This window comes from Dipteris shenzhenensis, chromosome 19, assembly GCF_047967505.1.
Source record: "Dipteris shenzhenensis isolate YYH24624 ecotype China chromosome 19, Dip_SZ_1.0, whole genome shotgun sequence".
Taxonomy (NCBI): domain Eukaryota; kingdom Viridiplantae; phylum Streptophyta; class Polypodiopsida; order Gleicheniales; family Dipteridaceae; genus Dipteris; species Dipteris shenzhenensis.
Genome location: NC_141614.1, coordinates 11,418,617 through 11,562,795, shown reverse-complemented (window position 1 = coordinate 11,562,795; position 144,179 = coordinate 11,418,617). Strand labels below are relative to the sequence as shown.

Genomic DNA, 144,179 nt, shown 5'->3' with positions numbered 1-144,179 from the left:
TAAAACCATCCCCCTATCTTGAACTGCTAGTCACCCTATTTAGACCACACCACATGCATTCAATAACGATAGCCCTAATAATCTGCCTTGCCATCCACGAATCGTCATTCATGCCCCCCTTGTTTCCTAGAAGCGCAACCTTCCATCTTAGCATAAAATAGATCTGCATTCCGCTAAACATCAAATTGACCTTTTCCACAGTGGAAGAGTAGCAAGGCATTCCCACAACATATGCTTTATACTCTCCTCCCTTGATTTACAGAAAACTTAGAATGGTGAGATTTTCAGGCTCCACTTGGACACCCTACTTTTCATAGATGGTTTGCCAATCAGTACTTTCCAAAGGAGCAGATTATACCTAAATGAGGGTGTAGCATCTTAAACTCTATCCAATTTTCTCGTCTAGCCATTTAGTTTATCTATGGAAGCATCCTTTTTTGACTTTCTACAAATATCTACTACTATCCATCCTCTCATGGCATATCCATGTCTTTTAGTGTGCATTTACTATGATCTTTACCGACAACATTCACAAAGCCCTCAAATTACCTCTTTCTACACAAACTTGATTACTAGGCCAATCACTCCTCATATTAGTTGAGAGCCACTGCACTAACATTCTTTGAGCATTAGTCAATCCATACTACCTGGTAATAACAGCTTCTTTGTTCATCCACCTTCGTCCCCTTGGATCCCATATGCTTCTGAATGTAATCAATCCTTTTGCACATATTTTTGTTAAGTGACTAACTGCAATCACAACAGGTTTGAGCAGACCTTTGTAGCCCATTCTGAGAGCCAGATTGATCATTAAGAGAAGCATTGCCTTGCAATTGACCACTTCCCATCCAGCTAATATCCACAAATGAGAGTTTCCATCTAACAACGATCTTACTGAGTGTTTCACACTATGGGATTTAGACTTCATACTTGCAAAGCACTATGTCTTCCCACGGTGCATTGACTCTCCAAGGTCCATTCATCTCAATCAAGTGTCTAGCATATTGCCCATGGCTGATTACGATGGAGCATAAGAAGCCAATTAGCAATCAATATCCTGCATTTTTAAACCAACCCTTCCAACCCAAGTCCACCCTCATTCTTTTTAGCCACCATATAACTCCAATCAATGGCATGCCACTGATCCCTCCATACAAAATTTATTATAATCCACTGAAGAAAATCAGAATATAGAGATCACATAAACAAAGATGGACATCAGCATGTGCTTAGCAACAACAATCCGGCTAGCAACTAATAACTTAGCACTCTCCCAAGCTGCAAACTTTCTCCTCAAAAACTACCAAGAAATTCTTTATTTTCTCCTCCCTTCCCAACAAGAACACTAGTGTTATTGTTAGTAGAAAATTGAGCTTATAAAGAAGATCCATCTGGCAATGTCAACCCCCCTAATGCATTGTTGATTCTAGTAGTAGTCCAACTGGTAAAGTAGAGGCTCTATGATGACAATGGCAAAAACAAAAGGAGCCAAAGGGCAACCTTGCCTAATAGACCTTTCAATGACAACCTAGCATAAGCATTAGAGAACAAAATTGCAGATGGTAACAATAATAAAGCTCCATCTAACTCTGTCATACACTTTTTCAAGATCCAAATTCAAAAGAAAAAATTTCTCATTGTGGAGTACAACATAATCAATAGCAAGAATCACATTAAAAACTGCATCCTAGATATTTCTCCCAATAGCAAGAATCACACTTAAGACTGCATCCTAGATATTTCTCCCAAATACAAATCCATACTATTTGGCATGTATGATTCTACTGAGTATGAGCTTTACCCTATTGCCATGGATTTTTCCATTACTTTTTATACATAGTTCAACATAATAAGTGGCCTCCAATGCCTAGGCAAAGATCTATTCTGACCTTTAGGGATTAACTTCACTGTCCCAATGTTCAAACTTCTTAGCATGTAACCCCTCAAAAAACAATGATTTATCAAATTGGTCATGCCATTGCCACACACTTGCCTAAAGTGTTGATAAAATTCGATGGGGATCCCATATGGACCAAAGGATTTTCCCCTGGCCATTGAAAAAATCATATATTTAATTTTGTCCCATGAAAAAGGCCTCTACAAGAGAGTAGCTTCATGAGGCATAATGATTCTCTACATCTTACTAAGGAAAGCATCTACCCTCACTCTATATTCTGGTACAAATGGAGGGACTATTCCTGTTATATTCAACAAATACTTCACAAACACATCAACAAACATGTCTTCCTGCACAATTCTTACTACTTCATTGTTTATTACCGAAGATATATCTTCATGTAGTCTCTTTTGCTTAATAGCATTAAAGAAGAAGGCAGTTGACCTATCCCCATCCTACAAACATTTCATGCCTAACTGTATTTTGAGGGCAACATATCTAGAGTGTTATATGGATCTCATTAAGAAGTAGATAGCACTCTTCAATTTCATGGGGAAGTTCACGATGAATTGATTTATTCATAAGCCCCTTGCTTAATTAAGTATTCATAATCATATTCACATATACTTTCTTATGACGGGATAGTATTTCATGATGTAAGTATGCATATGGCAAGCTCACATGTACATAGTAATTGAAACACAATCATCATGTCTTTCTTAAGATAATAGCTCAATGTTAAAATGGCTTACCATGTCTAGAAGGAAATATTTCATAAATGGAGTTTAATTGCAAGTATAGAAGAACATTCATAAAATACATGCAAAAAAGTTAATTAATCATGGTGCATGATATGGGGCCGACTCCACGCCCGAGGGGACTCTATTTGATTTGCCAAGGATACATCTTTTTGGAGCCCTTGATCAACCAGCACCATTAATTGTTGTCATCTAGTAGGATACTCATGAATTCTTCATAATCTTGCACAATTTCTCATTTCATTGTCTATGTCTCGTGATTCCTAAGGTAGAAGCACACCAAGGGAAAGAACCACAACAAGAACTTCCGCAACATCTAGATGCTCATCTAAACCTCAAGGTACTTTCAACACATATAACATGAGTATTACATGAAAACATAACGGAAATCTTATCCTTTATTGAAGAGATTAAACTTCTTTTTCTACCTCTAAAAGAGAGGAAAAGTATCTCAATGAAAAGAAATTGCAAGGGAATTATTTCTTCAAACAAGTTCTTCATCACAACATAACTTGCAATACTGAAGATAGAGTAAAAATGCAAGAAAACACACAATAATCCCTTGTATCCTAAGGAAGACAAAATGCAAAAGTTGTGTTCATGCATTTCTCATGCCCAAGGCATGGAAAGAATGGAGAGAGAGAGAGAGAGAGAGAGAGAGAGAGAGAGAGAGAGAGAGAGAGAGCGAGAGAGAGAGAGAGAGAGAGAGAGAGAGGGGAGGGAGGGAGGGAGAATAACTAGGGAGAGGATAATTTAAGTAAGGATCTTTCCTTCACGTTTAGATGCTTGCTAAGCTCTAAAAGTACTTGTAGCATGTAGTTTTCATGGTGAATAAGGGGCCACCCATGAGTAAGGGGTTGTAGGGGACATATGCAATTGTGGAGACCCATAGAAATGGAAAGGAACAGGGACCTACAAGTGTAGGAGGGGGGAAATGATTTGGCAACATTTAGGTGCATTGGCATGGGTGGAGTGTCCTCCAAGTCAATGGGGTTTACCTTCTTTTATTAGTGAAATTTGGTTGGAAACTAACTTAGTTAGCTAGTGCACATGGTTTTTGTGACCATGGTTTGGGAACATAGTTTTGTAAAACCATGGTTTTGGGGCAACTAAACTAGCTTGATAACATCCCAAATGGTAAATCAGTATTAGTTAACATAATAATATACAAAGGTAAAAAAGGTATCTTGTGCCCCTCATCCCCTTTCAATTGTGTGCACTATCACACATACTTGGAGGGGCAATTGTGCACCAAGAAGATCAAGACAGCACGCTCTAGGGGAGAGGGACAACAAGGATGTGCAAGGGATATGTAATGGCGATGGTGATGGCGTTTAGGAGAAAGAGGTAAGAGGGCTATAAAATAATGTAGTGTAGACAACAATAGCTATTGGATTAGAGAGGGGAGCTGATGGAAATATAATGCAAAGTGTTGAAGGTGACTATCATACTCTCTTTGGAGGGTTGGAAATCTACATGCAAATATGGATATGGTGACAATGATGGCCATAGCTGAGGTTGGTGAGTTTGAAAGATATCATTTGGTTGATTAGTAGTAGAGGAGGCATAGCCATAGATGAAAATGGAGCTTGGTCAAAGTTGTAAAAGGTGGACGTGATCCATTGCATGGCATCAATTTGCTAGTTCTTAGGGAATTAGTTGATAAGCATATATGTTGATAAGGCTGCCACTCTAGTGTTGTCAACCAATTTGATGTGGTAAGGAGAGGTAGAACTATAGTATTTTAAATCAACATATTTCATGGTCTTCTCTCCCATGACATTAATTGATGCATCTCCATCAATGGAAACATTAGAAATTACTTAACCATCAATGATTATATCAACCATAGGCACACCATCACCAACATCTATGTCTACCTCTTGAGAAACTAGCATGGCACCTTCCTTCTTTTTCTTCTTTGACACCCTTTGTGCTTGCTAGCTTTCCCATTCTGTTTGTAGTTTTGTCGATAAAGCAAGTAGCTGGACAAAGGTGAAACAAGGCTTCTCTTATTTAAGGTCTAACAAAAAGTATTTTCTTTTTAATAACAAGTAATTGCTTCCAATGCCTTCTCCTAAAGGATAGTTTGGCTGGCTAATTTTCTCTTAGATGCCTTGTTTTTCAACTACGTCTTGATTTCCCTCATCTACTTCTTCATTGCTCCTTCTTCTTTTTCTTTCCCACACCCCTGTTTAGCCATGATTAGCTCCCTTTCCCCTTCCCCTAAACGGGCTTCTATTAATGCTATTCTCTATTAAGGCTATTCTTTTTCTTCTTTCTTCTTTGATATTATCTACCAATGCACTATGCCATACACACCTCAATAGAATGGTGTTGTTGAGAAGAAAAATAGAACTGTCATGGAGATGTCAAGGTGCATGTTGAAGAACCAAGGTGTGCCCAATTTTTTAGTTGGAGGCCATCATGGGTGCAACATACACATTGAATGATGCCCCACAAAAGTCCTACAGATTGTGACTTTGCATGAATCTTGGTATGGCAAGAAGCCTTCAGCTCCACACCTTGAGTGTTTGGATGCTTGGAATATGCACCAGTGCTAGAGCAACATAGAACAAAGCTTGAGAACAAACTATAAATACATTTTTGTGGGGTACAATTTAGAAATTAAAGTGTAGAATTTCTACTAACCTAGCCACTAGGCATATTATAATTAGTAGAGATGCTGTACTTACAAAGAACTCAGTTCAACCTTTGCTATCGTTGCATAAAATAGCATGAAATCTATAGACAGGATGTGTGTAGCTCCTTGATGCCCTTGTACGATATGAGTCAACCAGATGTGTAGATTTGAGATTCACATTAGGGTGCTTAAATGTTGCCCATAGTGGTAGAATAGCAAATATTTTGGGAAAAAATCATCCTCATAGAGATGAGCCAATTGTGGAGGATATGGTAAATCAAGAAGTGACATAAATCCATGAAATGTCCAAAAGAAGGCACAAATGGTTGTTAGATACATTAACTTACAAGGCATGTTTAGCATCTCATCATGCATTAGGATTACTTAATGATTATCCTTTTGAGATTGCATGAAGTGAGAAGGAGCCACTCTCCTTTGAAGATGCAAAGGAAGATAGAATTTAGATGGCTGCTATGCAAAGTGGAATATGATTCCATCTTGCACAATCATACATGGCAAGAACATATGGTGTAGAATAAAGAAAGCTATATATGGTCTTATGTAGACACCTAGAACATACGGTGTGTAGACTAAAGAATGCTATACATTTTTTTAAGTAGACACCTAGAGCATAGTATGAGAAGATACACGGTCATTTGGTTGCAAATGGCTTCTACCAACAGTTCGACTAGAGGTTCTCGAGGACTCTGGAAGCCAATTTCCATATTTGTAGAGATAGGTATGAGGTTTAGTATTGAGGATCAAGGGGCCCATTCGATCAAACTTTATACCAGCAAGTTGTGGGTTGTTTGCTTTATTTATGCAACACAAGGCTACACATATAGTATGGGATATCATAGTTGAGTAGATTTATGTATAGCCCAGGGTGTAAGCATTGAGACAAGATATGAAGTAGATGTTTTGCTATTTGCAGGGTACTTATCACCTTGATTTCTTCTATCTTAGGGGGTGTAAGTAGTGACAAGATATGAAGTAGATGTTTCGCTATTTGAAGGGTACTTATCTCCTTGATTTCTTCCAGGCTAGGGGGTGTAATCCATAGTTGCATGCTTTTTGTGACTTAAATTGGCGTGGTTCTTTTGAAATATGAGTATCCACTTCTACTTTTTTCCTCTTCATGGGTAGTTGATGCATTTCATGGTTGATTAAGAAGCAACCTTTAGTGCCACTTCTAGTTGTAAGGCTAAATACAAGAAAACATTCACAACTCTCATTGATTGTATATATCTTAGAGATGGTTATATGCTAATTTAGGTATGGGACATTACCTCTATCTGCATTGACAACTAGAGTGCTTTGGCATGTTGTCTTTTAGGATCGCACAAAACACATTGAGGTACTCTATTGTTATGTCAGGGAGATATTTTTAATAAAGAGATCAGCATGATCGATGTGGCTACACACAATATATGTGGTGGATATGTTCACCAACGCATTGCCTCATGAAAATTTTAAAGGCTTTGGCAAGCTTTTAAATTTTCTATTGGTGATTAATGTTATGTTTAAATTCAATCCACTCTATTGAAATCCCATGAAAAATGAACGAGCAACCCTACTTGTGATGTGCCCTTCTACTAATCATTGAAATTTGCCTTATTTTTAAGCTCTACATGGCCTTGCAATTGGTGGCCTTGTTGGCTTTGATCCACTAGCTTTAGCTTCCACCTAGATTGTCTTCTTTCCACGCTTAAGTGTTTGATCATTTTGGTCTATATCCACATATAACTAAAAGACATGAACTCTAGCTACCTTAAAACTTTATCCTTGATTTCATTCCATGCTCATGAAAATTGATGACCACATATAAGCATTGAACTCCTTTGACATCTCCCCCAATTTGTACGAAGAGTATCAACTTTGCATCCAGATAAATTTTTAGTCATCGAGACAAATTTTGAAAGTGCATAATTCCTTAGATTTTTCTTTCATTGGATATACCCATGTGAACTTGGAATTATCATCAATAAAAGTCACAAAGTAGAGGTACGCCCCAATAGATGGTTTTTGCATCAGGACTGCATACATTACAGTTAATGAGCTATAATTTTCTAATAGCTCCTACTGATCCATCTTTTGGTAATGATGCCTGATATAATTTCCCTCGGATACACCCTTTGTAGACATGATAAGTAGGAGCAAGTATTTGTGGCATCTCAAACACCATATCATGTCTATTAGATGCAACAAGCTACAAAAATGTAGATAGCCAAATTAGGCATGCCAAAGATATGCATCTGTCATTTTTAAAGTAGTAGCAATTGACAAAAGCATCATGTACAAATTTCTCATACTGATCCAGCCTATCTAGGCCATTGTATAATGTACCTAAAGTGATAATGATGTCCCCATCCCTAATGTCATAAACCGTGCATTTGTCATTCAACAAACTTAATAACTAGGCCAGAAATGGCTAAAACTAATAGAAGGTTCTTCTTAAGTCTAGGTACCCATAGAACATCAAAAAGTGTAAGTGTCCCACCATTAGTTGTTTACACAATCCTCATGACTACAAGGTGCATTCTGCACATGCATGCACGCATGCATGCTTTTTTTTGGGTGAAATCCATCAGAGGACAACATCGCAGATATGTTTACAAAGGCACTTCCTCATCCCAAGTTCGAAGTCTTCCGACAGGCTTTAAACTTGGTTCCCTTTGTTACATGATCTGACATTCCTTGTACATTCATAGGTGGCTATATCCTTTTGGATGAACATGTGCCACCATGACCAGAAACTACCAAGTATTCTGAGACGTTTCCAGAGTACTTCAGCCCATCCCATGGAGGGGGGTTTGTAGGCCATCTTCTGGTGGTTCTAGTGATGCCCTATAGGCCATGGTATGTGCCTTGTAGGCATAAGTGTAGGCACTTATAGTGTTAGTGCCTTCTAGGTCACATAGGACACTTAGTCCTATGTGACACCTAGGACACTTAGTCCTAGGTCTAGGTACAAGTACTTTGTACTTGTGTGTTTTCAAGTTATCTAAGTTTTTTGACGTGACTACCTATTAGTCTTGTACCTGTCAGTCTTATACCTGCACTCTCTCTCTCTCTCTTTGTCTTGGACCTTCAGGAAATGACACAAGCTCTTCATAAATGGGGTGAAATCTGAAACTAGGAGGAGGGAATCCTCACATGGCCATGGTTAAAAAAGTGAACACCTAAGCAAAGGGTTGAGCAAGGGGTTCAAGAGACAAGATGAGGATGCAATTAGATGGATTAAGGAGTAGGGGAAAGGAGGGGTGGCTTGGGGACTTTGTAATTGGGTGCCTTTAGGTGGAAGGTGTCATGAAGGATTGGTGGTGTTGATGGTTCCAACCCAATGCATGTGGGTCTAAGCTTACAACAAAGAAAGGTAGATTGCTTGAATGAGGATAAATAGAGTTTGTTGGTTGTAGATCCTATTGCTCAACATGCAAGGTAAATGTTGTAGTTGGAGAAGATCCAATGTCACCTACCAAAATTTTTCTTTGTGAGGGTACAATTGGCAATTCTTGTCTTATAATGTCATATTTCTAACTATCTATTTTTTTTTATATTTCTAACTATCTATCTTTTTTTATGTTGCCCTTTGAATTGAGGGCAATCCTAGTCTCACAAATATCATCTTTTTAACTATCTAATATATTTTCATCGCCCTCCAAAGCAAGGGTACCAGTGTGCAATCTTTGTCTCACAATTTCATCTTTCTAACTACTGAGCACCCCCTAGGTGGTTTTCTAAAAGATGCTAGTCGATCACAGTGGCAAAGGTGATCACAAGGTATAGAAGATTTGTATTTTTAAATGTGGAGCCTCCACGTCTGGCACTTATGAATTTCTCTTTGTACTTGAACTTTTAAGATTAAATTTCTCGAAGAATGACTTGTAACTTGGGCATCTTGGTTTCTATGCAAAGCACTTGTCAAAGCCTAATGTGTAGTGCTTGATTTTGGAGAACTCTTAGACGTGGATGTAATTGACGATATTGAAATCGAAGTAGACTATGAAACAGTGTTCACTTTTTGGGCCCCATGGCACAATAACACCAACATTCATGTGATCGTAGTTATTTTAGAGGTTGTACTGATTTTAACTTTCGTTCCAAAAGTAGTAATCTTTGTCAATGATAAATAACAAAAGCACTCCCCCTGATATTTACAAGGAGGATCAGATCGTATGGACCTTGTGTCACGTCTCATCTCTAAAATTACCTACTTCTATTTCTAAAATATTGAACTATGAAATTGAGATTCTATTTCAACCCCCATAGAAATTTCCCCTATTGTACACTATAAAATTTGAAACTCTCAGACTTAACACTTCGGGGTTATCCTTCCATAATTCCCATGGTAAACATGCAAACTCGTACAATTTGATCTTCTTTAGCCATGCCTTATTCAATATCAGATTCAGAAATACCTTAGATTGTTGAAACACTGGCGGACTATCTACCATTTGCTGCTTCTTTGGTGGCTTATCAAATTCTCTCTCTGAATCTTTTGAACCATTTTGCAGGTCAACTTATGGCACCTTCACCTCCATCATCATCTGCTTACTACATCGCATCGGTGCCGCCTTCGACTTTGGAGCCATCTGGTCATCACTGGCTGCTACCGACATCAAATCAAGCTCAAAAAAAGATCTTGGTAGCTCCCCTTTGTTGTGAAGATCAACACCCACAATGGACATCCTCCAATAGATATTAGCTTGAAAAATACTTTGAACAAAGGTCACAACACACTGATATTGTAAGGGACAAAAACAGCTCAACTCCACACATGTTAACTTGAACTGAAGTGAATTCTTATAATGACAAGGTGTTACCGAGACAGTAATCGAGTTGGGCGAATTGACCATACCGACCATCGCATCAGTCTCTAGCCTTGGGCATGTAAAATCACCTCCGGCATGCTTGAAATGTCACCAAGAATACGGACATCAATGCTAATGCACTCGGAACTTTGGAACTTCGAAACATGCATCAAAACTTTGCATTTGGATCCCGTGTCGCTTTGGAACTTCAGATCTACAAACAGTCACTGCATACAACCTTGCCACCATATTCTACACCACTGAGACCTCTACCACAACCTACAAAGAAAGTGTTGGAGCATGATATGGTTTTAACCAGTACTATGACTGCATTCCCATACATATCCTCAAATTTGAATGTTCCCTCTCCCAAGACCCCAACAATCTTATAAGGACCATCATATCTTAACTTCAGTTTGCCGGGATGAGGGCCCAGATTAGACTTGAACATCAACACTAGATCTGCCTTTCGGAACACCTTAAATTGATATTCCTATTGACCCATGCTTTCCTCTGCCTCTGGATCACATCCGATATGTATGAACTAACAACGTGATCTTCTTCCAACTTTAACAACTACTAAATCCTATGATTAACTGACTCCTCTAGAGATAATCTACATTCAGCTTCTATTCGAAGACTTGGTACAATGAAATCCATCGGGACTATAGCTTCACACTAGACGAAATGGTGCTATTCTATTAGTTACCTTGTATGCTGTCCGAAATGCCCACAATGCCGAATGTAACTTCTAGTCAATCGGTTCTATTCTCTGAAAATGTTCTCATGTCTTATTTGAATTTTCAGCTTGACCATTAGCTTGTGGATAATACGTAGTTGATTTCTTATACACAATCATATGTAATCTTGTTAGCTTCTTCATCACTTTATTCATAAAATGAACTCCCTGATCAGATACTATCTCAATTGAACAACCAAATATAGCCATAATATTATAATAGAGGAACTTACACTACTACACACGGGCCCTATTCCGATGCTTAAGCACCAATGTTTAGAGCGTGTGGGGCACTAATCGTCGGTAAGTGAAGCAGGATTAGTCAAGTGTTGCTATATAGTGACTCTAGGCAAGTGTCACTATATAGCGACATTTATATAGAGTTGCTATATAGTGTAGCAACATTGAGATAGTTTCCTATAGCAACATTTTACAGAGAGTGTTTTTTCCCATACCGACCTTTAAAGATGGTTTTTCCCAATGACAAATTTTTTTTCCTTTTCACACATGTTTAATCCTTTGAGATAACAAAAGTACAAGAGCATGTACATCAAGTTTGAATCTCATATATTCATGTCTAAGTTTGAGATGAAAAAAATCAATGAAGAGCATTTACATCAACGGCGCCAAGTCTAGCATGCCAAACAAGTCTATCTCCATCTCCAATTGTCACCTCTTCACTTCCTACTGCTTTTGAACTGAGTGACAAAGATATTTATCATTGAGAAAGGGACATACTGTGATAATCAATAGGCTCAAGCATTGGCCAAGAATCTAGTATATCACTCCAGGACAAAGCACTTATGCCTATCTGGCGGCTGCGGAGCAAGGGGAGAAAGTGTCATGGGCCACGTTATTGTACATGAAGCTGCTGTTGGAGATTTTCAGGAAACAAGCTGAAATTCCAAATCAATTTTCAAGGATTGCTCCTTATGTGATAGCTCTATTCAATCATGTTACTCCAAAAAAGGAGCAGACTTCATCTCGCAAGGAGAAAGGAAAGTAGCTGTTTAGGGATGGATGACATTGTCAGGGACACGATTGATGATTTGGTGCAAGCAAGATATACTTATCAACAATCGATTGAGATGGTGACAGGTAAGCCACTATTCTCGGCTCTGTGGAATACACCGATTGTTAGCAAGGAAAAGGTGCTTCATAAGGATCACTCAGTCATAAAGTCAAAGATTTCAATAAGGAAGGGAGCAGTCATGGATTTAAAGAAAAAATTGGCTATGTCTCAAGAACAGAATGTAGATGGTGCAAATGAAGTGGACACACTAGTTGTTAGTAAGAACTCTTTGTCTAATGTTTTATATGAGCAATTTAATCATGCAATTGAAATTTTACGACGTTATGGGAGTCAGATGCAGGTAGCTTAGTGACAAGCTGCAACTGATGTTTTTGGTTTGCAAGAAGAAAATTGCAGGTTGCTGCAACAAGTCCAAGAGGGTACTAAGATGCAAAAGGTCAAGCAAGACCTAACACAATTACAAAAAAGCTTTCAGGCTTATAAAGAACAGAAAGAAAGTGATCAGCAGAAGTTGATGTAGCAGATAGAAAAGTAGCAAGCATGTTTACCTATTGTCACTAAGTGGTTAAAAGAAATGCAAGATCAATTTTTTTATGTTTTAGTGGTGGTATCTAAATGGAACACAAAGCTACAAACTAATAATTTGTGGTTACAGGAAAGGCTAGATTCATTGAAAATTTTGGAGCATCAGTTAAAGGAGATTTCAGATGAAACTGAGGTGGAAGAAGTGTTTAGTCAGCAAAATACAGTGGAGAGTCTAAAGACTGAATTGGTGGTGATATCTCAAGGTGCTTGGGATAACTTAAAAAAATACTACTTATTTTAGCTCAACGGCCTTATGAAGCTTTTGCTTCAGAGGAGTATACAGCAAGTACATTGAAAGATAAAGTTCAAGAACAAGAAAATATGATTCAAGAGTTACAACAACAACTATTGCAGTTTCAGGAGAAGTCCCAAACGACATCAGCAACAATTCAGAGTCCTAATCCAGTCGAGATTTTTTCTAAACTGTTGTCTGTGCAAGTACCCAAAGACATTGCACCAGAAACAAGTGATCAACGGAGCGGTCAAGTGAAGTTGAAAGGAGAATTTTAAGAGGATTCCGTGCAACTAGAAGAGGTGCTTCAAGCCTTTAAGGTTGTCCATGATTTAATTGAACGAGGAAATGAGGGTGCATTGTTGTTCACTCGTCGTTTTGAGGAGAAACTGTGCAGAATATACAGGAGCAGTTTAAAGAACAAGTCGAAGACTAGCTTAAAAATCAGTTCATAAGAGTTCAACATGAAGATCATAATGCTAATCATGAACTGAATCTACTCTACTGTGGCTCCAATTTCCTAGAGTCGAGCAAGGGAGGAAGAGGAAGGAGAGCGTGAGTGGTTAGGTAACATAGGCAACCTATGAGGCAGGGAGATGCTAAGCAAAGCAGTGAGGGAGGGAGAGGGATAGAGCAATTGAGAGTCAAAAGAAGAGGCTGAGTGGTGAGAAAGAGAGGAGGAGGGAGCGGCGGCTGAGTAGTGAGGGAGAGTCTACTTATGAGGGGAGGAGGTCGAGAGGAAGGGGCAGAGATTGAGAGGTGCTGTAGTGTGAGGTGACATAGGGAGAAGAGTATTTTCAAGGGAGTTGATTAGCCATAGCTTAATTTTTCAGACCCCATTTAGCTTATAATTTCAGCTTGCACAAGGCGGTAAATTAATTCTATCTATTTTTTTATTTTCTTATCAAAGGGTGGACATACTTAAGGTCGCGACCAGTAGTAGTACCCAAATGCAAAGTGGCCATGACCTAAATAAGACTTGCATGAACTTGAATGTCACCCAAAATTTGTGGAGGTGTCGAGCACCAACTTCAAGATGTAGCCCAAACTAGAGATACCTCCAAGAATGGTGGTTTCTTGCTATATGAGCTAGAAATAAGTGGCATCAAAATTTGAAGAAAATCAGTGTGAGCATCAATTGAAAAGTTGCAACCAACAGAGCTAGAAGGAGTTGAGCCAATGGGCATGAGATAGTCAAGCTGAAGTAACCCTGAGCTCTGATACCAATTTTTTGAGTGTAGAAACAAGTACATGTATAGTCATAAATCAAGAAACAATGTATATTGGATAGGGTAGAGAGAGGGACTACTAGTCACCTTACAAGATACTCAAGTACAAAGATACATTGCACACCATAGTCACATGGACTATGCTAGCTAAGCACAAAATTGGCTGGGGTAGAGGATCTCCATCAACAAAGTAAAAAGGGCCTTGGCCTAGGTCCTACATGATCACCCAATACTCCTAACAAAATAGTCCTACAAGCTCTTACTCAATTTTTCCAATGCCCTCTTTTCTTAGACATTTCATCCATTGCACATAATTTTCTTTTATGCAAGCGTGCGCCCACTAGAGTTCATTCATGTATAGTGTTTTATTTATAACTTTGAAATCTCCTCATTTAAAGCTGCATTTTGCATTTGAAGTTGAAGGGTTTCCATGGTGCTCTCTACCATGTGAGCAATTAGTGTTTTGACTTTCTTTGTACTTCATGATTCTCTTTTTGAAGACCAGTATCCCTCTTTCCTTCTCGATCATCATGATATGTAATGATGATTCCAAGACTCTAAGTAATCCTTGTATCTCTTTTAAAAACCAAAGATTGTAGTGGCCACAAAGGACATTATCCTCACATTATCTCCATGAGCTTGTAACCATTTATCATATCCTAACAATATCTTCTCACTTTTACACAAAAACTTTACAAAACTAGTCAACCCATGGAAGAGATTGGAGCATGTGAAGAGATTGGATCTAAAGGATATATCTTTCCATCATCTTATATCCAATGTTTTCTCCCTGCATTTCAAAGATTTGAAATCGCTTTCAATTGCTAAAGAGTATCAATTCTTCTTTAGAAAGGGAGCATTATCAACATGAATATGAAAACGAATGTCCACTTTTCACTTACTCCCATCATCCACTCTATTTGTAGAAAAGTTTCACCTAATATAAATATATCAATAACATCAACTGCTATGAAACATTTCAAAATCTATTTTGCATAAATTCACATAAAAAATAATAGAAACGAAGGGAACATATGTTCAAAATGTAGATGAAACTCTGTCCCCTCTCTATTAACCTACCAAGAGATTATAATATTTGTACGAAATCGACATCAAAAGTGAGTATTAAATTTAAAGCTCCTCATTGTCACTTTATTTTACGAATGGAATGACTAAGTACCTCATTCTCCATAAAACAAGCTTGTACATCGACAAAATCAAGCAAAACTTGTTTGAATTATAATAAAAATGAATGCATATATGAAAATTAAGACAAGAAGTGTGAAAGCAATCAAAATATCTTTGAAGGGCAAAAAGATGAATGAAAAAAAGATAGATTTTCATGCTCTAGATAAGCCTAATCTTCCTCTTTTAAATAATCTGATTCAAGTGTGTCCTCCTATACCTAGAGGCATGCTAAATAATGTTCCTTATAGTCATATTGATTGTGCCAAAAACTCAAAAGAAGATCCTCAAAGACCTTTTGAAACTTCATCAAACATTTTAACATAGAGGGAAATAGAGATGAGGGAAGAAATGAGCTTTTCATAGGTACTCTTAAAAAGCAAGTAGGTCACTCTTGAAATTTTTTAAAAGAATGAAAATGGAGAAGAAGGGAACTCATAGCAAAGATAAAGAATGGTGAGATGATGATGGGAAATTCCACCCAAATATGAGGGGGATAAAGAAAGAAGGTCCCCACTCAAAAAAAATAAGAGATTTTAAATTAGGGTTCTAGAGAGGAGGAGGTGAATGGGTCCCCAAAAGTGTGAGAGAGGAAAGGGGAAACATGGGAGATGGAAGGAAGGGAGAAGTTGAATCAAAGGGTTTATTTCAAGGGATTTGGTTTGGTTGAGAATTTAGTTTGCAAGTTTAGTTACACTTCAAAAACGTTGAGGGCACAAATGGGAGAGTTGCATCAAGATTTGAACCATTGGAATTGAAAACTAGAACCGTCACATCCTAGCCTCTATAAGCCAATTTCATATTCACATCTATTCAACTTATCATGCCATATCTCCATAGGGATTCTCTTATAGACCCCTATTTTAGTCCAAAATTTGTACTGGTCTCTTTGAATGCAAGCAAGGCCCTATAAAGACCCTCTCCCAATGCACTAAAAGTTGAAATCTTGGGGCATCTATGCAAACACTTTATTAGGACAAAATGGGTTTACAAATTGAATATAAAATTTTATGGTAGCAAAAGGGCATAGAATATGATGAAACCTTTGCTACCAATTCTAGAATGACCATATCAAGTGTGTTATTTTGATGACTACTCATCATGGTTAGAAAGTACATTAGTTGGATAGGAAAAAGTCCTTTATGAATGGGGACTTATAGAAGGAAGTGTATATAGGTCATCCCATTGATATGATGCTTGGATGGGAAGGTAAAGTAAGCTACATAAGTCTCAAACAAACAATAAATGCTTGTTATTATGAGGATACACAAACAATAAATGCTTGTTATCATGTGGATGATTTCTCATAGGCACCAATGAGGATAGAATTTTAATTCAAGGATAATACTTGATTTTGTGTGTTGTTGGTGGGCACCCTGTCCCCTCACTCATAAAGGGGACTATTGTCCATTGTGCGGTTTAGGCCATGTATGTGTCAGAGGATAGTTGGGGGCACATTACACATAGACACACGAGTGCACACATTCATGCACATGCACATGCACACACACAAGCATGCACATGTACGTGCATGTGCATGTGTGCACCCACACACACACTTCCCCTTGCTCCACTTTCTGAGGATAAAGGATCAATAACTAAGGAAGCACACATAGAGGGATATGTGATACTTTGATCAATTCCATGTTGCATTCTATACATTCAATAAATCTTTTGCTAAAAATGAAACTATAATAGCAAGCTTGGCTAATTATAAAAAGGGAGTTGTTATTTAATTCCCATAAGCCCTTAGGGGAATTAAATTTTTTAGACTCATTTATAATTTAACCATAAATAGTTGTAGGAATTATTTATGTAGCTCAAAAATTATAGTTATTTATTTGGCTGTATTATTTGGCATCCCTCCTTCTTCACTATGTAACAACAAGGCATAGTGCAATTGTCCCAAGCCTCCCATGCTCTTTCCAATTCATTTTCTGGTAAAAATTCTTTCAAGCAGGCTTGTTCAAACTCAGTCCAATATCTAGGAATTCTATCATTTTCTTAGAGGCTCATCCACCATTTATAAGCCTTGTTTCCAAGGGAAAGACTTGCTTCCATGACTTGATTTTTAGGAGGGGTATTCCTGAGTCAATGGAAGTCTTGCCACTTTTGCAACAACGTATTAATCGCATCTTTATTGCGCCTCTTTTCTTCCCCATTGAAAATTGACAATTTCAAGTCCTTAAGAATGTTAGAGGTTTCTCTAAGTCGAGAGGTAGACCTCTCAACTTGATTATGAGGAGTTGGTGATTTTTTCATAGGAGTTATCGATTGAGAATCGGCTAACTTGGTTATGGCTTCAACTAGGATTTTCAATGTATCACTAATAGTTCTAACTGTGTTTCCATATTTTGTGTTCAAGTTTCAAGTTTAGTGAATTCCGTATACGGAATTCCATAATCACCGTAGTCTCTGTCCTCCATTTCCACGTTATCCTCCTGAATTTCATTTTGTATCTCCTCATGTATTTCCTCTCCAACAATAGCTTTTCCCTTTCTAGCCCTTTCCTCGCTCTCCCAAACTATTTCGTCCCTTTCTGGAGTTGTCATTTTTAAATGCGAGTTTTCCATATTTTTATAAAGCAGAAAGCGGGATTTCAAAGTTTGAGATTGAGGGAAACAGAAGAAGCAGGATCGAAAGGATCGTGAATTAAAAGAAAGCAAGAAGTCGTTGGTCGAAGAAAGTGTGAAGATGAATCCAAGGCCATCGAGCAAATTCCAAGGAAGTGGCAATCATATTTTTCTCTCGATAAAGCTTTCTGCTTTATAAAAATTTAGAAAACTTGCATTTCAAAATGTCAACTCCAGAAAGGAACGAAATAGTTAGGGAGAGTGAGGAAAGGGCTAGAAAGGGAAAAGCTATAGCTTGAGAGGAAATACATAATGAAATTCAGGAGGATAATGTGGAAATGGAGGACATAGACTACGGTGATTATGGAATTCCATATACAGAATTCACTAAACTTGAAATCTCGAACACAAAATATGGAAACACAATTAGGAACTATTAGTAATACATTGAAAATCCTAGCTAAATCCATAACCAAGTTAGCTGATTCTCAATAGGTAACTCCTACGAAAAAATCATCGACGACTCCTACTCAAGTTGAGAGGCCTACCTCTCGACTTAGAGAAACCTCTAACATTCTTAAGGACTTGAAACCGCCAATTTTCAATGGGGAAAAGGAGCGCAATAAAGATGCGATTAATATGTTCTTGCAAGACTTCCATCGACTCAGGAATACCCCTCCTAAAAATCAATCCTCACTTCTGTGAAATATGGAAAGCAATTAGAAATAGGAATCCAACTAATTGAGATGCTTTCACTGAGGAGTCGCATGGAAATGGCGACATACCACAGGTTGGTGATAAAGGACTCAAGTGGAAAAAATATACTATTGAGGATGGCTACCTGCTCTACAAGGGTAGAGTATGTGTCTCGGATAATAATAACATTAGGCACCAAATTCTATTTGAATGTCATGATAGTCCGAGTACCGGAAACCCGCGAATTCAGAAGACATATAAGCTTTTGAAAAGGCAATTCTTTTGGCCTAGAATAGGTAAGGACATCCAAGATTATGTATTAAAGTGCCAAAAATGCTAGGTCAATAAGACTGAATGCCTTAAGGTAGGAGGTCTCCCACACCCATTAGAGATTCCATCTGGCAAATGGGAAAGCATCTCATTGTGGGATTACCTAGGACACAGAGGGGGCACAACTCTGTGTGGGTAATTGTGGTTCGGTTGACTAAGATGGCTCATTTTATTCCTATCAATGAAGATGTTAAAACTCTAGAATTAGCCAGGCTATTTAAGGAGCATATTTATAGATTGTATGGGCTACCAACTGGTATTGTTAGTGATCGGGATAGCAAATTTAACAGCCATTTTTGGAGGGCTGTGTTTATGAGGTTAGAAACTTCATTGAATATGAGCACCACGGATCATTTATAGAGTGATGGTCAAACTGAAAGGGTCAATCAGATCATTGAGGATATGCTTCGAGCATATGTAAGTAAACAACAAACTAATTGGCAATAGTATTTGCCCATATTAGAATTTGCATATATTTCGCTACAGGTTTCAGTCCATTCATGATGATGTATGGATTTCAACCAAGAGCCCCAATGGCAGTGGAAATCTAAAAAGAGAAAGTTCAAGCGGCCAAAGCGAATTAAATGCTTGAGTTAGCTAAAGATAGCATAAGAAGGGCTCAGGATAGAGCATGAAGTTATGCAAACCCCCACTGTAGAAGGTTGGAGTTTGAAGTAAATGAGAATGTCTACCTCAAGGTACCTGAATCTCTAGAGTCTCTAAAGATAGGTAAATGTCTGAAGTTGTCTCCTAGGTATTGTGGACAATTCACAATACTTGAGAGAATTGGAGAACTTGCCTACAAATTAGCCTTACCTGAGGGATGTAGAGTACATCCAGTTTTTCATGTTAGTAGGCTAAAAAGAAAGTTAGAAGATGATGATAATCTCATTGGAAATGAAGTCCTAGTTAAACTCATTGAACCTCCATCTTTACCACACGAACGAGAAAGAATTTTAGATAGGCAAGAAAAAGAACAAGACGTACAATTTGGCAAGAATGTCTGGTTAAGTGGAAAGATAAACATGAAGAGAGTTCAACATGGGGAAGAGTAATAAAGGAGGTTTCCCAATTTTGTTTTTGAGGACATAAACCATTCTTAAGGGGAAGGGAATGTTACGTCAGCAATAATCACGGAAGTCCGAGGATTAGTTATGGTGAAGTGGGAAACTAGAGGGCTCGACAACACTTGCAATAGAATGGAGTGCAATGTGAAAGCCAAAGGGGGGCATAGGATTACTAAGGCCCATTATGGACACATGGCACTCGAGTAGGTTACAAGTGGCAAGTGCCGGGCTTGGTGGGAGGATTCCAAAGGGAGCATGAGAAAAGTCGAGAAAAAGAGACAACCTCATAATGAAGGGATCCGTGGTGGCAAGGTGGTTTGTCGAGGAGAGCCTCCTTTGTTGTCGAAGACATATCATTGGTATCAAGCATGTATACCGCAAGTTAGCAATGCATTGCCCATTACAATCACCTTAGACAAGCGCGGGAGGCTTTGAAGGACATCCAAAGTCAGCATCTTCGAAAGCAGCAGTAATTTCAATTTCAAGGTCTTGCCCAAATGGGTTACCCTACTCTGACCCCACTCTGATAAAGGCGGTTCCAGATGCTTATAACCAAGGCATGCTAGTGGTTTTTAATGTAGATGCAGATCTGCCAGTAGATTAACTCCGAGCAATTAACTCTGAGCAGTATTTCAAAAATATGATAAGTGATGTTTTTTCCTGATGTCTTTCATAAGTATGATACCTATGTGTTCAGTTAGCTTTTTGTTGCATTTGTGAATAATGTCGTTATCCTTTGATCAAATCTATGAAAGTAAGGCACTGCTTGTGTCAAGCAGAGCACACTCTCTCATCATTGTCCATCTTATTTCAGAGGCATCTTTACATGTCTCTCGTTTGTTGTCTATTCGGGAATGAATATTTAGGTAGAAAAGATTTCATTTTTTTAAGGATGGGTCCATAATTCGTGCAATGTGTCATCTTAGTGGTGGCTCGACTATTGGATGGATTAATCAGATGAAGGTAGAATTTGACAAGGTTAAGAACAATGTGGAGACTATACTACCCCCTAAAAGCTTGTCCCCCCAGTAAAAGCTTTGAAGCTTCTAGCATGAGAAACACAGACCTCATCCTTGAGGTGAGGAGCATACCCTCCAAGTTTAATCATGAACGTATCTCAAATGTATCCTCCAAGTTATGGCTTTGAGTCCCAATGATCAACCTAGTAATTGATGTCTGAAGTACTAATAAAAGCTAGGATTTGTAAGTCCTTTGTCAAATTTGAATTTTAGCATTATTCAATAATAACAGTTAGCATGTTTTAATATGCTTTCTGTTTTGAATATACTTTTCATATTTACAGAAAGTGAAAGACATCTATGTGACTTGTGTGTGCAAGAGATTGCTTAATATGTTAATATCTTATCCATTCGCGAGAACTTATTCTCAGTGCTAATATTTTCAATGATAAAAAATTCAATTCCCAAGGAAGGGCATATTACCTTGAATTATAATTGTTTGGGAAAAGAAGTGCACCGCCTCCTCGCCCACACTATATGTGGTTACAATAATTATATTATGTATTAATTGCTCATTCTTACAAAAGTACTTATTTTCACTCTAAATTCTTACAACATTCCTCTCTTTTGATGCATGTTCTTGATGCGAGGGAGCAAGGAAAACCAAGTTCGATGCCAGATCGAAGGATGTCAACGCTTTTATTCATATGGTTGTACTCCATGTCAGACTATTATATAGACTGCAACAAGTATGAATTATGAGCTCTTCTAAGAATCAACTCATTCATGTATTCATTGGACTTCAATTTCCAAAAGGCACAAATGATATTTGGACATCACCAAGTTGGTAATAAATCACCACCCCTGACATTTCCAACAAACCCTGTGTCATGTCTCATGTCCATATTTTTTTCCTCTTTTTTTTTCTTTTAAAAATTGATAAGATAGTAGGATTCAAGTTTATTTTTGAGTTAGTAGTTACATGCTCCACGACAAAAAGGCTGCCTACCGCAAGTCTAGTTGCCTCGATAGGAGGGACGGGCCTGAACACTGACACAAAATATATTTGTGTTTAGCCCATGAAGGCCGTGTACTCCATGGCCAACTCCTCTAGCTGCTAGATGATTGGCCAATCCTATGTCCTCCAACCGCTACACTAAGCACTCCACAGTGTGAACCAAAACATCAAGGAGCAATCCTCTAATCCTCCATGGGCAAGCTACAAGTGTGTGTGCATGTGTCAAATTTGAGTCATTTTGCTTGGTTTATGGCCTTGCTTTCTTTGAGAGCTCCTATGTTGGGCGACTAACATTGCTTGGTAGCTTAGCTCAGTATGTTTGCCGTTTGTGAATCTGCTTTGTCTATGATGTTCATTGAAGTAGTAGGTGTTGTCGTTGAGCCGTTTGTGCCGTTGTTGTACATCCGTAGCTGTTGTAGATGTCTCCCTGTTGCTTTTGTAAAGACTCGATTTTGAGTCGAATTGCATCAGCTGCTTGTTGGCCTTGATTGAGTAGCGATCAACCATTTTGACATCATAGGTACTTCATTTGTACTTGTAGGCATCCATCAATGCTTGTCGCATTCTTGAGTCTTTTCGTCAAGTTGTAGCTTGTAGATTCTATAGGTAGTGTGTTGCGGTAGAGTAGTAGGATCTATTGCGGTAGAGGAGTAGGATCTGTTGTTTAAGTCCACAGATGCCGCAGAGCCAAAGATGAGGCTTGAAGAAATAAATCAAGACTTCCACCGACCGTTAGAAAACCATAAATCACTCAACATAAGGTAAAACTTTAGAAAATCACAAATGAAGAACCTTACAACAGTTAAGAAACTCATAAACACAGTCTCTCTCAAAAGAGGATAACATAAGCTTCCAATGATGAAATCGAAAGTTTTTTAATCGTAGACCATGTAGAAAGAAAGAAAGAAAGAAAGTTTATTAAAGTCTTCGGAAGACCGATGGGTCTATGAGACTGTGAAAATCCTGATACAACGAGTTGTGGTAGTGGAGCTACTAAACGAGCATCCATACCAATGCAAAATGCAAAAAATGCAAAAATGCAGAATGGGAGTACTAAGTCCTAAGTATAACATAGTCATGTCGATGGTCGACTATATATCAATCTCAGCATCATCATCAATATCATCATCATCCCCAGCAACAGCAAGATATCAGGATGGATGAGGCAGTGGAGGCATGAAGTCGGCAATAGAGTGCTGCCGGCCACTCAGAGGTGCGGTCCTGGCACGTCTCCTGGTCATAGCTCTACGTCTAACAAGGGCTACTGTAACCCCCGTCGGTCGGGCTCTGACTCTAAACAAGGAGGGGATGTCTCCAAGTGTGATCTGTGTGTCGACCCTCTGTTTGAGCTGTCGGGTCACGGGCTCTGAATCACAATCATGTCGAGACCTCGTCTTGTTGGGGTCCATGTGATCTAGCTGAAAGAACTCCGTGATAGAGCTCTGAGAGGGATCAACCGAGGAAGAAGTATGCTCATGTCTCTATGCTCAGAGTATCCTCTCGCGGTGTCTAAGTGCCTCATGAATAAAACCTGTTAAACACCGTTGGTCTGGGTAGGAGAGGAAATGGGCTAAAATCCCATAACTATCCCTGAAGAGGCAGTGGAAACGTCCTCGGATCTCATAGTACACAGGACACCTGAAGATGAAATGCTCCTGTCTCAACCTCCTGCATGCCACATAGTGTGCATATGCGCCGCTCCCTGGGTAGTCGCTCTGCTCTGCCGCTCTCGATGCGAAGTCTGTGTGAAGAGACCCGGAACTGCCCAAGAGAGATCCTCATCGAGTGGGGTAGGTGAATCTGTGTGTATCCTGGTGGGTCAATGAAACCCTCCACTGTGATATGTAAGAAGTAATCTCTATAGAAGCTAAGCTTCACTGGGAGTTCACTCGGTTCCAACCAGGTCCGAAAAGTGTGTAGCTGTAGTAGATCCTAACGGATAACCTGGTTGACCTCGTGTGATAAGAGAGGAGAGAACGGAGCATCCATGCTATACTGAAAGGGAGGTAGTCTATCCATGTGGAGCCCCAGTCGCTCAAACCATCTCTCTGTACGTGCATACCAGTACCTCTGATCTCCTCCTGCTGCAAGTGCCATAGAAGAGGATAGAGCTATCCACGGTAGCCTGCTACGCCCCGAGGTATAATCCCCATATTCCCTAACTCGGTATAAATATGTGATGATCTGAAATGCAGCGTCTAGCTGTAAAGGGGATGACCCAAACTCAACCTGAATAATCTAGTGAGGAACAGATGACTTACCATGAATCATCCGTGATAGCATGAGAACCTGTAGCCGCTCCACATGGGCCCACTCTATATCCGACAAGTCTGGTCCCCAACAAGGATTCTCGTACATCCCTGCTGGGCGAGCCAAGGAGTCAAAAAGCAACCCCTTGGTGCGTGGATCATGAAAGTGTGAGCGGAAGCACTGCCTCTCTAGCCTGGCCAATGAGGCATACCCTCTACTCAAGCGTGCCTGCATCACGGGTCTCATAGTGAAGCTCGGTCCGGAGAAGATAACCCCAAGATAAGTGTATGATAAAACTATCTCAACAGATGACCCCGCAAATGTGAACTGCTCCTGACGCATGATGGCTCGAGATGTATTGAAGATCATGACCTTGGTTTTACCCAGGTTGACCTTCAAATCATGAGACTCACAAAAGGATTATAGTACGTCTAGGTGTCTCTGAAGCCCCTCTACTGAGAAAGACAAGAGAGCCATGTCATCTACATAGAGCAAAATCTGGATCAACTGCCCGCAAGAGAGCAACCTATACCCCCCTGTGTCTGCATCACTATCTCAAGCTCGTCAATGTAGAGGCCAAACAAGGTAGGCGACAAAGGACACCCTTGTTTGACCCCGATGGTACTCATGATCTCGTCTGTCCACCCGGATCTTGCCCAAACTTTGCCAGAAACTCTCTCGTAAAGTGCCATGACAGCCCAAATGATCTCCTGGTCATAACCCAAGTCCTATAGGCGCTATATGAGGCGGGCTCTCGGGACTGTGTCAAATACCTTGCGAAAATCCACAAAGTAACAATAAACCCTCTGCTTCCGTGACCTCGCCTCCTCGATGATACATTTGAGCGTGAGAATGTGGTCCATGGTTCCATGATCACGCCGAAATCCGACCTGTCCTGCTGCTCTAAGTCCTCGACACTCTGCAAGTCTGCTAGCCTCGGAGTCAAGTACTGATGCATAAATCTTAGACATGACATGTCCAATCATAATGGTCCTGTAGTTCTCTAGGCTCGTGGGATCCCCTGCCTTGTGGATGGATGAGATAGTGTTAATAATCCAAGTGTGTGGAAATCCCAAACGGCTTCATTAAAAAGCTTTGCTAAGATCGGGGCTAGGAGGTTAATCCCATATGCAATGAACTCAGTGCATAGTCCCTCATGATCCTTCGCTCGATCATTATGAAGTTTCATTATGGCATCCTTTACTCCTCCTCTAGTGAAGAGGATGCAGGATGTGGGACGAGGCATGTGTGAGAGGCTAGGGACTGACTGATTTGGGATGTCATAAAGTGTGCGTGCATAATCAAACCAGATCTGGGTGTCAGTGAGTGGCGGAGGGGACCGTCCTAGAAATCTCTGCCAGAAGTCCTTAGAGTTGTTACTAAACAAAATGTTCAGTAGGTCCTCCTCACTTCGACGAACGAAGTCTAGTTTCTTCCTCTGTACCAGTCTGCGGTATTCACATAGCATATCTGGTGTACTCGAAAGACTGTTTTTTGTTTTGAATCTGAGTTGACGACGTAAGGCCTTACACTCATCATCGTACCAACTATTACAGGGTACGGTTCCACGGAGTGGTAGGAAGATGGAGCAGGTGGTGTGAGAAAAAGCGTGAATGACAGCCTCGTGTAGTGAGCGGGTGACAAGGGCAGCACGATCCTCTAAAAGGGGTATGAAGTCAATATAAGCGAGAAGTATGTACAGACGGCCAGAGTAAGAAGGTGAGTGATCCCGATCAAAGTGTATATCGTGGTAGGTGGAGTAAGCACTGAGTGGGGTGGAAGGTGCTATGCGAAGGGAGATGAAGATGCGAAAGAAAAGATATGTATGATCAGCCCCTGGAGGGAGAGGTGCTACAGTGAAGTCAGTAATGCGAGATGTGAAGACAGGGAATCCCATGATGTAATCAACAACACTGGAGCCCTCCCCATGTGGAAAGCATGTGAAACCACCTGAAGCGAGCCATTTGTCAAGACCATTATAGATAATGAGATCATGTATCCTGCCTAGGTCTAATAGGGCCTGCCCATAAGATGAGAATGGACCTCGCCTATCAGCCGAAACCCGTAGCATACCTGCCTCCTCAAGGTCAACATCTGCCAGTAGAGTGGAATTATCTCTGAAATTAAGAAGTGGTACCTGACGGGCCCTTGTCCTCGCGTTGAAGTCCCCCACTAGAAGGACTTCTCCGCGGCTAGAAAAGTCAACGATGGACTGATAAAGGGCAGCAAATAGGGATGTCTAATCATCACCTCGAATATCTCTGGCAAAGTGGGAGGTCTCCGGAGAGAAGTAGCAAACTGTGACAAACAGATCTTGGCTGTCCATGTGTCGTATCCGGATCCAAAGAAATCTGGAATGTGTATCTCTCTGCTCTACTGAAATGATCCCCTGAAGTATGGATCTGAAAAGGACTGCAACTCCACCTGAACCTCGAACTCCTCCTGTACCCCTCGTCTCATCTTTGTAGGCAGACTCCCATGTATATCCGCTGACTATTGGAAGAGGGCGCTCTGGACTCTTATGTGTCTCTGTATAGAAGACTATGTCGTGGCCTGTATAGGATTCCAAGAGTTTCCTTGGTTCTAACCATAAGGTACCATTACAGTTCCAAATCGTGCAAGACAGGGTCTCGGATATTTGAGTCTCATAGACCCCGCTTCCCTATGTAGGGGAGGGGGCAGGTGTTCTACGGGGGTCTGTAAGAAGTCGTCCCTCTCGTACCACTGCCCACTTCCCCTCCTTCCGAGCCTGATCCCGCTGCTGCAGCAAAGAGCTTAAAAAAAATGAAGCCGCCTCAAGGAGAGGGCTTCTTGCCTTGATGGAAGCAAGGGCTTGTGCCTTGACGATACCATAGTGGAAATTCGCGGGGAGAGAGTGGGGTCCACAAGAGAGCTGACTATACACTGTTGTATTGAACGTAACGATGAATATATATACGAGTCCAAAATTTCGGCATTTCAAAAACTCGAATACTTCTATTTCTTGACATATTTGTCCATGGTCACATGCAGCCCATTGATACCCTAGTCTTAAGGAGAAGAAGCATCAATATAATGTGTATTGACTCCACTCATAAACGAATACTAGAAGGACACTTACTTGATGTCTTAATTTTAAAATGGCTTTTCCCTTTTGTTCCTACTTAGAAAACTCCTGTCATTACGTTGGTATTTCCGTCGCCATTTCGAAAACATATCCAACGTTGGACGTTTCTAGGTTGGAAATATTTCCTGCAACTTAGAATATATATAAACATATTTGTCTATACATAAATACATATATGCATATATGTATGCATGCATGCCTACATGCGTGTGCGTAAGGGCATGTGTAACATACATAATATAGGATGATTACCAAATATTTCATACGTGATAAAATGATGATACCTCTAATAGAATATTCTGAGGATCATTTTAGTAGTGAAATAGATCATCACGGATATACTCTGGCATGAACATTGAAGGTCCAATCACATGCCAATGTTTCATACCGACCATGGCACCTCCACACAGGACCATGAAGGAAGCTCTTGACCACTGCTATTTATCTACAGATCAGTCTCCAAATGACTGGAGGCTGAATACCACACAAGAAGCAATATTTAGTTCTCAGGCTTAAATAAAAATCGCCAACACAAGAGGTCTGCCGATTTTCTCAAGCAGAGCGCCCATTTTCAATGCCTCTAGGCCACAGAAGCTTTCTTTTCTTGACAAGGGCCAATGGTACAACTCTGCGTGAACTGCCAGGCCCTGTTCAATCAAATATACAAAACTGCTCAGTACGTGTTGGTGTGCTCTTTGTAAAACCACCTTAGGTGCCTGGTAGAACTGCACAAATATTTTGGCATCAATCTGCGAGCTCCACTCTTATATATCACAACCGATTTAAAGTCTGCTTAACTTTTGTTTATCTCAAAATCAGGACGGCCTAGTAAAGGTCTCCCCTGATGTGCACTTCAGTTACTTGAGCTTCAAGACTTGAATGCATAAGAGCCATTGCAATGGAGATAGATTACAAATCTCTGAAAACAATAACCCTCGTTCAGCATAAAAGCATGAAGGTATCAGGCATTGAAAGAACCAGTCAAGGAATCCTTTTTCTAATTGTGATTTCCTTTAGAACAAAATTCTCGTTCAGAACTAAATATTCAATTCAGAGCTCCAATTCATTAAAACTATTGCAATGTCCATGGCTACACATTCCTCATTAATGAAGCGAGCATTGAAAATCTTGCAGATCGAGGGACTGTACTGGAAGAGTATCTTTCAGGAGAAAATCTGTATCCATCAGAAGGGCCACGTCAACTGCGAATGTGTACAAACTGGTGTCAGTCTGTCAAGAAACACTGGCTACATAATATTCATTCGCTTTGGTATACATATTTTAGCTCTCCCCACTATCTCAGCAGAAGCCTCCTTCGCAGCTTCTAAAATTGCCCCCTACACACAGAATAGATGTCACATATTTGAGCATTATCTAGAATCTTTGCTCATGACATGAGTTCAAAACCATAAAGGCAGGCAGAGATACTCACCAACATGTAAAGTGTTTATAAAATGGATTCAATTAATTAAAATCTTACAGTTGCAACAAATGAAATTGACGATATATTAGCGTAGACTACCTCGTCAACAGTCAATATTCGCTGCCCTCGCATAACCCACTGGCCATCACACATTACTGAGTCTATATTTTCTGTCCGCATGCAGTACACCAAACTTGCAATCCTGGAAAAGCACAGAACCTTAGTAAACAAACAATACTGGGATTTGCACGGAGTCTTGCAACAATTCAAACTCTTTCCTCATGAAAGTACAAATGCATAAAGTTATATGTTTCCTGTGACTAGCATCATTGAAATGATTCAGATGTCACCTGGGATTCTACAAGTACTTGCTCATGTACGCCATTAATGCGTAATGTCACTTTAATGCGGCAAGAAGTTGACAGGAACATGAAGACTTACGGGTCATGAACAGGAGTCATTGTCCAGGAGTTTGGATTTATTACCACCAAGTCTGCCTGCAACATACATTATAATCCATGTTAGTTTTCCCCTGAAAACCAGCTACATATGCAGGATGTGTTTGCAAGTATTATTTTATTTAATAATGAAAAATGCAGTTCTAATGTTAAGAAGGAGACAATGCCATAGAGGAATGTACCCAGTGTTTAAGTGTTGTGAATGCAAAGATTACCTTCTTTCCAACCTCCAGAGACCCAATATCTCTCTCCTGCAGTACAGCTTCTGCTCCAGCTGTGGTTGCCATCTTTAAAATGCACTCAGCTGGTAGAGCAGTGGGATCAGTAGTCCCTTTTGTAAAAACCATCTTGCCTTTATGAATAAGAGAGGCCAGATACATCTCGTCCACTGTAGCATGAGATGAAATGCTGATATATTATCAGGATTGTAACGCAGGCTTATTTCCTAGTAGAAAAAGGCTTTAAATGAGCATAAGGACCTCAAAAGGAGAAAGGGAGAAATTGATTTAAAGATATTTTCAACACAGAATCTTAAACACCAGAGTCCCTATATCATGATGAAAATTCTATTAAGAACCAGATGAAATAGGCAACATAGTCAAGATGATAAATGAAAATAGTTTTTCAGTTTTGAGAATAAAGAAGTGACAACAAACTGGTTCCTCCAGGTGATTGGGATGAGGTGGAAGTGGATAGCCAGGGAGGCCTGCCTATCATTGGATGTGATCACCAAAATGGTGATGGAGGTAGAAGCCTAACTGGAGGAAACTCCCCCTCGACTGATAATGATGGGAGGGTTTCCCACAGTTTGAGGCAAGTGGGGGACAAAACCCTTGATGTACGCTCCAACTCACTTGGCTCGTCCTTTGCATAGTCAAAGATGCCATGGGAAGTTAGGTGATGATGAAGCATGAGTAAAAGGTGCTGCTAAAATTGCCGAATGGAAACCAATGATTGCTTGAATCCAAACAGTAGAGAAATAGAGGTGGACTCTGTAGGGAATGAGCTTCCCTTCAACTTACCCTCTACCACCAAATCTAGCCCAGCAGAGGTATCTAAGCCTGATGTGCCTCCAGTTACGAGATTGCATGAGTTGACTCCCAGTCGCCTCAGATACGCTTCCACTTCTTTACATGATGATGGAGAGCTCCACTTTCCCAGAATCAAATGGGGCAAGGAGTTTAGCTCCTAGCTCCTAGCTAAACTTTCCTCCATGGAGAGCTCCACTTTCCCAGAATCAAATGGGGCAAGGAGTTTAGCTCCTAGCTCCTAGCTAAACTTTCCTCCTCTCCCAAATAAGAAAGATAGCAGCCATGGAGGAGAACCCGGAACGAGTTGCACCGAAGAGGAGGTGGCAGTACATCCAGGAGCCAGAGAGAGCCTTTTAGAGGAGATGCTTCAAAGAGTGTGATGCCTCTTACTTGAAGGTTGTTTAGGATTTTTAAGGGAGGACTTTTCACCCCCCTTTCACACGTAGTTATTCTAACACTCCCCGTAACGAGCAAAAAGAAAGACCCGCCTTTGCCAATTTTAGAGGGTACCACTCATCCCCCCTTGACACATGAGACTTTCAAAGAGATGCAAGGGACCTTCTTGGAAGCAAAGAATCAAATTCAACGCAACAAGATACCCAAATGGCCACATTGGACAAGAAGCTGGAAAAGGAAACAATGAGACAATTGTTGAAGCCCAAGAAGCTTCTAAAAGACAGACCAAAGCGCATGTATCACAAAGTCCCTCTGACTCTGCCAACAATACAAGAGGAGTCTCCTTAGGACCACATGAGGAGCAGACGGACACTTCAGAGGCAGCCCATAGACAACACGTGACTCCAGAAGCGACCCCAACACAATTAAAGGCAGACCAGACGAGAAGACCAATCTATCAAGGTGGAGCTGGACCACCAGACAATCTATCAACATTTGAACAAGAGAGTGATGACTCCTTGGATGAGGAAAGCACTTATCCAAAAGGTAAGGTAGCTGCCTATTTAGATGAGGATAGACTTGAAAAATTAATTGATTGGCTGTCTTCGCAAGCACTCATTGGATTTCTCCCAGGTCCTAGACATCCAGTTTCCTTTCTAGAAAATTGGTTTTGGACGAATTGGATTAGAAAAGGGCCAATGGTTAGTAGTGTAAGATTTCTAAGGAAGGGGTTTTATTTCTCTCTCTTTGAAAAGGACAAAATGGCCTTTAACGCCCTTCATCATGGCTTATGGACCATGAGAAACCGAGTACTGGTCTCATGACTTCATCCCAGACAAACCAAGGTTCACCTTTATCCTAGACTCCAGTATGGGTTGAACTCCCTGACCTCCCTTTCTCATTAGTGAATCAGGCAGCCAATCTTTGTAGAAGCCCGGGTCAGGTTGTTGGAGTTGAGAATGAACAATTCATCAATCCCAAAGGTCAACCACAGGTCTATGTTAAGTTAGATGTGGCAGAGGAGCTCCCAGATACTTTAGTAATAGTTAACTGGAATGGGAGTGTTTATAGAGAGCAACCTTTGGTTTATGAAAAATTGCCTAATTCATGTTTCCTTTGTGGGCTGTCCATGCATACTGTTACGCACTGTCCCTTGAAGAGGAATAGGTCCAAATCTGTTAAGGAGCCTACCCATAAACCACCTAAGACTAAGTGGGCAGCCAAAGAGAATCAGATTCAGCGGAAACAGAAAGCTCCTATTAAAATGACAGAGGTAGTCAGAGAAACCAAACCTCAACCTTTGAAGGATAATAATTCCATTCCTCTGGTAACAAATAATGCATATGATGCTTTGATAGAGACCAAGAAACTAAAAAATGGATCCAAGAAAATGAGATGAAAGAGGATGAGTTTAAACATGGATTGTCCAAGGAATTTAAAAATGAAGTCAATTAACAAGATGCCAGCATGAGTGAATCAGAGGCTGGTGAATCAAAAGAACTTCCTGTACACACTCCAATGGTAGAGAAGGATTTCTCTTTGCAGAGCAAGCCTCAAGCAACATTTCAAGACAATCGAAGAATTTCCCAAGTAAAGGGCCAGCGAGTCCCCCCCAAGAGCCCAGCGCCCAAGGCTAAAAAGGGGCAAAGTAAAAATGGTTAAGTAGCCCGATTACTTTTCTCACACTAAATGTATGTGGACTTACTGACCCATCTAGAAGTCAGTAACTAGCTAGCTGACTGAAGGAGAATTCTCTCTCCTCAACTTTTCTTGCTTTGCAAGAAGTTAAAGTTACTGAGGACACATTGGAGAATAGGCTTAAGACAGTTGATAAAAGGAAGGGTGTGTGTTTTTTACCTCTCATGAGGAAGGCAGGGGAGGTATTGCTCTTGGGGTACTCTAATAAAATTTCTTTCTTTCTTTTCTTTCTCACTATTAAGCAAGGATTTCAAACTTCAAACAGGATAGAAATCACAGATGGGTGTCTATAAAATGCAGGATAAGAAATGCTTCTTTTTCTATAGCTTCGGTTTAGATTCCTACAGGGGTACAAGCAAGAAGGTTGACTTGGGAGTCCCTAAATGATCTAGGCATAACTGTGTTCTGTTAGGGGATTTTAACATGGTTGAATACACCTCTTCTATTTGCAATAGTAGCAGACGCTTTGGGGTGGTTAATCAAGATCAAGTTGACAAGGATGCTCTCAAAGGGATTGAACCACCTTCAGGAAAGCACTTGGTTAACCAACAGTTTGCAAATGACACCAATCTCATTATGAGAAACACTCCACTTCACATAGAGAATGCCTTTATATGTTTAGGCATTTTTTGTCTTGCCTCAAGATCAAAAGTTAACCATTCTAAAACAGGTTATGTAGTACTGTCAGGAAAAGATCAGGTTCAACTAAGACAAAAGGGTTGTAAATTTTTTTTGCAGGGATAAATCTTCAGACTTTTGGGCATACCCATGGGTTTCAAGGTCAATATAAAAGAAAGGTGGGAGTGGTTTCTCAACAGACTAAGGAGTAAGCTTGATAGATGGGGCAAATCTGGAAGGACGAAGGGTAGTCCTCAACCATTGTATCTACCCTATTTCCATCTTTTCTCTGTCTTGTTGGTGCCCATCTGGGCTAGAAAATTTTATCAGAATCTGCAGCTCTTTCTTGTGGGGGGGGGGGCAGTGATACTAGGAAAAGAATTTCCAAGGTAAGGTGGTCTTTCTGCACCAGGCCAAAAGAGGAAGAAGGACTGGGTGTGGCCAATCTCCAGCAAGCACCTTTCAAATTAGTAGCCACGTGGATTATAAAAGCTATAACTTTATTGTTGCAGGAACAAAACCGTGCTAATTGGAATGCCTCTGCTTCAGGTGATCAGGCTTTTGTTACCATCATAAGGGTAATATGAAAACAGCAAGGCCTTGTGGGAAAATACATGCATAATTGTGGTAGTACTTCGGATGTCAACAAGAATGCAGAAAAGAAAAAGAAGAGATCCAACTACTGCAGGAGATCAAGTCATGAAGAAAAGACAAAGAAGAGATGCAATTATTACAGGAAATCAGGTCATGCAAAAAACAAAAAGAAGAGCTGCAAATATTGCAGGAAACCAGGTCATGATATCTTTAAATGCCAAAAGTGCATAGAATTATAGAAGAAGAAGCAGTCTAGTCTGGCAGTTACTGATGCTTAATCTTCCCACGAGAAGGATGAATCAAACAATGTTACTCACCATGACTGGGCAATTTGTGGTTACATACCAGTACAATCCTTCTATTCGTGATTCATGCATGGCAATTTCTGGTGCATTCAACACCTGAAATTCTGACAGTAGTGGTGCTTCTAAGCACATTACTTCTTGCAAGAAGTTGTTTCTTTCTTTGCGTGATGCACTGAAGGGGGGCACTATGACTTGTACCAATAATCGTATGCCTTGAAGGCATTGGTCAAGTTGAGCTCATTGCAACATCAGGTAAGCTTGTCTCTCTACATGATATTCTGTATGTTCTAGGAATAAAAACGAATCTCATATCCATTTCAGCCATTGCTACATCACTGCAATGCCATCTATGATTTCAGAAATGGTAGTACCGTTGCTATCACTGGAACATTGACTCGGGGTCTATCTAGACTTGATGCCTATGATAGAGAGACACACACTGCAACCCTTGAAGTAGAGGATTCTGTGTAGCAGATACTCTTTTGATGCATGAGCGTTTTGGGCATTTGAATTATGGCAGCCTGGTTAGGTTGCATTCACAGGATATGATTGTTGTTCTCCCAAAATGCATACGTTGTCTAAACATGTTTGTGAGGGACGTCTTTCCCTAAATATGGGAGTGTTAATGCATCCAGATATGGGGTTTTACAGTGGTGGATGATATGGAGTTGACACATCACATATTAAGATAACCCATTATACTCTGCTTCCTAGGCCTCCCCAAGCCATCTTGCCCTTCATTGGGGATTGTCTCACACTAGCCTCCACTGCCTCGAATTCCTTGGGTTGCCCCATTGGAGAGGGTTTGGAATGAAGTAGAAGGCAAGAAAAAAGAGTGGCAAAGAGCGCCAAACGATGTGCCCCACACAAACTACAGGTGAGGATAAGACCTTAGGCTACGCCCTCCCCGCTAGATGAGCATATAGTTGAGGCTCCTTGCAAACTCTTGGCCTCTCCAAAGAGGGAGCAGTTCTTAGAGCTCCCTTCAAGCGGTTTGCAACAAGATCCTGTGTTAGATCCCCCATCAAAGGTTCAGTTGGCTTCAAGGTGCGTCCCAATGGTTTCTTCTCAGTTTACCCCGCTTCCTCCTCTTCTCTTTCTACTCCCTCCCCCCCTCCTCCACCTCTCAAGCCAATTATTACTCTTGTCAATCATCCCTCCGCCATACCCCCCTTGAGTTTCCCTCTCAAACTCAGGTCCCACTGTAGCATCCCCCCGCCCCGCGGTCCCCCCTTGACCCCCCTCTTTCTCAACGTCCACTGACCCCAAAACCTTTGGTCTCACCCTCTCCAAATTTTTGCCAATCCTCTTCTCACGGATCAAACCAAATTTTCAGCTTCCAAGACAAAAGCCTGGTCTCCCCTAGAGTTTTGGCACTAAGGACAATGAAAGTACACGGAGGTTCCTAAGGAATAACATATTGGAGGTTTCAATGTAGTTTTCGCAACCCTTGAAAGGGGATACCATTGGAGTGCTAGGGAACCCCTCTTGTCCTTTTTGAGTCTTTAATTTTGCTTCCACGAGAGAGGAGCATGAACTTCCATTGTCTTTGACCTTACAATGAAGGTCTCGACGATGGAGATGCTTGAGAATTGGATGGGGCAGCAAGCTTGGGAGCTGTGGCTAGCATACCACCACAATGCTACTTTCCAGGATGCTTTTCCTAGAGACAGTCTGATGTGAAATGGCAATGATGCAGATGTGCAATGGCAATGATCCATATGGACACGAGTGAGAAGCTCCCTCACGTTTCTCCTTGGGCAATAGATCAATTTGCTAGCAGACTAGGATTCTCAGCTTCCCTTTTTCTGCATTGGGCCCTCGGGGTGGATTTGGAGCCAGTGATGCCCTAAGTGCTTTACCGCTCGGATTTGAAGTACTTGTAGGAACACTTCGAGGGCGACCACTTACTCCTGCGAGATCTTTTAGTCTTCTTTGTTGGTGGGTCTGCCATCTTAGCATCTGAGGGCTCTGAGAAGGACACCTTCTTCTTGGGGCGGCCCGGTCCATGGTTTGGAGAGGGGTCCGAGGTGGTACGACTTCTTTTCCCGAGGTCAAGGATCTCTACGTCAGAATTCTCGGAATAAAATGATAGTCGTCCATCAATACAACCCGGAATAAAATGATAGTGGTTTTGAATATGCTTCATGCGAGCATGAAACACCAGGTTGTGAGCAATGGTGATGCATGACTGACTATCACAGAATATAGATGTGAGAACATCCTCTTGTGAGTGATGAAGATCATACATGAGTTTCCTCAACCATATGCACGCTGGAGTGGCGGCAACTACTGCCTTGTACTCCGCTTCACTGGATGAGAGTGAGTTCTGGGTTGTTTCTTACTTTGCTATGAGATAGAAATATTGCCCATAAAGAAACTATACCCAAACGTTGAGCGTCTGCCATCACAATCTCCTGCCTAATCTGAATCAGTAAAACTATAGAGATGTACATCATCACCTATAACATAATGCAAAGCAATGTTTTGATCTTGGCATCCAATTTGTTTTGTTATCAACTGCTTATATTCTTGAAAGAAATATAACACTTCAGACTTTCTTTGCATCAAGAATACACATGCAAAGCGTGAGAAGTCATCAATGAATGCCACAAAATATCTCTTGCCCCCATGTGTGGCATAGAAGTGCAAGTTTCTTTGTAGCCCATACTACTCCATCCAAGGAGAGTAAATCTCACATCTCTGTCTGACACTATGGATCTAGGCAATCCATGCAGACGAAATATATGTCTAATGAACAAATCCGCTACTTGCGGGGCGCGAACAGACTCTCTAGTCGGAATGAAGTGAGCCATCTTGGTTAGACGATCAACCACCACAAGGATAGAATCATATACTCCTTGCGTCGTAGGCAGCCCTACAATAAAGTCCATGGAAATGCTCTCCCACTTACTTAGTGGTATCTCCAAGGGCTATAGAAGTCCGGGTGGCTTCACCCGCTCGGCCTTACTTACCTGACACGAGAAACACTGTGTCACGCATTCATGAATATGCTTTTTCATCTTTGGCCAAAAGAAATCTCGCTTCACGAGATCATATGTCTTCTCGACTCCTAGATGTCCCGCACACGGGCTATCATGGCACTGTCGAATGACTCTCTGCCTGAGATCATTCTGACTAGGTACTACAACCTTGCCATTTCTAACTAGCATACCATCCCTTATGGTATATCTTGCATAAGTTTGGCCTTTTCTGGATGCCAGGTCATCCTTTTCATTTTCCCCGGGTTTTAACACATGAGCCTTAGGCCATAAGCTCTGGACAAACTCGTCCACTTTTTGAGTTTCTCTAATCTCGGTCATTAGAGCACTCTCTAATACCGTGAAACTCACGTTGTGCATAATGCGAGACAACGCATCAACAACCTTATTGTCTTTTCCTCTTTGGTACCGAATCGTTAAATTAAACTCCTGCATGAGCTCTGTCCACCTAACTTGGCGGCCCCTCAAGTCAGGCTGTTTACAAAAATGTTTCAGAGTATCATGATCCACATCCATATAAAACTCTGAACCATACAAATAATGCCTCCATGTTTTCAGAGCATGGATAACCGCATACAACTCCAATTCATGAGTTGGCCAATTCCTTTGAGAGGGAGAAAGCTTCTTGCTTTCAAAGGCTACTGGCCTTCCCTCCTGAAGAAGGACTGCTCCTACCGCAATGCCACTTGCATCGGTTTCTAGGAACAACGGTTTCTGGGGATCAACTATTTTTAACACCGGTCCTGTGACCACAGCTTGTTTTATGGTGTTAAAACTTTCTTGTTGATTCTGTCCCCAAATAAAAGGTACTTTATCTGAGGTCAGATCAGTCAATGGCGATACTATTCCGGAATACCCTTTAATATCCCTTCTATAAAACTAGACAAATCCCAAGAATGATCACAACGCGGTCAGACTCTGAGGGATTGGCCAAGTTAGTATCGCAGCCACTTTCTTCGGATCCATTTCTACCCCCTATGGAGTAATTATGAATCCTAAATATTCAAGCCTAACCATACACAGTACAGTTTTCCTTTTATTTACATAAAGACTAGCTTTCCTCAAAGTACTGAACACTACTCTTAAGTGTTCACGATGCTCAGTAATACTTTTACTGAATATCAGGATATCGTCAATAAAATGTACTACGAACTTTCCGATATACGGACGTAGTAGATCGTTCATAAGCATGACGAAGGTCGCTGGAGCATTGGTAAGTCCGAAGGGCATTACCAAAAACTCATAATGACCAAACCTGCTTCTGAAAGCGGTTTTATGCACATCCTCGGCTCTAATCTGGATTTGATGGTAGCCACACTTAAGATCAATCTTACTGAAAATCACGGCTCCATATAATGCATCTAGCAAATCATCAATCCGAGGCATCGGATACCTGTGCTTAACAGTGATATTATTCAATGCTCTGTAATCTATACAGAGGTGAAACGTATCATCCTTTTTCTTCTTTAATATCACTGGCGAAGCAAAAGGTGAGAAACTTGGTTGAATCTGCCCCAACTTGAGGTATTCTTCCAGTTGTCTACGCACCTCCGCCTCTTCAGTAAAACTCATTCTATAGGGAGGTCTATTTACGGGTTCTGCCCCCGGGATCAGTTCTATCTTATGCTGAACTTTCCGCTCTGGAGGTAACCCATAAGGTAGTTCATCCCTAAAACATTCAGAGAACTCCTCTGTTATAAGATTAGCCAGCTTGGCCATCTCACCACTTTGCGCAACATCAGTGCTAGCCGAAGAATCATCAACCGGCTCTATCGATGCTGTGCAAAGGAATAAAAACTCTACTCGAGCTTTTCGGATTTCCATCACGGAAACCAACGGTCCCTGAGGTATATCTTTCTCACCTCGCAAGACATAAAGCACATCATTCATCTTGAATTGATATACGTGCTTTTTCCAAATGGCTGGATTCTTCTTAGAATGCCACGCCATACCCAGGGCTATATCTGCATGAGCAAGCTTGGTCATTTCAAAATCAAGCTTCTCAGCATAGTCCTGAATATGAAGCTCCAACTGGGTAACCCTTTGGTCCCATACTTCAGTTGAACTTCCATCTGCCATCCTGACTGTATACGCATAGTCAGATGGACTTGTCTTTAATTTCAGCCTCTTCACGAGCTTGGAGTTAATCACATTGTGAGTTGACGCCGAGTCAAACAACACAATGACATCATGATTGGCCACTTGCCCTTTCATTTTAATTAACTCCGTATCATTAAAGGCTGTATACCCCGTTGCTACGGGCTTAGATAGGATGTTATCAAGTGCACTCGTCACTAGCTTAGCAACAGACACACATAATAAACAAGGTACTGACCTCTGAGAAGATCCCGCTAGCTGAATCTGCATCTCTTCCGCTCTCGGACTTCCCTCCATCTCCACGTCGCACTCTGAGATCACCATCTCAGCCATCCGACGATCTTTGTTACGTGGACAATCCTTCCACTGATGAGGCTGAAGGCAACCAAAACATAAGCCTTCTCTCCTCGCTTTTTCCCTTTGTTCTGGGTTCAAGGGAGACTTAGACCAAGCCCGGGCTGCCATTCGGGTTACTTTCCTTTTCACTCCAATGGTGGTACTTGGTTTAGGAGTTTCAGCCGGTCTCGCCTGCTTGGCTTGACCACTCGGCTGTGAACCACTCCCTCTACTAGCCCACTTCTTCTTAAACCCAGCTTTCTTCGGATACCCATACTGGGTTCCGACCTGTGCAAACCCACTTGGCTTGCTGCCCTTGGCATCCTCATAGTTCAGGGCTATAGCTATTGCATCATCTAACGTGTTCGCGTACTTAGCCCGAACTTTCATTTTTATTCGATCATTCAATCCAAATATGAAATCTTTCACTTGGATTGATTGAGGCAGGGGTTCGTCAACCTTCATTACACTCTCTCGAAACTTATCAGTGTATTCTGCCACTGATAAATTTCTTTGACGAAGGTTCCTATATTGATCCCAAGCTCGGGATGCTTCGTCAGGAGGTAAGAAGTGTTTCTTGAACTCTCTTTTAAACCCCTCCCAGGTAGTGGATGCTATACCATCTTTTTGTTGTTTAATCCACCACCGGTCCGCTGCCTCACTAAACATGTGGGTGGCCTCGCGGATCTTTTTGATGTCATTTCTGATTTCACAAATGGCGAACGCCTCGTCCCATTTGTGTAACCAGGTCTCAATGACATCGGAGCTACGGTCGTTCATCCGACCAGAATACTTTTCCGGTCTGTAATTGGCAATATTTGGCACTTTAGCCTTCCTAGGCTCGACCGTATGGACACTAGACCCGGTTCCATTGGAGCCTTTCCCTTCTCCTCTCGAGAAGGTCTGGCAGACATACTATGTATCGCTCTCCTAAGTTCGGACTGCCCTGCATTGGCCTGTAATTGCTGCGCTAACAACTGTTGCAAGGCATCCTCCAGCAATGCAATCCTGCCAGCTAAAGTATGAGCTACTGGGCGCGATCCCTGCTAGGTCGGCCGGACTCCTGATTCACCAGGGTCCCTCCTGGAAGCCCCTTCTTCTGCCTCCATTCCGTTCAATGGGTGTTTTGTTTGGTTTTTTTTTTTTTTTTTTAATTTAAATTTAAAATAACACCACTAGAAAACTGTATTTACAAGCTGACACAATTCAGTGTACTAACAGTCTGGCACAATTCAGTGTACTGACACTCTAACACAATTCCCTATACTAGGGAATACCTGCAATCCCACATGCACACTGACTAGGCATTTAATACATGCATAACCCAAATAGCGCTTTTCCCTATACTAGGGAAGCTCCTGCAACTAACTCTGACTGAAGCACACAGGCATATCCTCAAGCATAATCTGTCCTTGCTATAGCATCATGAACTGCAACCTCTGCTACAACCACAAAAGTCTAAACTGCTTCTGACAAAACAGGAATAACGAAAACCAAAAGGGAAAATAGATAAAGTGCTCCCTGGAAACTCCCCGCAATTCGAGTCCCCGCAGCTTGCAACCTGCACGTACGGCCTGCTCTCAGATCTTGATCGTCAACCTGTCGCCTGGCCTCATAGTCTCACAAGTCATCCGTAATCTCTGACTGTATATGCGCCAAGAAAGCATTCGACAGCTATTACCAACAACTCTCCACGGGCTTCTCTATACACCGAATAGCCTTCAGCAAGGTCACCTCGACACAACAGCGACACCTTCTACCAACGACCAGCGAGTTGCAGTCAGTCAGGTAACATGTCGAAGGCGAATCGCTTAATTATCAAACCACTAACAATCCTTTTTTTTTTTCCTTTCCCGTCGACCGTCCTTGCAGGACCCTGATCACCTAACGAACACATCGTTCGTCATCAAGTGTGCGCTGTCTATGCGTCGCCCGTCGAACCACCACGCTGTCCCCAGGCCCAACTGTTCGTTAATTAAGTCCGTCGCATGGAGGCCTCCGTTAAGGTAGTCCAGCGCCCACCAGTGCGTAGGCCAATTGTCCGTCAGCGCCTTACGGGATCCCCAGGTGACCGCTTACGTGCACCTAGACCTCTGCGATTCTGCGTCAACTTCGCCGAATTATCGAAGGTCTCATCCTTTTGATCTGGTCAGCCACCAAGTACTGATGTTGAAGAACCATCCAGGAACCTTCCACTCCAACACAGCTTCACCGCCTGCGTATCCTACTCCTACGCTCTACGACCTGCTTGCGTAGGCCAGCGCCAATCAATTTGACGCTCATGTCCGTCGACTCGCCACCTATATGAGCCTACAAGCTCATGAACACGACCTTTCTTCTGCACGTCACGTATCCCTTGATCTCTCCACCAGCTCTGATACCAATTGTAAAGCTCTCCTTCCTAATTCTCTACTTCAATCACGGAAGCAGCACCATGAATCACCTCCCAGCCATATCTCACTGAGGCTGACAAGCAGACAGAGATCTTCGTTCAAAAATCAACGTGAATCATTCCCTTCTCTTCTCTCTCTAGCCTCAACAAGCCCCAATTCCCTAGATAGATCTAGATGCCACGTGTCATCCATATAGGGCCTTCCTAATGCAACATTTCACCCCTCTCTTGGGATGCATTAAATCCTTTGCCCCTAGGCACAATCCTTTGCACTAGGCCCTTGGCCTTAGATCTACCTAGACTGGTGCTATCAGCCCTCACCTAGGACCTTGACATTAAATCCCTCCCGATCATTTACATGAAGCGCAAACACATATATTACAGAGATAGATCCTTTAAGGGAAATGTCAACTGATTCTTCCGAGGTCATGCTACCTCAGCTAGAGCGTAACACATAAGATGGTTGAACATCATCTGATGCTCTGGCAACATTTACCTTGCCTTTCTTGAGTAAATAAGCATACTTTTTCTGACATTGAGAAGAACTATGGCCGGGCAACCAACAATAATGACAATTACCTTTAAAAGGTTTTGTATCAGAAGAAACCTTGGCTGGGTTTTGAGGCATTTAGCCCCTTTGGCTGCCATTTACAAGGCACCTTTTGTGGCTGCTATTGTGAAGGCTTGGCTGGCTTATGATGCATTTTCTTCCCCTTTCCTTTGTCTTGGACAGCATAAGCCTGTTCAAAAGCATCTAACCCTCTCGCAAAGTTGCGCATTCGCTGCTCTTCTTGCACTAACAGCCCTACCATATCAACAAAAGATACATGTGCAATGCGTAGTGTAATATTCAATGAGGTAACAAGTGTGTGATAGCAGGAGGCAAGACTATTCAGTGTGACAGAAACCATTTTCTTATCCCCAATGCTCTCATCAATAGCTGCAAATTGATCGTGATATGCTCAAGAATGGTCTGATTGTCCTGCAGTTTTTTAACTCCTTGAGTTGAGTTTCCAAGGAGAACAATCTGGCCTGATTCTTGACATTGTACATACAAGCAAGTTTATCCCAAGCATCCTTTGCCAATATACATGATTTCAGATTTTGCATCACCAATTTCTTGACTGAATTCACTATCACTGACATAGCTTGTCCATTGCGCTTGTCAAAAAATTTCTACTCCTTTGATGAAGTGAGAGTTGTAGTAGTAGATGTAGATGACATAGGAGTTGCAGGTATGTCAAGGGGACGAGTCGCTTCCCCTGTCACTATTTCCCAAAGGCCTTTACCAATTAAAATATGCTTGACCATGAATGCCCATATGGCATAATTTGTCCCATCCAATTTGTCAAGTTCTGAAAAATGAAAGGAATTATCATGTGACATGATTGTGGAGAGACCTGCAAATAGAAAATCCTATACCCAGCTACTAGGCAGGCCAAATATCTGCACAGATTAAAACAATTTACAACATTTGTCCTCCAACAGTTGTGTGATGCCAATACTTCTCCTGTTTCAATTACAATGGCAGAGAGATCAAGCAATAAATCAAAACAAGCTCTCAAAGTTGATATGTAGATTGGTGCAGATTCTTCTGCTAGCAAGTGACCGATCTCTGCAAACTTTGGATGATGGTAATGTAGAATGTAGACATAGACAGTGTACAGAGCAAGATCTCCCACCCACTCAAAGGTGGCACAGTCCGATTGGATCTCCTTCTCGAACATTTCTTAGTCACAAATCGTTGGCTTGCTTAAGCATACGACCAGAAAGGTGCCTATAACATCACTTGTGATGTTTCTTCCATGCTCAACGTCGCTTGTGACTAGAAAAGACATACAACGTCGCTTGTGACATTTCTTCCATGCTCACTTGCGCACAACTGAAAGTTCGTCACCTGTGTCACCTATGAACACCCCATCATTTGACCAATACGAGATGTATTTGACAAGCCTGCAACCAGACAAATCACACAATCTTTGAACACTTTGAGCATCGATTGAACATTACATTCTTTTGAAGTGACTGAACATTATGTTCTTTTGAAGCGAAGCTTGCAAGACTCTATTCGTCTCTTCACTTGTTCTGAGGCAAAGCTTACGAGACTGTGTGCACATTTTCCTTCCTTGTGTGGGTTGTCTTCTCCAAGAAATGAGTTCTCCTCCCACGTCAAATGCAAGCAGCCTCCACAGAGAGGGTTTCGTCACATACGCCAACAGATGATTCAAGTAGCGCCTTGCATGAATTGATGAAGAAGCAACGCTTGGGTAGTGCGACTCCGCTCGTTCTTGCTTGAACTTCCTTCCACCACACTGGCTCAAAGACACAGAGAAGACGACAAGTGCTACAGAGGCTGAGCCTCGCACCAAAACAGGAATGCACGCTGAACTTCTCCACACTTGCAATCTCAACAAATCCAAGCACTCGACCCTCAGCAACCTCGCTCTAATGCCATATCTAGGAACACGAAGTGAGGGAGAGAGCTGGATAGCAGCATCAACATACTTTTTTTTTTTTGTAAAACCAAGATACTTATGTTATAAAACATTCATTTACATCCAGGCAGCGCTCAAAATAGAGCTACAGCCCTATCCATCAGAAACAGTAAAAGAAAAGTTGAATACAAGAAACATCCAAATCTTCCTCATGTAAGGCATCATATAAAGACTGCCTTAATGAGGCTCTGAAAAACTCATAAGGATGCTGAAGAGGAGAATTCAGATATGCTTGGATGCGCTGCAGCCAGAGGGTCCATAAGGCCCAGTATTTGATCCAGTGGAAGAAGAGAGAATACTATGACAAAGAAGCTGATAGTTTGCCATACATCCAGAAAAACCTGTAGAACCTGTGTGCTGGAAATCTGAGAGATAAAAAATAGGAGATTCTATCTAGAAGGTCTCTGGAATATGAACAAAACCACAATAAATGCGGAATACTCTCCGATGCAAGGTGACATCTTGGACAGAGAGGTGAAGCTATTCGTCGTTTAGCCAATTTCACTCCCACTGGAAGAATACCAACAATACATCTCCATAGGAATAGTCTTTGCTTCGATGGCATTTTCAACTTCCATATCATTTGCAATCTTCCTTTCCACCAAGCTAATGATTTGTTCAGATGCCATAAAGAGTTAGCATGATGGGCAATCCAAGGAGGAGGTAATATCAATCTATAAGCCTGTATAGATGTCAATAACTGCAAAGGCTTAGAAGAAATGCTTAGACTTGAAGGCTGAAGGTGCCAATCTTGAAGCCTGTCACTGCCATTCAATGTCGGAATCGGAACCAGAGAAAGTAGGAGATCAGCAATAGCTTTCCAAATAGGTCTATGATGCATTGCCAAGTTGTATTGTCTACATGCTGTGCTGGAAAAGGGAGAATATTTCCTTGCATATCTACAACGTCATCAATGAACCGGATACCCATTTTCATAAGATTGTAAGCTCTGATGGGTTGTTGAACAGCAAGGGGAGAGGAAAACACAGCACTCCAATGAATACTCTCCAATCTGAGTGAAGATGCTAGAGAAGCAGGATGAGGAGACCATTTGATGTGAGAGAGTACTTGCTTCCAATCCTGAATCAAGGAATTAGAAAATGGACAACCAGGGATTTTACCTTGAAATTTTCCAAGTACTACTTCCGATGGATCTACTATCCAATGTCCATAAGCATGTGTGCGCATCTGACCACACAAAATTGCTAGCATAATAGACCAAGGCTGCTCTTGTTGAAAGAATGTTTTGAGCATAGTGATCTTTCTTGCCAACACATGATATTTGATGTTTATTATATTCAAACCACCATGCATTCTGGGTGAGCAAAGCAAGTCCATTTTGAGCAACCGTAAAGCTTTTTTATGAAGCTTGGTTTTCCAAAAAATCTCCATGGCTTAAGACATAAAAGATGTGAGATCTCGAGATGACCAATGTAATAGAGGAAGGTAGAACTGGACATAAGCTAGAACAATAGACTGGACAATTCGAAGCCGTACATGCGGAGGCCAAGTGGAGATCTTCCAATATTCTAATTTGTCCTGAATTTTGTTGAACACCCACGACATTTGTTGCTTATTGCTGATTTTCCAGCCAATAGGATAGCCCAAATGTCTTACTATATTTTCCGGTTGAATAATCTGGCCTGGCCACAGAATAGCATGCCAATCACAATGCTTGAGAGGCAAGAGTTTTGATTTCTGAAAATTAATTTTAAGACCAGCTGCCAACCCAAAATCTGAAAGGGTATCCATCAAGAGGCGAATCTCCAATGGACTGCTCTTTAGCATGAAGAATGAATCATCTGCATAGGCCTGCGCTATGAAGGGTCGTGAACCAGAAATCTGAAGCCCCTCTAGCTGTCCAGTATCAACCATGTGATCCATATAAAGAAGCAAAGGATGTGAAGCGATGGCATAAAGCAAGGCACTGAGAGGACATCCTTGTCGAACCGAACGTTCGAGAGTCCAAGACTCAGACAAATGTTTCCCTATAAAGCATTGTGCAGTGGAATTTGAATAAAGCCAATATATGACATTAGATAGCTTTGGCCCAAAACCAAGTTTTAGCATGATTTGAGAGACATAATCCCATTGTACTGTATCAAACGCCTTCGCCACATCCACCTGCATGACCAACACATCTTGATCTGAATATTTAGCAGCATCAACATACACATCAAATGTAAGAGAGAGAGAACCAACATGAACTCTGGATAAGGAATGAACACAAAATGAGTGATAGTACATCTAGTGACCACTTGGTATATATATGGACCCACAGTGTCACATAACAAGAGCAAGTCTAAATAACAGAAATAAATCTAGACTAGCCTACATGTCCATACCAGTGACATAAATGTCCTACACTACTTCCCCTCTAAACCCCCGATGAAGTCAATGTAGAGAGCTGGATAGCAGCATCAACATACACAGCAAATGTACGAGAGAGAGAACCAACATGAACTCTGGATAAGGAATGAACACAAAATGAGTGATAGTACATCTAGTGACCACTAGGTATATATATGGACCCACAGTGTCACATAACAAGAGCAAGTATAAATAACAGAAATAAATCTAGACTAGCCTACATGTCCTACACTACTTCCCCTCTAAACCCCCGATGAAGTCAATGTGCTAAGAATTAAGCATGCAGGCATCGGAAGGCCTTGTGGACACTAGTGTGTTGGAACATGCATGGCTGTCGTGATCATGCATGACAACAGCCGTGACACCTGAGCTTATAGCAGGAGTTGCAAAAAGAGCCCGTGCTGGGCAGTCAGTGGACATTCTGATGCTTCAAGAGCATATGTTCTCACCCTAGCATTCCCCAGCATAGTCGTCTTCTTCCTAGGAGGGCCCCAGAGATTTGGTCCCTTGTGGTGGGACAAAGTAGGGGAGTATGCATCTTGATAGGCCAAGCCCTTTCCCTTAAGATATTTGACTTTGGTGAGCTCACTCTGGGACCAGAAATTTGTATGGGTTTCAAGATTGGCGATGCCAGGATTGGGATCTTGAAAATTTACACACCTGCATGCTACCAATAGAGAGCACCTTTTTGGCGGTAGCTTGCTAAGAGTCTACCATGTATGAACTTCTAGATCGTTGGAAGTACTTTACAACAATCTAAAGTTTGCGGAGGACAAGCTTGGGGGGGCTTCCTTCTTTTCTACGCCTCCCTCAGAGCGTGGCATGTGGAAGCATTTCATCTTGGCTGTCAGTGGTGCTCGTGACTCTTAGCATGAGGCAAAGTGTACCAGAATGCAAGGAAGCCCCAAGTACTCGTTTGGCAGCGCCAGCTCCTAGAAAGATTGGACAAATTCTACATCAGTGCCTACACTATGCATAGGGGTGGCTCCACAGGTATAAGGTCAGCATAACAATGTCAAAATGTTCTCCCATTGTGTTACATCTAGAACAACCAAGGGAAGGGTTCCCCCCAAACGGGGGTGAAGAAGATTCAGCATGCCATGGCACAGTTATGGATGGTGGAGGATGCCCTCCTGCAAGATTGAGGTAGAAGGATAGAAAAATCCATACAAAGAAGCGATGTAGAGCTTCAGGCTCACATGCTATAGCAGTGTAGACGAACCCTCCAGGAAAGAAAGAAAGAAAGAAAGTGTATTATTGTCCACTAAAGGCCAAAATGGGCCCATGGGACATCAAGAACTCTGCATACAAGATAGCACAAAATCAACGTGCCACAAAGAAGAGGCATCGTCGAATATCATCTGAGTGCTATGCAATACAATGCAAGTGAAAGTACATCTGAGCCTAAATACAAAGTAAACTAGATGCAAGGAAACCGCCCCTGGGTGCAAAATGGGGGGATGAGTACAATATGCCAATGCAAAGATACAAGTCCAGGTGTCACGGAGTCTGAGAACCAAAATAATACTGGAAATCCTGTCCATCGACTCTGCCTCCTGCTATGAGAGTACGAATCTGAGCAAAGGTGAGGTGAGCGGCTGGTGGGGCGAGATCTCCATGAGTAAGTCTCCTCCGAAAAGCTGCCATCATCCTGGATCGTCTGGAGATGAAGCGGCGAGTACGTCCCCTATGTAACAAGATCCTGCGGCGTCTACAAACCATCTCATATGTACATCCACAGGGTGGAGGCATGTGTCCTGTGTGAGCTCTGACCTCCTCGTGCTCCTCCTGGTCTCTGTCCTCTGGTATAGCGTGTGCCTGAGCTCTATCAGGCTGGGCTCTATCACGCTCCGGTCTGTGCTGATGGTCTCTGAGGTAGTCTCGTCGAAGCATAGTGGCCTCCCTGACATAAAGAGCTAGGCAATGCTGGAGAGAAAGCAAGTAGTTAGGAGCAATTCAGCCTCCAGCCTCACAATGGATAGTGGTTATATGAGAGGCTGTCAAACATGCAACAGAGATTCAACGAGCAGAGTAGCTCCTATCAGCGATGTGGAATTCGTAGGGCATGGCATTTCTTCTAGACCATAGGCCCCTGGTCAAAAGGGACTCAGCTACAACGTTTGAGACATGACCATTGCCAATGAATCAATAAGATTACATCAAAACTTTTAAGATAAACTTTCCAATATTCTCTTTCCTCTTTTCACAGCCAATAGTGGAAGTGAGTCACCAGTCCTTTACCAACAAGCACCACTGTGAGCTAACTAAGGGTTCTCACATGCATTCCCAAACAGTTTGAAAGATAGAGACATCTAGAAACATGCTGCATTTGCAAATAAGAAGAACAACTTAACAAAAGCATAGGATAATAAATGTTCCATTACTATTCATTATCCTTTTCAAGACAAAATACAAAGTTGTATGGAAAAATTAGAGGAAAGCAAGGAGCACCTAGGCTCATTCTGTTGTTTGATGGTGCACCGTCAGTTCCAAGAGAAACACAAATGCCTGCCGTAAGCATTTCTTGTATGGGAGCAAAACCAAGCATTCTCAAATTGGATGCTGGACAATGGGAAACTTTAGCTGAAGCCTTGGCCATGAGTTGAACCTGTCACATTATATTGTACTGAAACACCATTACTCTCACTCCTTCACAAAATGGACTTCTGTTTCAATCAAACAATGCGGTTTTTCCATATCCTTTCACTAAATCACTTGGTCAATGGATGATTGGCAAATAATCGATTGGTGAACAATTGGCAAACCAAGGGACAATGAAGGGCTTAGCCAAATACAAGGATATTTTTAAAAATGTCCTTCTCTTACCTATCACAATTTCTCAAAATCTTCAATTCCATGAGAAGAATCGTGCATCATCATCAAGCCTTACTTTAGATTATAAACTCGAATTCAACGAATATCAGTGAGCCACAAAAGTACTCATTCAGCCTTCTCAAGGATACATGAATGAAATACGCACTATCTACTATTGTTATTCGACTTTGGGATTCTTTATTTGTCTTTAAAACTACTTAAATTTTCTTCCATTTCTCACCACTATGGCACCGCTTGGCAAGCTAAATCAACTCAAATTTCAGGACAAACTTCTAGAGTTTCGATTGGTGTCTAGTAGTACAAGAAGCATAGGAACACGATTTGCAAATTCAAACCAAGACAAATATTATGCTCCTGCCACCTTTCCAATACCCTTGCACGGTAGTCAATTACCTTTGGTCATTGAAGTTATACAAGTTGAAATAACTTTTGCATTGATTCAACAATGACTCCACATGATCGGCATGCTTCTCCTTCTTTTTCCCACCAAACAACTCCGAGACAAAAGAAAGATTTCCAAGAACTTAATGATTTGCATAAACCAAAGTAATAAATTCTTAGAATCATTAAATCTCACCTTTGAGTTCACTCATGGTAGTAGCTTCTTCTTCCATCTCTAAGCCATCAAGAGGGAGTTCTTGGTTACCCGCCATATTGGCTAACAATTACACATTAAAAAGCTATTCTTGAAAACTACCTAGAAGAAGGCTTAAAGAAAGTCTTTCTCTAATTAGAAAGCCAGATGAACTAAGATTATTCCAGTTTATTTGAAAAGAGCCAAATCCCATCTACACCTCCATAGAAAAAGACAACTGAAGGACTAAGGATGAAAAAGGTTTGAACTCATAGCTCACGCGATATCACATTCAGCTGATGTGCCAGATCACACCTTCAGTTTGGGAGGGGCGACTTGGAGCACCAAAGAGCAATTGAGCTTGGTATTCATGCCAATCAATCAAAAGGCTACATTAAGGGGGATGCATGTAGAAGAGGGAAAATGAGCTTGGTATTCATGCCATCCACTTAAAAGGATGAACAATGGATCAATTAATAGGTGCTAAATAGTTTATAAGATGCTAGCCTACCATGCCTATGGCTAGGACACAATCTAGGTACAGTTTATCCTCATGGCCCAAGCAGTCCTGCCAATGTATAGCCTAGGCCATGTTAAATATAACCTAAATAGCTTTTTACCCATCAGATCTCTAACCCAAATGATATTTCCTAACCTTAGCCTTCAGGAATTTCACCCTAGGCTATTGGCCTCACCCTTTAGGATCTCCCCCAATCCTAGGGCTGGCTACTTGCAACCCATGGTAAGAGATGCTACATGCTTCAAAGCTATGAAAAGCTCTTGTGTATACATGCTAATATGCCTATCAAGCTGTAATTTAAGTGGGTTAAGGACTGCACATGATTCCAAACAAAGGGCAATTTGACAGCCGACATCCTCTTCATAAATTTTCTTATTTGATCATACCCAATGCATAGTAGTCCGATGCCTCCTTGTGGAGGGGATGTCCGTGGTATGGGATGTAGATGTGTACTAGACTAGGGTCAAGCAAGAGACCTTACCTTACTTGTGACCTATATGTGCTCAAGGGTGAACTAGAAGTGCTCTATTCTTGGGTGGTGAGTTCCCAATGGTGTATTGTGTATGATCGTGGTGGCTAACTCGTGCGTGCATGCGTGTGCATGCGCATGTGTGTGTTGAAGGAACCAGGGAAAAGGGAGAGAGATACGAGGCAATCACATGATGAACAATGAGATGGTGACCATGAACTTGATGTAGATTGATTGGGTCTTTGATAGCAAGTACCAAGGCCGCATTATATAGACTCATGAGGACACACACTGACATCACTGATGATATCACAGAAGAGAATATCTATGACATAACCAAAATCTAATCTAGACTCTTGACTAGGCCAAAGGACACTTGACCTTTCAAACTCACACAAGACAAACCACAACCATGTTCACACTACCTAAGCTCCGAAATGCTCCAACAACCCCCCTCGGAGCGATGGTGGTGAGACCCTCGGCAAGAAGTAACCGATCTCCAACTCTACCGCAATACTGCAGAGAGCGAGCCTATATTGTCAACACCTCCCATGTTACAGTAATCCCCTCGATCAGCTTGCGACGAGAAGCGGAGGCCATCACTTAGTCACCCCCCCTTTCTCTAATGTGGGTGCAAGTGGAAATCTCAATCATTTTAGAGGGACTACTCAAGGCAAAGTACCTGTTATTAACTTAAGAACGCACAAGGACACTTTTATTGCATTCATTTTAAGGAGTAACCCGGGCAGAGTACCCTACACGCAAAGACTGAACTAGAAACAAAAGGAGTCCTCAAAAGACTCGGTGACTTCAGCAATGCCTGCAAAGAGCTCGCCTGGCCGGTCTTCCAAGTAGAGTTTCTTCTTCTGCGGCAACCAAGTGTGCATGATGTTGTGCTTGCTCTTTCTCTTTCTTCTGGTAACAGAATGTTTCTTTATGCCCAAACCACTTACAATAGCGGCGCTGTATCTTCTTGCTTCCCTTCCAAGTGGGAGTGGATGCAAGAGCAAGTTTGGTGTCAGAAGGCTTGTCCTCATCCAAATTCCTTCTATCTTTCTCCAAAAGAAGAGCCACCATATCCTCAAAAGTAGTGGATGCAACTTGAAGAACTTCAAGCGAAGATTGAAATCGAGGAACATCTTTCATGCTTTTAATAAGTACAGCCATTTTATCTTCATTATCAGGCTCAGATTTAAGACTAGCAAGTTGACTGATGAGAGAATGATCACTACTAAGCTCGTCAGTATCTTGCATCTTGAGCTCATAAAATTTAAGTTTCAAGAATACCTTAGAATTGGTAACCTTGTTGCCGAAGATACTTTCAAGCTTCATCCAGGTCTGATTAGGAGTGGATGATAAGTCAACATGATGGATTAAAGAATCCGCAAGACTAAGGCCAATAATGGAAATGGCTCACTGACACCTTTGCTTGTACTTCTGGGTCTCGTTTTCTTGCAGAGCTGGTTCTTCTCCCATAACAATGCCCATAAACCGTCTCGCATCAAGATAAGTTGAATCTTTGTTTTCCATGTGGAAAAACCAGCTCCTGAAAATCTCTTGAATGCAGGCATAGCAAATGCGAGAGTAGACGAAAGAGCCATTGTGCTCTGGAAATGTCGCCCAGCATGCGGGTGGTGGAGAAACGCCTCAGGAAGCTTTAGAAATAGCAACAGTTCGTACACTTCATGATATGGGAATAAGTGGTGACCCTCAGAAAATGATTCCTACAGAGAAGATCAGCATGTGGTGCAGGTCCGGAGCTCTGTATGGTTGGTAGAAGACATGTAGGCAGGTAGAACTTTGAAGAGGTACAGCAAAACTAGCGGATAGACATGATAGGAAGGAGAAGCTAATGCACCTCCCTAGCCTTGATGTCACTACATCAACAACAGTTGCTACGAATTGCAAGAGTAAGAATCAGTTCACTCATGTGCTAAATAGCGTGACTACGTCAAGATTTTCCAATTCCGACTCTGAAAGATGAAGATTCGTCACTTCTGCTCTTGGTTTTACAATTACAGATTCAGGAACGTGGATTCCAGGAAAGCCGTCACATAGGCATCTTAAGGCGTAGAAGGAGAGTATAGTCCAGTAAAACTTCACAACCCAGATCCCAATTCGTCAGCAACAAATCGTGATAGAATCATCTTCAAGGACTTCTGTAATGGGCGAATCTGCAAAAGATGATCACGCTGGTCTCGAATGTCCCAGCCTTATGAGAACACTTTTAGCAGCAATGAAACCTAAAGAATTCTCCATGTTTCTCTCAACAAGGAGCGGTAAAGAAATTAGAGCAATCGAGGCTGCTTCTGATTCTTGGAATATGCACGCATGAGGAACAATAGAGCAATACAGGCTATAGGTCACGAGCAATGGTCGAGCATCATGAAGATGAAGAATAGAAGGACAAGCCGAACAAGGAGAGGCTCTGATACCACATGAAGGAACCAGGGAGAAGGGAGAGAGATACGAGGCAATCACATGATGAACAATGAGATGGGGACCATGATGTAGATTGATTGGGTCTTTGATAGCAAGTACAAGGCCTCATTATATAGACTCATGAGGACACACACTAACATCACTGATGATATCACAAAAGAGAACATCTATGACATCACCAAAATCTAATCTAGACTCTTGACTAGGCTAAAGGACACTTAACCTTTCAAACTCACACAAGACAAACCACAACCATGTTCACACTACCTAAGCTCCGAAATGCTCCAACATGTGTGTGTGTGAGTGACAGCAAAGCTGCATGCATCTTGTTCGAGGATAATTCTGAATCTTGAACACTCTGTTGTTCAGTCTGCCAGGGCTGTCCTCTTAGTGCTATTCTATATGCTATCGCCACGCATCCTATGCTTCAATACATTGACCATTTGGTGGCAGCTGACATGTTACATGGCTTGCATATTCTTGGAAGTCGCCCTCTAGTTGCTCATGTCAATGCGAATGATTCCTTTTTTGTGCCATAGAATACTGAAAGGGATCTTTCTTCGCTTATGCAGGCTCTCTCGCTTTATGGCCTTGCTGCCGGCCTAAATCTCAATTTTCAGAAATCTCGTTTGTTGCCTTTGAATTTTGAAGATTGGCATAGTCTAGTATGGCCAGAGGAAATTGTCCCACCCAATCAGTTAGTACGTCATCTTGGTTATCCTCTGGGCTGGTCAATTTCTCCTTGTCAACAGACTGATTGGGTTCTTGTCAAACTAAGGAGAAAGCTGCAATATGGGAAGTTAGCGACTTGGCCTTTACACGTCCGACTCCAAATTGTTCAATCTATTTTGGTGGTCTACATTCAATTTTATCTGCCATTGATCTTTTTTACCAAAGGAGATCTTACATCATTTATGTCTGCCATCATGGAATTTTTTTGGCGTTCAAAGCATGGCAAGTAAGTCTTGCGCTTGGTTCCAGTACAGCGGTTATGTTCGCCAAAACTGCATGGTGGGCTGAATATTCACAACATTCATGTGCACATTCTCGCCCATAAAGGAAAAATGATGTCACAATTTCTATATGGTGATCACCCTTGGGTTGCTATGATGCACTACTTACTTCTTCAACTTACTACTACTGCTTTTGGCGATTGGCAACCCACTTAGTGGGATTTTTTGTTCGGCAGTATTGAAGGCACGATCAAAGGTTGCCCTATTGTTACTCCAATGTTTTTGGATTAGAAACATATTCTCTCGCATCTGGCTTAGCATGGTCGGGACTCCTTATAGGGTAACTCTTTAAAAGCTTAGAGCATCCATTGGTCATGGGTTTTTTCTCAGCCTTTGGCTTTACAGGAGCCTAGACGCTCGTATTTTCTTAATTCAAAAGGGATTTCCTCGTGGCAAATGTCATTCATGATGATGGCACTATTTTATCCTTCTCTTTCGCTGCTAGAAAATATGGTCACGGGTTTTTTCTCAGCCTTTGGCTTTACAAGAGCCTAGACGCTCGTATTTTCTTAATTCAAAAGGGATTTCCTCGTGGCAGATGTCATTCATGATGATGGCACTATTTTATCCTTCTCTTTGGCTGCTAGAAAATATGGTTTAGGAATGCACTATCGTCCTGAATGGCAGGTCATTACTCGGATGCTTCAACCATTTCAGCCAGTACAGCCTTTAGAACTTCAATGTAGGCTTCAGTATTCGACTCTTCGTCCAATACACTTGTCCATTTGTCCTTTGAAGCAGTCTCATATTACAAACTCATCTTTGTATAAAGTTATTTTGTCTCCATCCTGGGCTTCAGACATGGCTAATCAGATTTGTTGTTTGCATCGTCTCGTCAAATGCTGGAGAAAAGATTGAAACAGATTTGGCACTCCAAGGTCCCTCTACGACAACACGTCTTTCTATGGCATGTTTTGTTGGGGGTTGTTCCATTTGGACAGCTTTTTTCATGCAGACATATTGCTCCAGCTCCGAGGGAATCTGTATCTCATATTTTTTGGCATTGCAAAGACACAGAGCTTCTTCAGCATCCTTCGGCAGAGATTGAGACTAAGATTTCCTCATGCTTCTTTTGCCAAGCTTTTCTAGCAGTTTGGGATCCATCCTCGACGGCTGGATTTTGAGTTGTTCTTTGCCTCGGTTCACTATTGGGCACTCTAGACTCTATGGAAAGATAGAAACCACAGAGTCTTTGGTGATCCAGTTTTCTCTACTTTTGTTTTCTTCCATCGTTCGTTGCAGCAAATCACTTTTTGATTGTCTGCAAACACACTGCTAGATCATGATGTATATTTGTCTTACATGGAGATTTCCTCTTGATGTAATCTTTCAGCTTACCAGTTTTATGGGATAGCTATCTTGTAATATAAAGAATTCAAAGTTTTCACTTTAAAAAAAAAAAAAAAGTGTGTGTGTGTGTGTGTGTGTGTGTGTGAGAGAGAGAGAGAGAGAGAGAGAGAGCATTCATTTGTGGTGATTTCAACAATGCTCCACAACCGGGAGATAATACTTCGGGCAACACTCATATGTTGGCTTCTGAACAGCATGCATGGTCTGACTTTTTGGTTCAGCTGCGTTTGGTGGATCCTTGGAAGGAATTACAGCCCTCACTCCCAGGCTATACCTTTCAACAGCAAATGCTTAGACAATCTAGCTTATATTAATTTTCATGAAATGTCCCTAGAAATAGACTGTTTGGGAAACACACACTATGCTTCTACGACTAAAGATATGGCACATTACGAGATACAGGCACACTGATGGAATTAAGACTTCTTTCCGTTTAAAATGTTAAGATAATTTCCTAAACAAAAAATGCTGCCAAACTTTGCCTTAAACAATACACTGTTTGTGCTGCATCACTTAACATTGAGGTTATAGACTGGATTGAAAACAAGATTCAACAAAGTTTTAAAATAAATTAGCAGTGATTTTCCTTTATGACTATGTGCATAAGATTTGTGTAAAGAGATTGAAGGTATATGTGATTATTACTTATAATGAGCACACATAAAAGAAGCACTACTCCTGATGGGTGCTTGGAGCTGCTCTATGCAGCACGGATTGCAGGCATGATGCATGCATCCTTTGGGTTTACATATGATAGCAAGACAACCAAATTGAGTCGTCCAAATATTGCAAATAGCAGGGAAAATCCAAGAACTAACTGTGACAAAAATGTATGCATACTTCAATGCCGAGGAATAACACCCCTCAACTACTTCTGATAAATGTGTGCATATTCTCAATGGTGAGAAAGAACATACCTCACTTGGGTTAACCCATACAGAGTGAGCTGCAAGAAGGTTGTGTCCCAAGAGCCCAATCTTGTTCAAAAAAGTTACAGTCCCATGCTCCACAGATCTTGTCTCTGAAACATAGCTGTTCTCGTATGAAATTTCTGCCACATGCTGCACATGGCAATGTTACAAAGCTAGAACAGTGCTCAACAGACCTTTTAGGACTTATAACCATAATACTTGTGCAAGACTTAACAACTCATAGGCACCCATATAATACCAAAAAAAGCACTCATGCATTGGCTTGGTAAACCAAAGATAATCCAGATTTTAAAACAGAAAAACAATTTTAGATCCTATACTATACTGACAGGCAGTTGTTAAGCTCATCTATTTGATGACATTAACAAAGAATGATATTTGCTATGCAGTAGGCCTTGTGAACCAGGTCATTGCAAAGCCATGCGTTCACCAATTAGAATGGAGTGAGGTAGATTCTTAGATGCCTAGTGGGACAGCCAACCATATACTGGCATGTATGCCCATATGAAAAAACACAGCTTGAGGGGCTCTATGATGTAGATTGGGGTGGTGGTCCCAATTGCAAGCTATTTTAGGATACACATTCATGCTAAGTTCTCATTATGTGTCTTGGTCTAGTAAGAAGCAGGCATTGTCTACAGCAGAGGCTGGGAAATTTCTCTTGCATGATATGCATGTGAAGCACTTCGAGTTCAGAAGCTCTTGGAGAATCTTGGTGCAATCCAAGACGGTGCTACAACAATCTTTTCTGACAACCAAAGTGCCAACAGAAAGGACAAGAACACTACTTCTGTATGAAAAAGTAGAACTAGTATTTCCTGCCTTTATATCTGGCACGCAATCATTGCAGCTTCAACTCCTAGACTTCTAATACGGATAGACTTTTGCATGAAGATCCATTAAAGCCACTTTCTAGCAATGTAGAGACGAATGCAATGTAAGAAATACACAACTAAACCAGAAGGTGAAAAAAAGGTTTCTTCCATAAGATGGAGGACTTGTATGTAAGATTATACTGTGCAGAATATTCACCAACAGGACAAAGACATTGCAAGGGACTAATCGAATTCAGTAGTGTCCACGTGATAAATAGTTCAATTATGATCATTTGTCTGGTTTGCAAGCCAAGGGTAAAATTGGCTTGCTGCTGTTAGAGCGTTGATCAAACAAAAATGAGACATCACAATCACATGCAAAGTGTGATGTGATGGGATTTTTTTACCATGCACAAGGGATTTTTCCTTGCAATCAATAATGCTACATGCAGATGCAATTTCCTCCACCAGTAAAAGGCCTCTCTCTCTCTCTCTCTCTCTCTCTCTCTCATGGGATCTCCTACCTTCACATTAGATATCTGCAACCTAATAGTGCACCCAACTCATGCCATGACCAGACCATGTTTGAAAAAGTGTTATGGACTTAGTTCGCTAAATTACCATTGGGGTAATTTTTGGGTGAGGATTAATAAAATAAAAAAGAGTGGCAGGTAGACCTTAGGTCCTAGGGTACGATATCCATAATGTTATGTCATGGACAAGGGTTACAGGATTTTAAGGGGCCACATGATGTACCAAGTCCCCACATACATCCATCATGGATGAAAAGGGGGGGGGGGGGTTGCCACATGGCACAATTCTATTGGTCATCCCATGTGGCCTTGCCATGTGTCACATAGACATTCACTCACCATCTCACTCACTCTAGGGAAGCCAATCAAATGCAAGTATTGCATCTAGTGCATGTGTTTGGTACATTCTGATTGAATACACTGTGTCAGCGTGCCACAAAGGATGGGGCTGAAACTCTGGCTTCTGTGAGAAGCCACTGGGAAATTTCTCAAGAAGCTTCACCCTCCTCACTTGCACACTCCTCAATTGGTGTGCTTTATTTAAGGTTCATTGCGCATTTGCAGTTGAGGTGCTGCATTTGTAGCTGTACCCTTTCATTCTAGCCAGTGTTGGCATTTCAGTTTGCAGCAATTCCATTGTGTGTGTGCATCTATTCCTACCTATGCATGGAAGGCACTGCAATCTAGCAAGCATCCCGTTTCGTGTTTGCTTTACTCAGAGGAGACACACTTCCATCACATGAACATAAAGTCACTTTTTTTAAATCCTCTAGTCTGAGCATCGGCACTGTACGCAAGTGATTTGTGGGCAGTAGACCTCAGAAAGGAGCAATGGATTATCTTTGAGAGACTACAAGTCACAATGCTATATCACATGATCCAGGGGAAGCGGTTCACTCTACATGATATGATCCTGACAAGGATGCGCACAGTTTCCGAGCAAAAACCTACAAGCAAAAAAGTCACAGTGAGAATTTTTTACACCAACCATGCTAGTATATTTCTCAAAGGAATATATAATTCTTTCTTAATTTCTCATGTATGGAACCATATACTTATTTATCATTATAACCCTCATTTTAGAGAAGAACATCTATATATGAACAAATAGTGAACACTTTAGAAACTCTTATAAATCCCTCCCTACCATACTCTCTTGTGAGGATTATGGTAATTCAATGGATTTAGAAGAGCTTCCCTTAGCTTTAGCAATCCCATATTTGAAGTATTGAGAAGATCTCATGTAACAATGTATACCATATCCCTTGGATGAGTAGGAAAGAGATATTGAAAACCCTCATATTTGAAGCCATTATAATCGATCATAAATTCATCTCTACTATATTATCAAATACAAAAAGGCAAGGGAGGGATATTCAAAATATTCCCAATTCTCCAAACCTAAGTACTTTAAGGAAATGTGGTCCCTATTGAACTCCTTCCTACCATAATGTGAATTATAGAGAAGTTATAACTCTCATGTACATCTTGAAATTCCCAATTTATTTCTTTTGTACCTCTCAAAATTATACTTTTAAGCCCACCATTGCATAGATCATGAAATTTCAAACAGTTTCCTTTTTACTCGAGATGAGAGAGATAGACATCCCATCATGTAGATTGAGCTCTTTGTCAATGTCTTAGGACGTTAACTATGCTATTCCAGACACATGTAATGGTCAGAGAGGGGACCTGTCTCCAGTATAGGCACTTGAAGAATATTTCGAGAGTTGCCCTTGCCCAAATACTAGACTATCACTCCAAACCTGCAAGGCACTTCAGACACACCCTACAAATATAGTCTCCTTGACTAGCTTCAAGAAGTAGATCTGACTCGAGGCACACAAGTTCATTGGCTAGGTGTCTTCTCAGCATAAGTTTCCCTCTATAGGTCATTTGCATCCTTTGGCACCAAGGAGAAGAGAGACTCCTCTATGAGGTTGCAAAGGGCACAAAATTAAGTCAGATTGATAGAGCAAGAGCCGATTCAGGATATTGTTCTTCATATGATCACATCGGTCGGCTTCACTAATGGTCGATGGTGGGCAGATCCTCGTCTGTCACTTATCATGGGTTGTCATTTGTGTCTTGTCTTTATGGTGGTTGTCCACTCCAGCACCTACCATGGGACCTTGGAAAGTGGGCATTGGATTGATGCAGTAGCTCAGCCTATATAGACATGGGTTGGAGATCATCACTAGTCCTACTTAAATCCCAATGCGCATAGGCCCTAGACGAGACTCATAATTTTTCCTGATATTATAATACCCTCACAGCCACTTGGAGTAGGATTTAGGGCTCGTCAGATGCAGCAGAGGCTAGGAGAGCCTCCTTCACGAGAGAGTGGGATCATAGTTTATTTTTTCCATATCGCAAGATTCTAGCTTGACTTATGTATTTTGGCCATACTTAATAGAAGTTCATTTTTATTGGCACCCAATAAATACAGTGTCCAAAGCACATTGCACTAAGAAGGGATGCTTTTGAGGTGGTACCATTTGATACTTGCAATGTTGTATCTCCTTGATTTACAATTAGTAAATGTCATTGGGTTGGGTTCATACCTACTTCAGTGCTTAGTAAAGCAAGTGGTGATAATAAGTGCAAGATATAATGCTGATGTATTCTTTGGTGCAAGACATAATGCAGCCGTACTCTGTGTTTGGTTTGTAACTGTTACATTTGCGCAAGACCGGTGCTTTGTGTGATTTGTGTATTTATTTGGGCTTTCATTTTGCTTCTCTGGTAGCTTGACTTCGTAGTAAGAGCCTTGGTTCTATGAACATTGATGATAAGTAGGATGATACCATAAACTCGGTTTGAAACTTTGTGCTCAGGAATGTCTAGTTGACAAAAGTTTGTGGGATTATTTCTAGAGATCAAAGAAGGCCCCCTAATGAATCTACTGTCAGCACAACTATCGATGTATAGATGATATGTATGCATGAGTATATGGATGATGGTCGGATTTAGAGGAGTGTAAGAAAGATGACATGCCATCCTTAAAGTACATGTATGAAGAACACTATGCATCCTTCTAGAAAGTGAGGATTATGTAAAATAAGTATGAGGTGTAATCTCACTCTCTTCACCCGTAATGCAAGAGATGATTTCATGAGCATTGTGTATTGGCATCTTTCCCTTTCCATCTTTACTTTGGTATCATAGCACAAGACAACTGATTCGGGTGTTGATCAAGAATCTAGAGAAGGAGCTCAATTCGTGAAGACGTTCACCACAAGGTTGGAGCTGCTCATAGCTAGAATTTGGAGTTTAGATGCTGTTGCAGCTGCCTCTCACCCCTTCCCATGAAATGTTATGAACTTGGATAGTGTGCCAATCACAACAGTGGCATAGATAGCACCCGCACCTACTTGGCGTTGCTTGAAATGTCTCCTCGTTCCAACAGATGGTCTTAGAATACGATTTGTTGTTAGCACACACTTTTTTTTTTTTTTTGGGGTAAAATCCAGTGCATTGTATTTATATTGTCATAACTTTACAAGAGGGAAAGTCTCCAAGATGGAGAGTATCCCAAAGATCAGAAGCATAAAAAGAAAAGCTCTATGCAAGAAGCATGTATATCACCCTCATGGTAGGCATCATATAAAGATTGCCGCAATGAGGCTCTAAAAGATTCATATGACTTGTGAAACTGGCGGCCCAAGTATGCCAAATTATGCTCTTCCAAGATTGTCCAAAGAGCCCAATATCTCACCCATGAGAGAAAGAGTGAGTATTGAGATAAAGACCTCCTAAATCTGCCAAATAACCAAAAATGTTTCCCAAATATGTGACTCGGGAAACGGAGGCGAAGATGATCTGAAATTTTCCCAAGGAGGTTCCGAGAAGACGGGCAGTGCCAAAGCAAATGAGGGACAGTCTCTGAAGGAGCATGACACCGTAAGCATGTGGGTCGTGCAATGTGACGTTTGGCAAGTGTGATTCCCACTGACAATGTGCCGGTCATGCATCTCCAAAGAAAAAGTCTTTGTTTCAAAGGCATTTTACACCTCCATAATATTCGGAGATTCTTCCGCCACCATGAAAGGGGCTGCCTGAAATGCCACAGAGTATTAGCATATTGATGAATCCATGGGGCAGGCTGAAGAAGCTTGTAGACTTTGATGGAGGTCAAAACAGGCAGAGGAATAGGATGAGAGCATGTAGCAGAGGGGTACAATTGCCAATCCATAAGACTGTCTGTGTCAGCCACAGGAGGAATAGGTAGAAAAGGATGCAAGAGATCAGCAATTTTCTTCCATATCAACCTATGATGCATTCCCAATGCATAAGAGGCAGTGGCCTGAGGAAAAGATAAGACATGGCCTTGATCATCTACCACATCATTGATGTATCTAATTCCCAATTTCATGAGATCATATGCCCGAACAGGTTCCTGTAAAGCAAGTGGAATGTCAAAGATGGCACTCCAATGAATACTTTCTTTCCTCATTGAGTTTGTCCCCGAGCGATTATCAGGAGCCCATTTGACCTTAGAAAGTACTTGTTTCCAGTCTAGTATCGGAGCAGTAGAGAAAGGGCAGCCAGGAATCTTCCCTACAAATCTCCCAATGACAACCTCCCAATGATCAGTAGTCCAATGGCCATAAGCAGATGTCCTCATGTTGACACACATGGATGCTATCATACAAGTCCATGGCTGTTGTTGATGGAAAAAAGTATGGAGCATAGTCGCCTTCCTTGCAAGTACCAGCTGCAAAAGTAGGGTCACAACTCCTCTGCAAATTGACGTGCAGGCCCGTACACCTCCCTGACCTCGTCTTTTCCCGTACGTACGTACGGTTTTTGTCAGCCCTTCCGTACAACGCAGTACTTTCAGCGCCTTTAGCTTCCCCGTACAACCCTGCCTTTCTCGTACAGTTTCGTACATATTTCCGTGCAGCACACCTTTGTCCGTACAGAACCTCCGTACAACCTTGTTGCTATTCCGTACAGTCCATCCCGTACACGCTCCTCCGTACAGGTTTTCCGTACAATACTCCTTCGTCCGTACAGTATCTTCCGTACAGTTTCCATGCTGTTCCGTACAGCCTATCCCGTACAAAGCCTTCCGTACAGCCTCTGCCGTACAGTTCTGGACCTTTTCCCTGTGCCTTTCCGTACATTTTCTCTGTCTGCTTCATCTTTCACTCTATTTCTTCCTTGCTTTGCCATATCTCAATCATGGCTTCAGGTTCCGATGTCTGTACATATGCTAGAAAAGAAAGATCTGCAGATGCCAAGCGCCGTCATTCTCAGCCTGCATCACAAGATGATGAGCTTACTATGGAAGCTCAATATGTGTTTGATACACTTAAGGATGACTTTCAGCAGTCATGACAGGAATGGGGCAAACCAGTTTCAGAGGTCACATACAAATTGAAATTGCCCTCCCTTGTGAATCCTCTCAGGAAGCTATCTCAAACCGCGGTAATAATTTTCTTTCCAGGAAGAATCCCAGCAGCCAGTGATGTTGCGCAATGGATTAAGTCTATCCTTGGAGGATGCTTTGTAGAGGGTGTCTATTTTGCATCCAGAGGCTTTTATGAGGTGCACTTATCAGATGCCTTGTGCAAGCAGAGGCTCCTTGAGCTTTCTCCCCTCTTCTACGGGAAGCAGATGGTACATGCCATGCCTTGGTCCCCAAACAAGAATTACCAAAGTCTTATACGCCATCATTGTCCTGTATGGGTTGAGGTTGTTAACTTCCCGGATTATATGCATGAAGAATTGCCTGGCCTGGCTGCTTCATTGGGACAGGTCATTTGTCCTCCACGCCCCATGGGAAATCGTAACAGATTCTGCATCCTCTGGGACACTGACACACCTACCCCTCCTTCTATTGCAGTGGAAGTTGAGGGTGTGCAATTGGAGAAAAAGTTTTTTGACTTGAAATGGGGTGTGTTTGCAGGCGCTTGCTTTGCCTGCCACAAGTTTGGGCATCTAGCCTCTGAATGCCCAATGGTTCTGCATCAACCCCCTCCTAATGCCTTGCCGCCCCAGACACGGGAAAAGAATGAGAATTTGCAAGCCAAGGCAGCAAATCGAAATGGAGCAAAGAATGCTAAACCACTTAATCAGGTGCAATCACTTGCTGGAAAAGGAAAAGAAAAAGAAAAAGAGAAGATGGAGGAATCTGTGGGGACAGATCGGGATGGTTTTCAACAGCCTAAGAAGGTGGTTGTATTGAAGCAATGCCCCTTTCAATCTCATCAATGGGATGCTTCTTCTCCCTTACCAGGACAGGCTTCTACTTCAGCTCCTGTCCTTCAAAATTGGGTGGGGGTTTTGAAGAAGGGTACCCCCATATGTGATTTTGAAGAAGGGAAGAATGCCATATCTTTCATGGATCATGAAAGCATGCAACCCATGCAGGCAGAGGCTTTTTCCGAAAAAACAGTGCTAATTATATTACTTCGAGAACAAGATACAAAAGGTCAGCCTTGTAGCTGACGGGCTGCGTTCACAAATCGGACGCAGCCCAAAAGGTAACAAAAAAGTAAAGCACTCTCTCACGGAGGGATAAGGCGAGTGTGAATGAACAGCCAAAGAGGTGGTGAGTAGCGCCACCGAAGGCCCTGCGAAGTCTGCTCGAAGAAGAGGCCCTGTGTGTCCCAAACCCGAAGGAAGCGTCTCCGCTTCTCCCGACCAGCCCGGGAGTCCCCCTGTATCTGGTCCCACTGGCCTCTGAGGGTGTGAATAATCTCGCTCCAAATATCAGTCATGATCTGGGCAGTCGATAAGGAGGTGCCACCGAGGATCTCCGTGCAGCGCAAGGTCCAAATGTGCCATCCTGCGATGCTGCTAATAATCTCCCAGACTGGCTGCCTCTCCTGAGCTCTTGTATCAGCCTCTGCTAGGTGCTGCGGGATACTCTCGAGTGGCCCCCACGTCCCCTGTGTGATAAGGAATGTGGGGTCCTGCTGACATGCCTCGAATAAGTGATGAAAACCAAGTGCGGTGCTGCACCAACAGAACGCGCCCCAAGTGATCAATCCTAGCTCCGGCGCTGCGCGAGTAAGAATCCCGAAAGTCCACCTCCACACTTCCTGGGCGCGAGTGCAACTCCACAGGCAGTGTTTTGGTGACTCCTCATCCTCATGACAGATCTGACAACGTCCGTCCTGGCCTATTTGCCGCAACCAGCTCCCCACTGGAAGACCTTTGTGGGCAAGAAGCCATAGGAAGTAGGAGATCTTCTGCGGCCGCCAGCTCTCCCACAAGGCCTTCCAGAAGGCCTGCAAAAAGAACCTGGAAATAACCTGTGCATACCAGCTGGGCTGCTGGGTGGGAGGGCGGCTCTGCATCCTCCCAAGAACTCGCCTGCCCAAAGTCGTGCTATAGGCAAAGAAAGAGGTCGGTCCCTGACCTGTCACAATCTCTGGCCATCTCCACTCTCCTGGATCCCAGTCAAGCTCTGACAAGGCCCGCCCCTCCCAGAGCCAGAGTCGCCAAAGCTGCAGCTGATCTTGCTCTATGCTAGGATCGGTCCACCAGACCTTCCCCATGAGGCCTACGACCCGAACCCTCTGCCATGGGAGTAGGGGGTCGATGAGCGCATCCTCACTCCTGAGTCGTCCATCCCCCATAACCGCGAAGAAGGAAACAGAGGAGTCGTCCATACGTCCTGCGACCACCAGCGGGATGCCACGGGGGGTGAACTATCCCAGCCAACGGTCATCACCAGGCATGAGGATCTGAAGCTCAGGTGGAACCAACCAATCAGCTGGAATCGCGCCGTCGATCTCCGTACGTCTCGCCTGGGCTCCACGGGCACCTCCAGCTGCGTCTGCGAGATCAGCCGTCTCCAAATGTCTGTACGTGTCCCTCCAAACTCGAAGGGACCGGGCTCGCCCTCGCATCCAACCATCCCACCTGATGTGTGATCTCTCCCCCAACTGAAGGCCCTCGGCATCTCTGACCTGATCATTCCCAGATAAGCGGCTGGCGATTGATCTCCTCCTGACAGCTAGGAGGGGACTGAATGAGACTGAGGCGGAGCCGCCTCCAAACCATGAGGAGGCTACGAACGAGTGGGGAGCGGGGCTGAGTGAGCGGGGCGGAAGTGAAGATCCACCTGAGGGACGGAAGCCACTCTCCACCTCGGCGTGGGACACAAGAACCGACCCCCTGCTGAAGTAGCATCTTCCACGTCTGCCCCCCCGGGGTCAAACCGCGGATGACTAGCTTGCCTAACAGGGCCTGACTCTGAAGCTCTGGATCGATGACCCCCAGGCCACCCTCAGCCTGCGGAAGAATGACTGTCTGCCAAGCAACCCTGGCTCTGGTATCTCTGAGGCCATCCTCCCCGGACCAAAGGAAGTTCCGAACCAACCTCCTAAGCTGTGCCACGCTGGATCTCGAGAAACACCAACAGGAAGCCACATACCAAGCCGTGGCTAGGAGGACCTGGTTGACTACCAGGGCACGACCTGCAAGGGAGAGCTTAGCAGTGCTCCAGAAAGCCAGCTTCCGTCGGATGGAATCTAGCACCGGGAGAAACTGCTGAGCTGGCGTGATATCCAGGCCGACCTGAAAACCAAGATATCTAGCTGTCTGTCCCCGCGGGATCCACCTGAAACCCAAAAACCTCCCCCACTGAGAGCACGCTCCGGGGTCTGTGAGAAAACCAACTGATTTGTTCCAGTTGATTTTTGCACCAGCAGCCGAACAGAAGACCTCCAGGGCCATTCTCACCCTCTCCAGCATCATCTCATCGTCCTGGACATACAAGGCTGTGTCATCCGCGTACTCCGAGTCCAGGAGCTCCGTGTCCTCCCGGAGTGGAAGGCGAACACCCCTGATCCCAGTAGACCTCGCTCGAAGGTAGTAAGTCATAGCCTCAGCGAAGAAGAGAAACAGGTAAGGAGCAAGGGGGCAGTCCTGACGCACTGATCTCTCCAAACTAAAACGCTCACCCATTCTGCCGCCAATGATGACCCTGCTAGAAGCTGTCCTGTACAACGCTGAAATACCTTGAATCCATCCTGCTGGGAAACCTAGTCGCTCCAGAGTCCCCTCTAGAAAGGACCAGTCCACTCGATCGTAGGCCTTCTCAAAGTCGAGAAGTAGGATGGCTAGGTGTGATCCACTGTGCTGAGCCCACTCCGCCGCCTCTGAGAAGGTGAAGACATTATCCACGATATTGCGATCTTGTACAAAGCCTGTCTGAGTGTCATGAATGAGGTCTGGAAGTAGAGGCCGAACTCTGGCGCTGATCATCTTGGCAAGGATTTTGTAGGTAGTGATAAGGAGGGTGATCGGGCGCCACTGACGGATCTCCTGTCTATCTCCTCCCTTCGGGATGAGGCAAATCAGTCCCGAGGAGAGGCTCTCTGGCATATAACCGCTGCTGAAAATCCTCTGAAAAGCTGCTAGGAGGGGCTGATGGATCTGATCCCATAAGGAGGTGAAGAATGCCCGGGATAGCCCGTCCTCACCCGGGCATTTCTGCCCGTCGATGGCCATCAAGGCCTCCAACATCTCATCCGTGGTGAACGGTGCCAACAACGTCGCCTGCATGCTGGGCTGGACCAGGGATGGAGTGTGCCTCCACACCTCCTCACGGGAACGTCGAGTGCGAGGTGCAAGCGGCTCTAGCTGGAAAAGGGTCCTGTAGAAGTCGGTAGCCAACCCCAAGACCTCACCCGGATCCGTAACGATGTGCCCCTCCACTGTCCTGAGACTCCGAAGCTGGTCACCTGCTACTCTCTGGCCATGCGTCCTGAAGAACTCCCTGCACATCCGGTCACCCTTCCGAGCCCAGAAGGAGAGAGAGGGGTGATAGGAAAACTCTGAACGGCACTGGAGGGTCTCCTCAAGAAGGGCTCTGGCTCGAAGGGCCTGGATCCGAAGCTCCTCCGAGCCCGGGGCTGCCTGCTGGAGTTGCTGGATGGAGGCGAGGTCCCTCCGAAGAGCTCTGTTTGTAGGGGGAGGCGGAATCGTCCTGCCCGTTCTTCAACACCTTCAGCAAAGGCGAGAGGCCTTTGGTGCCATGAGCGAAAGCTTTCTCGAGCCAGCTCGAGATCTTTGAAGTCGTCATCCCGTAGAAGGCTCGGAGTTTCTGAGGAGTCCAGGCTCTGACATCCTGGGGGAGGGGCCAAGATAGGGGGGGCCTGAGGATCACAATCAGTCTGAAGCGTTTGGCGGCGCAGCGCCACCGCAGGCGCACGTCACCCTCGGACCACTGAGTCTCGAGAAGCTGCCCACTGGACGGGCCTATCCAGGAGCAAACCTGAGCGTGTGTCTGCTCCCTGAGAGCCTCCCAGACCGAGTCGTCTGTCCAAGTCTCGGTGCCGTCGCTGAGGAACGTGAAAGCAAAGCTAGGGCCATCCCTAGGGGCCAAGGCGGCTATCTTCCCATTCGCCCCTTTGCGGAGCAGGAAGATACTGATGTCGAGGCAAGCAGGGAAGGTCCCGAGGTCAGCCACATCCAAGTAGTCCCAGGGGCCAGATCTGGAAAAGTCGCGAGGAAGCTCTCTCTCCTGAAGCTGAGGCCCATCAGAGTCTGCCACTGAGGGGCTAGCGGACAGAGAAGCCTGCTCCAGTGGTGGTGTAGACTCAGGGTGTCCTCCCAGTGGAGGGGGAGGGGGAGGAGGCTGGGGGATAGGCGACTCAGACTCCTCGGAGGCGACTAGCGGAGGAGGAGGAGGAGGAGGAGCGGGGGCTGCCCTCGGCTGAGGAACCGTCGGTGCAGCTAACTCTGCAGGAGAGCTGAGAGAGGCGGGGGGGGGGGGGGGGATGGGGATGCATCTAGAACTGGGGCTGAGAAGGAGGAGGAGGAGACTGAGGAGGAAGAGGCGGGGGCTGAAGCTGCGGGTCGGGAGCAGTGGGGTGCAGCTGGGGGAGGGGCTGGGACTGAGTGGAAAGAGGCTGGGGAACGGAAGAGAGGGGGACCTGAGGCTGTGAAGGGCGGGCTACCGTCGAAGAAGAAGCTCTCCCAGGTCCCTGGGGCGGCTGCCTGTCAGGTCTCTGAGGTGCTGCTGCAGGTTGGGTAACCTCTGCCTCCTTGCCTTTATTAGAAATCTTCTTGTTCTTTCCTCTTTTCCTTCTAACCTCAGTCCAACCGCCCGCTAACTCTGGACCGGACTCCGGCTGCCTCTGCTCCTCCTGACGTGGCTGCCCGGAGGGGGGGGGCGGAGAGGGAGGGGGCGGGGGAGGCCGAGAAGAGCTGGCGAATCGTGGACAAACAGCCGCCAGGTGCCCAAAGCCGTGACACCTCAGGCACTGGCCTGGCTGTCCGGTGACTACCATGCTCTGGGTGATGCTGCCGGCATCTGTCACGATCTCGATCACTGCAGGGAGAGTCGCAGGATCCGCCACAGCCACACAGACTCGGGGGGCTCCTGCCGTAGTCACCGCATTGGCGAAAGTGTCGTGCATAACCCAGCCAAAGTGGGAGCCCAGGTCCCTGACAATCGACCGCAGCTCAGCAGCAAGACCTGGAAAAACTAGCGTCACTGGATGGCGAGGTATACGGAACCGAACATCAAAATCCGCTGCGCTGAATCCACGGTACCACGGGACTATCATGATAATCTTTCCATCCACCGACGTGGGGGAGCCAGTAATCAGGTTGCGCATCTTTCGCATTGGAGAGTTTGAGCCAGAAGATGCCCCTTCCCATAAGGACCACCTCCTCGATATGGCCGTCCTCTAGCATGAGAGTGGACTGGAGCCAGTCCCTGATGGCTGATCTGGAGGGGGAATGTCCAATGACTCTGCCATACACAGAGGTAAGGGCAAAGTCGTTGGCAACCTCCTGAACCCGAGATGATTGTTGCTCTGTCAGGATGACGCGGTAGGCATCTGGAGAGGGAGGGTCCGACTGGGCCTCCGGTTTCGGGCAGGGAGCCGCCATACCGCCAAGACAAACTGCAAGGCTTCCGATGAAGAAGAGGCTGCCACCCAGAAAAAGGGGGGATAGATGCGGGAGGGTGGAGCCTGGGTGTGAAGAAGACGGATGGTGGCGCAGGATGGAGGAGTGAGGACGGAGAGCGGGTGAGGTGAGGAGGCAGGAGCGGGAGCGGGAGCGGGGGAGAGGTGGAGCAGGGCGGGAGGGCGGGAGGGGGGCGGAGTGGAAGAGCGGGGCGGAGGGGACGGGGTGGAGCGGAAGGGCGGGGGGGGCGGGGGGGGCGGGGTGGGGTGAAAAGGGCGGGGGTGGAGCGGAAGGGCGAAGGGGCGGGAGGGGGCGGGGGTGGTGTGACGAGGGGCGGGGGGGCGAAGCGGGGGGGCGGGGAGGGGCAGAGTGGGCGGCGGGGAGGGTGGAGCGGGGGGGCGAGGGGGGAGGTGAGACGGAACGGCGAGGGGGGGGTGGGCGTAGCGAGGGGGAGGCGGTGTGAAGCGGGGGGAGGCGGTGGTGCGAGGGGGGTGAGGGCGGAGAGGCAGCGGCGAGGGGGTGAGGCGGAGGTGCGACGAGGTGAGGGCGGAGAGGCAGGGAGTAAAGCGGGGGTGAGGCGGAGGTGCGAGGGGGGGGCGGCGGCAGCGGCGAGGTGAGGAGGAGGAGCTAAGGGAGGTAGAGGTGCAGGAGGGGAGGGGGAGGCTCGCAGGAGCTCACTGTAGGTAGGATTCCTTAAGTTGTCAGCATGCAGGCAGAGGCTTTGCCTCTCTGATATCTTGTTTCATACTTATACTTTCCTGTATATATCTCTTTCATGCATCAAACACTTAAGTGCTTTACATACAGTGTACAGAGCCTCTGCAATGTCTCATGCCATCTCATCCTCCAGAAGCATCCTTTCATCACGTAGCCAAGTTTGCATGCATACTCCTCTTCTCAAAAAATCAGCCACGTCATCCCATGCTTTTAACCACTCTCAAAAGTTTTTCCCCAAAACTTAGACCAAGGCTTTAATGCCCAAACCGTAGACTTACTGTACACAAATGCATTCCACCAACACTTAGTACCTAATTGCCTACCAATTATCAACCTATGATGAATACAATCCCGACACACAGTGGATTTTCAAGACACCCACCACAAAAAAATGCTCATGCCCTCATATACATAAAGCTCGGGACAACCATGAAAGACGTATGTCATCCCACATAAACACACCGTCACACACGGGATACCATGCTCTGGAATGTCTGGTGCTCCCACACTACTCATCATCATTTCTCGAGAGTCCCTCTAAAAGCATCTACAATCTCAAGAAGATATCTACATCAGCATAGAGTTTTCATGAGAGTGTCCATAACTCAAAGCCACCAGCCTCTAGCTATGTACATAGCTATGCACCTACCCATCAGCATGCAACAAGTGAAAAACATATTTACAATTTTATCCACACATCTCTAGCAACCCCTTTCTTCTGCTGTGACATTCATGTCCAGCAGTGAGCCGAAAAGAGATGAAAGATCCAGATTGTCTTCTTCCGCACTTTGCACTGAGTTCCACCGCTTCTGCAACAGCTCTGCCACAGCCCATTATCTTCATGATCCTCCTCTTTCAGTGCTACCATCAACCGTGCAAAGTATTTCTTCAACCGGACACCATTGACTCTCTTCTTATGTTTCTTACCATCTAAATCATTGCCATAGCCCATTATCTTCATGATCCTCCTCTTTCAGTGCTACCATCAACCGTGCAAAGTATTGCTTCAACCGGACACCATTGACTCTCTTCTTATGTTTCTTACCATCAACCGTGCGAAGTATTTCTTCAACTGGACACCGCTTCTGCCACAGCTCTGCCACAGCCCATTATCTTCATGATCCTCCTCTTTCAGTGCTACCATCAACCGTGCAAAGTATTTCTTCAACCGGACACCATTGACTCTCTTCTTATGCTTCTTACCATCTAAATCAGTCAATTGATAGGTTCCATTTTCAAATTTCTTCTCCACTCTGTATGGACCTTCCCACTTGGTCTGAAAAGCAGTAAGAAATGTACTATCTAGTTTGCCATTGTATCTCAGAACCAAGTCTCCATCTTCAATTTCCTTTTTCTTAATTTTTGCATTTTTCAACTCTTGCCTCCGCATTTGCACTCTGGAATGATGCTCAAAAGCCGAATCCATGTCTAACTGCATCACCTGCAATGCCAATAGTCTCTCCCTGTAACTGTCTATAGGCTCGTATCCTTCTTCAACCAGAAATTTCAAAGCTGGTATTTCCACATCCAGTGGCAATATTGCTTCTTTCCCATATACCAAATGACTCCTCCAAGAGGGAAGGCCAGTAGCGTTTGAAAGCAAGAAGCTTTCTCCCTCTCAACGAAATTGGCCAACTCATGAATTAGAGTTGTATGTTGTTGTCCATGCTTTGAAAACATGGAGACATTATTTGTATGGATCAGAGTTTTATGTGGATGTTGATCATGATACTCTGAAACATTTTTGTAAACAACCTGACTTGAGAGGCCGCCAAGCTAGGTGGGCAAAACTCATGCAGGAGTTTAATTTGACGATTCGGTACCGAAGAGGGAATGATAATAAGGTTGCTGATGCGTTGTCACACATTATGCATAATATGAGTTTCACGGTGTTAGAGAGTGCTCTAATGGCCGAGATTAGAGAAACTCAAAAGGTGGACGAGTTTGTCTAGAGTCTATGGCCTAAGGCTCATGTGTTAAACCCGGGGAAAATGAAAAGGATGACCTGGCATCCAGAAAAGGCCAAACTTATGCAAGATATACCATAAGGGATGGTATGCTAAAAAGAAATGGCAAGGTAGTAGTACCTAATCAGAATGATCTCAAGCAGAGAGTCATTCGACAGTGCCATGATAGCCCATGTGCGGGACATCCAGGAGTCGAGAAGACATATGATCTCTTTAGTATGGAGCGTGCTATGAGCAACATGCACAAGCCTTCGTTTAGTGATGATTGGTTCATAGATTGGGCAGCCACGAATCATATGACACATCGTGGTGAGTGGTTCATTCACAAGGATGAGATGCCCGGTGAGGAATTTGTTGCTACGGGGGATGATACCATGCACAAGATTACTCATATTGGTAATATTCCCTTGAGGGATAAGTATGGTGTGAAGAATATATTGGGAGATATTTTATATGTGCCCACAATCACAACAAATATTACTTCCATTGGTCAAATGGCTGACCAAGACTATCAAATGTGTTTCAATAAGTTTGGATGCTTTGTGAAAGAGTTTCATAATGGAAAAGTGGGTAGGATTGTTACCAAAGGTCAAAAGAGAGGAAGGTTAATCACATTTGATGCAGGAAAGCCCTATTTACAGCAAGGCATGTATGCCAATAGTGCTCCTAAACAAGATCAAGAGGTTAAACTTTGCCACAAAAGACTTAGGAACATTAACCATGGACGCTTGAAGGAGATGCAAACCAAAGAATTGGTGAGAGGACTACCTATATTTGGCCATTTAGATTTCAGCCACGTATGCCCAGCATGTCAATTTGCAAAACAAACAAGACTTCCATTTTCAAAGAGGGGGGAAATGAGCAAGTACTCTTTGGAAAATAGTTCATTCGGATATTTGGGGGCCTACGGACAAGGCAACACCCGGGGGAGCAAGATATTAAATCACTTTTATAGATGATTACAGCCGGATGACATGGGTTTATTCTTGAAAGCTAAAAGTGATGCCTTTCAAATGTTTTGCCAATTTAAGAGAATGATAGAGAAGAAGCTTGGGTGTTACATAAAGTGCTTTCATAGGGACAATGGTGAAGAATACATCTCCAGTGAATTTGATTAGCTTCTATATGGCCAAGGCATTAAGAGATGGGTCACTTGTAGATATACTCCTCAACAAAATTCCGTTGCAGAAAGGAAGAACAGGGTGATTGGCGACATGGCTAGAGCCATGATGGGTGAAATGAATATGCCATTGATTTTTTGGGATGAAATGGTGCATACAGCCATGTAAATTATGAATAGAACACCCACGGATGCCATACATGGGTTGACACCTTTTGAAAGCTTTATGAGTACAAGCCAACCTTGGCCTATTTGAAGATGTTTGGCTGCATTTGTTATGTGCATGTGCCAAATGAGAAAAGGAAGAAGTTGGACGTGGATGATTTGATCACCACAAGGAGTCTTGATGCAGAAATTATGGCAACTAAGAAGGGATTGTCAAGTGAATTTGACATGAAGAATCTTGGACAGCTAAGGTACTTCCTTGGATCGAGGTAATTGATTCATCTGATGGTATTTGGATGCTACAAAGGCAATATGCTTTGGACATGCTGGAAAAATATGGTATGACAGCATGCAAACTGATTGAAACTCCACTTGAGCAAAATGTTGAGATGGTTGACGATGGGTGCTACTTGCAGGATGTGACTATGTTCTGGAAGATGGTTGGAAGTCTCATTATCTCACCATCACTAGACCAGACTTGAGTTATGCTTTAGGTGTGGTGAGTAAATTTATGCAAAAGTCTTGCAAGAGTCAACTTAATGCGGTGAGAAGAATACTTAGATGTGTGAAAGCCACAATAAATGTTGGCTTGTTTTATACCAAGGAAGGAGGAATATGCTTGCATGGTTATACCGATGCAAATTGGGTTAGCAACATTGATGATAGAAGGTCAACTAGTAGGTATGCATTCTCTCTTGGGAGTAGTGTGATTACCCACCATTGCTTTATCTAGTACAGAAGCGGAATATAGAGAGGCTACCATAGCAGCATGTGAAGAAACTTGGCTGAGATTGCTTTTCATGAGTTGGATGTATGCATTGATTGTCCAATAGTGATCTACTATGACAACATAAGTACTATTATGCTGGCCAGGAATCCCATTTACCATGCAAGGACAAAACATATAGAGGTCCACTATCACTAAATCAGGGAGAAGGTGATAAATGGCAAAATTGACTTGAGATATGTTAGGACAGATGCCCGGATTGCAAATATCTTGCTAGAGATGCTTTGGTTCTATGTGATGTACACGCTCATGCTATGTTAGGATAGATGCCCAGATTGCAAATATCTTGCTAGAGATGCTTTGGTTCTATGTGATGTACACGCTCATGCTAAGCTTGAGAGGGACAATTGTTGATGTATAGATTATATGTATGCATGAGCATATGGATGATGGCTGGATATAGAGGAGTGTAAGAAAGATGACATGGCATCTTTAAAGTACATGTATGAAGAACATTATGCATCCTTCTTGAAAGTGAGGATTATGTAAAAGAAAAAAGTATGGAGGTGTAATCTCACTCTCTTCCCCTGTAATGCAAGAAATGATTTCATGAGCATTGTGTATGAGCATCTTCCCCTTTCCATCTTTAACAGCAAGTAGCTAGGCCTCTACTACGATACAGCAAACAAAATCCTATAGAAGAAATGCATAATCTATCTCTCTTCTTGAACTTTAGTCAAGAAACCAAATCATTAAAAATAGCATAGGTACAAACAAAGCTTGGGAGACATGTACCAGATGAAGAACGGAGCACGCAGGATTGCGTTGTGCAAATGATTGAACAGACTAAAACTGCAAAAAATTTTATTATGGGGCATATCCCTAGCATTTCAGATTTGAAAGATCAACTAGAAAACATTGAGGAGAGCATTAATTAAAGGCAGTTGGCCGCCTTGCTCTCAATGTTCTGTCTCCATCATACAGTGTACTTGTTACAGCTCCTGGTGGTTCCCTAAGGATGGCTCCATGGGAGCGCATCTCAATAGCAAGAAGAAATCACAAAATCTAACTTCGCATATATCCAGACCTAATAGTAAGCAGTCCATACATCTAGAACTTAGCGGCAAAAACCTTAAAATTTATGACAGGATGTCATTACCATGTGAATTCCTGTGCTGCATTTATCAGCGAGTTGTTTTGTCTTGATTAATAAGTCATTCGTTGCATTCAGAATTTGCCTCAAGCCATACCAAATATGGATACGGCCACCTGCTGTACGATGAAATTCCTTGAATAACTCTTCTTGAACCTGCAGCTCCAGCATAACAAAACCAAAAGCTTCTTGATTTAGTCTATCGTGCTTAATATCTGAGGAAACATGCTCATTCTGCATATTAAGTAAATCTCTGACCCTCCAACACATTAAAATAAAATATTTGTTGAATGGCATAGGACGCATGTGTCTTCCCTATATGCAAATTGTAAAAGGAGTACATGTATCAAGTAGCTTACATTGATTTCATTCTCATTACATCAAATAGCAGCCAGTGATCAGTGTAATATAACTGAAAGATAATTCCTATAAATGCATCTGAGAAGAGAACATCCGCGTGCACATACACCCAAGAAATTAAAAGTAACATATTTTCCAAATTGCATAGGAGGGAGGCATCAGCCTTCAACGTCAACAGTAAAGAGAGTAAATGTGTCACATGGATTACATTATTTTACATGTGAAAACAATCCAGATGAAGCATCAGTAGAAATGTAGATGACTAAAAACACAGAAAGCAAGCTTATAAACTTCAGTGCTCATGAGTGGTGTGATATAAGATAAGCATTGGTACTGGCAAAATCTGCTTTTCATTGGTGATGCACGAAGGAGAAACTACTATCATGCCCATCCACCATGAACTTTGTAAGGATAACTTAGATTTCCCTGTAATAAAAACAAATTGGAGAAGTCTCTCTGCTGCACAAGGGCAGAAACCATTTATATCATCAGCTAAACAAGAGCCAGGTCTTGTTAAAAAGAATAAGGGTGAGTAGACCTTAAACCGAAAAGGTAAAGCTAAAATAAGTTAGTATATGGCCAGAGAGGAGCCTGCAGTTCACAGAGACAGATCAGAGCTCAGAGCGCCCCCTACCGGTGGTCAGTGGTACTTGGGAGTCAGCCTATAGGGAGGAGACGAGGGAGATAGGTGGAGTATGTGGATCAGGAGGAGTGGCAGTCCTGTATAGATCATCTCTCATTGGGGCGATCTCAGTGGAGAGGAGAGAGCAACACTCTAGGTTCCTTTGGATCCAATTACGACGCATGAGTGGCCAAGATCTCTTCATGGCGGTCTGCTACTTTCCACCAAAGACATCACACTTCGCCAGGGAAGTGCGGGAGGAGGCTAAGACATCACCATACACACCTCTCCACCAGGATATCATGGATTTTTTGAGCCGCAGAGCCCAGTTCGGGACTTCAACAAGAGGACGGGAGCATGTCAAGAGCCATTGCTAGATTTTTTAGAGGATAGTGTTTTACTTCCTGACATAGATCTCGCTGACCTGGCATTTCACAAGTGTCTGCTAATAGACGGGCCCCTGTTACCTCCTATGGACATGCACTCCTCGATCTAGGTACGGCGCAGGATCTCATTCTCTGTAATTGTCTTGAGCGATGGCCCTCCTCCAGTGGCTTCACTTGCTTTCCACATGGAGGGGGGTCTAGCGTAGTTGATTATATCTTGGGATTCCCTGCCTTCACATCACACATCACGGACTTATGTGTTTCACCATCTCCCCTTGGAGCTGATCATACATATCTCTTCTTTAGTATCACCACTCCTCACCTTGCTACACCACCTACCGCACCACCCACTTACACTACTTATCACGACATACACTTCGATTACAGCCTCTCACCAAGATATTCTACACGACTCTACACTCTACTCACCTATATTGACCACATACCTCTCCTAGAGGGCCGGGCTGCTTTGATTAGTCGATCACTGCACGAGGATTTCCTTCACGCCTTCCCATACACCACACACTCTAACCACCACCGCCTCTAGGGTTCGTGCCATGTAATAGCTAGTACGATGACAAGTGTAAGGCTCTTTGCCAACAACTTTGATTCGAGTCCAAACATGGCCTACTGAGCGAACCGGACACGTTACGTGAGTATCGCCGTCTAGTTCGCCAGAAGAAACAAAACTTTATGAGGAGGAATTACTGAACATCATGTTTAGCAATAACTCCAAATATTTTTGGTGACAGTTTCTTGAACGGCGGTCCCCCTCACCACCCATAGATACTCAGGTCTGTCACAACTATGCCCGCACATTATATGACACCCCCGACCAGCCCACTCCTAATCTCTCACACACACCACGATCGACTTCTTGCAATCTGTCCACTAAGGGGGGGGTCAAAGATGTGGTCATGAAGCTTCACAACGGCCGAGCGAAGGATCATGAGGGTTTATGCACCGAGTTTGTTGCATATGAAATTAATATCCTAGCCCCTATCCTAGCAAAGCTATTCAATGAAGCGATTTGTCTCAGTTTCCCATGCACATGGACCCTTAACACTATCACACCTATCCACAAGGTAGGGGATCCCATGAGTCCAGGTAACTACAGGACCGTTATGATTGGGCATGCCATGTTCAAGATATAAGCCTCAGCACTTGATATGGAGGTCAGCCGCCACTATGCACAGGTGCAGGGACTCAAAGCAGAGGGGGGCAAGCAGGCTTCTGGCGCAATCATAGGACCATAGACCACATACTTACACTCAGGAGTGTCATTGAGAAGGCCAAAGCACAGAGGCAGAGGGTCTATTGCTGCTTTGTGGATTTCCGCAAAGCCTTCGACATAGTACCACGAGCACATCTCATCACGCGGTTGCAGGAGTTGGGCTATGGCCAAGAGATAGTGTGGGCTGTTATGGCACTTTACGAGAGGGTTTCTGGTGGCAAAGTCATGAGCACCATTGGGGTCAAACAAGGTTGTTCACTCTCATTGACCTTGTTTGGCCTTTATATAGATGAGCTTGAATCTTTTGTGAGGACCCTAGGCGGAGCTGGTTGCTCTCTCGCCAGCTACATTCTCCAGATTCTATTGTATGCTGATGATGTGATACTCTTATCCACATCTATTGAGGGGCTCCAGAGACATCTAGATGCACTACTGGCTTTTTGCGAGTCCCATGATTTGAAGGTCAACCTTGGTAAAACCAAGGTTATGATCTTCAACTCCTCTAGGGCAGCCACACACAGAGAGCAATTCACGTTTGACGGGGCACCAGTTGAGATTGTCTCATCATAGACTTACTTGGTGGTTCTATTCTCTGGACCTTCTTCACGATGAGGCCGGCTATGCAGGCCCGTCTGAGTAGAGGATATGCCTCCCTTTCCCGACTGGAGAGAGACCGCCATATTTGAAAAAATATGGACATTATCTATATTCCTTGGAATCCCCCAACCGACTTGCGTGCATGTACATCAGCACTTACTGGGGGCCAGATCTATCCGACACAAAGTGGACTCCAATAGAGAGATTACAGGTTCTCTTGTTGTCACAGATGATCCGCAGCAAGCCATCTGTTCCTCATTAGATCATTCAGGCTAAGTTCGGGGCTTCCCCATTGCAGTTAGATGCGGCATTTCAGACTATCACTTATCTATACCATGTGCGAGCATATGGCTCCTGTACTGCAGGTCGACGCGGGCTACCTTTGTTGTCATTAGAATCTTCTATGGCATTGGCAGCTCACGGTGATCAGAGATGCAGGTATGCACACACATGTAGATGGTTTGAGAGATTGGGTTTCCATATAGACAGGCTGCCTCCCTTTTAGTACAACATTGATACCCCATTTGTCCCATTTCGGGGCAACGAGTTCAACCCGATCACCCAGGAGGATCTCTTACAGCTACACACATTCAGTATTTGGTTGGCACAGACAAAGCTTCCTGTGAAGCTGAGTTTCTATTGACACCACTACCTGCACATTTCTAAGGAGGGTTTCTAATCCCACCAGGGTACACCCAGATTCACCTACCATAATCACTCGAGATTGCCATTGGACAGTTCCACATGTCATTGCACCGACTTTGTATCGAGAGTGGACGAGCGGATGGGATCCCCAGAGAGAGTCGTATCTTTACACACTGTGATTGGCATGAGGTGGAATCAAAGGAGCATTTCGTCTTTCGTTACCGAGTCTACTATGAGATTCATGGACGATACCATTGCCTTTTGGGAGACAGATTCGACGGCCTCCCCAGACTCCTCCATACCCAAACCAGAGATGCTTGGCTGCTTTCATTCACGAGGAAGTCCAACATGAGGAGCATCTCATCAGATCACGGAGACAGGAGCGGGCGACCTTACTTCATCCATCCCAGAGTATGATCACAGAGTTCTTCCAATCGGAGCATGTTACCCCCTTGCCACAGATAGCAGGAGAGGTACGGATGCCGAGATCGAGATGCGGCACACCCGACAGAGGACAGACACACAAATCACACTCACCGACATTTCTTCTATTTTTAGATCCTCTTTCCCACTTCTCGCAACGGCCCCGGCCATAGGCTGCCTTTGTGCCTATTTTGGGGTGGGGAAGGCCTCAAACAGTCCCCCCCTCCCTTTTTCTACCTTTTTTTTTCTTTCCTCTATCTTCTTCTTCAAGCTAGCAAGTGTTGCTTTTTTTGTTTGACAAAGGGTTTAGTGATACAAAAGGTGACCATTTGGTCTATCCAGAAGAGCTCACATGGCAGCACCCTCAATGCCATCAGTCATTTGGATTTCCTCTCCCCTAAGGACAAACAAGAAAATCTATCCATGAATTGAAGGATGAAGCAGTGGTGGTAGGGGACATGCTCGAGATTGGGTCCAAAGGAGTCTATCCCTAGAAGTTGATCATCAGAAGGTCATCATCTATAGGAGGGGTTTTTTCCTCCTTTAAGTTAATTCCCTGGACTGCACCCAGGCAACTGCACCCAGGCACTGGCGGAGCAGAGTTTAGTGTATCTTGATCCACACTTAGTTTTCTTCATCCCATGGTACCTTGGTTCCTGCCTTCATCAGAGAGTGGGACCCTGGTTTAATTTTTACAAAATGCCATAGGACCATCATGGCAATTCCACTCTCGGGATTGGTTATGACAAACTTGTTGGGTTAGTTACCTCATCCTCATGAGGCTCTGTTAGGCTTGCATGTCCACGTGGACTCCATGCATGGAAGGAACCACGTAGAAAAGGTTCCAGAGATTACTGTTGGCGATGATGGGGGTCAACCTCCGAAATCTCAGAGAGGGAGCGTGACTCTTAGCTCTTGCACACAGGGTTGTTGGCGACCACGTGAGGCGGTGGCATCGACAATATAGCAGTGGAGAAGATTGATTATAGTGTGAGTTGTAGTCATTTTTGTGTGGAGTGTTGAGCCTTTGTGGCTTATCTAATCGAGTTGTAAAGAGCAACAAGCCCCGTGTTACGGTCAAGTTGAGGTAACATGACCTCGGAAGGGTCAGCCGACACTTTCCTTTAAAGGATCAATGTTTGTATTATATTTGTTTGGGCTTCATGTAAATGATCAAGAAAGGAATAAAGGTCAAGGTCCTTGGTGAGAGTGTCATGGCACTAGACTAGGTGGATCTAAGGCTAAGGGACCTAAATGGATTGTGCCTAGGGGCAAATGGTTTAATAGATATCCCAAGAGAGGGGTAAATGATGCATTAAGCAAGGACCCTAAATTGCAGACATGTGGCATACTAGATCCATCTAGGGAGTTTTGGGGCTCGTTGGGATTAAGCAAGCAAAAAGCTTTTACGAAAATAGATCCTTCTGGATTTTCAGAAGAGAAGCTTGCAACCAACGAGGTTGGCTGGGAGGATAAACCAAGTGCCTGTGCCCGTGATTCAACGAAAAGCTAGAAGAAATCAGATTGTGATGTGTCATTTGGTATCAGAGCGCAGAATATATTGAGCATTTGACGACGAACAGTACGGAGCCCAAACTCTACGTAGATGGTAATTTGGCGATTCGTAAATCTAGGTAGCGTGGATGAACAACGCGCGACGAGGGCTACTGGGTGGTCGTGGAATTAGTTGCCGCAGGTGATGGCGCAACTGTGGGTGCACGTAAGCTGGTGACGAAAAAAGGTGACCTTGCGCTAGTAGAAGTCGTAGGAGATGAACGACGAGGCAGTTAAAGCAATCGACGAGCGGAAGTCTGGCGCAAGATGTTTGCTTCGGGATTTTCTTGGATGATTTGATTGTGTCCCAGTATATATGGTTGAGTTACACACGTTACGGTGAACAGCAAATCAGGCCCTTTACATGAACAGGCGCCTAGAAGGAACAGGGTATAAGCACTGGCTCTTTTGAGATTCGTGTGCAAAGTTTTGCCGCGCCTCCAAAAAATGAAGAGCGTAGTCACTCGAGACTGGCAGTTGCCTAGCTCGAGGCCCTGTGCGTGAACAGGCCCTTAGAAGCAGGAAGCGTACCTTGGTGGAGTCAATTGCAGACACTATGCAGAATCACACTTATAGCATACCTCAGCATATGTTGTTCGCGTGGAGATACCAGGGGGCTTTCGATTCTTTTTTCCCTCTATTTTATTTGGTTAAATTTTTGAAGTTTCGAGGTGTGTGAGTTGGATTGGGAACAAATTTATGCCTTTAAATTTAAGGGCTTGAGGTTTCTTAGATTGCAGGAATTTCCCTAGTATAGGGAAAAGCGGGTTTGGTTACAGTGTGATATATGCTTTGTCAGCTGTAAAGTTGGAAGTTGGACTTTCGATTTGTAATTACAGTTTCAAGCGTTTTTAAAAATAAATAAATAAATAAAACCACACACAACCCTATTGACCTAAATGGAAGTAGAAGAAGAAGCTTCCAGGATGGATCCCGTAGAGTTGGGAGTCCGGCCGACCCCGCAGGTGTCGCGTCCAGCAGGTCATACATTGTCTCGCAGAATTGCAATGTTAGAGGATGCCTTGCAACAGATTTTAGCGCAGCAGTTACAAACAAATGTGGGGCAATCTGAACTCAGGAAAATGGTACATAGTATGCCTGCCAGACCATCAAGTGAGGAGAAAGGTAAATCTTCAATGGAACCAGAGTCCAGTGTTCGTACGATCAGGCCTAGGAGGGCTAAGGTGCCTAATATTGCCAATTATAGGCCAGAAAAGTATTCTGGTCGGATGTTTGACCGTAGTTCCGATATCATTGACACCTGGTTACACAAATGGGACGAGGCATTCGCCATTTGTGAAATCAAGAATGATATGAAGAAAATCCGCGAGGCTACCCATATGTTTAATGAGGCAGTAGATAGGTGGTGGATAAAACAGCAGAAAGATGGAGTAGCATTCACTACTTGGGAGGGGTTTAAAAAAGAATTTAGAAAACACTTCCTACCTCCTGATGAAGCATCCCGAGCTTGGGATCAGTATCGAAACCTTCGTCAGAGAAATTTATCAGTGGCAGAATACACTGATAAGTTTAGAGAAAGTGTAATGAAGGTTGATGAACCCCTACCTCAGTCAATCCAAGTAAAAGATTTTATCTTTGGATTGAATGATCCGATAAAGATGGAAGTTCAGGCTAAGTACGCGAACACGCTAGATGAAGCAATTGCCATAGCCCTGAACTATGAGGATGCAAAAGGGAACAGACCAAGTGGGTTTGTGCAGGTTGGGACTCGGTATGGGTACCCGAAGAAAATTGGGTTTAAGAAAAAGTGGATTAGCAAAGGGAGTGCCTCACAGCCTAGTGGTCAAGCCAAGCAGGCGAAACCAGTTGAGACTCCTAAATCAAGTACCACCCTTGGAATGAAAAGGAAAGTAACACCAATGGTAGCCTGGGCTTGGTCGAAGTCCTCTTTAAACCCAGAGCAAAGGGAAAAAGCGAGGAGAGAAGGCTTGTGTTTTGGTTGCCTTCAGCCTCATCAGTGGAAAGATTGTCCACGAAACAAAGATCATTGGATGGCTGAGATGATGGTCTCAAAATGCGACGTGGAAATGGAGGGAAGTCCCGGAGCAGAACAGATGCAGATTCAGCCAACGGAATCTTCTCAAAGGTCAGTGCCTTTTTTGTTATGTGTGTCTGTTGCTAAGTTAGTAACTAGTGCACCTGATAATATCCTGTCAAAGCCCGTAGCAACAGGGTATACAGCCTTTGATGATACGGAGTTAATTAAGATGAAAGGGCAAGTAGCTAATCATCAGGTCATTGTGTTGTTTGACTCGGCGTCAACACACAATGTAATTAACTCCAAGCTCGTAAAAAGGCTGAAACTAAAGACTAGCCCATCTGACTATGCATATACAGTCAGGATGGCAAACGGAAGTTCAACTGAAGTATGGGACCAAAGGGTTACCCAGTTGGAGCTTTGAATTCAAGACTATACTGAGAAGCTTGATTTTGAAATGACTAAGCTTGCTAATGCAGACATAGCCCTAGGTAAGGCTTGGCATTCTAGGAAGAATCCAGCCATAGATTGAAAAAAGCACATTTATCAATTCAAGATTAATGATGTGATGTATGTCTTACGAGGTGAAAGGGATATGCCTCAAGGACCGTTGGTTTCCGTGATGAAAATTCAAAAAGCTCAAGAAGAGCTTTTGTTTCTTTGTATAGCATCGGTAGAGCCGATTGATGATTCTTCGGCTAGCACTGATGTTGCTCAAAATGGAGAGATGGCCAAGCTGGCTGATCAAATAACAGAGGAGTTCTCTGATTGTTTTAGGGATGAGCTACCTTATGGGTTACCTCCAGAGCAGAATGTTCAGCATAAGATTGAACTAATCCCGGGGGCAGAACCTGTAAATAGACCTCCCTATAGGTTGAGTTTTACTGAAGAGGAGGAGGTGCGAAGACAATTGGAGGAATACCTCAAGTTGAGGCAGATTCAACCAAGTTTTTCACCTTTTGCTTCCCCAGTGATATTAAAGAAGAAGAAAGATGATACTTTTCGTCTCTGTATAGATTACAGAGCATTGAATAATATCACTATTAAGCACAGGTATCCGATGGCTCGGATCGATGATTTGCTAGATGCATTACATGGGGCCGTAATTTTCAGTAAGATAGATCTTAAGTGTGGCTACCATCAGATCCGTATTAGAGCCGAGGATGTGCATAAAACCGCTTTTAAAAGCAGGTTTGGACATTATGCGTTTCTGGTAATGCCCTTTGGACTTACCAATGCTCCAGCTACATTCGTCATGCTTATGAACGATTTACTACGTCCGTATATCGGAAAGTTTGTAGTACACTTTAATGACGATATTCTAATATTCAGTAAGAGTATTACTGAGCATTATGAACACTTAAGAATAGTGTTCAGTACTTTGAGGAAAGCCAGTCTTTATGTAAATAAAAAGAAAACTATACTGTGTATGGTAAGACTTGAATATTTAGGATTCATAATTACTCCTGAGGGGGTAGAAATGGATCCAAAGAAAGTGGCTGCGATACTAACTTGGCCAATCCCTCAGATTTGCGATCATTCTTGGGATTTGTCCAATTTTATCGAAGGCATATCAAAGGATATTCTGAAATAGTATCGCCATTGACTGATCTGACCTCAGATAAAGTACCTTTTGTATGGGGACAGAATCAACAGGAAAGTTTTAACACCATAAAACAAGCTGTGGTCACAGGACCGGTGTTAAAAATAGTCGATTCCCAGAAACCGTTTTTCCTTGAAACCGATGCAAGTGGCATTGCGGTAGGAGCAGTTCTCCTCCAAGAGGGAAGGCCAGTAGCCTTTGAAAGCAAGAAGCTTTCTCCCTCTCAACGAAATTGGCCAACTCATGAATTAGAGTTGTATGCTGTTGTCCATGCTTGGAAAACATGGAGACATTATTTGTATGGATCAGAGTTTTATGTGGATGTTGATCATGATACTCTGAAACATTTTTGTAAACAACCTGACTTGAGAGGCCGCCAAGCTAGGTGGGCATAACTCATGCAGGAGTTTAATTTGATGATTCGGTACCAAAGAGAGAAGGATAATAAAATTACTGATGTGTTGTCATGCATTATGCATAACATGAGTTTCACGGTGTTAGAGAGTGCTCTAATGGCCGAGATTAGAGAAACTCAAAAGGTGGACGAGTTTGTCCAGAGTCTATGGCGTAAGGCTCGTGTGATAAAATCCGGGGAAAATGAAAAGGATGACCTAGCATCCAGAAAAGGCCAAACTTATGCAAGATATGCCATAAGGGATGGTATGCTGAAAAGAAATGGCAAGGTAGTAGTACCTAGTCAGAATGATCTCAGGCACAGAGTCATTCAACAATGCCATGATAGCCTATGTGCGGGACATCCAGGAGTCGAGAAGACATATGATCTCATGAAGCGAGATTTCTTTTGGCCAAAGATGAAAAAGCATATTCATGAATATGCGACACATTGTTTTTCGTGTCAAGTAAGTCAGAACGGGTGAAGCCACCCGGACTTTTACAGCCCTTGGAGATACCACTAGGTAAGTGGGAGAGCATTTCCATGGACTTTATTATAGGTCTGCCTACAACACAAGGTAGGTATGATTCTATCCTTGTGGTGGTTGATCGTCTTACCAAGATGGCTCACTTCATTCCAACTAGAGAGTCTGTTAGTGCCCCGCAAGTGGCGGATTTGTTTATTAGACATATATTTCGTTTGCATGGATTACCAAAATCCATAGTGTCAGACAGGGATGTCAAATTTACCGGTCATTTTTGGACTGCGGTATTTGAGACACTAAGGACTGAGTTGGGAATGAGTAGTGGGGATCATCCAGAAACGGATGGTCAGACGGAAAGAATCAACCAAATTTTAGAGGATATGTTTAGAGCATATGTGTCATTGAGGCAACATATGTGGGACAAGTGGTTGCCATTGTTAGAATTTGCCTACAATGATAGAAAACATTCCTCTACAGGGTTCAGTCCGTTTGAGCTGAACTATGGTTATAGGCCAGCGAATCCAACTATAGTTGGAATACCTCAGAAAGTGCCTAGTGCCGTGAACTTTGTGGTTCACATGCGAGAGATGCTAGCACTTGCGAGAGCTAACATCCGCCAAGCTATGGATGAGCTAAGACGTATGCAAATGAAAACCGATCCGCTAGAGAATTTAAGGAAGGAGAAAAAGTTTTTCTCAGAGTTCCTTCGCACTCTAAGTCTTTGACTGCAGGAGAGTGTACTATATCACCTCGATATTGTGGGCCATGGTTAATTCTAAAAAGAATAAGCAAGGTAGCCTATAGATTAGAATTGCCATAGGGTTGTAAGGTGCACCCAGTGTTTCATGTTTCTTGTTTAAAGAAATTTTTGCATACAGGTGACTCACTAATCGAGGGTGTTGTTTTGTTTCAGGAGATAGAGGATAATGCAAGATGCAAACCAACAGGAATCCTGGACCGAGGAACAATGCAAGTACGCAATCGGAAGATACCCACGGTGTCGGTTGCATGGCATGGTCTACCTCTATCAGAAGCTACCTGGGAATCCGTATACCAGTTATGGAGAGTATTCCGAGACTTTATCATCGAGGATGCTGATGCTTGAAGAGGGAAGGAATGTTACGCTCAAGTTGAGGTAACATGATCTCAGAAGGATCAGTCGACACTTTCCTTTAAAGGATCAATGTTTGTATTATATTTGTTTGGGCTTCATGTAAATGATCAAGAAAGGAATAAAGGTCAAGGTCCTTGGTGAGGGTGTCATGGCACTAGACTAGGTGGATCTAAGGCTAAGGGACCTAAATGCATGAATTGTGCCTAGGGGCAAATGGTTTAATAGATATCCCAAGAGAGGGGTAAATGATGCATTAAGGAAGGACCCTAAATTGCAGACATGTGGCATACTAGATCCATCTAGGGAGTTTTGGGGCTCGTTGGGATTAAGCAAGCAAAAAGCTTTTACGAAAATAGATCCTTCTGGATTTTCAGCAGAGAAGCTTGCAACCAACGAGGTTGGCTGGGAGGATAAACCAAGTGCCTGTGCCCGTGATTCAACGAAAAGCTGGAAGAAATCAGATTGTGATGTGTCACCCCGTAGGGATGAGCTCTGTGTGTGTGAGTGATTTGGAACTTTTGTATGAAAGTTATTGAGTCATTTGATCACCCATCGATTCTATAGTTTATAAGCTTGTGATTTCAGTTCAGAATATATCAGTCTATTTCGAATTCTTTACAAGCATCCAAATTGATTGAACCAAATAAGCCATCAAAACTCACATTTTACAAATCCCTTACAGTTGCTATTTTTCTGTTTCAGCCAACAATTGTAAAGATTTCTATGCATTTACTCAAGAGCAAGATCCATAACTTATCAAACAAACAAGCACTCCAATATGCTAGAGGTTACAGCAATTTTAAGCCGAGTCCGTCGCTTGCATGCACTCTGCCTCATCCCCTTACGTTAGACCATGCCCTTTCAAGAGAATCCTAGTAGTGCATACAAATAAAAGAAAAGTGTATTACATCACAACAAGTGCAAGAAGGAAAGGGAGAACCAAAGCAAAACCAAAGCTTGTCCCAAACTCTGAAGTTACAAATGAGGAGATGAAATCCCACACCACATCATAGAAAATGGTGGATCCTACGCAATATCCAAAAGAATCCAATGAGGGGGTGCATTATGTCAAGTCATCCATACTCCTCCAATTAGGAGAAATACCACACTCTTATGGCAAGTCTTTGCTCTGAGTTTAGGAACATGAGAAATACTCCTCCAATCAGAAGACACTACCACAATACACTCTTATCGCAAGTCTTTGGTATGAGTTTAGCAGCATGAGAATCCGCAAAACATCTGTCCCAATGGCTCCAACGACTAAGTGCACAGTAGATTCTCTGAAGTGTGAAATTGGAGACCATCTCCATAGGGGTGCCATCTGTCGAGGATGTTAAGAAACCATGGGCTTTGTTAGGACCCCAAGATCATAGCATGAGCTAGCAAATAGGATAAATGGATCCTTTAAAAGAGGTCCATTCCGAGTGTACATCGTTGCCCTTACATAAGAATACCGCGAGTGAATCTAGTGTGGGATCATTTGCAGGGATCCCTGCGGATGGACTCCAAGCTATACTGAGACCTAGAGCAGGCCTATGCCCATTCTGTCTTGACACCCGAATTGGTGGCCTCACATGGTATAGGGACACAGGGTTGTGGCTATGGATGCAACACGGTGCTTGTCTAACCTCAGGCACGAAGGGTGATCCTTTACATTGGATCTATGGCTGGGTGGTGAGCTCACCATCTCCTAAATTCAGTCTTTTGTGGTGCTCCACAAGGCAAAGAAAGAACGTGATCTGCGTTTCTTTGACTATACGTCAATGATTACACCATCGAGTTTGAAAGTGAACTTGAGTGAGGCCCTCCTCAATCTTAAAATCTATGCTGATAGGCTGATGCTAACAAGCTCTCTATAGTAACCTATGTCAATCCTCATAGCACACTGGAAAAACTCCCAGCTTGTTCAGTAGCCTCTGCTAAATCAATTTCTATTTGTGCTCATGGAGAAACTGGCCAAGGATCTAGGTTTCTCTAACATCATCAATCCATCTTGGATTGACCTGAGGGAGTCTCATCAGGAGGCCATAAGATGGAGACCCTGGTGCTCGTGGGTCATCTCTCTCTTAGCTAAAATGGGATCTGATTGACTGCATTTTACCTTAAGATGTGTGCAATGGAAGAATATTTAGGAGAAGAGAAGGGAATTCTTTGATTCAAAACTTCAAACTTTGTGTGTCCACAAGAGAGTACTCACACACAAAAAATTCAGGAGATAGACAACACTAGAACAGTATAAAATATATCAGAATATATTGCATAAAATCCGAGCCAAACATTCCTTACAGAGAGCTTCACCATAGATCCCAAAACACAAAAATCTGCTGCCCTGGATGCTCTATGGTGAGCACAAATACTTCTGTCATTGCACTCCTCAGGTTGTGTGCTCCTAGTGAGTTTCAGTGACCATTCATAGTGCGAGCTCCTTGGACAGAAGCGTACTGCATACATGTGCTCTCCTACTGGCTGTAGGTATGCACCTAGTACTACTCTAGAAGGTGAGGGCTGCTTGCAGTCTGACCTATTTAATGCCCCCTACAATGGGGCCTTTATAGAGGGCTCCAGGCCCCCTAGACTGGCCAACCCAGTCTGTAGATCCAGTAGATCCAGCCAACCAAGCCACAGACTGGGCCGACCTAGTCTGTTTCTGACCCAGCTAGACCAAGCCTATATGAGACCTTCTCCCCTTCTGCCAACCTGTCAGTCCAGGGTCTGCCCAGATTGCCAACCTGTTGCAGTCTTCCCTGGCCCCTATTCCTGTTCACAGCCTGCTCTAGCCTTTGCTCCAGCCCTGCTGCACCCCACCAGCCAATCTGCTGACCTGTGCAATCTCTTCCAGGCCCTGCAGAAATTCCGTACAGGCTCCTGTACTTACTACTGCAGCTCCACAATGCTAGCACAATGATTGCACAGCCGGCTGGAATCCGTGCATGCTGCTCCTTCAATAATACCTGTAACTGCAACGTCCATCTTTCTTTCAGAACTCCATTGCCACCCTAAGGCTTGGACTGTGTGGCAGCCCATGTAACAGCCTACAGTGCTTGTGGATGATTGACTCCACCTAGATCTGCCCATGTGGCATCTAAACCTATGCGCACACAGCAAACTCTCAAACCCCCCAATTCTACATTGGTACCATGTCGCTGTGCTCTCCTCAAATGGGGGGGTTTACAAGTGGGACAATGGACCCTATTTTCCAACAGATGACCCATAGCTTATCATCAGTTCAAACGATAGACTTTGAGGCCAAGCTGCACGATTGACCCACCTCTAAGTAAAGCACTGTAAGGGATGGGGTCCCCCTCAAAGAAGTCCGCGTCCTTAGAGGGGTAAAAAAGCAAGCTCGGTCTCCAATCTTGAGGCATGATGTCTGAATGATCCAACCTCCTTAGGAAGGCAAGTAAGCAAGGTCTGTCTCCAACCTTGAGGAATGATGTCCAAATGATACAACCTGAGGATCGGTACAATGACAGAAGCACCCTATAAAGCTAAATGAAGATGATGACACAACTGAAACCAGCCATCCAATGAGGACGCAACACACATTACCCCACGGAGCCAAAACTCAATCTCAACCTCAAGCCAACTGGGTGTCCATCAACCTACATGATTGTTTCAGAATAGAGTTTATCTAAGAATCTCCTCTCTCTCTCTCTAGAAGGGGGTGCTCGGCTCAAAAAGATCTCATCTCAACCGAAATATGAAAGAGAGAAGTAAGGGAAACCGTGCAAGAGTCCAGCAAGCAAAAGAGAAGAGCCAATCGGAAGCCACTGACTCCATAATCTAGAATAGAAGAGATAAAGAAAGAGCTATGTTCTAGGATTGAGTAGTTGAAGATGGTACTGTCACCACAAGCTTACATGCTTTGTAGTTCCGAGAGTCTCTTGAAGTACCTAGTGTTTAAAGAGACTCGCATAAGATTACATCTAGGATAGGAAGACATGTTGGTATACAAAACAAGATTATGCCAACACTCCACTCCCTTAAGTGCAAGACACAGTACAGGACACACAATAGAACTTCCTTACATATACCTTTGTAATACTAGAATAAGTCCAATCATACAAATGCAAGGACTCCTCAAGTTCCACAATTGACTAGTATGATTAAGTTCATCACAACTATGCATCCGTTCAACAGGTCCATAGCACATACGTTCTAAAGTTAACACAAAATCTATTTCCTACTTGAAAGGTGGGAAATAACACTCTCTATGAAGGTGCTGTTTTTGTTTACAAAAGGCCTTCCAAAGATGTATGTAAGGAAAGCTAGGAAAATGTTTTGCCACCATTCACCAGCACTATCATACAGACATTCCCCCTTTTTACAAATATATACCTCCCCAATCGGTCTGGTTAGCTTTATCAACAAGTGGCCTGCCTTCAAATAGAAAGAAGAAAAAAAGGAGGAGAAGGTGGAGATCACATGCCCACAACCAATCACAATGTTCAAGTGGCCTGCCTTGAAATAGAAAGAAGGAAAAAAGGAGGAAAAGGTGGAGAAACTTAAGGGGGAAAAAAATACGCTTATTAGATTTCTCAAGAAAAACCGGTCACTATACCCTATCCCCCTTGGGGCAGGCCAAAAAAGAATACACTGTAGAGATGCTGTGTAGGAAGACTAGAAAGGGGGGAAAGAAAGAAAGAAAGAAAGTGTATTATTGTCCACTAAAGGCCAAAATGGGCCCATGGGACATCAAGAACTCTGCATACAAGATAGCACAAAAAAGAATACACTGGAGAGAGAGCGACGCGGGGGGGGGGGAGGAAAGAGAGAGAAAAAGGTGGAGGATTTGAAGGGAAAGAAATAGAAAGTGGGGAGTTGGACCAATCATAAATTTTAGGACTTTCATAAAAAGATAATTCTGAATTCTGGCTTTCACGGAACACACACCAGTCACTATACCCTTCCTCCCCTTGGGGCAGACCAAAAATGACAAATCCTGCAAATTGAAGGCGTGGCTTAAAAAGGTATTACCTTTAAACAAGAATCAGTAGTTTCAGAAGCCCATGATGCTGGCAAGCCTTCACCTGTGTCCATTGTTGAGCGTGCAAGACATGCTCGTATTCCCAATTTTTCAACTGCACGTGCCATTCCAGCTACATGCTGGCCCCCAGCTTCTGCAAAGCAAGTTACCTGCTCATTCATTACAAATAAGAAAAACCTTTTATTAGATTTGTATAAAGGATTTAAAGCAACTTTCTTTATTGCATTTCTATTTGTACATTTTATCATGAATCAGCTGAACTATTGTAAATGGTTTTATAAAACATGGCAGACAGTAACAGTTTTGTTTTTGACACAGCAATGGGAGAAAAGGAAATAAATGGAAATGCACAATGACATAAATGGTCATTCCAGGACAGCTTAATTATTGACAAGAGAAGTAGAGAAGGGAATAAACAAGGAAAAAGATTTATTGACGCTGTTGAAAGACAAAAAGCCTGCCAAAGACAGCTTTAATAAGAGTGAAAATCGTTCCCAAAAATGGAAAAGCCTAGGAAATTTCCCAACCAGAGGCATGTAAAACCAATGCAAACCAAGTTTCCCATGAAGAAGTCAATGACATCTCAAGTAATCCCATATAGGTGCCTCTATAGATAACTTGTCATCATCTTTTCAAACTTGGCATAAAACTCCTTGGCATTTAGGAAGGTGGTGTGAGAAATCCTATGATTTAATATCATTCTCAAGCGAGAGGACCTAAGGACTAGGGGTCAATGACAGCAAGAGCACAATATACTAAATTGAATTGAATGTTTATTCACTGTAGCAGCCTCTCTTAAAATAGAAAAGTAAGAGGCACTGCATCAAGAGGCGTTTAAAACCTTTCGGGATTTGATCCATGTGAGAGGATATACTCATCACTTTTTGGAAAGAGGAATTTTCAACCATAGCATTGTGTCTCTTGTGAGCTTATGGCTTGGTAGTGTCGCATCACAAAAGCGCATACCCCAGTCTCATTCCAAAGGATTTGGGTGACACATTGTGACGTTCATTTCTATTAAACATTTAAAAAATAGTGCTTTACAAGATCAATGTATGACTACATATCCTCAATCGTCTATCGCTAGTGTCGAAGTTCTCTAGATCTCACCAATGTACAAAGAAGTCTATAACAAGCTGAATGCATCTCATGCTGATGTCGATCCAAAAAATGCCATCGGGATGCATAATTTGGTCCTCATTCTCTAGTACACTAGTACTTGGTGCTAGAATGGACCGTTGACTCAAGGGCTTCTAGTCATTCACTCCACATGAAGCGTGGTTCTCCACTGTGAAACAGTGGCTCCCTGCTCAAGGTGCTAGCTCCGATTTCCATCCGTGTGCCCCTCCCCTCTCCTCCTGCCAACACCCCCTCCAGCCTCTCCTTCCACTTCTTCCTATTCTCCGCCTATCCAACCCAATGCCCATGCTCGTAAGCCTAAAAGCTCATAGGTCTACTACACTCTGTCCCCCCGTTTCTCTATTCTTCCCTCCGTTTGTGACCTGCCCAGGCGACATTTTTCCCTCTCAAGCCTACTTCACGGGTCTGTTTGGCAGGCCTGTGCTGCTCTTGCCAGCCCATTAGGGCTTCCACCACCGCCCGGGGCCTAGACCTCCCCTCAAGTACTACTTTCTTCTCCATCCCCTCTGTTTTCCACCTCCCTTCCTCTCTTCCACCTAGCTTCTGCTAGCCCACTGTTAGGAATATTTATGTTTCCTCAGACAATGGCCAATATTATGTAATAAGGGGCTCGGGGTACTTTTTCCCTTTATTAAGGTTTTTTACCCTTTGAGGATGAAGTAGTCACCACACATCTTTTAACCCTAGTTAGGGTTCATTCTAGGATTTGATCTCTATGACTACCCTAGCTTTGTAGTTCATTGGTGTTGCCGCAATTTCATTCCAGCTTGCTTAAGCTCATTCTCTCGCTTCCATTTTCCAACATTTCGTATCAGAGCATGTTCCCCTTAGCTCCCACACCCCTCACAGTGTCTCCCACGCCCTCAAGCTTCGATTTTGTCGCGAAGAACGTCACTTTTCTTGTGAAGAACTTGACCAAAACAGTTCATTTTTAATGGCAGCCACCTCCTACAATGTCCTCTTGCTTGGGCGCCACTTTTGGAGAAGTTCTAGTGCTTTTTTGGACTTGGGTGACCAGTTTTTGGATGTTTTTTTGCTGATTTCGAGCTGGTTTGGACCAGCCACCACTTCCTACTACAAGTCCAAGGCTGGACGCCTCTATTTGAGCACTTTGGGAGCTTCTTCTAGGCTCGGCGACCTCATTTTGGACCTGTTTTTGACAAAAAAAGCCAGCTGAACCTGTTTTTTGTGGGATTTGTTGCTGTTTTTCAAATGTAGTAATCATTCCTAGGCTGGGCGCCTATTTCTAGAGGACTAGGCACACTTTTCAAGGTGTTTTCTAGGGCTAGACACGCTTTTTGAGGTGTTTTTCAGGACTATTTTTCTGTTTTGAAGCTTTTCTACCACTCATGGGACTGTTTTGGAGATTCTGGAAACTTCTCCTTGCTGTTTGGAATCTGTCTCAAGCAGTATTCTGCAAGGACAGCTCATATTTTGCACCTCCAGGTGCATTTTCAGTCCATACAATTGGGGACTTCCTGTTTTTTTCCAAAAAAGATCAATCAGCTTGCTAAGGCAAGCATTCTTGAAGGAAAGCACATAAAGTTCATGGGAGATCATTTTCAGTTCATCTTCAAGCTCTTTTTAGAGGCATTTTTCAGCCCATTTGCTTGGGTTTTGGTTTGGTAAACTTTCAGCTCTGTTACTGCTTGCATCGGGAGTTCTTTTCCCTCTCAATTGCTTGCATTTGTGGGCCCTCGTGCCACTGGGGTTTGCCTTTGCAGGTACAATAAGCATTCAGTTGGAGTTATGCCTTGTTGAGCCATTGGTTTTTTAGGGAAAATTTTAAGATAGCAGCACATATCCCAGCACGGGATCATTATGGTGTATTTGAGGGGCATCCTCATGCCTATTATAGGCTTTGGCAGTGATATCTATTACTTGAGCAAGATGTTCACAGCAAGTGAACTTTGTTAAGCTTATTTGCCTCTTTTGTTCGAATGACACAGCAAAATCCGAATATGTCCTTCAGTTGGTTGCCCAAGAGGATCGGTTGGATGGCACCAACTACCCTCTTTGGAGTTTTTTGATTCGCACTCTGTTAGTTGCTAAGGGCATTTGGGATTATGCTACGAGTGACGAGGCATGTCCCGGTCCTATAGCACCAAGTACTCCTCCACAGCAAATGGGGGGTCGTGGTGGTGGTACAGGTCGTGGGACAGCAAGCCCTGGTTCGGCAAGCACTTGCAGGTATTACTCCTGAGCAAAGGAGGTAGGATACTAGTCATGCTCAAGCCTCATCTTTGATTTCACTTGATATCAAGAGGTTTATTGTCCCTCATATTAGGTCCTTCCGGACAGCTACAGATGCCCGGGATATTTTGGAACATATGTATCAAGCTCGTAATGAGGCCAGAGTCTCATATTTGCAAAGAGAGCTTGATAGTGTGCACATGGATGAGGGTGACTCTATGCAAAACCATGTCACCCGGATTCAAGATCTACGAGAACAACTCTTGAACGTTGATGAGGTCATTTCAGACTCACAGCTTGTTACCATTACTTTGAACTCTAGCCGGAGTCTTATCTTTCTTTTCGTATGTCTCTCAACCTTTAGATGTGAGGGAATCTGAATCGCCTCACTTTTCAAGAGTTGGTAGCACTCTTGTTGCAAGAGAGCAGACGCGAAAGAATATGGCTTCACGTTAGTGGGGAGCATGCTTTTTTTTCCCCAAAGGTATTTATAAGGAGAAGGAATAGTATAGCCTTCACAAGCAGTTGTAGCTTGAATGAAGAGAATATGGGCTACTTTTTTATTTTTAGGGTTGGCCTTTGTTACGACTGAGTGTGCCCTTTATTGCTGGAGTGTTGACACAAACTAGTTGGAAGAGCTTTGTGATGATGTGGTAGATACTCAGGGGCATATTCTCTCTTTTCTAGCAGCATGCCAACACTACAATCTTGGGATGCATCATAGACCCATATGGAAAGCTATTGCAGATCTCTTACTCCCTTTGGTTCCGATTCCAACATTGGACGTAAGAGACAGGCTTCAAGATTGGCATCTTCAGTCTTCAAGTCCAGGATTATCCTCTCAGCCTTTGCATCTATTGACTTCCATACAGGCTTATCAATTGATATTACCTCCTCCATGGATTGCTTATCATGCAAATTCTCTTTGGCATCTGAATAAGTCTTTAACTTGGTGGAAAGGAAAATTGAAATTGATATGGAAGTTGAAAATGCCATTGAAGCAGAGACTCTTTCTCTGGAGATGTATTGTTGGTATTTTTCCAGTGGGAGTGAAATTGGCTCAAAGAAGGATTGCCTCTCCTCTTTGTCCAAGATGTCATCATACTCCTGAGAGTATTCCGCATTTATTGTGGTTCTGTTCATATTCCAGAGACCTTCTAGACAAGATCTCCTATTTTTTATCTCTCAAATTTCCTGCACACAGGTTCTCGAGGTTTTTCTGGATGTTTGGCAGCTTATCAGCTTCTTTGTCATACTATTCCTTTTTCTTCCATTGGATCAGATACTGGGCCTTATGGACCCTCTGGCTACAGCAAAATCATGCATATCTGAATTCACCCCTTCAACACCCTTATGAGTTCTTCCGAGCCTCATTGCAGAAGTCCTTATATGATGCCTTGCATGAGGAAGATTTGAATGTTTCTTGCATTCAGCTTTTCTTTTACTGTTTCAAATGGATAGGGCATTGGCTCTTTTCTCGAGCACTGCCCTGATGTAAAATGGATGTTTCATAATATAATTTTCTTAGTTTCACCACAAAAAAAAAGTGTGTGCGCGCTATGCATGTGTGGAAGCGATGGAGAGCTCTGGAGCCCCTGCAACCTTGGTCAACCCTCCGTCCCCCTCTGTTTCCTCCTTGGTTTTGCCCGTACAGCCCCCATCTTCCACCTTGCAGTCTTCATCGCCATCCGTACAGCTTCCGTCAGTTGTACGAAATTCCGTACAGCTTGTACAGCCCCCCCGACCCTTTCAATTCTCTGTACAACCTTCGGTTCAGCCCTTCGTACAACCCTCCGTATAGGTACACGTGGTGTAGACGCCCGTACCTGCTTCATCTGTACCTAATCCACCTGCAAAATCCGTATATGTTTCCCCATCCGTACAGCCCGTACAATCTGTATGGTCGTCCGTACAGACTCCCAAAACATCTTTTGTTTTTTTTGCTTCCTCTGTTCCTCTTGCTCGAGTTGTCATTCGACGGAAGCGCGGTGCTTTGCCTTCTTCATCCTCTTTCAAATCGGCAAAGCTTGATCTCGCAGATGGCCCTTCTTCTTCCCTGCAGTTGAATCTTCTACGTCAGTTATGCTCAGCCTCTATCACAGATGTTCCTTCATCGGGTTCCCCATTTGTTTGTTCATTGGATTCTACCCTTCTGGTTTCAGGTCTTCGACAGGCTCAACAGTTTGGAGTCTGTCTCTACTTTATGGGCAGGGTTCTTTTTGCCGCTCATCTTCGTCGTTGGGCTGAAGCCGCAATGGGTCCAGATTGTATTTCCTCCTTTGTCTTTCTAGGCAAAGGATTTTATTATGCCCACATTTCTTCGACCAATGTGGTGGAGTGACTAGTCAGTCGTGCTCGTGTTCCTGGGGCTGGTTTCTTCGCTTATGTGATGCCCTAGGATCCACTTTTTGATCCTTTTGCTACCCTTCTGACTCACTGTCCGGTTTGGATTACTCTCAAAGCGTTGCCTGTGCCTCTTCTTCAACATCTTCCTACTCTTGCAGCGCTTTTGGGAAGGCCTCTTCATGTTCCGTGACAGGAGTTCTTGCAAGCTTCCCGTGATGTTCGCCTTTGCGTTTTGTGGGATATGACGCAGCCCGTGCCATCTACTCTGGATCTTGATTTGGGATTTGCCCATCTAATGCGCATCAGGCTGCATTTTGCATCTTTTCCCACTGCATGTTATCGGTGCCGACAGGTTGGTCATTTTGCACGTGATTGCCCTTCTACATCCAGGCCCACTCCTCCTGCTCCTTCTTCAGCTGTCAAGGTTACTCTTCCTTCTCCTCCGGAGGAAGGTAGATAAATCACAGGCCAATCTTCCTCTTGCTGAAGAAGCTCAGGATTGCACCCCTGTTGAGCACCATCAGTCTCCTTCTCCTCGGGATATGGATGTGCCCCTTGCAGAGGGGATTTTACAGGATGATCTGCATGCTCTCTCAAGATGCTGCCCCTGCTCTTTCTCAGGTTGATCCTCAGAATGAAGCTGAAATGCTGAGTCTTGCTTTATCAGATGCAACCCTTTCGTCAAAGGATACAGATGTTGATTTAGCCTCTTTGCCTTTGATGCCTATGCTAGAGTCTTCTTCTGTTCGGGATGCAGAAGTACCTTTTTTAATGGAACCTTTCCATCCCATGTTACAACAGGCTTTTGACCCTGTGATTTAGAAATTTCGAGTTCTTCTGGCTATTTGGGTTTCATCCATCCAAACCGTAGTTTCATCTTTTCTTCGTTTGGATTTGCTACTCGACACTATGGACTTTATGGACATATAGGAATTGTAAAGTCTTTGGTAATCCTACTTTCTCTCTGTTTGGCTTTTTTAGGCGTTCTCTGCAGCAATCTTTCTTTGATTGCTTGCAGACCCGCTGCATAGATCATGAGGTCTTTTTGGCATATACTGAAATTTTCAATTGATGTAATTGTAGCACCTTATTTTGAGGTTGCTACTCATATAATATAATCAATCAAAGATTTCACCCAAAAAAAAAAAAAAGTGTGAGAGAGATCTTCAATTGATGTATTTGGCTTATACTGAGATCTTCAGTTGATGTATTTTCTAGCGGCTCTTTTTTGAGGTGACTATTCTTGTAATATAATCAATCAAAGCTTTCACGCAATTGTTGGTTTGTTTCGTGTGTGTGTGTGTGTGTACTGGTGTGTGTGGTGTGTGTGTGTGTGTGTGTGTGAAGCGGAGCTTCGCTGTGTGTGAGAGTCGACGACGACGACGACGACGACGACGACGTTCAAGCCTGCGCCGCCTGCTCCAGCCTGCGCCGCCCGCTCCAACCTGCGCCGCCTGCTCCCCCTGTGCCGCCTTGCTCCAGCTCGCGCTGCCCTGCCCTTGCTTGTGCCGCCCTGTTTTCGTCTGCTTACCCTACGCAGCCTGTTCTCTTTTCTTTTTCCTTCCTGTTTCTGAGCCTCACTACTCCTGCTTTATATCTCCTACCTTTCACTTTCTGGTCTCTTCCTCCTCCCTATGGCTTCAGATGCTACTATGTTAACTACCTATGTGCGCAAGGAGCGCACACAGGAGGTTAAAAGACGCTGTCCTGATCTCACTTCAGACGCAAGTATGGATTTAGAGGCCCAATATGTCTTTGATACTCTCAAGGATGACTTCCTTCAATCTCGCCAGGATTGGAGCAAGCCTGTTCCCCAGGTTACTTATAAATTGCAGCTACCATCCTTGGTACAGCCACTTAAGAAGCTTGCCCACACTGCAGTCATTATCTTTTTTCCGGGAAAAATACCATCTGCCAATGATGTTGCGCAATGGATTCAGTCCATCCTTGGAGGCTCTTTTGTGGAGGGAGTGTACTTTGCCTCTCGTGGGTTTTATGAAGTTCACCTCACCGATGCTTTGCAGAAACAGCGTGTGCTTGAATTTTCTCCTTTGTTTTATGGCCGGCAAATGGTGCATGCTATGCCATGGTCCCCTAACAAGGACTATCAAAGTCTTATTCGGCATCATTGTCCTGTTTGGTTGGAGGTGGTTAATTTCCCAGACTATATGCGAGAAGAACTGCCAGGATTAGCTGCTGCACTGGGCCAAGTTATCTGCCCTCCTCGCCCTGCTGGGAATCGTAATAGATTCTGTATATTGTGGGACACGGATACCCCTACTCTCCCCTCCATTGCAGTGGAGGTTGAAGGTTTGCCGATGGGGCAAAAGTACTTTGAATTGAAATGGGGAATTTTCGCAGGTGCTTGTTTTTCATGCCATAAGTACGGGCATTTGGCCTCTGAATGCCCTACTGTCTTGCATCCTCCTCCAGCCACTGCTATACCTCCTCCAATGGTTCAGCCAGCTCGTAAGCAAGAGACTATTGGGTCTAAGAATCAGGATAAAAATGCCTCTAAAGCTGGAAAAGTGGCTTCACAAATCCCAGCCATAGTCAAAGCCAAGGACAAAGGTAAAGAGAAAGAGAAGGCTCCTGATATTAATGGCTTCTTACAGCCCAAGCGGGTTCTCAGGCAAAGACCCCTTCAATCTCGCCACTGGGATGCATCTACTCCTACTCCAGGCCAAGCCTCTACCTCAGCCACTCCCTCGCCCTTACTCAATTGGGTTGGAGTCCTCAAAAAACATATTCCTGTCTGTGAATCTGAGGAAGGGCTATCTTTTGACCCAGGGAAGGAAGGGCTGCAGCCCATGATGGCAGATGATTAGCACTCTTTGGTTGTACATTCTTGGCCCTTTTCTTTGTATATATCCTCATGCTTAATAAACTTCTCTGTGTTACTTTCAATGTACAGGGTCTCTGCAATCCCTCTAAGTGGAGGTTAGTGTGGAATTATGTTTTAACCAGGCAGCCAGACATTCTCTGTTTGCAAGAACATAACCAGCATTCTATGGCAGGCCAAGTTGGCCATTTTGGGGGTTATGATATTCACTATGCAGGTACTAAGCTTTTCTCGGGTCTATGCATATTGGTGAGACATGAGCTGCAGCCCCAGCTTGCCTTTAATGACTGTGATGGCAGATGGATGGTGATTCAATGTGATGTCAATGGTGATATTTGGGAATTTGCCTCGGTTTATGCTTCACAAACTTCTGCTTCCAGAGCCTCCATGTGGCATGCTATTGCTTCTTACCCGTGGCGATCTTGTGCTCTTCTTGGTGGAGACTTTAATAACTCTCCCATGTCTTCTGACAATACTACTCAAAGATCTCATATGATCCCTTATGAAAAGCAATCATGGGAAGAATTACTCACCACGACACATGCGCAAGATTTATGGACAGCCATGCACACTGGAATAGGGGGCTACACCTATCATCATAATGCCTTTACTAACTACTGGGCTCGCCTAGATAGATGGTATTTACTGCAGGCTCAGCAATATACAGATTTCTGCCTTCATATTGAGATTGATCATTCCCTTGGTCTCTCTGACCATGCTCCTTTATGGCTGCACATTCAGTTTGGTCAGCCCTGGGATGACATGCCCTTGCATTCCATTCGGATGAAACATATCAATAAAGGCTATCTGCAGCATGCACATTTTCAACAGTTGATCCGACATGCCATAATTCCTCTTGCAGCACATGTCCATTATGACAGTAATTTTGCATGGCAACGCCTTGTGGACAGGCTTCAGCATGCCATACATGAATATGGGAGTCATTTTATGCTTGATTGGAGAGCTAAAGTTCGGCATGCTAAAGCAGTGGTTCAATCTTTGACTGCACTTTTTCAGATGCAGCCCCTTTCTTCCCAACAAATGGACACTCTCGCTCAGTCAAAAGCTCTTTTGCAAGCTAATGACCGACGTAAATTGGCCAAGTGGCAGGTTCGGGCAAGGATGACTCAATTTTTGGATAAAGGATGCTCTTCTAAATCCTTTTTTCAAGGGTTACATGCTTTCAGGAGAAAGACATCTTGCCTCAGAGTCCGCAAACCGGATGGGGAATGGACTCGGTCTTTCTCAGAGCTTCAGTTTGCACCCCCTAATACTACTTCTTTGCAAGAATTACAAGCTCGGGAGACTTTTTTGCATCAAGTGCATCCCATTATCAACCCACAGGAAGCTCTCAAACTGGATATGCCTTTCACTAATAAGGAGCTTGATGATGCCTTGTCTCATCTTAGCCCTGGTAAGGCTCCGGGGTATGATGGTCTCACAGTGGAGTTTTTCTTACACTTTTGGGAGGATCTTAAAGGTGTCATCCTACAAATGATTAATAACTCTTGGCACACAGGAATACTCCCCTCCTCATGGAAGCATTGAGAGAAGAGTGTGAGGGAGAGATAGAGTAGGGAGTAGAGAGACACACTCACAGTAGTCACACACCAATGGGTGGGGATAAAAGAATGAGTGGTACCTCCCCAAGTACACACAAGTATATATATATATGGATAAGACTAGGGTCACTAAGTACCTAAGTACAATGTGTACTTAGTGTACTTAGTAGTACTAGATTAATACTGTTACAAGGGTGGCCAGTGCCTTTACCCCAACAACCTCCCACTTAAAGGCAGTGTGCCCATAAGAGAGAGTAAAAAAAAAAAAAACAGCAATATACATCATTATGTACAGGACCAGTTGGTCTGCTTATCCAATACCCATAAGCCGTCTGCAGTGTGCAAACCGCTCAGCAGCCAATCCTTTTGTCAACAGATCTGCTGGATTGTCATCAGTGTGAACTTTCACAAGCTGAAGTTGCTTGTTCTCAAGCACCTCCCTGATAAAATGATACTTCACGTCGATGTGCTTCGTCTTTGCATGAAAAACAGGATTTCGTGCCAACTGTATGGCACTCTGACTGTCACAATGCAACAATGGAGTATCACTAGAGTAGCCCAAATCTGCCACTAGCCGAGATAGCCATATAGCTTCCTTGCACGCCTCAGTGGCTGCAATATATTCAGCTTCTGTAGTAGACAAAGCAACGCATTGCTGCATTCTAGATACCCACGACACTGCACCTCCAGTGAAAGTGAAAACATAGCCGGTAGTAGACTTCCGGGTATCAGGGTGACCGGCATAATCAGAGTCTGTATAACCCTGCACTTTTGCATCTTGACTGCCGAAACATATACACAAGTCCTGTGTACCCTTTAGGTATCTCATGACACCTTTCACTGCATTCCAATGCTTCTTGCCAGGTTTAGCCATGTATCTGCTAACCACTCCCACTGCAAACGCAATATCGGGCCTGGTTGCAACCATAGCATACATGAGACTGCCACAAGCTGATGCATACGGAATCTTTGACATCTCAGCTCTCTCAGCATCTGTCTGAGGGCTGTCCAAAGCGCTGAGTTTCACATAAGGAGGTAATGGAGTACCAATACTCTTCCCCCCCTCCATGTGAAATCTCTGCAAGACCTTGCCAATGTATTCCTTCTGAGACAAGTATAGCAACCGCTTTTCCCTATCCCGAAGTATGCGCATACCCAATATATGGTTGGCATCACCAAGATCCTTCATATCAAAGGTCTGGTGCAATCTCTTTTTCAAGGCATTCATTTCGTTATGAGATTTTCCAGCAATTAACATGTCATCCACATACAAAATGAGGATAAGTAAACTGCCATCTGAAGCTTTCTTGGTATATAAGCAGTGATCAATGTCACTTCTCCTGTAACCCTGGGTTCGCATGAATGTATCAAACTTATGATACCATTCCCTGGGTGCCTGCTTTAGACCATAAAGACTTTTCTTCAGTCTGCATACAAGCTTCTCTTTGCCCTGCACTGTAAAACCCTCTGGCTGCTGCATAAAAATTTCCTCATGTAAATCACCATGAAGAAATGCTGTTTTGACATCCATTTGGACCAAATCCATATCTGCATGTGCAACCAATGCTAATACAGTTCTGAGTGTTGTCATCTTGACAACGGGAGAGAATATCTCCTCAAAGTCAACACCATATTCTTGCTTGAACCCTTTGGCAACCAGTCTGGCTTTATGCCTTGGCTTTTCACCAGGTGTGACTTTAAGTCTATAAACCCATTTGCATGGCAGTACCTTCTTACCAGGAGGCAAGGGTACCAATTCCCAAGTGCCATTCTTGTGAAGACTGTCCATTTCAGACTTCATAGCAAGATCCCATTGAACCTTGTCTACCCTCTGCCTAGCCTCTTTGTAGCATGAAGGCTCTCCACAATCAGTGAGCATCAAATAATCAATGCCTGGAACAAATCTTTCTGGCTGCCGCGTCTGTCTGGTTGACCTTCTAACCCAAAGACCATCATCTTGAGCTGGCTGTCCAGCCTGTTCATCACCCAGATAAGGTGGCTGTTCCATGATTCCTGGCTGCATTTGCATGTCAGGAAGATCACCTAACTGTGCCTCATCCATTGGGATGTTTTCTGCCATAACTGGCTGTCCATTTGGATCTGCTGCAGCATCATTTAATGGCTGATTATGCTGCTGTTGTGGCTGATTTATAGCCTGTCTGTGTTGCCCATGATGCCTGTCATCATCAATAGTTACTTTTAAAGGTTCCTGCTGTACAACAGGTTCCTTGAACATGATGGTTTCATCAAACACGACATCATTGCTGCGTATAAGTTTTCTGTTCTTGGGATCCCAAATCCTGTAGCCCATCTCACCTTTGTCACCGTAACCTAGGAATATGCATTTAAGAGACTTTGGATCCAGTTTAGTTCTGTCCTCCCTGCGTACATGCACATACGCGACACAACCAAAGACCCGTAGGTGTTTGTAAGACGGAGGCTTGCCCGTCCATGCTTGTTCAGGCACTCCACCACATAGTCTCTTGTTTGGTGACCTGTTAATAAGGTGCACAGCTGTCTTTACAGCTTCAGCCCAAAATGTGTGGGGCAATGCAGCATGTGACAACATGGATCTGACTTTCTCTTGAATGGTCCTGAACATTTTTTCAGCTGTACCATTCTGTGGAGGATCATATGGTGCAGACAAAACCCTTTGGATACCCTTTGCCTCACAGAATTCTTGAAATTCTTTGGACAAGTACTCTCCACCATTGTCAGATCTTAAGGCTTTCAGTTTTTTGCCTGTCTCATTTTCAACTAGTGCAACAAACTTAGTGAAAGCCTTGAACGTATCACTCTTCTTTCTGAGAGTGTAAACCCACACTTTGCGGGTGGCGTCATCTATGAATGACAGTATGTACTTTGAACCTCCTAAAGAGAGTGTAGGCATCTCACACACATCTGTATGTACTAGCTCCAAGAGCTGTAATTTCTGATTTGACCTTCTCTTATGAGGTATTTGTACTTGACGACCGTAGAGACAAAATTCACATTTCTGCAAATCTGAATATTTTAGACTCGGCAAGTAACCAAAATGAGCCAATTGCTCCATTCCCTTAATACTCATATGGCCAAGCCGGCTATGCCACAATGAAATCTTTGGCAGCTCGGTGGCATTTACATCAGAATGCGGACAATGTCCAGCATGAAGTGAGTACAAAGTATCAACCTTAGGACCCCTGGCAATAGCCATTGCCCCTTTGCTGATTTTCCATTTCTGATTACCAAAGGTGGTAAGATAACCATCATCATCCAACAACCCTGTGGAAATCAAGTTCTTCTTCACCTCAGGAACATGCCTGACCCCTTTAAGCATTAACTGCTGGCCATTTTCAAGAACAAGCCTGACATCACCTATACCAATGATAGAACATGCATGGTTATCACCAAGAAAGACAACTCCCTTCTGCCCTCCTGCATATCTGACAAACAGATCTCTGTAGGATGTCACATGAAAGGAAGCACCTGAATCTATAATCCAGGAAAACATATCTGATCCATCACCAGCATGAAGTGTATGAGCCTCCAGTGAAGAGGTGAAACATATCTCATGTCCACTGTCACTGTCACTAACATAAGTAACATTCAGCTCCTCTTTTTCTTTGCCCTTAGACTTGCCTTGAGCCTTGCCTTCTTTGGCTCTCTGGTCATTCTTCTTTTGAAAACACTTTTTCTCAATATGTCCCTTCTTGCCACAATAGTTGCATACAAGATCACTCTTAGAGCGGGACTTGCTCCTGTCTCTTTCTTTGTCTTTTCCACGTGTTTTGGACTTGCTGCGTGCATTCAAAGCATTTGACTTCCCAATAGCATTGTTCTTTCTGTTCATCTCTTCCTGTAGAAGAGCACTCTCCACATCTGCAAATAACAGAATGGTTTTTGAGTTGCTGGTAGAAGTCCTGAATGTGTCCCATGACTCAGGTAGAGAACATAGGATGAGTGTAGCTTTCAGCTCATCATCGAGCTTCAACCCCTGGTTGATCACCTGGCTGAATATGCTGTTAAACTCAATAATATGAGTGGACATAGCTGTCCCCTCCTTCATTTGAAGACCAACAAGCTTTTTTAGCCAGTAAGCTTTTCCCGTGGCACTTTTCTTGGCATAAGTATCCTCAAGACGTTGCCACATCTCCCACGCAGTAGGTTCATCCCTGATGCCTACAACCAGTGAATCAACAACTGTAAGCATAATGGTCGACCTGGCCAAGCCGTCCATCTTCTCCCACTGCTCATCAGTAATGTTGGAGGGCTTAACACCCTTCTCCTTTATAGGTTTGTACTGGTCCTTCTGCATCAACACATTGTAGCACTGTGTCCTCCATATGTCGTAATTTTTAGCTCCTTCGAGCTTCTTTATCTGGAACAAGGACGACACGTCGCTGCTGGAACTCATGGTAAAGAAAATAGAGTTTGACTCCCTGTAGTCGTGCAATTAAGCACTAGTTACTCCAAGAAAATTCCCCCGCAGCGGAAGTACGATCAGAAAATGAAATTGGTACTGTTTCAGTGGCATAAAACCAACTGAAAGTCTTTCTCCCACTTGCTGCAGAAACAGTACAGCAAGCTGTTGTTGTCTTGTCAGCTGGCGAAAGTGCGGTACAGCTGCTTTAAAGTGCTCCAGAAAAAAACCAGAACTGATTTCTTAAAAGATAGCAGTACTTTTTTTTGACTTTTTGACAGTCAAATCTGGTCAAACTTGCTGTTTGACAGTCCCGGACTGTCAAAAAACAGTGAATCTCTGATTGTGGATGAAAATCTCTGATTTTAGACCTCCATATGCTCCAGAAACTTCCCCCCCAACTGAAAGTCAAAGTTTGGAAGTGAGATTGCTCAAAAGCCCTTTGAATGCATGAAGAAAATCAGAGATTTGACCTCCAATTGAAAAAGATTGACCTTTGACCAAAAAACACTGTAAGTCAAATTTGCACTTTCAAGGCATAGTAGTGCTCCACGAGATAGCCTGATGCATGTAGAGTGCTCCCACGTGACAGATTGCCGGTCAGGCTACAAAAGCCCCAAATTTGACTAAAGTCAAACTTGGTCAAAATCGACCAAATCTGTACCAAATGTGGATGTACTTGCAGCAACAAACTAAAGCATTTGTCCCACACATATTAGCATCAAAAGCCCCTTGAATTGACTGCACATTCCGTGCATTAACACAGTAAATGTCATCAACTACAGCTGCTCACAAGGCATGTAACCTGCATCCAATAGCATACACTGTATGTGTCTGAACAGATCTGACCAATGCATATACCCAATGCCAACACTGTGTACAATCACTGGCCAAGTGATAAGACCTGTCTCAACACTGTTTGCGGCATAACGCCTCAGTGCGAGTGTAAGCCCTGCCCCAAGTAAGATACCTGGCTCACAGATGGATGTTCCAGATGTCGAGAGAGTGGGAGGTTTACCTGCGTTTTGCAGATTCGCCCTGCAACCTTGCAGCCACGCCCGTCCGTACGGCTGTACGGACGACGTACGGCCGTACGGATGTGTCCGTACAGCTCCCGCGCCCTTGATCTGCAGTCGATTTGCAGCCTGCGCGATGCAGCTGGTTTGCAGCCTGCGCGCTGCTCTTGCAGCCCGCAGTCTACCGCCTCGAAGTCTGGCCTTGCAGGTGGCCTTTGCTGTAGCGCCTTCGAGATATTTTGCAGCCGCCTTTGCTGCTGCACCGCCCGCGCCCTCGCACTTGAAGTCTGCACCCTAAAGCCCTGGCCTGCGTCAATACAGCTGCGCCTTCGTGCCTTCCCGGAGCCCTTGCAGCCGCGCCTTCGCGCGTTGGCTGCGCCCTTGCAGCCGCCGTTGCAGCCGCGCCTTCGCCCTGTAGTCCGCGACCGCACGCCCTGCAGTTCGCGCCCGCCTTGAAGCCTGGCCTTGCAGCCTGCGCGCTGCAGGCTGTTCCTTGCGCGATTCGTCCGTACGGCTATACGGACGTCGTACGGCCGTACGGACTTGTCCGTACGGAACGTACGGTAGGGGTAGATGGGAGTGAAGGCGGAGGGAGAGAGCCCGTTGGCTCTGATACCAGTTGAGAGAAGAGTGTGAGGGAGAGATAGAGTAGGGAGTAGAGAGACACACTCACAGTAGTCACACACCAATGGGTGGGGATAAAAGAATGAGTGGTACCTCCCCAAGTACACACAAGTATATATATATATGGATAAGACTAGGGTCACTAAGTACCTAAGTACAATGTGTACTTAGTGTACTTAGTAGTACTAGATTAATACTGTTACAAGGGTGGCCAGTGCCTTTACCCCAACAAGCATGGCATAGTTAAACTCATTCCCAAGAGGAAATTGTGTGAGCATCTTATGGATTGGAGGCCCATCACATTGATGCCTGTTGTTTACAAACTCTTTGCTAAAATGCTAGTGCACCGTCTTCATCAAGTGCTTTATGAGGGCTTGCATCCTTTGCAATATGGTTTCGTCCCTCGGAGGCAGATTCATGATAATATTGGCAATGCTCTCATGGCTATTGAATATGCAAAATATTCTGAATGTTTTTATTATGCAAGTGGACTTTGCCAAAGCTTTTGACACGGTCAACTGGGATTTTATCTCACAAACAATGGCTAAGATGGGCTTCGGGCCTAAAATGGCTAATGTCATCTACTGTTTATATGCTGGCTCTACAGCCCAATGCATCCTTGGAAATCATCTCTCGCAATCTTGGTCTTTGGGTCGTTCGGTTCGACAAGGATGTCCACTCAGTGCCCTGTTATATGACATTGCCACTCACCCACTTCTCTCATATTTGGATCATCTTACCGCACAAGGTCTTCTTACTGGTCTTCAGATTCCTGGAGCCCCTTCCTTTATTGCTCAGGCCTATGCAGATGATTCTTTTTTTATGCAACATAATTCTCCACAGCAGTTGAAGACTATTATGGACACTCTTTCTTCATATGGCTTGGCTGCTGGCATGAATGTTAATTTCGATAAATCTAGCCTCATACCTTTGCATTCATATGATTGGCATACTCTTCTATGGCCTGGGCACATTATGCAGCCCTGTGATGTGGTCCGCCATCTTGGTCACCCTATTGGCTGGCACATCACTAGGAAACAACAGTTAAAGTGGATTTTCGATAAGCTTCATGCCAAACTCCATTATTGGAAGCTCTCCACTTGGCCACTCCATGTTAGGCTCCGGATTGTCCAGTCGATTATTATGGCTTATGTTCAGTATTATTTGCCTTTGATGCACTGGACTTCTCAAGACATTTCTGCCTTTATGTCTCATGCTATGGAACTGTTATGGAAAACAAAGTCTTCTGCTAAAGCTCTAAGACTTATGAGGATGACAAAAGTCTGTTCCCCAAGGATGCACGGTGGATTGAATGTGCTGAATATTGCACACCATGTCTTGGCCAGGAAAATTCCTCTTCTACTCACCTTTTTTCGTCAGAAGCAGCCATGGACTCATATGCTTGCAACCATGTGCACGTCCTTACGTACTACTGCACATGGTGCATGGATCACTGATTTTTGGGAGGTCATTTTGGGCAGATTTGTAGGCTCTATCCCGGGTTGCCCTTTTGCTACTTCACTTATTAGCGATTGGCAACAGGTCCTTTTGCATGCTCATTGGGCCCCTTCCGTTTTATCTCATGCCAATTCCCTTCGGCAAGAAAGTATTTATTGGAGTGCTGTTTTTGATCCTCCATAAGAGCCGATTCGGGCCTATAATCTCAGCAAATTGGGGATCAGGTGTATAAATGACGTTGTTGATGCTACTGGTCATATGCTTTCCTTCCCTCAAGCCATGGCTTCTTATCCACTCGCCATGCATCACAGGTTTATTTGGGGAAAAATTGCTGAATTACTGCAGCCTTTTCTTCCCATCCCTCCTTTATCTAACAGGGACCGATTATATGATTGGCAGTTACACCCGGTGGGCTCAAATTCTCGTCCTGTTACTCTTCCTAACCTAACGGTTAGCACGACATACTCTTTCCTCCAGCCGTCACCATGGATTCACTTACATGCTAATTCTCTTTGGCATATGGCAAAATCACTTGCTTGGTGGCGAAAGAATCTCCACAATTTATGGAGAAGCAAATTGCCTCTCAAGCAAAAGCTTTTCCTATGGCGTTGTCTTACAGGAACCTTATCCGTGGGGGTCACTCTGGCTCAACGAAGGATTGCATCTGCTTCTTGTCTTCGATGCATGGCCCCTTCTGAAACGGTGCCTCATTTGTTTTGGATGTGTTCCAGCACTAAGACCTTCCTATGCAAAATTTCCATGTCGCTTCGCCTTCGTTTCCCTAACTCTCCTTTTGGGAAACATTTTTGGCTTTTTGGCAGACTTCCTGCAACCCTGGTCCATTACTCTTTACTTTTGAACTGGGTCAGATATTGAGCTTTTTGGACCATATGGCAGGATCACAACATGCGATATTTTGGGAATCCGTTCTTGCAATCTTATGAATATTTCAGACTCTCCCTACGGCAATCTATCTATGATGCTTGCCATCAAGGAGATCTTCCTCAGTCATGCCTGGAAATAGTTTTTCTTTGCTTTTGATTTCCTGTTGAGGCTCTCTGCTTTTTTGAGACCCTCATGTAAATTTTGCTGATAATATAATCATGGATTTACCAAAAAAAAAAAAAAAAAAGTGTGTGTGTGTGTGTGTGTGTGATTCAGTTTGGCGAATGCATTGCCTAGCCAAGTGGTGGAGGAAAAAATTACAGCAACCTTGGGCCTATAAAGTACCGCTTCGGCAACAGGTTTTCTTTTGGCGAGTTCTTTTGGGAGTGTTTCCATCTGGACAGCTATTAGCTCATCGACACATTGCTCCTACACTTTGCCACAAATGTTTTGCTTCTTCAGAGTCTGTACCTCACTTGTTTTGGCATTGTTCGTGCTCTCGTGAGTTTCTTGATCTGCTTCGACAGCGCCTGCGAGCAAGATTCCCATCTGTTCCGTTTGGGAAGTTCTTCTGGCTATTTGGGTTTCATTCATCCAGACCGGAGTTTCATCTTTTCTTCGTTTGGGTTCGCTATTGGGCACTATGGACTTTATGGACATAGGAATTGTAAAGTCTTTGGTGATCCTACTTTCTCTCTGTTTGGCTTTTTTAGGCGTTCTCTGCAACAATCTTTCTTTGATTGCTTGCAGACCCGCTGCATAGATCATGAGGTTTTTTTGGCATATACTGAAATTTTCAGTTGATGTAATTGTAGCACCTTATTTTGAGGTTGCTACTCATATAATATAATCAATCAAAGATTTCACCCAAAAAAAAGAGAGAGAGATGATGTACCCTTTGGGGTGGACGGTCACTCGCCATCAGCAAATGGATTGGGTGCTTGACATGCTTAAGAAGAAGCTGGAATATCGAAAACTGGCAACATGTCCTTTGCATGTTCGGTACCATATAGTACAATCAATTTTGGTACCATACATCCAGTTTTATTTGCCTTTGCTGTTTACTAAGCAAGACATTGCCTATTGTATGTCTACTATCATGGAGCTTTTTTGGTGGTCACACTTTCGTCGCAAAACCCTTAGGCTGCTTGCAGTGGATCACCTTTGCACACCTAAAATGCATGGGGGACTCAATATCCTCAACCTTCACATGCATATTCTAGCTCATAAGGGAAAAATGAGCTACAGTTCATGCAGGGTGATCAGCCATGGATTTGTATGATGCGACACTTGATATTGCACTTTTCTACTTCATCTTTTGGTCACTGGCAGCCCACTCAAAGGGACTTCCTACTTGGTCACATTGAAGGTAAAATTAAGGGATGCCCTTAAGTTTCTCGTTTGATTGTTGACTGGAAGCACATCCTCTCGCATCTTAAGTGGAATGGTAGGGATATTCTGGCATGTAACTCTTTGCATGCTGAGAGTATTCATTGGTCAAAGGATTTCGCACCTCCTTTGGCCTTACGGGAACCTCGAAGCTCTTATTTCCTTTTGTCTAAAGGTATCTATGAGGTGGATGATGTGCTTGATGCAGCGGGTATGGTCATATCTTTTCCTGCAGAAACTGTTAGGAAGTTTGATCTGGGACACCATTATAGACCTATATGGTCGCACATGCTTCGTGAAATTTAGCTGGTATCTCATCTTGAGATTCAGAGCGCCTCAATGACTGGGTTCTTCAATCTCGGGATCGTGTTTGTCGTCCGTTACTATTAGCTGATATCACGGTTGCATATTTATTGCATCCATCTTGGTTTTCCCTTCATGTCAATGGCATCTGGTCAATGGCACGCTCCTCACAGTGGTGGCAAAAAAGGTTATACCATATTTGGGATTCTAACTTTCCACTTCGGTAAAAGTTCTTTTTATGGTGGGTCACGCTTGGGGCTCTCCCTTTTGGACAGCTTTTAGCTCGTTGTCATGTAGCCCTGCCACATGTCGATACTGCCTGTCTATACGAGAGTCTATGCCACATCTATTTTGGTATTGCCCGGAAACTCAGGATTTCTTGCTACTGCTACAACAGCGGCTTCAGGCTTGTTTCCCTAGTGCTTCCATTGGGAAGAACGGTTGGCTATCTGATTTCCTCGTATAAGGCAGGGATACGATCTTTTTTTTTACTGGGTTCGTTACTGGGCACTATGGACCTTATGGAAGGACCACAATCATAGGATCTTTGGTGATCCTTCTCTTGCCAAATATCAGTTCTTCCATGCATCATTACGACAATCACTGTATGATTATCTACATGCGTGGGACTTAGTTTATCCTGATTTCTTGTCGCATAATGAGGTTTTTTTGCACTTGTAGCAGTTTGTCCCTTTCTTTGGGACTACTTTTTGTAATAGAACGACAACTAGTTTTCACCCAAAATTAAAAATGTGTGTGTGTGTGTGAGAGAGAGATCTGCTACCATCCCGGAGTATGATCATTTCTTCTCCTAGTGTTGATATTGGGCTCTCTGGTCATTGTATCGTCCTCGTACCATTCAACCGTATGAGCACTCTTCAATGAATGTCTTCGCATACTTTCGAGCTTCTTTCCTTTGGTCTCTACAAGATGCTCATTCCCTTGGAGACCTTCCTCGGGCCCAATTGGAAGTTTTTAATTGCTGTTTTTAGTTATGAGTTGTAGCTGTCTCACTCTGGGACAGCTATGAATGTAAATGCTTTCTTAATGCAAAATTTCTTTTCTTTTTGTTTAATGTGTGTGTGTGTGTGAGAGAGAGAGAGAAAGAGAAATATTAGAGTTTTTGGTGACCCAACTTTCTCAGCTTACTCTTTCTTCAGGCACTCTTTGCAACAATCGTTTTATGATTGTTTGCAAACAGGGTCTCTAGATCAGGTTGTATATTTGTCAAATATTGACATCTTTGCTTCATGTATTTTGAGCATATCCTGCTTTGGGATGCTCATCTTGTATTATAAAAGCAACAATATTTTCACCGAAAAAATATGAAAGTGTGTGTGTCTCACTGTTGAATTTTTTCTTGCATTCTGGGATCTTCTTAAATTGACCTTGCTGCAAATGGTAAATACAGCATGGCAAAATCAGCAGATGCCTGTGTCATGGAAAAAGGATCTTCTAAAGCTGATTCCAAAAAAGAAACTATGTGATTCACTTGGTGATTGGAGGCCAATCATGCTCATGCCACATTGCCAATGCTTATATTGGGATTGAATATGCCAAATACAAGCAGCAGGATGTTCTACTCTTGCAGGTAGATATTGCAAAAGCCTTTGACATAGTTCAATGGGATTTCATCTCGCAAACTATGTGAGCTTTGGGGTTTGGACCAAAAATGCAGCAGGTTATTTACTGGATTTACAGAGATAGCAATGCGGCATCCTTTCTGGGGATATCTCTGATGAGTGGACTCTTCGTTGGGTCCACCAAGGATGCCCTCTCAGTGCTTTACTGTATGCCATTGCTACTCATCCTATGATGCAATATATTGATCATCTTGTGGCTACAGGATCACTTCATGGCTTGGAATTGGATGATAATCGCAGCATGGTTGCTCAAGCTTATGCTGATGATTCTTTCTTTACCCCGAAGAATACGCCCCATGATCTTGGTGCCTTAATGCAGGCCCTCTCTGTTTATGGTTCGGCAGCTGGTCTTCATGTTAATTTTCAGAAGTCTAAGCTACTCCCTTTGCATTCCAAAGACTGGCATAGTCTATTATGGCCCCGGGATATCATTCCACCCACTCAGTTTGTTCGTCATCTTGGTTACCCTTTGGGGTGGGAACTCACTTGCCGACAACAAACTGATTGGGTTTTGGCTAAGCTTCGGAAAAAGCTTGAGTATTGGAAACTGGCAACCTGGCCTTTGCACCTTCGTCTTCAAATAGTGCAATCCATCCTTGTGCCATATATTCAATTTTACTTGCCATTGATCATGTTCACTAAGGCAGATCTTACATCTTTCATGTCTGTCTTTATGGAAATCTTCTGGCGATTCAAACATGGCAGAAAAAGTCTCAGGCTGCTTTCGATGCATCACATTTGTTCTCCCAAGATGCATGGTGGATTGAACATCACGGATATTCATGTGCATATTCTTGCCCACAGGGGGAAAATGTTGCTGCAATTTCTGCAAGGTGATCAGCCTTGGGCTCTTATGATTAGGACTCTGGTCACTCATATCAGTATTTCTGCGTTTGGTCTTTGGCAACTTAATCAATGGGATTTCTTTTTTGGCTGCACTGATGACACTTTGCCTGGCTGCCCTTTTGTCTCCTGCTTGCTTCTTGACTAGAAGCATGTTCTTTCTCATCTGAAATGGAATGGACGGCAATCTTTGCTTGGGAATTCTTTAAGAGCTGAAAGCATTCATTGGTCGAAAGTGTTTCACCCTCCCTTGGCTTTACAGGAACCTCGACATTCCTACTTTGTCTCGTTTAAAGGCATCACTTCGGTTGCTGATGTTATAGATGATGCAGGGATTGTAAAAATGTATGCATTATATGGGACTGTGCTCCCCTTTTCTCTAGCAACCACTACATATGGATTGGGCTCTCATTATCGTCCTTTGTGGCGACAAATTACTTCTATGCTTTCGTCTTTTGTTCCGATTCCTCCTTTGGAACTCCAGGACCGGCTGGAAGATTGGACTTTGACTTCTCCAGGGTCCTCTTCTCGTCCTTTGAGGCTATCTCAGATTATTGTACCTACATTGTGTAAAATCCTTTTGCCTCAACCTTGGGTTTCAGAGAGAGGTGATTCTGTGTGGCTAATGCATCGCCTAGCCAAGTGGTGGAGGAAAAGATTACAGCAACTTTGGACCTATAAAGTACCGCTTCGACAACAGGTTTTCTTTTGGCGAGTTCTTTTGGAAGTGTTTCCATCTAGACAGCTATTAGCTGATCGACACATTGCTCCTGCACACAGATGTTCTGCGTCTTCAGAGACTGTGCCTCACTTGTTTTGGCATTGTCCGTGCTCTCATGAGTTTTTTGATCTACTTCAATAGCGCCTGCAAACGAGATTCCCATCTGTTCCGTTTGGAAAGTTCTTCTGGCTATTTGGGTTTCATCCATCCAGACCGGAGTTTCATCTTTTCTTCGTTTGGGTTCGCGACTGGGCACTATGGACTTTATGGACATATAGGAATGGTAAAGTCTTTGGTGATCCTACTTTCTCTCTGTTTGGCTTTTTTAGGCGTTCTCTGCAGCAATCTTTCTTTGATTGCTTGCAGACCCGCTACATAGATCATGAGGTCTTTTTGGCATATACTGAAATTTTCAGTTGATGTAATTGTAGCACCTTATTTTGAGGTTGCTACTCATATAATATAATCAATCAAAGATTTCACCCAAAAAACAAAGTGTGTGGTATGTGTGTGTGTGTGTGTGTGAGAGAGAGAGAGAGAGAGAGAGAATTAGGGAGGGAGGTAAAAGAAGTGACAAAGGAAGTGAAAAAATACCCCTGAATGTATGAGTTCAATGCCACACAAAAGAGTTGACAAGTAGGAGTCCTCAATAGTCATGTGTGATTCAAAAGGCCAAATGCGCTCATGTAGCCATGTTAACAAGTCCACATCATCTGCAATACCCCTTGCTAGCTGTTGGGAGGTATGCACATGTGTGTTGATTAGTCCTGGTTGTAAACAATGAACCTTTTTAAATAAGCCATCTCTCTCTCTCTCTCTCTCTCTCTCTCTCTCTCTCTCACACACACACACACACAAAGCATTCAACTTATTAAAGGCCCCCTCCAGGAGCAGATCACACCTATCTCTTCTCCAGAATCTCCACCCTGCCTCTCACGACACCGCCCACACCACCTACCATGATATACACTTTGACCATAATCTCTCACCCAAATATTCCACACACCTATACACACTACTCACATACATTGATCACATACCACTACTTGAGGACCGCGCCACTCTGATCAAATGTTCAGTTCGCAAGGCTACCCTCCATGCTTTTCCTTACACCTGGATTTCTTTTAAGAGTTAAAAAATCCAATTTACCTGCTTCACTTGTAATCTGCCCCTCGGTTCTATGCCCTGCAATAGCTGGTATGATGGTGAGTGCAAGGCCCTTTGCTGCCAACTTAGATTCGACACTAAGCATAGCATTCTAAGCGAACAAGAGACAATGTGTAGCTATCATCGACTATTACTCGGGAAGAAGCAGGCCTTTGTTTGTTGAAACGAGGAGTTAATAAACATTTTATTTAGCAGCAACTCCAAGGACTTTTGGCAGACGTTCCTTGAGCAGAAATCCCTGGCACCCCTCATAGACACACAGATCTGGCACACCTATGTACGCACAATGTATAACATTCCCCACCAACCCGCCCCTAACCTTTCGCACTCACTTCGTCCTACCTCCTGCACTCTATTCGCCAAGGATAGTGTCAAGGATGCAGCATTGAAGCTCCATAATGGCCGAGCAAAAGATCATGAGGGACTATGCACCGAGTTTATTGCATATGGGATAGACACCCTAGCCCCGATCTTAGCAAAGCTCTTCAATGATGCAGTCTGTCTTGGCTTTCCACACACCTGGACTCTCAACACCATCATACCCATTCATAAGGTAGGGGAGCCCATGAGCCCAAAAAACTACAGGACCATCATGATCGGACATCTCATGTATGCATAAGTACTTGAGTCAGAGGTCAGCCAATTCGAAGAGATGTAGGGACTCAGGCAGAGGGGTAGGACAGATTCCGATGCGACCACGAGACCATGGATTACATACTCACACTTAGAAGTGTCATATAGGAATCCAGGGCACATAGACAGAGGGTCTATTATCGCTTTGTGGATTTCCATAAAGACTTTGATACAGTACCAAGAGCCTACCTTATTAATGGCAGGAGCTGGGTTACGACTAGGAGATCATATGGGCTGTTATGGCACGTTACGAGAGGGTCTCAAGCAGAGTCCGAACAGGAGCTAGATGGACAAAGGAGATCATGAGAACTATTAGGATCAAACAAGGTTGCCCGTTATCACTAACTTAATTTGGCCTCTACATAGACGAGCTCGAGACCTTTATGGAGACACTAGAGGGGGGGGGGGGGGCTGGATGCCCTCTCGCCAAGCTCCTTGTTTCGGATCCTATGATAAGCAGATGACATGGTGTGCTATCATCTTCTTTTGTAGAGGGCCTCCAGAGATATCTCGATGCGTTACATGCGTTTTGTGAGTCACATGATTTGAGGGTCAACCTTGGTAAGACCAAGGTTATGATCTTCAACACATCCCGAATAGCTATGCATAGAGAGCGGTTCACATTTGATAGATCACCGGTTGACATTGTCTCATCATACACATACTTGGGAGTTCTCTTCTCTGACCCTACTTTCACGATAACATCAGTGATGCAGGCCCGTTTGAGCAAAGGATATGCTTCACTAGTCCACAGGTGGAGAGACAGTGCTTCCACTCACAATTTCGAGACTCTCAGACCAAGGCTCTCATTTCTGATTCCTTGGTCCGGCTAGCAGGCATGTATGGCAGGCCTTGTTGGGGGTCAGATCTCCCAGATGTAGACTGGGCTAGGGTAGATCGGCTCCACATTCTCTTGTTATCACAGATGATCCGCAGCAAGCCGTCAGTTCCCCACCAAATCATTCACGCTGAGTTTGAGTCACCTCCGTTGTAGCTTGATGCGGCATTTCAGTTTATCACATATTTATACTGTCACAGAGTGCGGCTACTGTACCTTAGGGTGACGTAGACTACCATGGCTAGCACTATCCTCCTCTATGGCCCTAGTAGCTAAGGGTGATCAGAGATGCTGGTATGCACACACACCAGGTGGTTTGAGAGATTGGGCTCCACATGGACAGACGAAACCCCAAATCTACCCCACTCAAATATAATTGAGGTCAATCAAGTCATCCAAGATAGCTACACATATTCAAATTCTGGTTGGCACCAAGTGGGCTCCCAGTGAAGCTCAGCTTCTATAAGGATTACTTGTGCATCTCGGAGGAGGGCTTCATTGATCCACTAGGGTATACCTAGATCCACCTCCCACATTTATTGAGGATCTCTATCGAATAGTTCCATGTTTCATCACATCGACCCCGCATCGAGAGTGGACGAGCGGAAGGAGTACCAAGGGAAAGTCGAATCTACACCCTGTGTGATCGACAGGAGATTCGGTCTGAGAGGAACACTTCACCTTCGAATGCCCTGTATACTATGAGTTTGAGGCCGCTATCACTATCTCTTTAGGGATGGTTCCAAATCTCTTTCTAGATCTACCCAGACCAAGGATCCTTGTTGTCTTCATCGATGGGGCAATTATGCACAGAGAGCATCTACTCACACTGCACAGACAAGGGTAGGGTACCCAGTCAGACTCATCTCCGAGTATGATTATGGAGTTCTTTCAGAGCGAGATCACACATACCATCAAACCACGGGTAGTCGATGAGGTAGAGAGCCAGAGCCAACGACACAACACACTCGACCGAGGACAAATGCACATATCATGCTTGGTGACATCCCATCCATGTTCAGGACCGGGGAACGACTGACAAGGGTTACCATGGCCCTTGTCAGACGCAGAGCCATCACCAGGAGGTCATACGGGCCACATCCATAGATTGTCGCCAGTGCTCTGTCACTCGCTTCATGCCAATACAGCCCCACCCATCGTTGAGCCACCATGATACCCCACACCTTTTGGGACCCTCACGTATCTTATGTATTTGACCAAACTTGGTATTATGACGATGCTGATGCGACTGTGTCGTACTTAGCACTTAGCACACGCGATGATGCTCATTTATTAGCTCACCCTTTCAACTTATTGCATCAGATTTCTTTCTCAGTCTCATAGACCCATCGGTCTTTCGAAGACTTGAATAAACTATCACACCCTCATGATTGGCCAATCATTGGTCAAGATTTATGGATCGGTACTTGAGAGGGAGATCAGCAATCATGCAAAGGCACGGGGCAGCGAGCACTAGGGCAGGCAGGATTCCGGAGGTAGGATTCCACTCTAGATCACATCTTAAACTTTGAGGGCTATCATTGAGGAGGCGAAGTCCAGACACCAGAAAATCTACGCTTGCTTCATAGACTTTCGGAAGGCTTTTGACACCGTCCCACGATCTCGCATGATCAAGAGACTACAGGAGATGCAGATCCCAGAGACTTTGATTTTGGGTGTGATGTGTCCATATGAGTCTGTCAGAGGGAGAGGGAGAGTTCATGCGCCAGGTGGTTTGTCAGATTGGGTTGAGAGCACGACAGTGGTGAAGCAAGGTTGCCCCCTCCCACCGAGCCTTTTCGGACTCTACATTGATGAGATCACATCTTTCATAGACCGCCTAGGGGGCAAAGGATCACTTCTAGCTGACCTCATGATACAGATATTGCTATACGCCGATGACATAGTCCTCATATCATCTTCATTATTAGAGGGGTTGCACAAGCACCTAGAGAGAGGTTTTCTGCACACAAAGAGACCTAGCAGTCAACCTTGGGAAGACCAAGGTGATGATCTTCAACATCTCACATGCCCCAACCGAGAGCAGCCCCTTATCATACGATTCCATGATGCCCAGGCACTACTTTTGGCTTTACGTCATAGGTCAGTCTCACTAGACCAGCCAGCAATCTCCATGGACGAGGACCTCACTCCACTACAGGTTGAGGAGAAGCGTTTTCTGTTGCAGCAGCGGGATCACGCCCGCAAAGAGGGGAAGTGGGCAGTAGTATGAGATGGACGACTCCTTACAGGCCCCCATCGGGCACCCACCTCTCCTCCCACATAGGGAGGCGGGGTCTATGAGACCCAGACATCCGAGACCCTATCCTGTACCATCTGGAACTGTAATGGTACCTTATGGTCAGAACCAGGTAACTTCTCGGAATCCTATACAGGTCACGACATAGTCTTTTACACAAAGACACATCAGAGTCCAGAGCACCCACTACCAGTAGTCAGCGGGTATACATGGGAGTCTGCCTACAGAGATGAGACGAGGGATACAGGAGGGTTAGAGGATCAGGAGGAGTCACAGTCCTTTATAGATCCACACCTTTGGGGACCATCTCAGTGGAGCAGAGAGATCCACACTCCAAGTTTCTCTGGATCCGGATTCGACACATGGATAGCCGGGATTTGTTTATTGCAGTTTGCTACTTCCCCCCCGAGACCTCCCGCTTTGCCAAAGATATGCGAGGGGAGGATAAGACATCCCCATTTGCTGCTCTTTATCAGTCCATTGTTGACTTCTCTAGCCGCAGGGAAGTCCTCCTAGTGGTCGCGGCCGCTCCAAGGTCAAGTCGCGGAGAGGGGGCAGATCAGGAGAGCAGTTCGCAGCCTAGGGGGGGGCAAAAACAGCCCAGCCCAGACTGAGCTGAGCCCAGAGACAGCACAGGGGCCCCCAAAATACTCATAGGCCGCCATGGAGCTCTCGAAGGCCTCTATGGAGAAGAAATCTGCTATCTCAACTCCTACCTCGACACCTACAACGAAGAAACTCTCTGTTGCTGCCATTACTGGTTTTTCCTCGACTCTCTCTCCTTATGATTTGAAATATCAAAGGCAAGGCAGCAAACTCACAGGCTTGAACCTACAGGAACAAGTTTACTATCTACAACAAGAACTCAGAGAGACTAAGGCTCGACTCGCCTCTTTGGAGATGAAAGTTTTCAATACGGAGAATAAAGGAAAACAGGAAATCATACAAGAAGTATAACAGATACAAAGTGAAGCAGCGCTTAAACCAAAGTCCAGGACTTAGTTCAGGTCAAATCAGTAAAACAGGAAATTACAGCAAAAATGGACAATAAAATCAGCACGTGGGATGTTTATGAAGAAGTACAAGAACAGGAGAAAAGGGCCAGCAACATCTGGATTCTACGCATAGGAGGATTACCCGTGGGCTGGCAGGATGGGAGCATGGCTGAAAAGCTGGAACATGTCACAGAAGCAATTCCCCAGCTTGAGTGGGACTCAAAAGATATGGTCAGTGTCCTCCAACAAGGAACACAAGCCCAACTAGTTTTGAAGGACAAGTTAGCAAGAAGCCTCTCTCTCTCTCTCTCTCTCTCTCTCTCTCTCTCTCGTCGGCGTACTGAGGCTTCGATTCCCTCCAAGCTCATCAGACCAGAGGGCCGACCCACAAGAGTGACGGTGGCACTTGTTCGCCGCATGGCTATAGCCAGGAGACCACACAAGTCGACAGTCGCCAACGATCTATCACGGGTTACATGCCATCATAGCAGCCTCACACATCAACGCCCCCCTCCCAAAGTTGATGCCCCCACTAGCTCCCACTTTGAGGGACTAGAGAGTTCTCTTCCTATGTATCGATGCCATTATGTTCAAGACTTTGGGTTTTTCTTTTGTATTCGTCATAGGTGTTCATGCACGCTTATTGGCTCCTCCTTCAGCCCATTGTAGCGGTTTCATTTCAGTCTCATAGACCCTTTGGTCTTCCGAAGACTGTTAATAAAATCTCTCTCTCTCTCTCTCTCTCTCTCTCTGTGCCAGCCTCTAGAGGATCATCGAAGTGATGCCATACCACAGTCTTCTATCCTCTCCATGGGTTCAGACATTCCTATGTACTCATGTTTTTATCATTGTGCTGTATTTGTCTTGGGTGTGTCGTCCGCTTAGAGGCTCCACCATTCAACTCAATGTATCAGGTTCTTTCACTCTCATAGACCCCTCGGTCTTTCAAAGACTTTAAATCTTCTTTCTTTCTTTCTTTCTCTCTCTCTAGGGTGACATATGGTGGGTATACATCCAACGGGCATGGATATCCTCCTCGCAACAACACATGACCAAGATGGCCTTCTACAGAGAGCACTTCACTTAAGCAAGCATAGTTTCATCCAGGCTCTAGGATACCTTCAGATCCATCGGTATAGATCACCATGGGACAGCTCAGTACCTCGTCCCACCGATTCCAAATCAATGCAAGATGAGAGCTTGTGCCATGCAACTCTAGCTCTCTGCGGTACACAGGAGTTAGAGACTGATGAGCATGTTTTGATGCGGTGTCCCAAATATTATGAGATCTAGGAGAGGTACTGTTGCCTTTCAACCATGGATACAGAGACATGAGTAGAGACATTGGATCTACATACTGAGGCAATGGGAGGTATCTACTGGACATGTGCACTGCCCAAGGAGTTGCTCATTTACGATAGGTTACAGCAATGGCCAGGATCGGAGGTATATGCATGCTGCCCTCATGTGGGTAGCCATGGTGTGATGGACTATGTTATCGGATCCTTGGTCTTCACTTCACAGATATCTGATCTCACAGTCCACTCCCTTATGCTAGGACCAGACTACTGCCACTTATCCTTTGACCTGTCACTCCCCCAACCTATTCAGGACACTCACAGGGCACCGTCATCTACATACTACCTACATAACTTTGACCACTCATCACTAGATCACATATTTTAGAGCACATAGATGAGCAACCAGAGATAGATGCCAAATCTCCTCTCGTTACTAATTCCCTCCACGTCGCTGCACGGCACTCCTTTCCCTACACCATCAAGCACAGAAGAAAGCCACCTGAAGGGTCTGTACCACAAAATACCACATGAAAACACTTTCATGTAGGCCACACTAGATATACCACACCATGCCTTGATGGAGTCAGGGACTTCTGTATAGGACCTGTCTTGTTTAACAGCTTCAGCTCAGTATCTCTTGGGCATATTCATGTTCCTTAACATGCATTTGACCATCTCCATTAGAGTCGAGTTCTCCCTTTCAGCCGGACCATTCTATTGTGGAGTGATGGAGAGACTGCTGGTCAATTCCATGCATCCTGCAGAAATTCTTAAATTCTCAAGCATATACTCACCATGTCTGTTACTTTGACATTTTGTAACCTCGTGCCACAATCTTATCAAGCCAGACTCTAGAATTTCTTAAAGCATCGACAAATTTCAAGTTTCCCTTCAAGGAGTACAACCAGACTTTCCTGGAGAGGTCATCCATAAATGTGAGTAAATGTGAGTGCATTCGTGGCTCGGTACTTGATGTTGCATTCGTTAAGCCTGTGCTATCGGTGTGTACAACTATAAGTGGCTTCTTTGCTCTCATAACTGCTCTCTCTTCAATTGCATTCTGTGACCTTTCTCAGTATGGATGCCTCACATGCATGCATGTTTTCATGTATCTTATCAAGACAAATTGACCATCTGCAACTTTTTCATGAGCTTCAGTGCCTTGTAATTGAGATCTGCAATGTGACCTTGATGTCTATTTCGTGCATCACCCTGTTTCTTTCTATATTCTTTCACCTACTGTCCTATTTTGCCGTTAGTTAGCAAGGGCCGGTTGCTCGCTGGCCTGACGTACATTTTCAACCTGGCGCATATTTGTGACCACTGGCTGCTTCACTGTTGTAGGGCTGAAGAGTTGTGAGGGCTGGCTTTTTCTCCCAAAGCCCTCCTGGTTGCTTGAGCTACCATCATGGCCTGCTGGCCTGCTCTTGCATCTATAATTTGAAGCAAAAGCATGCTCATCATGTCGTCCCTCATATTTCAAATATTCTTCGTGAAGTAAGGGTCCACTCAGCTCTGTGAAACAACTCTCCTCCCTTGTTCACCAAGGTGTAGCTAGTGATGAGCATTCTAAAGTTTGGAGATAAACTCCAATGTTATTGAAACCAGTCTGTGCTTTGCACACATCCTTAACCCATGGACGTATTTTCTGATGAAAACTGGCATAGTTTATTACCTTTTCCTTTTCTACAACACAGATCATCTGGCAACCTTCGTTGATTGACTGGGACTAAAGTAATAAACATGGAAAGATGGCTAAAGAAGCACCCCCGTGTATCTAGCTAGTCAATCTATGGCAACCAAGTAGCTCTACTAGAACTTGCCCGACCCTATCTCAGCCCTAGAATGGCGCACCCATGTCAAGTTATCTACGCCATTGGCTACTCAACCAATTAGACCTTGCAAACTTGCCTATTAGGTGGCTGATATAGGCTAATAGACTCTAGGCCTAGAGGCCACTAGCAAATGATGCTTAAGGCTATGAATGTCAATTCACAATATGTCGATCTGAAGTATCCTGATGGTGGGCATTGTTAAACAAAGCTAAATGATGCTTGGAGTACCAGGCGCATGCCCTTTCCTCCTAGAAGACGAGGACAGAGACAAATTATAGTTTAATTTAAGCCTTGTAGACGTCAATTTGAAATCTACGGATTAAGTTTTCCCTCCAATCGAAGGCAAGAACGGGCATACTTCTAAAGATTCCTTGTGAGATTGTCGAAATGATGTTTGTGAGTATATTTATCTTGAAAGGCCCAACAAGACGAGCTTGGTTTAAGAACTGTCGTTAACCACAGGTGCATTCCTATTTCATCGATTCATTTGCGCGTCGTCGACACTCTTGTAGCCACTGCTACAATTGCCATGCCATTGAACGCCTACAATCGTGAACACTCTACATCTTTAAGAACTTGGAGGATGAGGCGTGTCCGACGTACGGGCTCTCTCATAATTAATCTTCCGTTGCGTTCTCCACTCTATTCAAGCTTAAACAGCCTGTTACACGCTCTTCGATAACGGTGACCTCCGATCAAAACAATTGAGTATCGTTCAGGCTAGCCAATAAAAAATTCACCTGGGATAACCCAGAAACCGGTGAGGTTAATCATCTCGTCGGCGTGGGCAACAAACAAGGCCAGGACATCGCCGGAAGGCCCGACGGCTTTAATTCGGTCACCTTCCACGACCAAAGCGCCATCACGGAAAATGCGAAGCTGAGGGTCCATAGTAACGATCCATGCTCCGTAAAGGACAGTAATTTTCATCTTGGATGAAGATGAAGGCGCCATAGCCAACTTCCTCTGAGCAACTACCAACAAACAGACGATTGAACAGCGTACGATAATCGTTTATGAAGACGAGGAATTGGTCGCAATATATATATCAAATTATTATTACTAGATAGTCTCAGCAGTAACATGATGAGCGTAGAATGGTCGCCGGTAACAAATTAATAAATAAGTTACATATTTAAAAACATTATCAATTATTATACATACTGAAAATTAAAAACAATTTTAAAAATAAAGTAATCATTATTTAAAAATGCTATACGCCCGTGGTAACCAAATCTTTCCATTACTTTTATTTTTTATTTTTTCGTTGGAATAGCACGCTTGATTAACATGGTCAATTTCACCATAAAGGGGCTTATGAAAATGCGCTCCGTGTGTGTAACTTGGGAAATAAACATGTTGTCAATCCTCACCGCTTATGTTTAACATGAAATGAGCCTGTAGTCACTTTCAACTTCCTTAACACTTGTGAAAGTCTTAAATTGCCCTTTCTTGAGCTCAAGGAATAAAGGGCTCCTCCAGCCCTTTCCTTCGTATCGTGAAGAAATCAACCACAATTGATCGATTCCCCATTATATGTCCTGAGTGGAGGGACCCAAGGGCCAAGCATCCTTTTTTGATAGCACGAGAGGGTTCAGCTCACCTCCTTCCTCCTTGTATAAGGCCTCGAAAGGTAACCTTGAGACTTTTGCTGGACCAAGTATGGAGGCCTTGAGGGTTAGTGCTCTAGACTTGAACCTATGACTTCAGGATTTGAGCTTCAATGCCCTCCCAATGCCCAAATCACTAGCCCAAAACCTAGAAGACGTGGTACCATGTATATTTATTATAGTTATGGGGACCCCACTTCAAATGAGGAACCCATACTTCTTAATTGAAGCGGGGGCTTCAAGTGGCACAAAGTGATTTTCCTATGTGCAAAGTGATTCTCTCACAAAGAGTACTTTCACAAGATTGTGCTACTTTGTAATTCATCCATATTTTCGGTAACCTATTCTAAAGATGCTCATGTATTGCACCATGGTGGTTGCAACTCTTTTCATGGTATTGCCACATTAATCTACAATGTAGAGATCTAGTCCCCAATCGAAATCATGACGGAGTTGGTGAATAAAGCAACACAAAATATGACTCAAAGAGAGAGTCATGACAATTTTATAAAGATGATTGACATTGTACTCCCATTGCATGTGACATTGTACTCCCATTGCGTGACAATGTCTATGGTATCTAAAGGCCTATACATAAACTATTGTAAATCATCAAAGGTAGTGATTTGCAAGTACCCATTGGAAGATAGTGATTACAAGTACTAATTGGAATAAGTCCTGTCATTTCAATGCTATCCTATCAGTATTACACTCTTGCTAAATAACGAAACCTTGAAACGTGAATGGACTTCAACTTCTTGCTATGAAAGCATTATTTGAGGGCATACCTTTAAGGAGAAAGAAGGCATATAAACTAGTGATGATGGTCGAGTATTAATTTTGGTAATTAAGGGGATCATAGACTATAATGACCATGGTGGGCTTGAAAGCACTCATGATTTCAAATTGAATTCCTATGTTCTTGCCTAATAGAGTTGAAAATTATTGTATTGTACAAGGGGTGTCTATGTAACCCTACTTGAATAGCTTAAGTGATTATCTATTTGGGCCATTCAAAGGATAGTAACATGGTATACATTAATATATATGAAGAGAAGTTAGACTTTAAAGCATGATGATTGTAAATCCAAGGGAGAGGGATATCCTTTAATGAAGGCTATATATTCTACCTTGTCACTCACAACGTTAAAATGAGGTACCAACATGAAAATCTCACAACTTTTTGAGGCAATAGTCGTGTGGTAATAAGTATGGGCAAAGCTTCCTTTAGATGACTTTTCAACAACTAAAGATTTACGGAATTGAAGTTTGTGAAATAGGACAAACATCTTCTCTTTAGTTACTTGACGGAACATGTTGAAGATCCTACCGTAATATTTTGTAAAGAAATGGGATTCTTCATTCATGAATTTACTACATGTGATCATATGTGGAAGTTGAAAGCACATGCACACCTATGTTTAAAGTGAGCACGTCTCTTGTCATAAATGGGCACTTACGTGGCCTTTCTATGGTGACTTTTGTTGTAGGACCATTTATGGTACTACATCAACAAAAAGTATTGTGCTCACAAGAGAGGAAATAGGTTTAACTAGATTCCAATGTCACTCTACAAAAAAAGCATGTAGAGCACTTTATTTTGAAGCTCTTTACATCTTTATTAAAGAGAGCCCAAAAATATGCACTAGTTAAGATGGCTTCCAAGTCTAAAGTTTAGTAATCCTCTATTTATTAATGATGATACATGGAAGGGCCTACGCAATTAATGTTAGTTATGAAATTGGAGTGGCTATAAAGGGTAAGGCTCTCTACTAGGCCAAGGATATCATGTACTTGCATGTCACAAAATGTGAAAAGTTTGACCACTATGGAAATCTATTAGCTCCATCATGTAGTTCTATCCATAGTTTCATGGATAGTATTTAGCAAGTATGGAAAAGTATTAGCTCTACCTATAATTTCATGGATAGTATTTACCAAATATTTACCAACAAGTATTTAGCAAGTATGGATAGTTCTACCCATAATTTCATGGATAGTATTCACCACGTATTTATAAATTGCGGAAAACTATTCATGAATAGTATTTACCAAGTATGGAAAACTATTAGCTCTACCCATAGTTTCACGGAGCATATTTAACTTTGGACTCTATTTCCTTGTGATAGTTTTGATCAAGATAGTTGTCTCCTTTAAGATTGTATTGGCTTGACGAAACGTTGATTGTGAAATCTAATAAAGAGATTCCTTAATGATTCACTTCAGGTAGCCCGATTCGTCAAAAAGCTACTTGTAAATGTTGGACAAAAGACTTCTTTCATGTTGCTTCAAAGAAAAAGTCCATGTCCCATATTCATAATTTATAAAGACATGATATGTGGCCCAATGGAGAAGCCTTCAAGACAACCCTTAAAAGTGCTTAAAGCAAACACGTCTCTTCTTAAACCTATTATTAAAGTTTTCTTCTTTGTTACACTTTTTGGATAGGGCCTTTTCTTGGGAATGTTCAATGATCCTAGATCTTAATAACAATGGTACACTCAAGGGTATGCATAATTAATGCTAGTTATCAAATCACGGTGGCTATAGAGAGTAGGGGGGCTACAGATATACTTTAACTTTCTTTGAATATCATTGGGTCATTGGGTCATTGCATGGTCTTTATCATTTTTTGGGTCATTGCATCATCTTCCTTTTTGGGATAAATTTATTCTTCTTAACTATATTAAAAATTTGGGGAAATGCTCATGTATGTGTGTCAAGTTTCAAGTATTGAAATGTGAAAAGATTGATTACTAATTATGGAAAATTATTAGCTCCATGGTGTAGATTTGTCGATATTTTCATGAATAATATTCACCTTTAATGTATACTTTGGCCTTGGTGCTAGGTTTCACCATGATACATTTAAAATATTGTCTCTCTTAAGATTGCATTAGCTTGACAAAAGGTTTGATTGTGAAATGTAAAGAAAGATATTCCTTAATTAATCTTTTTGATCGGCTCAAGACCTACAAAAAGTTCCTTGTAACTTTGAACAAAAGACATCTTTTGTGTTCTTTCAATGAAAAGTCCATTTCCCAAATTCACGATTTACAAAAGAATGACACGTGGCCCAATGGAGAAAACTTAAAGACAACCCTTAAAAGTGCTTAAAATCAACATGTCTCTCCTTAAAACTATCATTAAAGCTAGCTTTTTTGTTATAGTTTTTGGATAGGACCTTTTCTTGGAAATGTTTTCAAGATTTCCCACCGTTAAAATATTAAGAAAAGGATATTGAAGAAAAAACATTATTGAGATTTCCCACTTGCTTTCTTGGAAATCTTGAAAAATGCCCCCTTTTTGTTGACAATACATAAACCTTGCTAAGTTTGCATCACATATTCTATAGTTCTGGAACCTAAGGTTACAACTTATAGCAAAGTGAGAAACCAAAAGGGCTTAATAGTTTCTATACTAATTTTCATGATTATGGGCATATGCGGCTATATCATAATGGTGCATCATCATGTAAAGGCAACTAGAACATACGCATACTCCTAAGCTTAGGCATTAGTTAACATTGCATAGAGATTTCCAAAAGGGGAATCATGAGACTAAGGCTCACTAAAGGCACTTGGTACCCAACTAGGGTCCCAAGTGGGAATTGGGCTTTGGTAGACAGCTCTCTAAAACGAAGGGTTCTCCCTTAGAGAAGAACAAAGAGCTTTAACAAAATGTTTTAATTTGATTGCATGGGTAAGCAATGAGAGCTCAATCCTGACTTCCTTGTCAAAGATATCCCATGGAAGCTTACAAAAATATTAGGTTTATCTTGAGCAAGGGTTGTTGATAAGTATAGAATCAAGGTTTTGTTGTTGATAAGGTTTCATTGATAGGTATAGAAGGGCTTCATGATCCACATAAAATATGAAAGGGTTGCTCAACAAGTAGTGTCTAAACTTCTTCACATTGTACACCATAGCTATAGCTTCACTTTTTTTATAAACCCAGGGAACGATCTAACCTATTTGAAATTATTTAGTTTTGCCATTTATCAATCTGTCATGACTCTACAAATGTTGAAAGGGTAGTAAAATTTATACCTATGCATTTACTTAACTCTTTTTGAGTTGTGCTAAATGATATTGTCTTTTAGTTGTGTTAAATGGTCTTGTTTTGCCCAATATACCAAAAAATTCATCTATAAAGATGGTCAAGAATTCATGAAGGTATGAAAGGTTCTGGCCATAAACCTTTGAACAGTAGGGGAATGCATTCTTCAGTCAAAGGAATTATATCACCCTACTTGCATAAGCTCCCCACTTTACAGATGAAAATTATTTTCTCTCTATCTTTTCCAACCATTAAAATTTGATTATATCCTTTGTACTCGTCCATGAACAAATACACTTCATAGCCCACAATTTTATCCAAAGTATTATGCATGAAGATAGAGGGAAAGGATTGGTAATTGTTTTCTCATTTAGTGTCTATACATAAACCCTTAAATTTCCATTTTTATTGGGTAAGATGAAAATTAGAAATAACCAATCACTTTGATCAATACTTGTAGTAATTGATCTATTTCCTAAACTAATTTGGCATAATTAGGGTCCACTCTATAACTTTGTTGGACCAAATTGCCTTGGCATCTACCATTAGAATGAATTTGTGCTGACATAATGCAATTGGCATTCCCTTCATATCTATGTAATACCATGCAAAGATATCTATGTATTATATGAACTAATAATGAGCTATTAAACTCTAAGTTCTAGTAAATTGGCAACATTGCATAGGTCAACTCCACATAAATATGGGCTAATAAATGTAAAATTTGGCAAAGTCATAAAGTGGTGAACTCCAATAAGATCTAGCAAAGTCCAAAATGTGGTTCAATAGCAACATTGGGTAGGTCATCTCCATACTTATGTGTTTGATAGTGAAAACATGAATATATATTGCATGGAATTTTTAATCATACTTTAAATAGAGTAATTCAAGAGTCTCTTGAACTCAGCATATAGAAGTGGTTTAAAGATACACAATTTGTTTAAAGCATAGACTTCGTTTAAAGATACACCATTTGTTTAAAGCATAGACTTTATTTCCCTATGCTTATTCTCATTGAGAATCATCTGACCTTGGTATTGCATACTTGACTTGAAGGATCCACCACTTCATTGCTCCCATACAATGCCACATCCAAAGCCCTCTTCTAGAGTGCATATATATTTTTAATAAAAAATATATTAGCAATTGAAAAAATATGTAAGTTGTTGCTTTTAACCAATTAAGAAATCTCAAACATGCAATAATAAACCAAAATTTTCATCTTACAAACCTTGAAAAAATATCTTATAACATTAATTGCTAAAAACCATAGAGCTTAAACCCTAGAAATCCTTATTTTTAATACTAAGTTGAGAAAACGTTTCAATTCTTGCAAGATGTTTTAGAAAACCTTAATTGTTTACCACGCTAAATTTTAGGATTTAAGCAAGAGGTTGTGTTGCATCCAACTTATTGCTTGAGTAGTAGGTTGGGGTGCTACACAATTTCTCAAATCAATAAATTTTGGCCATTTAAGCAAAAAGTTGCCTTTCGCTCCAAGATGGCTACTCAAGCAACAAGTTGCATGCAACACAACCTAATCCAACCTATTGTGTTGGGTGCAATACAATCAATTGATCAAATAAAATAAGTATTCCTAATTTGTGCAAGAGATTGTGTTACACCTTGACCTATTGCAATAGAGCACGTTGCTCAGGCAATAGGTTGGGTAAAATATAACCTCTTTCTCAACTCCTCCTCTCATATTCATGCTAAATACTGGCATCGTTCTTCTGAAATATTTGTTACGTTTTATTTTTTATCTATGCTCTTTATATCTATAATATTTTTAAAATAATATACCAAAAGAGGTTTTGAGAGCAGTATTGATTATCTACATCATTTACTAATTCAATAATCCAAGAGAGGTAAAAGAGATAGTAAAAAGTATTACTTTACCCACTAAACATATTGTTCATGAAAAAACATATGGATTGAGAGGAGAAAGTCCCAAATGTATTGCATGTGCAATAGGCTGGGAGGCAATTCACACCTTGCTTCATCTTGCAAATTCTCTAAAAGCCAGTAATAGGTTAAAATATAAGTTAAGTTTGTAGAAAAATACAAAAAAAAAATTTCCCAAAAACTTTAAAATTTGAGTTATTAAAGCTGTTGTGTATGCAACAAGTTAGGAGACCATTCAGTTAGGAGAATATGAACTGAAGTTGCATGGCAAAGACTTGCCATGGCGATTTCACCTAGTGCAACTATTCAGCTTTCGCTTGAGCTAACATGTGAGGATGTGCCTATGTCCCAATCTCCATCAGTGAGTTCAATAGTGAGATGATAGATTTCCAATGCTAGTAGTGGTGTGGGAGCCTCCAAAAAGCTATCTATTGCTTTCTATAAACCCTCTAGTATCTTCTCTTTCTCTCCCAATTCTCATTATTCTTTGATAACTCTCTCTCTCTCTCTCCACCCCATTCTCACCCCCCCTCCCCCAATAGTTTGGGATGGGTGGGTTGCAAGGGGGAAAGGGGGGGGGAGAGTGTTGGCTAAAACCCCTTCCCCTCTCTTTCTCCTGCCACTTATTTTACTCCTCCACCCCCAAACCTATTGCTCACACAAAAAGTTGGGGTGGGGGCGGGGGGAGATAGGTATTATCTTACTCATTGAGCCCTCTAAAAAATATTCCCCCTCTCTCCCCACCTCCAGGTGTGAGATAGACTTGAGCTTACTCATTGAGCCCTCTAAAAATAATTCCTCCTCTCTCCCCGCCCCCCTTGGCACCCCCCAACCTATTGCATGGGGGAGGAAAGGGAAGATGGGAGTAATAGGTTGGAGGGGGAGGGAAGTGAAGAGGAAGCAAATAGGTTGGGGGCCTCCAAAACACCCTCCCCCTATCTTTTCCCCTACCATCTCCCACCCATAACCCCCCCCCCCTTTCCAACCTATTGGATGTAGGGGTGGGGGGCACAAAACCCCCTCCCCCTCTCTTCTCCGCTGCTACCCCTTTCTCCCCCCTACTATCCCCTTCCCCTCTCTTTCGCTTCCCCACTTGTTGTCCGCCCTTGCTTTTCTCTTGGATGCCTTCTTTTCCTACCTTCCCCCCTTAATGTCTCTACCCCCCTCTCTTTGCCCTCCCCCCTTAATTTGTCTCTTGCATTCCCTTATTTCCTTACCTTCTCTCCCCTTATCTCTCTCCCCCCTCCCCTATGCCTCCCCCCCCTTCTCTCTCTCTCTCTCTCTCTCTCTCTCTCTCTCTCTCTCTCTCTCTATCTCTCTCTCTCTCTCTCTCTTTTGTCCCCTTAAAAGGGTCTAGTAGTCATAGACCCTTTTAAATATCTTTGCCTTGAATAGTTTAGCCTCATTTAGCCATTTTCTTCCTTACTTTCTTCTTGAAATCTCTTAAAAAATGCTTCTTTATCTTGATCTACATCATAGAATGGTTTAAATGGAGTTGATTACACCATTCTTTAGCTTCCCCTTTTAGTGTTTAAAGATACTTCTTTAGCAAGTTACATAGCTTTGCATGTGCAAAGGGGATTCCCATTTAGCTCATGTTTGAAAATGCGTAACTTCTCTTCACTCTTGGTGTTTTTGCAAAGAAAGGATAGGTTAGTAGGTTCACGAGAGCTTTGCTTGATGTTTTAGATTGATCTGATGGCCTTTTGAGATTTATTTGGATGTACCTTGGTCTATTCCTCCCTCAATTCTTTGCTCCTATAGTTGTTGAAGTTTGGGCCTTTGTCTTTGCTCCTTAAGTTGCTCCATGTGTTAGGTCTTTTTAGTTAATAATTGAAGCATAAGGTCTTGAACTTCTTACTTTGATGTCCACACTTATATGCTTGGCTTTTTGTGTCTGCCACTCATCTGCCATCACCAACCAAAAGACTCTTCTTTTGCAAGACTAAACCCTCTTCTTGTTAGGGCATTTTGGAGCATCTCACTTCTAAGGTGGCGACCATTAGAGGAGCATATATTGCAACTGATTTCACATTTTGACCACTCTACTAGTAATGCAACTCTATAATGGGTAGTTTCTTTGGTACTAATATATTATCTAGCTCTAGCCAACTGTATCTACAGGAGACACCTCTGTTTTGAAGTTGTTTTGTAAGTTGCCTTCTCGTCAAGGCCTATTCCAAACGTGTTTGAGCTTAAGCATGCTAGCCATCAACTTTGAGATAGAGATTCCTTCAAGTAATAGCATGCTCCATTAGTTGGTTGTCCATTCTAGTCAATTCAAGATTGTTTTGAGAAAGTTTGCTTTTGTTTTGCATGATTACACAGGCTTCGTGTGTCTAATTGTAGTTGATGCTTGACTTGATTTTATAACAAGCTATCACATAGTGCAAGCGTTATTCAATTGAACAAAGAAATAAGGGCTCTTAGATCCTACGTAGGTTTTGCTTCAAATTTTACATAGGAATCTACTTGGATATTCATCCCAGATCCACTCATTCTAGTTTCTCCTCAAATTGCCTTGGATTTTGCACTAGTTTTGACCCAAATTGGTTTGGTTTTACTTGCACATTTGCTTGGATTCTACATCTTTGATTCTATTCTAATTTATCTTAGATTTTTCCTACATCTCAAATGCATCCCACTTCATGGATCTAGGTAACCTCTCAATTTTTCATATGTCTAGATTAATACTACTCTTGAGATTTATTCGAATGTACCTTGGTCTATTCCTCCATCCGTTCTTGCTCCGATAGTTGTTGAAGTTTGGGTCTTTGTCTTTGCTCCTTAACTTGCTCCATGTGTTAGTTCTTTTTAGGTTAGTAGGTTCACGAGAGCTTCGCTTGATGTTTTAGACTAATCTGATGGCCTTTTGAGATTCATTCAATGTACCTTGGTCTATTCCTCCCTCAGTTCTTGCTCCTATAGTTTTTGAAGTTTGGGACTTTGTCTTTGCTCCTAACTTGCTCCATGTGTTAGCTCTTTTTGTATCCTCCATTATCTCCAAGTTTATCTTCCAATTGAACTACTTGAACTAGTATGTAACAATACCCTTTGCTTCTCAATGTGTGTACCTTTTTCTTGCAACTTCTTGATCAATGTAAATCCATAATCTTTTTGACCAAATCAATTATTGAATATTATTTGGTCCACACTCCATCATCAATGAATTTCATCAAGCGTTTTGACAACATTCAAAATTCTAGAGTGAAGAATTTATAATATGCTATGACCCCTAAAGACTTGGCTTGACGTGATTGCTTGTCTTGAGGTTTATTTAGATGTACCTTGGGCTATTTCTTCTTCATTCCCTACTCTTGTAGTTGAGTTAGAGTTTGGGTCTTTGTGTTTTTCTCCTTGACTTGTTGCATCTATTAGATTTTTTAAAGGTAAAACTAAAATTGACTTTTGGTGTTCTCCATTATCTCCAAGTCCCTCTGTATTTTTTCCAATCAAACTATCTAAACTAGTTTGTACGAGTATACTTTGATTCTTATTATACCTTTGCCTTATAGCTTCTTGGTCGGTGGATGTTTATAATCATTTCTAGAAAATTGTTTACTACATCTATACCTTATTGGCCCACACTCCATCATAAGTAAATTTCATCAAGGGTTTTGATAAAACTCAAAATTTTGCACTATTATTTTGGTAGAGAAGTGTCCACTGGCTACCCCCATGATGGGCTTCTTCCATGAATATTTGCTTTCATGTGGAAGACACACTGCTAAAGGACCTTGTCTCTCCTCCCTCCTCCCTATATAAGCATCCGTTGATGAGCCTCGATGAGTGGATACTTCCATATTTAAGTGCTATTCAATATTGTATATCCTTAATTATTGTTTCGAGGAATTTGCTAGTTGAGAGATACCAAATGATATCATCGTGCTTGTCTTCATACATAGACACCACGAGTGGATTTCCATCACAATTCCTTCATTAGATTTTGTATCTTTTGCATGTGACAAGAAATTGTCCCTAGAATGTGACAAACCTAGTTTGTGGATGATCTTGAATTTGAATTCCTAGGCCAAGAGTATCCATTGAATTAGCCGTGGCTTCATGATTGTCTTGTTGAAGAGATACAAGAGTGCTTGACAATCCACATAAATATGAAGGGGTTATGCCAAGGAGATAAAGTCCAAAAGAGATAAAGTCCAAAACTTTTGTACACTATACACCATTACCAAGGCTTCTTGTTCAATCAATGAAAAGTTCATTTTGGTAGATGAGAACATTTAGCTTGCATAGTAGACTAAAATACAAGTTGCCTTTAGGCTAAGACAAATGGATCCAATCGCCATCCATGATGCATCAACATGCACATGGAAAATCCAATTCTAATTTGGCTTTCATAGGATTGTTGCCCCATCACTTGCAAGGTCTTGAATGCTTCATGACATTCATTGATCCATTCAAACTTCATGTCAAACCTTGTCAGTTGGTGATGTGGTTCGATGACACCTACAAAATTTTGATGAATCATCGGTAGAAATAGAGGTATCCCATAAATGACCACACTTTCTTGGCTCTATCATCTTTTGTATGGAATCTATCTTTGAATTTTTGATTGTGATGCCTTCACCAAAAATTACGTGACCTAGCAACACACCTGAGAACATTAAAAAAACACACTTGTATGGGCTAAGGGAAATCCTTTTCTCCCTACATTTCTAAAATACATTTTGGAGGCACTCTAAGTGTGATCTTGTGCTATAGACTATGAAGCCATCCAAGAATATTGCAAGAAATTTGTCTATGTACTCCTTGAACATATCCATCATGAATAGCTATATTGTGGTCTGTCCATTCTCCACCTCAAATGGCATTATGCCCCTCATTTGGTGATGAAGGTTGTCTTCTCTTGGTCCTCTTTGGTAGGACTGATCTGATTGTACTTGCTATACCCATCCATGAATGAGTACAATTTGTGGTCATGTGTAGTCTCAACGGTGACTCACATGTCATGGGGATCTTGAAGGAAACCCTCCACTCTAAACTACTCCTTGTGAGAGCAATACAAAGCATGAGCCATTCGCATGTGTCACTCAAGCGGCTCCCAGACTACTGCAATGTGTTTCCACGAGAGAAAGAGGGAAGGGGGAGAAGGGAGTGGAGAGGGAAATGGGGAGAAGAGAGGGGAGAGAGGAGGAGGGAAGGAGAGAGTGAAGGGGAATGGAGTGGCAAACACAAAGGCACTACAAGGAAAATAAGAGAACACCCAAAGACACTCTTGGAAGAGAAGAGGAAGCTTGTTTTCCAAACTTGTGCATATAACAATGAAGACCAAAGTCAACCACTTGGCCTTTTATACATGTCACCTTTTGAAGAGAGGGCCAACCCTAATCTCTTTATACCACTCTCTCTTCTCATTCTTTTACCATCCACTTGGGCCCATCTAGCTCCAAGACACAATCTTGGCTCTACGGACTTGCCATTGTCCATTAAATCACATCACTAACTAGTGGTGGCATATTGTTAACCAATTGGTTAACATGACCCCCCTTCCTGATCTTGATCTAGTCATCTGGATCGTGCAATGTTCATGGTTGTTGGAGTGCTGTCAATGAAGATCATGCAAAGTAGTCTTTCTTGTGCACTGGGCTGAATCTTCTTTTGGTCCATTGTCCTCAGCAATGAGGATGTAGTGGCTCAGAATGCTTGCTAGAAGTATGGATGAGTGATTCATCTGGAACTAGCACTTTAAGGTTTTGAGTACTTGTGAGCATTCAAAGAAGGAATAAGAAAAAGAAAAAGAAAAATCTAAGGGGTAAGTTATTAGTAAGAAGGTGTTAGTAGGGATAAATGTAAGATCCTAATGGTGTTAGTGTTAGCAAAGTAAGTAAAGTGCATTCAAATGCTCCTCTTAAGTCCCATATTGGGTTTGAGTGGGACTTCTAATGGATTCTCATCAGACTGTCTTTGACATGCCATGTTTGAACATTCGAAGTTGTGCATGACACTTTGTCTTGCCTCTCTGCATTAAAGTTCCTTTAAAATCCTTTTTATGGATTATATTTCATTGAGGGCTTTGCTTGGAAGTATTTGAGCCCAATAAGGTTGTGGCACCATCTGGGGCTTTATTTGTCCGAGTCATCAAATTGAGAGGAGCCTGATAATACACCATACAAACCCCTAAGATGAGGACTATGGCTGAAGAGGCTTATAGAACAGGGATTCTAGGAAAGGCTTCTAAGCTAGAATTGAAAGAAAAGAAAAAAAAAGAAAGGAGGATGAGTAGAAGTTAGATAGTTAATGGTGATGTTAGTAAAGGAATGTGAAAAAATCTTTGAGGGTCACAAGAAACTCATCCAAAACCATATTGGTGTAATCACCTTCACCGTAGAGTTGAATGCATCCTTAAGAGTTGCTTGTGGAGAACCACTTGTCATTCCATGTGTTGAACTCAAATTCAAGACCCTGATGACTTAGGCATAAGTCAGTGCCCTATTCTTTTTTGGCTCTATTGATGGGATGTGTTGTTGATGTTGATTTGTGTATTGACTTTCCATAGTGTTTGTATCTTATCTTCCCGACCAAGGAGCCCTTGGTCTAATGTACTTGTGATTTGATGAGTGTGCCACGCTGAGGACCGGAAGAGGAGTGACCGCCTATTTTCACCTAGTCTTATGTTCACCTAGGACTTCCACATGTGAGCAGAGAGGTAGGACTTCCACATGCTATAACTTTATTGCTCTTTATGAACACACCCTAGCACCTGGAATCGAGTTTCTATTCACCTAAATGGCCTTAATACCTATGAGTATATCAGAAGTGAGTGCAGTGACATATTGACCAATTGTGACCCAGACCTAGTAAGAACATCATTTTGTAGACCACCAGAGGAATATGAATTGTATAGCTATTTGGGACCTCATGTGTGTTTGATAATCACTTCGAAGGAGAGTCACTAAGACATCACTAGAGATCTTTGTTGGGTGAGTAGTTGTCATCCCATTGGCAGCAATGTTGCTTAAAGTTCTTTAAGATCCTTGATTGTAGTAACAGGTTCTTGTGGAGCTACTCCATTTTTAGGAGTAGGTTCTTGTGGAATAGGTTGGATTGGAGGTCCTCTAGGGAGTGGTATGTTCCCTGCAGGCATAGTCCCATAAGGAGCACTTGTTGGGTAGGGAATATCTCCCATGTTTTGTTGCTAAGGAGTCATCATATGGGCTTCTAAGGTGGAGGGTCTTACTTGTGGGCCTTCAAGGTTACTCCTTTGCCCCCTTTGCTCTAGCATTTGGGATTCTTGTGAGAATGTGGGTCCAAATCTATCCCCACAGGATTGTCTATCATCAAAGAATTGGAGCGATGGGGGTTGAATGCCATTAGGTATCGTGGGACTTGGCTCCCTAAGTATTGCTTCTAACATCGGTGGTTAGGTTGGCATTTGAGGCTCTATCATTAACCTACTCTACCCAATGAATGGGTTCACCATTTTTGTGGGTGGGTCACTTAGACCAAACCTTCCTAGCATGTTTACAAATGAGTCCCGTATTCGAGATATTGTGGAAGGAGTACATGATTGAGGACGTACTGAACTAGAGTTTAGAACTAAAAAGCCTCTAAGGTTGGGATTTTGACCCATCTCTCTGTCAAAGCTCACTGAATCTTTAGAGTTGGACAACTCAGCTTGGGATGGTTCGTGCACTGAGTGGGCACCAATTATTGAGGATCCTGAATAAATAGTTGTGAAACTGGGCACGTAGCTAGATAGAATGTTGTTCGAGGCACTATCTTCGTGCTCTGGGTCAGCACCTAAGATTCTTCCTGATCTCAAGTGCATGAGTTAGCCTGTGCAGTTGATGCCCCAATTCTAGGTTGAGTCTGCCTCGTTGAGTCTGCCTCAATGCGGGGTCAAGGGACGGCAGCCCCTTGTGGCTTATTTGCAAAATGGGGTTTATTTCAATGCAATTTGCATGCAAATTTCATCATTTCTTGATTCTCGAGGTCCTAATTTTTATGTGCTTCTTCTTTACTTTTGTGTTCCCAGAGCTATCCCTATGGATGTTGGGATCGAAAACGACCTATGGGGATAGAGCTAAGGCAACGACCCGTGGGGATATGGCTATGGCAATGACCCGTGGGGATAGTAGGTTGATGGGATAGAGCTCAGGCATTAGGTCAACACTTGTTTGACCAGTGGGATAGAGCTAAAGCAACAATCCGTGGGAAAAGAGTTAAGGCAATGACGATCGACAAGATAGCCTTATGGCACTGAGTCAACGCATGTTTGACCGGTGGGATAGCTGACTTAGAGTAATTAATTAGGGCGGTGAGTTAGGTATTGACATGTGTCAGGTCCTAGGGATAGGGCTAAGCCAATGGGTCAATGCATGTTTGACCGACAGGATAGACAATAGATTGCAAGCTCAAGGGTATCCATCTGCAATAGCGCAACTTCACAGAGGATGAGAATTTCAATTGGCATGAACTCTATAGGAGCAACGTAGACATCTAGTAACATGAAATTCTGTTATGAGTCATGTTCATATGCAAAGGTATCCAAGGAAGATTGTGAGCAAATAGCTCTTGTGTGAAGCATAGAATTAGTGCTCTTGCTGGCAGTTCCACAAAGCCAACCATTAGAACATGGGGCAGCAATAGGTTGAGATGTTCCAGTTGAAAAAGCAAGATTATCATGAGACTGTGGTAAGGTGACATGATTTCTTCTGCTGTTAGTGTTGTGATAAAACATATATGAGCCGAAGGCTATTGATGGGAAGCAATCCTACACCTCTACGATCAGAGATGATGGCATAAGTCCCTCTGTGGAGCAATACACGTGCATGGTCGACTCGACCGTGGAGGATTGTTTGAAAAGGATTAAGAGGAAAAGATCCTCATTGATGCTGACGATGCGACTATTGGTACCTTTCTCTGAATGGGCACATGTATCAGAGGATCTGAATTACTTGCTTGGGAAGACTGTAAAGAGCATTGGCAGATGGTTGATGTCAGTAACAATAGAGAGTTCACTTGGTGCAACAGTCATATAGGGGAGAATAGAAGGGAGGCTAGACTTGACAAATTCTATATTTCCCAAAACCTCTTGAACAGACAACTTTCTCTAAGAGTTGTAACATACTCTTCTTTAAGCTTGTTGTGTAGAAACTAATCAAGGTGGCCTAGCATAGAGCTTTCTCTAAGCACACATCAGCATCACTTGCTTGGGAATTGGCTATCAAGGATACTCAGAATATTTTAAGAATAGCCAGGAAAAAAAGGGCACAGATCATGGCTCAAAGGATGGATTACATCCAAACTAATATCAACACTTTAGAGCAGAAAACCAGAGAGGGTGATGAAGATCTCATGAAGAATTAAATAAGGCAAAAAGAGATCTTTAAAAAAAAAAAAAAAAAAGACTAAATGAGTCTAAAGTGTACTACAGAGACTGGTGGTAGGAAAGATTGACAGGCCTACTAAGGAAACCTTTAGAATTATCAGAAGGAAAAGATGTCAAGAGGAGATTCCTATTCTTAAAGGACCAAATGGCTCACTTAAGCAACCCTGAGGAAAATATTATTAGATATCAATGCTCCACTCTCGTGTAACTACACGGGAACCAGCTAACTCTACTTGTAAGCCCTCCATATGAGGAGAAGGCATTTGAGTAGCTCGGTTATCTGGTAGGTCCTGGTTTGGATACCAGATGGGGGCCATGTGTGGCCTGATGGCTGGAAGGCTTCAGATAGAGTTGGCACACTACCAACTAGGCTATATGCAAGTGCGGGAAGGCATCCCTTGACTGACCGCACTGAGGGTACATGGAGCATTTCTTGGGGCAACCCACTCTTGGGTTGTGGGGCCCGTTTGAAGCCTCAGATGATCCTAGATGGCTCTGGGATGAACGAAGAACATAGGTTAGTTGCTCTGTTTTTGCGCACCGGTTCTATCATATGGTCGGTGGTCTATTTCGAGACCGTCCCCCAATCGACCGTTTTGGGTGGACTGGGTCAGTCACCCAATTGACCCTAACTGACTATACGACTGGTGGCTATATAAGAGCAAGCCCGTGAAGCCCATTTCATCACTGGCTATAGCAACCCTGATTCCTTAGCATTTAGCCTCCGTCTTCTACTGTTTCCAGCATGCCATCAAAGCTTCTTTCACAGGAGTGCACGGTTGGGAGGTAGCGCCATCTATTGTATCAGTTCTATAGTAATCAAATTTTTGATTCTCCATACTATCTTGTTTTCTCTCTTGCGTACGAGATCCTGTTATCTATTGAGCACAGACATTATATTATTTTCTTACATGGTATCAGAGCCTGGACTCTAGCAAGAAGATTTGGTAGTGTGTTTTTGTTTGCGAGCAGATTGTGAGAGATGGCCCAGCCCGCAAGACTGCAAATCCCACCGTTCGGCGAAAGCGGAAAGTTGGACGGATCTAACTATCCACTCTGGAAGTTCAAGATGAAGACCATCCTAAGCACATACGAGCTTTGGGACACTGTTACTGGGGTGGATGTGAGGCCGGTTGCGAGATTGGATCCAGCCAATGCAGGACAACAGATAGTACCAACTGCGGATGAGAATCTCGTGTGGACAAGAAGAAATGCAAATGCACTGTGTTCTATTGTCTACAGTGTTAGTGATTCCGTCATGGCGTTAATTCAACATGTCACCACAGGGGAGGAGGCATGGACAGTCTTGAAAAATCAGTACGAGACCATGAATCAGATGCGGATTCAAAATCTCGAGACTCAACTCGCGAACGAGAAGTTGTCTCAGTCTGAAGCGACAAAGAAGTTCATCACCAGGGTGAAGAATCTGCACGATCAGATGACTGCGATTGGCATCACCATCACCAACAAGAATCTAGCACGAAGGTGCATACGGATTCTCCCACCAGAGTACGATGGTCTTGTTACGGTGTTGAATACACAGAACATAAATCCGTCCCTCAACTTTGAGGATTTCAACGCGATGCTTCTAGAGGAGGAGATGCGTCAAAAGATGAGGATTGGTGACTTTCTAGACCGGGATCAAAGGAAGGTAAGGGTAAGGACTCTGGTAACCCATCTTCTTCTGATGATAAAAAGAGAAAGAAGAAGATCAAGTGCTTCTATTGCAACAAGGCAGGGCACAAGCAGAATGAGTGCCGAAAGAAGATTGCAGATGAGAAGAACGGAGTAAAGAAAGAGTCCAGCAACAGCGCGCAGGCAGTACTAATAGAGCTGTTCATCGCAATTGAGGAGATTTGTACGGAGGCAGTTCATGTACCTACGAATGAACCGTGGATCATTGAGAGTGGTGCATCATGCCACATTACCAGTTAGAAGGATTGGTATACCTCTCTATAGCCGGTAGGGAATGACATCCTGGTAGTAGTCGGCAATGATGCAAAATGTCCAGCAAAAGGAAAAGGTATGATCGCTCTCAAGTCAGATGGAGTTGTCAAACAGTTGTCCGATGTTCTTTATGTGCCAGATATCAAGAGGAACTTGTTGTCCATTTCCGCGATCTCTCTCCTCCCTCTCCAGCATCTGGTTCTTCCCTTTGTAGTTATGCCATCACTTGTATCTAGCTTTGCCTATCTTTTCCCTTCTCCCTAGAGCATTAGGCTCTCACTTTGTACCCCTCTTCTTGCTTTTGATGTTTTGAATAAAGTTCATGCTTCGTTTTCCTCATCCTTCTTCCATCTCCTCTCTCCTCGCTCTAAAGCTTAGTATACCCACATGAGTGAGTCATTTCTAGATCTGTATTAAGGGTATTCTCTACTCCCCTGGGCGACCTCAATTTGCCATGTATCTGGGAAGCTACTTCTCTACTGAAGGAGATCGTTGCCCTTTCCATAACTGCAGTCAGGTATAGATAGTTTTGACAGTCTTCCATAAATTGGTCATAACTTTCTACTCCGAGCTCCATTTTGAATGAAACTTATATCAAAATCTTTGTCTTTTTAAGATCTATCTACTACTGATGTATTCATATATTTGTTCCATTTAGGATAATAAAAGTTATTGTTGTCTGAGTGGTCGAGTCTGTTGTTTGGAGCAGTTTTGAGAACCTTTCGTAAAACCGTCATAACTTTCTGTTCCAAGCTTCGTTTTGAATGAAACTGATATCAAAATCTTTGTCTTTTTGAGATCTATGTTTCATCCCAACCGTCCCATTCAGCCAAATCAATTCTATCAATCCACGCTTTTCACATCAGTTCACATTGTGTTGAGTCAAAAGATGTTCTCCCAACAATGGCTCGCCCTTACTTTTGGGGCTGACTGATTAGCTCAAATCAATGCTTCCCCTCAGCCTTTCTTATT

General features: G+C 43.1%; 1 protein-coding gene across 1 annotated transcript; it reads right to left on the bottom strand.

Annotated features, from left to right (window-relative positions):
• Positions 1 to 27,245: 27,245 nt before the first annotated feature.
• LOC147890071 (uncharacterized) lies at positions 27,246 to 125,369 on the bottom strand. Its single transcript, XM_087390697.1, has 10 exons — positions 125,078 to 125,369; positions 115,903 to 116,075; positions 91,935 to 92,093; positions 75,549 to 75,698; positions 56,451 to 56,594; positions 48,782 to 48,938; positions 29,212 to 29,384; positions 28,980 to 29,035; positions 28,638 to 28,740; positions 27,246 to 28,452 (listed from the first exon to the last, which is right to left on the bottom strand). Exons 1-10 carry the CDS (start codon positions 125,289 to 125,291, stop codon positions 28,363 to 28,365), a joined length of 1,419 nt encoding a protein of 472 aa, XP_087246823.1. The 5' UTR covers positions 125,292 to 125,369; the 3' UTR covers positions 27,246 to 28,362.
• Between the last annotated feature and the right edge of the window lie 18,810 nt (positions 125,370 to 144,179).

Excerpts from the sequence above, each read along its gene's own strand:
- LOC147890071 (XM_087390697.1), bottom strand. The coding sequence starts at position 125,291 with ATGGCGCCTTCATCTTCATCCAAGATGAAAATTACTGTCCTTTACGGA. Across the intron at positions 56,595-75,548 it reads GCAGCACAGGAATTCACATG|CATGTGGCAGAAATTTCATA; the intron begins GTAATGACATCC and ends TGCCATGTGCAG. Across the intron at positions 28,741-28,979 it reads ATGACTCCTGTTCATGACCC|GATTGCAAGTTTGGTGTACT; the intron begins GTAAGTCTTCAT and ends GTGCTTTTCCAG.